Below are 122,662 nucleotides of genomic sequence, written 5' to 3'. Positions count from 1 at the left end.
TAGTAATTCATAACCATAAGTCATGATACAAAATCTCAAATTTCCAACTGAAATTTAAACCTTAGGATGGATAAAGTCTTTCTTTCAATCTTATGATGAGATTTCTAAACAAAGTTATTTATGTAGAAATGCTTTGCAAATGAAACAATGAGAAAAATAGAAGGTTTTGAGTGAAGAAAGATGGGACTGGGAGATTGTCTGCAAAGTAATTTAGTTTTAGTAGTCTTCTTGTAAATTTCCATGCATAAGCCAATGTCATTGTAGTACCCTACAAAGTCCATGCACTCATCATGAAACTTCATCAGAACCGACTTAAAATCTTATGAAACTTCTATAAAAAGATGTTATTTATGAAAATTTATAACTAAACTATGATGACATATGACTTCATTAAATTGTTTTAAAAAAATTAAAATAGCTTAATGAAATAAAGTAAAAAATAATAATAAATGAGTTTATAATATACAAATAAATTATTAAAAGTAAACTGAAAAAAAAAATGCGATATAAAGACAGTGTAGACCTGGCTTTATTAGACTGCTATTAAGTCTGAGTCTCTCTCACTTCCTTATTTTGTGGAGAAAAATTTTAATGGGATTAAGGTTTGGGATAGGATTGACGACAACCCAAATGTTTGAATCTCTCACCTCTCTAGTCTCTTCACATTTCACGAATTATGTCCGGCCTCCAGTCTCCCTATAAAGTAATTGTTCGAAATAATTACCAAAACTACTTATATACAAATAATTCCATGATCAATTTTTGAAAATTTTCAACAGTTTAATTTTCAGTATAAAATAATTGATTTTTTTTTTTTTTTTTTTTGGTTTTAGTTATGAATATGCAAAATTTATTAGGATAAAATTGAAATTTTCTATTTTATCAAAAGTTTCGTGGTGGTCTACCATACAGCACCATGAAACTTCATCAAAAGTTTCAATCAAAACTATAAAGATGATTATAAATCTTATTTGAATAGTCAAAACTTTCTTAAAATCCTATGAAAATTTATATAATGCTCAACATGAAATCTATTTTATTTAAAAATAAATGAGTTTTTATACTACTACTAACAATAATAATAAAGAAGAGAAAATAAGAAACCAAATATGATGACGTACGACTTTAGTAAAGATTTTTAAAAGATTTTTATTCAAATTATGTTGATATCATAATAACTAAATGAAATAAAGTAAAAAAAATAAGTATGTAATATACAAATACATTATTGAACTTTTAAATATGAAAAATTTTCGATAATATTGAAATTACAATGCAGGGATGGTCGTCTTGAATTTTCCTATTAACATTGTTAAGTCAATTGCCAGCTCTCTCCATCTCCATCTTTATTTCCATCTCAATCAGCATATTAAGTCCGATACTCATAGTCTTAAAATCTTATAAAAATTTATATAATGCTCAACATGAAATCTATTTTATTTTATTTTTTGAAAAATGTGTTTTATACTATTACTAGCAATAATAATAAATAAGAGAAAATAAAAACTAAATGATAATGAGGTACGGCTTCATGAAAGATTTTTAGAATGGTTTTATAATAACCATATGAAATATCAATACATTATTAAAAGTTAAAATATGAAATATCTTTTATCATTATTGCAATTACAAGTGATATCCGTTTGAATTTTCTATTTAACATTGTTGAGTACATCAATTAATTTCTAAATCTATTTAATACTCTATAAGTCCAAAGGATCAGGTAAGTCACAATATTATTGTGATAACGACTTTAAGGTTTAAGATAGAAAGAAGACACCCCAAATGTTTGAATATCTCACCTCTCTTCACATTTCACGAATTCTCTATTGCCTCCTCTTCTCTCTATAAAGTGATCCTTGAAAATAATTAACTAAGACTATTTTTATAAAAATAATTCAATGATCAATTTTTTTTTTTTAACAGTTAATTTTGCGTACAAAGTTATTGATTTTTTTTTGGAGTGGTTTTTAATTATAAATATGCAAAATTTATGTCAATTTTTTCATAATAAAACTGAAATTTCTGTTTTATCAAAATAAATAGTAAATATTTTGTTCTTACGATTTAAAAATAGGTTAAAACTACTCTATAAAAAAAAAAAAAAAAAATTATATTATTGCCAATTGTCAAGTATTGAATGCCATAACGGGAAGTTCAATTTGTGGGTAATTTGACAGGGATAATTTCCTAAATTCTAGACAATTTTACTCTATATTTTGAATTTACTTCGTTTATTTTCTTCTCTTAGGGTGGTGCGTCAGCCCTATAAGCTCTTTGACATGAAACTAATAAAATTTAACTGTAATAGAATTATTAAAAAGTAATTATTGGATGATCCTCTCCCCTCAGCTCCCTAAAACTTTAAGAGTAAACTACTGTTTCCACCCAAGGTTTAGCGGACAAGCAAGTTCCCATTCCTGATTTCATAAATTTCATATTCCCACCCATAAATTAACATACAATCATTTAATATAACAATTATTGGGTACAATGATCATTTTAACTATACTAAATCTAAAATGAAAATGAAAGTTTCAAAATAACCCTCATTTGACAAGGGTAAAGTGGCCGGGTGGTGGCCTTGGGTGAGGAATTTTGTCAAACAAGTGGTGAGCGTGTTGGCTATGGGAAGGCTGGAAATGATGGGAGTTGCCGGCGACCATGTAATTACAAACAATAACACTCAGTAGGGAACATTTGTTATTATATTTTATTCAATAATGAAATACTTCCTGTAATGGCTGAGACAAAAGTTGCATCAAAGGAAATTTCCCAAATTGATGCGCTTATGATGACTCAATATCAGAATTCAGAAAGAGCGAACAAAACGCGAATTCATGGCCTTGTTTTAATTTCTCCTAAAACATAACAATAAAAGATTATTGAACTAAAGTTTATTTTTAATTTAAAATTAATTAATTATTTTTTTATCAGATTATATTGTATAAAAATATTATATATGTAATATTATTATACAATATTTGCACCTGTGTGAAAACTTAAAAATCAACGATGGTTTTGACATTTTTGTTAAAAATGTTAAAAAAAAATACAAAAATCAAATCGAATTAGTAGTCGAATCAAAGAACTGGTTAACAGAAAAAATGATTTGGTTACAGTTTAAGAAATTCAAAAAACTAGATTTTTGGTTCATTACTGGTTTAGGAAAAAATCAAAACCGGTTAACCGAAAACGATTTTTTAAACCGATTTATATATATATATATATTAAATAAAAATAAAAATATATATTATATATTAAATAATAATAATAATAATTTAAACTAAATCCCTACAAAAATTGTCGTTTACTCAAACTTTAACATAGCCAGACTCCGTGGGAACATGTGGTTTACTCAAACTTTAATATAGCCAGACTCAGTCCCCACAACCTGCCCTCACTTTTGCAAAAGTCATCTGCCTCCCTGCCCTACGACTACTCATCTGCTTCCCTATGCAACTCGTCTGTGCACATTTAATTTTGTTACAGCGAATAAATTAAGAGAATTGAATGTGGCACATTGAAGATACCTATAACACTGTCTTTGTGGTCAATTAATTCAGCTACCCATTGATTCTTTTAAGTTGTGTTAAATGTCTTTTTTTTTTCTTTTTTTTTGTCTGTACATATTTTTTAAAATTGCTTCTTAAATCTTAATTAGCTGTTGTAATAACGCCTCAATTATTATTTAAAATTAAAGGATTGAATTAGAAAAAGGAAGAAAAATAATGTTAATAAAATAGTTTTTAAAATTGCTTCAATTGCTTCTTGATTAGTTTTTGCAATTACATGTATAAAATAATAAACATTTAACGGAAGAATTAAAATGATTCAAGATAATAAAATTTTAGAATATTTTTTTATTAATTAATTCCATCAATTAAAAAATGCTAAGAGAATTTATTATTAACAATAATAATAAGAGTATCAAAAAATAAAAAATTAGATTTTTTTTTTATTAATGTTATATAGAGTATTATTAGATGCTCTTTACATTATACAATATCGTGTAACAAATATACTGTTAATTAATTATATAACACTAAGAATGAGAAAAATGTAAATGTCTCATCTTTATTAAAGAAATAATTAGCTTATTAAATGTAGTATTTTTGAAAACTTGATTATTTGTGTTTAATCATACTCATGATTTTTAACGGTAATTTTTAAATATGAAATAATTACTTATATGATTATATTTTAAAAATTAAATTAAAAATACTTTAATATAAATTGTAGTCAAATTTAATCTATTTTTTCAATTTATTTCGCTTCATTTCATTTCTTTTCCTCTTTTCTCTTCTCTTACATTTTAAGTTATTTAACTGTAATAAAATTATTAAAAAGTAATTATCGGGGGAATCTCCCCTCACCTTCCCAAAACTTTAATATAGCTAGACCCCACAACCTGCCCTCACTTTTACAAAAATCATCTGCCCTACAACAAGATTACTCATTTACTGCTCAGCGACAAGACAACTCATCAGCAATTAGCAGTGAGGTTCATGGCTTTATGGGGTTCAGGGAATCCCTCCGCCTGATAAGTTAACCTTTGGTATAGAACTTTGGACCCGTGACATCTTGTATAAATTAGCGATGAGGTTTATGCAACACGTCTACCTTCAATGTGGGTTCACTTTCAATATTATCACCGGGAATTAATTAATAGAATTGAACATGGCACATTGAAGATACCTATAAGGCTATAACACTGTTTTTGTGTGCTTTCAAATAAATATTATTTCATGTTTTATAATTATTGAATTTGTATATATGGTGGTCAATTAATTAAGTTACTCATTAATTCTTTTAAGTTGTGTTAAATACCATATTTTTTAAAATTGCTTCTTAATTAGTTGTTGTAATAATCCCTCAATTATTGTTTGAAATTAAGGGATTGAATGAGGAAAAGTCTTATAAAGAGGTAAGCAATATGGAAGAAAAATAATTAATGGATATGTGTTGCAATTACATGTATAAAGTGATAAACATTTACCAGAAGAATTAAAATGATTTAGATAATTAATTTTTCATTTAAGAAAAACAATTAATTCATATATGTTTCAAACTATCTGTTGAGGTTCAGAAGCAAAGCAAAGCTGCTGAAGCCTGAAGGAAGGAACCAAACGCAAATCTCTCTGATAGCTGAGCAAGATGTATGGTGTAAGCATGAGAAGCTGATGTAGACTTGAACAATGTTACATGTAAATCACAGCCGTCGATTAGTTTTCATCTAGTCCGATTGTTACAGTCAATTCCCAAGGCTTCATTTCAGTTCCTTTGTTCAAGTGTGGACCCTGATCTCTGTCTTATCAATGTCATATTTCCATCCACTGTTTCAGTTGGGTTTCAATTTTAAGAAAGGGTTAGAAAGACATATATACCATTTAGCAGTTAGTTTTCATTTTTCAACAAAATATTTTATTAGTTTTGGAAACAATGTCCTCAGACTTTAGGGAGAATAACGTAAATATTTCAACTTTATTAAAGAAATAGACTAAAGCACTAAACGACATCTTCCCAACCAAGGGTTATTGAAAATGAAAGTTCCCACATATCATAAATTTTATATTCCCACCTTTAAATTAATCAAAAATTATTTAAAATAACAATTAAAGGATATTCATTCTTTTAACCAAAATTTTCTCATAATTACCCTCTGCCCCTATGTCACAACCCATTTGTCATTGGCAACGTCAATTTAAGGGTAAAAATCTATAATTTATAAAACCAAAGATATCAATTTGAGATTTTACTAAACCTTAAATGAGAATATATCGTTTACTCAAAAAATAAGTAGAGAGCACACTTATTAAACAATTCCATTAATTAAAAAAGCTAAAAGAATTTTTTTTGATAAAAATAATTAAGTAAAATACAAATAAACTTTTATTTTACTCTAATTTTCGATTACAATTAACTGACATAAAATTGTTAGAAATGTTATTCTTAGTTAATTATATATTACCTATCCAATTTGAAGAAATAATCCTTTAGGGTGTGTTTGGTTAGGAGTTATGTGAGATTACTTCATAATGTCATCTTATATTACTTATATTATCATATTTGGTTAGTAAGTAATATAAGATTCCAGTAATCTTTCAAAACTAATAATAATCGTTGTTGGTTATATAAGTGTTAATCTAAATATCACTAGTTTCTTAAGTATTCTTAGATTACTTGATAGTCTTATTTTTGTTATAATTTTACCCCTAATTATTAATAATATTGACAGAAAATTAATAATATTGAAAACACAGCAGAAAGCCAGAAACTAATGTGTTTATGAGAAAAAGCTCCATGAACAAAAAATCTTTTATTTTTTGGTTTGCAGATAGTAATGGATACTGGATAGAAAGTAAGGCAAATAAAATGACAGAAAATTAATAATAGTTAAGAGTACTGGAAGGAGTTGGTTTTGGAAGTTTAAGGAAATGGCACCTCAATCGCTATATCTGTGTAAGAGCTGTATTCAAGGACCAGAGTGCTATGTTTGCTTTTCTTCTGGGTGAGTAAAGACCAACGAAGATTGGAAGAAAGGATATATTGAAACACTGAAAACTTTCTTTCCACTCTCTTCTACCAAATATTTTATTTAAATAAATAAATAAAGCGAGTCAAAAAGAAGCTGGCAATGCCGATAATTCACTTTGAAAGAAATGCAATGCTTTCGAAATAGTCAAAAGTAGGCAGACAATAGAAATCAGTCCTGTGGAAATGACTTGATACAATTCTCAACCATAATTAAAATACAATTCTCTTTCAGCAACTTCATAATTCCGGGGACCGGGCTTCAGAAATTCCAAAACAGTTTCATTCTCTTTCTCAACCTCCGCCTTAACATTTTCATTCCAAAACTACTAATAATTGTAGTACTCTTGCATTATACAGAAAAAAATTTTTACGAAAAAGATAAACCTTCAAGCGTAAGGTATAGTGCAAAAGAAAAATAAATAAACTTCTATAATAAAATAACAAATCAAGATAAGGAATAGTAATAATAAAACAAATATGACTTGTGAAAGTTTAGAAAAATTATTATTATTATTATTATTATTATTATTATTATTGTTGTTGTTGTTATTATACATGTCTTGTAAATCAAAGTTTTTAAATTGCAATAAAAGAAAGTTCAGCATATAGTTTAGATGATCAGCTAGATATAAATTTACACTGTATATGGTATTGTTTGAAATGATAAAAGAAAATAGTGAGAAAACAGTGGGGTCATATATAATTTCTCTTTAATAAAGTTGATTGTAAAAGACAAACAAAAAAGGGTTGGGAAAACACATTGTCCCACCTACAAGATTTAGTAAATATTCCGTTAACAAGAAAAAAAAAAAATATGACCATTTACCCTTATGATTGAAATGTCTTTACAAATTCATTGGACCCAACTTAGTAAGATGAACAACTATGATTGAATAATATGAAGTTTCTAGATAGTTTGGCAATTTGTTCGAGACTCTTGAACATATTACTTAAAAGATCTTAAGTTATATCTTCACGACTATTAATAAATGACAGCTATTAATAGAGGATTACTTTATCGTTAATTTTAAAGCCCTGAAAAACTAATTGAAGTATGCATAAACTGACTGAATACAAAAAAAAAATATGAAGTCTCACTAAAAATTGCATTTGGTGTTAAAAGGACATAATTTTTCATTTCCTTTCAAAAAGAAACAATTAACAGTGAAAAATGTTAACTTTAAACATTAAGGGTATGAATGTAAGTTTACAAAATAAAATTTGTAAGTCAAATAATTTTAAAAAGAATCCATAAAATTGTGAACGTATCAATTAAAAAATGATAAAAAGTTAACGCATCTTAAGAGTATAGAAAAAACTTTTTAAGAAAATTGAAAAATTAAAAAGTAGCCAACAACCATGTAGTTAGCTAGCAGCCTTGGCCGTAGCTGGGCCACGATGACCAAGGTAGGCCTGACATGGCATAGATATGGCCGCTGAATGTACGAGATCCAAGCGAGCCATATGGGCACTATTGGAATTGGTGGCTTGATCGTTAACTTCTAATCTTTTAATTGTCTATTGAGTTTTTATTAGTGCTGTTCATTTATGGATTTTCTGTTTTATTTTCATTTTCCTTGCATGGGAAAATGCAGAATATTGGTGTCATTAGCATTTTTGCAGAATTTAAACTAGAAAAAAAAAAAAAAAAAAAAAGAGGAAAGGGGAGTTAAGAGAGAGAAACATCGGCTCTGCAACCTGTAATAAAATTTTTCAAAAGTCATATCGGGGGAATGTCCCCTCAGATTCCCAAAACTTTAATATAGCTAGACCCCACAGCCTGCCCTCATTTTTACAAACGTCATCTGCCTCTCTGCCCTACGACAAGACTACTCATCAACCTCTCTGCTCAGCGACAAGACAACTCATTTGGCAATTACCAGTGAGGGTTCACGGCTTTATGGGGGTTCCCACCTATTAAGTTAACCTTGGTATAAACCCTAAAACACTGTTTTTGTGTACTTCAAATATATACTATTTCATGTTTTATAATTATTGAATTTGCATATACGGAGGTCAATTAATTAAGTTACTCATTAATTCTTTTAAGTTGTGTTAAATACCATATTTTTTAAAATTGTTTCTTAATTAGTTGTTGTAATAATACCTCAATTATTATTTGAAATTAAGGGATTGAATGAGGAAAATTTTTATAAAGAGGTAAGTAATATGGAAGAAAAATAATTAATCCATATGTGTTGCAATTACATATATAAAGTGATAAACATCATATGAGAAGCTAATGTAGACTTAGAACAATGTTACATGTAAATCACAGTCGTCGAATAGTTTTCATCTAGTCCAATTGTTTCAGTCAATTCCCAAGGCTTCATTTCAGTTCCTTCGTTCAAACGTGGACCCTGATGTCATGTCCATTCACCGTTTTACTAGTCAGCTTTCAATTTTAAGAAAGGTTTGGAAAGACATATATACCCTTTGGCAGTTAGTTTGCATTTTTCAGCAAACAATAATACTTTGGGTACTAATGAATGAGTACTAATATGTGTACTAATTAAAGTATAGTACTCGTACTATGCGCATAGTACGGGTACTATGCTTTAGTTAGTACACATATTAGTACTCATCCATTAGTACCCATAGCATCACTCTTCAGCAAAATATTTTTTACTAATCTTTGAAACAATGTCCTCAGACTTTAGGGACAAAAATGTAAATACTTCAACTTTATTAAAGAAATAATTAGAAAGCACACTTGAACAATTCCATTAATTAAAAAAGTTAAAATAATTTATTTTGATAAAAATAATTAAGTAAACTGCAAATAAACATTATTTTACTCTAATTTTCGATTACAACTAACTACATAAAATTGTCGGAAATGTTATTCTTAGTTAATTATATATTAACCATCCCATTTGAAGAAATAATCATTTAGAGTATGTTCGGTTGAGAGTTATGTGGAATTACTTCATAACATCATTTTTATGTTACTTAAATTATCATGTTTGGTTAACAAGTAATATAAGATTTCGATAATCTTTCAAAACCAATAGTAATCACTGTTGGTTATATAGGTGGTAATCAAAATACCAACATTCTCTTAGGTATTGTGAGATTATTGGGTAATCTTATTTTCGTTTCAATTATACCCCTAACTATTAAAAATTTTGGACAAGAATGCCCTTGTTTTGGAAAACAATTTACAAGAATATTTATGGACTATTTTAACCTTGTACACAACTTTTGGATAAGAATGCTCTTGTATTGAAAACAATTTACAAGAATGTCGAACGTGGCCACCACCACCCGCCTCCTACTACCGGCCATCGACCACCACCACTGACCGGCGTATGTCGTCAGAACGCGACCACCATCATTGATCGGCGGATGTTGTCAGAACACGCACAACTAGTTGAATCTAGTCGTTTTTGTCTAGATTAATGGTCAGAAATGGTCATATCTATTATGGTCGTTAACGGCCAGATCTTTAGCCATCATTGACAGCCAAAATTTGGTCGTTAATGATGGCTAGAGATCTGGTTGTAGATTTGACAATTTTCGACCAGATCGGCACACGAACGACCAGTTCAACTAGTCGTGCACCGTTTAAGGGACTGTCGGCGGGTGGCTGACTGTCTTCTTAAGTGGCTGGGGTGTTTTGTTAATTTTCAAACTTTATTATTGAAGTGTTGAGCTAAATTCTCAAATGTAGGAGATTAAGAAAACAATCTAAATAATAATATTAAAAAAGAAGGGTAATTCAGTAATCTATATAATATACCCACAAATTTATTCCTTCCAACTAAACATATCAATATAACATACTTACCAATTTATTCCAATCTAACTAAACACATTTTATATAATATGCCCAATAATTTTCAAAGTAATCTATCTTCCCATTAATATAACATTTACGGTAATACAATATTCTCTTAACTAAACGCCCCTTAATGTTAAGCTGACAAAGAATTTAATTATTTAGTGCATTGTGAGAAACGTAAAAAGTGGAGACTAAGGCCCCTCCATCATTCTATATATATATATATATATATTGAAAGAACAAGCTTAAGATAAACATGAATACATGAAACCATCTAAGAAGAAAATATAAATATTCATCTAATTCTGTTGGCCGCCCCCTTTTGACTAATCAAAAGGAAAATTAAATGAAATGTGGACAAAAATAAATAGAATAAAAATATTATATTGAACATATTGTTATCATATCACTCACTATATGATGCAGTGACTCAGTGTAAAAATAGGACTAGTACTCAACTATGTCTTAGGATTGATAAACAAGTCTCAAACACATAAATTTAAGTCAAAGTTTAAAAGAAATTCTGAAAATATTTTATATCTGAAAAAAAAAGGACTAAAAATATTTATATACGGTAGTGACAGCCAACCCTAACAAGATTCTCAATAAACAAGGAAATAAAATCTTAATTGTTGAATAATTATAAAATAAAAAAGGACTCTAAATAAAATAGAGAAAACGTGCAAAAAACTTAAACGACTCCAAAATAGGCCGAAACAGTGGATTTTGGGCTCGAAAACGACCCCAATAAGGAAACCAAGTTGCCACGTCAATGACTTCATAACGAGCTTTCCGTTGATATCTTATGGTCCTCGTAACTCATTCTACATAAAAAATTTATGGATGTTTTAAATTGGCATGCCCACGTTTGAGCTTTTGACGCTCAACCCTCTCTACAAACTCATCTGCTAGACATTTTACGTCACTAATATTATCTTGTTATATGATAGTAACATAAATTAAATTGTGCTTTTTAATAAAACTTTAATCAAAATCTAAGAAGCATGTGGATGATGAAAAAAATATTGAGCTTAGTTTGGAATTGTTGTAGCTTCTCTCTTTATTACTTATTTCTTAAGCTAACATTTATAAAGTATTTATTAATTATCAAAATACCTCCATTATTTCATACAAATACTCATTTAATTAAAATTAATCATTTATATAAATTTTTTTTAAAAAAATTTAAATATTATGGGCTAGGAATGCCAATCAACAACCATTAAACGTGGTTGAATATAGTCTTCAATGACTCGTTAGCAACATTATCAGTACAATAAGGTAAATTACTAGAATATCAATTGTGCTTACATAAACTCAAATTTTCAGCGTCAAGCTCGAACTCGAGCTCAACACCGTAGCAATTGAGCCGAGCTCGATTAGTCCAAAGCTTGGCTCGGCTTGGCTCGTTTACCACCCCTTCACTACTATCATGTTTTATTTCAGTATTTTATCTCGTAGATGTAGCCAAGATTTACCGAATCACGTAAATTGAGTGTCCTTCTATGTGTGAGATTGTCATATTGTCATATTGCCTTATTTATTTAATTTTAACTATATATGATCTTCAAGCTCCATATCTAATCATCATAATGAAATTGATATTTTCATCCATGTTAGCTCAATATGGAAAAGATTCTTTCTTTTCATATTAGGGCTTCTAGAACAAAATGACGATTTTAACCTTCTTCACTTAGCAAATATTAAACCGAGTAAATGATTGAAATTTAAAATGACAACGTCACCCACTTGATTAAAATTCTCTCTTTAAAATTTTCCATTAAGGACAAGTGAAAAACACTCATAAATGTTAGGTAAAAATAGTGTTGAGAATGAAAGTGACTGAGAGAAGAATGAAGATGATGGAAAAGGTGGCACCCCCGCAAAACCTTATCCTCGTTTATTTTCCTAGGTGATGCACCCCACCATGAAAGATGATTTGACAAAAGGGCCCATCTTCTTAGAAATTATCTTTCTCTTTTATAAAAACACAAATTGATTCAATTATTGTAATAATAGTCCAAATAAAATGTCTTATTTATGACTGAATTCAACTCATTAGAGGTGAAAGTAATTACCAGTTGACTGAAATTATTGACTAAGTGTCACGAAATTTCTTAGAAAGATATCATGTTAAATAGTTATTTTAATAGTTTACATAATTAAACAATTCAAATTGTTAATAAATTAGACCCTTTATTAACTTTATAATATCAAGAATGATTGATAAAATATCAAAATCAAATTAAAGTGATGGGGGAACATAATATGCAAGTCTTGGTCAAGTTAATATGAGAATTCAACAACTTCATCAACAAATTAATTTTGCTGAAATTATAGATTAATTGCAAGGCAATTTCTAAGAAATTAATTAAAGAGAACATGTTCGTTGCCATACCAAGTTGTAATAAAAGGAAGAATAATTTTGGATTTTATGATTTCACAAGAGAGTTGTGTTAAATCAATCAGTACATAATACTAATAAAGCAAGCATTGAAAATGAATAATATTACATAAAATGATGTGATAAAATATAATCAGTAGAGTGAATACACAAAGACAACTCATTAACTGATGTTTCATTTAAATAATAATATTATATCACTTTATATTCAACTGAACTCTTTGTTAGAAAATTTTATAATTGTGATATTACTTATTTAAAATTTGCAACAGCAAAAAAGATATTGGCTTTTAGAAATTAAAGGTTATTAAGGTCCCATAAATTAGTAAATTAATAGAATAAAAATATTTCCCTGGAGTCACTATATTATCTTGTTACATGATAGTAACTTTAATTAAATTGTGCTTTTTAATAGAACTTTTATCAAAATCTTCAAAGCATATGGAGAATGAAATGAAATAAAAAATATCGAGCTTAGTTTGGAATTATTGTAACTTCTCTCTTAAATCACTTATTTCCTAAGCTAAAATCTATAAAATATTTATTAATTATCAAAATACCTCCATTATTTCATACAAATACCCATTTGATTAAAACTAATCATTTATATATATATATATAAAAAAAAAAAAAAATTTAAAACTTGTCTTTGGACAAGCATTGAAGTTTGATGAGCCATCAGCCATGTGCTTTTTTCTTTTCTTTTCTTTTATAAAAGAATTAAATATTCCATTAATCTTATTTTTAAATCCAGGAATTTAGTTCGTTTATTTTGTTTTAAGAAGAGCCCAACCCCTAAACCTTCAAGCCCACCTAAAGGGCTGACGCCAACACCACTGACATTAAATTAAGTTGAATCACCCCCAAGCCCAGCCCAAAATAAGAATCCTCTTGCTTTCCAAGATATAATTTCAAATTCAAGAGATTGCATAATAATAATAATAAGAAGAAGAAGAAGAAGAAGTTACAAATTGGGATTCATATTCCAAACTTTTGTTTCACTTGTGCTAATGGGGAGATTTTAGTACTTTTGTGAATATACTTTCGAGGAAATTGAAAACAATGTCAATGATAAAAGATGAAGATGCTTTTGAGGAAACGGAAAACAATGTCAATCATGAAGATGAAGATTAATCAAAAAATAAAGATAGAACGAATTAGCAAAGAGGATTTGAAAAAATTAAATAACTTCTATCATGAGTATTTATTCATTTTCTAAATTATGTTAATTTGAAAATTGAAGATAGAACGAAGTAGCAAAGATATGGTGCAAAATCAGGATCCTGGACGTGTTATGTTTCTGTCAAATCGACATTAGAGTTATGCTAGCGGCAGAGGAAATAATTTTGGCAAAGGAAAGCTTATTTGCCAAGTGTGCAGCAAATCTGGACACATTGCTCTGTTACTGCTAACCCTAGGCAACTAGCTGTGAAATCTGATAAAAAGGAAAAGAACAACTTCAAATTGGTAATGGTAAGCTCTTGCCTGTTTCTCATATTGGATTTGCATATGATTCTTCTAACTTGCATACTGTATTTATAAACCATCTTGTGTGAACTAAGCATCTCTTGTTTACAAGAGATAATAGTATAGTCATTTTGTGACCTAGGGCAAATTTCCAAAGGTCACATTGCTTCAAGAAGTACTTAAGGCGGGATTGTACCAGCTCACAATTCCTTCCTCTCCTATAGAGCAAAGTTCTCACTCCTTGGGTTTATGTTTTGCAGTGTTCACAAATAGTCTTCTTCCTTTTGTTTTTCATTCTAGTGTAACTGAAAGCATATTATGGCACTCTTGAACTGAACATTTATTCTGTATATTAGCAATTATAAAATCTTATGGCTTTCATATTGCAGTTTTAAAATTTATTCTTTTATTGGCCTTTTCTTTCATTACATAGCTCGCAATACTGCAGAAAAATGTACTTCAATTCTATTGAGTAATCCTCTTTGGACACTGAGCATCTATCTTTTTATTGAAAATTCCTGTTGATTTTTTGTGTTTGCTGGACAGTAAGCTCTTCTTCTACTTAGAAGGATTTGGATGTGGAAGACTTAAGTAGAAGATTAAGTCCAACACCGATAAATGCCACAAAAACCATGCTTGATCTTGAATGATGAATTCCTGGAGTTATTTTTGGTAAGAGAACTAGAGAAGTCAGCATAAGTGTTGCACTGTAGTTCAGGGTTGAGGAGGTGTATAGTCTCGTTCCAAAGAGAAAAGAAGAAGATGAATTTAGGGCAGTTCTGTGTATGAAAGTAGGAGCCGTTCATACTTCAAGTCATTTTCACATAGCAATTGATGAAGGTTATTAAAATGTGACCTTATCATTAAACAATCAAAGTTGTTGGACATATACCTGCAATATAAGGAAGAATTGTTGAGTGAAAATTCAGAAAATAATCACTCAAAAAGATTATAAACACACAGTTTGCTAAAAACAGGGGAGGAATACCATAGACCAATTTGTATCTCATTTGATCAATTCTAGCACAATCTTCTAAGTCTACCTCAGCACTTAGATTCCATTTCAAAGCCCAAGTGCAAACCCGTGAAAAGTACATTATAATTATAATTAATCAGAGGCATGAAAGATGAAGAGTTTCGAATTGAATGTCTAATTAGATTATGAGAATATGGCATTTGCAAGAGACCAATTTGTAAAAGTAATAAAAAAGTTACCTGAACTTCTCCTTGTGCTCCAAGATGAACTCCAAATCTAGCAGTAACAAAATCATCGACCTCATCTTCAAAGGCTTCCCTTTAACAAAATGAAACACATCACCAACCATTCATAAAATTAGTTCTCAGGATTTTCGTAGGAACCTAATTATATAAAATCTCTAGATATTATCAAGGAAAAAGAAATAAGCAGAGAGATCAATTTCAACTTGTCGTCTTCAAAGTCAGGCCTAAAAAATTCAGCACTTTAAACTATTTATGCAGGCACTATACTATCAATTATACGAGGGATCTCCAAGTGCTTATAAGCTCAATTAACAAGAATTAATTAATGATATGAAACTCAATTGCTTCTTTGCAATCGGAATTTCAGTAATCTGAAATCTAAACAATGAAACAAAACATTAGGTTAATTACCAGTTCCTTATTATGCTAAAACACAGTAGTTGGAAAGTGAAATAAAGAATTTTCGTGAGAAACTGTAGATTTTCCTCATAAACAGTTTTCCAAAGCTTCAATTTAAGCACTAATTGTAAGCAAATAAACAAAGAGTGGAAATTACATAAATGACAAAAAATAATTTACCATTAAGAGGCTCCAGCAGCCAAAGAGCACAATTAAGAAGAGCAATAAGCAACCAGCTCTTAAATAGCAATATGTGTTGGCAGTTGGGACCACTTCAACCTCTTTAGATGTTTCATTTTCAGTTCCACTTTCACTTCTGCTAGAGTTTTCATCATACAATTTCATTAAATTTTCAGCGTCTGCTATCATTGTTTCACCTAAATCTTCACTGGTCATGTACAGTGGATGAACCCCACAACATTTCAATTTCAAACCTGCTTCTGGGCTTACTTTTCTTCTCTTATGAGACATGCTGAACTTAAAAGAGGCAGTTGTGCAATCACCCTTAAAATAAGATCTATACAATGCGTATATCCTAATACTACTATAATTTTAGTGGTTCCCACACTTAATTAGTAAAATATTTATTGTAGCACCTAAGCCTGTGCTAGTATTTTGCATCTAATTGTCAGCAATCTTACACAAAAATTAACGGCTTTCTTGCTTTCTTTAATACAACCAAAACCAGAGCCCAAGTTTTAATTAATATTTAAGGGCAGGCATTAACTAATCAATTTAATTGATTTAATACAAAATAGGTTAAAAATTTCAAGAAAATTTGCGATATTTTATTTACATGTAGATAGAAATAGAATCTGGACATGCTGAACTTAAAAGAGGCAGTTGCGCAATCACCCTTAAGATCTATACAAGGCGTATATCCTAATACTATGTGATCTGACTCGGGATATTCAACAAAACATCTCCAATCAAACTTACCACTAATACCGTAATTGCACCTACAGTTTACTTCAACTGCAAAAACATCCCCATGATAACCCGTCTCAAATGCAAGAACGACGGATCGATATAGCAAAACCAATCAACTTTATGTTACTACAATGTTGAGATAGCTTAATAATAATTGAAGATCCTGATCTTTGATGGCTGAACCACCCACGACTTTCACTCCCAGGTAAATGTAAGCTGATTTTATGTATTTCATCAAATTCCTGCAATTTGAAATCAATCATGATTTTGATGAGTGATAGACAAAACTGATTCTGAAATGATTCTGAGAAAAATAATTCTTCATTCAAGAATCAATGATTTTACAGAATNAGTCCTTTTTCGTGTGCTAATAGGGATAATCGCTGGAACTCTTACTCAATTGATAGTTTCAGGTCCCGGGAGATTGTTGAGAAAACTAATTCTGAAATGAAAATACTTCTTACTCAAGAATCAAAGATACAAAATTGATTAATGAAAGTTACAATAGTTGGTTTCTTATATACAACATGTTTGTTAGTAACCAACTCTAACTTAGCTGAGTTAGATTAACTAACTTCTAACTATTATTAACAAACTAAATAGACTAACTAATTACAGTAACAAACTTCTAACTAATTTAATTACATACTAACTAATTTACGGTGACTAACATCATTTAATCTTCATTCGTTGATGCTTCAACTTCAGCTTCAACATGCTTCAATATCCCCCCGCAAGCTGGAGAATGGATACTTAACATTCCCAGCTTGGACAAATTAGCTCGAAATGGTGCAAGAGAAAGAGCCTTAGTGAGTAAATCAGCTAACTGATTAGAGGAAGAACAGGGCATAAGATGAATGAGACCCGATTGAACCTTTTGTCTTACAACATGGCAATCTATTTCTATGTGCTTGGTACGCTCATGAAATGTGGGATTAGCAGCAATCTGAAGTGCAGATTTGTTGTCGTAGAAAAGCAGGGCAGGATGTGAATGAAGAACATGAAGATCCTGAAGTAAGTAATGCAACCACTGAAGTTCACACGTCGTAGAAGCAAGAGCACGATACTCAGCTTCGGAAGATGATCTGGAAACTATTGTTTGTTTCTTAGCACGCCAGCTTATTAGAGATGAGCCAAGAAATACACAAAAACCTGTAATAGATTTGCGAGTAGTAGGGCATCCAGCCCAATCATTATCACTAAATGCTTTCAATGTAAGATCAGAGGATGCAGGAAAGAATAAGCCATAAGCTGGACAACTTTTAACATAACGAAGAACACGATTGGCAGCTTGAAGATGAGCTGAAGTAGGCTTGTCAAGAAATTGACTTAATTGCTGAACAACAAAAGATAAGTCAGGTCTGGTAGAGGTCAAGTAGAGGAGACACCCAACCAACTTTCTATAATAAGTAGGATCCGAAAGAAAATCACCATCAGTGTTGGATAATTTCACGAAAGAGTCCATTGGTGTGGTTGTAGGTTTACAAGCTAGATAGCCAGCATCTGATAAAATTTCAAGGGCATACTTGCATTGACATAAGGTAATGCCATGCTTGGAACGTGCTACTTCCAATCCAAGAAAAAATTTGAGATCACCAAGGTCCTTTATTTCGAAGGCAGCATCAATATAAGCCTTCACATAATCAATTTCCTGAAGATTATTCCCTACCAAGATAACATCATCGACATATACCAAGAGAGCAGTAAGGGAATCATTATGGTGTTTAACAAAAAGGGAATGATCAGAGGATGATTGAGTGTAGCCGAAAGATAATAAAGCTGAATTAAGGTTTGAGAACCACTGGCGACTGGCCTGTTTGAGTCCATAAAGTGACTTTTGAAGACAACAAACCTGATTGAGAGAAGACGAACAAAAACCTGGAGGCAGGATCATGTAAACTTCTTTGGATAAATCACCATGCAAGAAAGCGTTATTTACGTCAAGCTGTTTCAGATGCCAATTTGAGGAAGCAGCCAATGCAAGAAGTAGTCTGACAGTGGTAAGCTTAGCCACAGGGGAGAATGTGTCAAAGTAGTCTATACCTTCAGTTTGGGTATAGCCTTTGGCAACTAAATGAGCTTTGCAACGCTCAATTGTGCCATCGGCCTTTCGTTTAATCCGATAAACCCATTTACATCCAATGGGAGTTTTTCCAAGAGGGAGATTAGTGAGGGTCCAAATAGCATTATGTTCTAAAGCATAAATTTCAGCTTGCATGGCTTCTTTGCAACAATCATGTTTGATGGCTTGATTATAAGTTTTTGGTTCAACAATTGTGGAAATGGCAAGGGTGTAATGTAAGTGTTTAGGTGACAAAGCAGAATATGATAGTACAGAAGACAAAGGATAAAGAGTACCTGACTGGGAATTGGTAGATTCAGCGTTGTGGCCATGTTGCAATGATGATCATGCAGGTAAGAAGGAGGCTTACGATGCCTTTGAGATGATCTGGTGACAGGGTGATTAGAAGAAGGAAGAGAATTGTTTGGTAAAGTGGTGGTTTGATCAAAAGTGGCGTCAGAAGTTGTCAAATGGCCAGATTGTTTTGAAGATAAAATAGGATCAAAATGTGGTAAAGTGGTGTCCCGAGGTAACGAAATCGAAGATTGATTACTGTCAACAAATGGAAAAGTGGACTCATAGAATAAGACATTACGAGAGGCAAATATATCTCTAGAATTGAAGTCCAGGAGGATAAAACCTTTGGTGCCAGATGGAAAACCAAGGAAAAGGCACTTCCTAGCTCTGAAATCGAATTTGGTTCTATGAGCTAATAAAGTGGAAGCAAAGCAAAGGCAACTGAAAGTCTTCAAGGAGGTATAATTTAGGGTATTATTATAGAGCAATTCAAATGGGGACCTGTTTTGGAACAATGGAGTAGGAAGCCTATTTATCAAATGAATGGCATGACGTACAGCATAATTCCAGTATAGTTTGGGTAAATTAGACTAAAATAACAGAGAACGTGCAACATTTAACAAGTGTTGGTGCTTTCTTTCCACCACACCATTTTGTTGTGGTGTCTCAACACAAGAAGTTTGATGATGAACTCCTTTGGAAGCATAGAAAACAGGCATGGCAAACTCAAAACCATTGTCTGAATGAATGGCTTTAATTTTGCTAGAAAAATGAGTTTCAACAAGGAAGAAAAATGATTGAATTGGATTTCTTACTTCTGATTTTTGTTTAAGTAAGAATATCCATGTGTATCTAGAGTAATCGTCAACAATTGTTAAGAAAAATCTATGACCATGAATGGAACATGTAGAGAAAGGACCCCAAATGTCTGCATGAATCAGATCAAAACATTTAATGGTTTTAGTATTACTAATACGAAAAGGTAACTTTTTCTGTTTTGCCAAATGACAAACAGTACAAGCTTCATTATTATGAAATTGAAGATTAGGAATATTAGGAGACAGAAGTTTCATTCTAGAGTCTGAAATATGACCAAGGCGATGATGCCAAAGATAAAAAAAATGTAGTGGTTGAAGCTAATGAAGCTGGAAAAGGTAATGTGATCTTAGCAGGTGGCATAACACTGGAACTACAAGACTTAGACATTGCATACAGGCCATCAAGCACCTTAGCTGAAACAATTGTCTTCCATATAGTCAGATCCTGAATTAAGCAACATTTCAATGATGATGTGAGTTTGGTGACAGAGATAAGATTGAAAGAAAACTCAGGTAAATATAAAACATCTGTGAGAATGAGTTGTTTATTAAGACAAATTGTTCCAGCATATTATGCAGTGATTTTCGAGCCATTTGGTAAGGTGACCAAGATTGGTTTAATTTGTTTATAAGTATCAAAACAAGATAAGGAATGTGTAATGTGATTAGTGGCTCCTGTATCCACTATCCATAATGGAGATTTAGAGGTACATGATAAAGCTAAATGAGTATCTAATGTGGAAGAAAAATGAGGAGTTAATGTTGGCTGATGGGGTTGTGACACAACTTGGTTGGTAATATGTGAAGGTTGAGCAAAATTTGCTGATTGTAGTAGAGCCAATATCTGCTAGTATTGTTCTAGAGTAAGAGAAGCATTAGAACCAGACTTTTCTTGGTTTGTAGTTGCCACATCAGAATTCAATTGCAGACCTTCAGCACTGATATTTTCTTTTGTAACAACAACATTATGGGTAGTAGAATTCCTAGGCTTGTATCCTGAAGGGTAACCATGTTTTTTATAACATGTTTCTATTGTGTGTCTTGGCTTACCACAGTATGTGCCAAAACAATTATCTCCACCACCAAAAGATTGAGTATTGAACTTTCTGCTTTGTTGTGACTTTGAAGACTGAAAATTTTGCTATTGAAACTGTTGCTGAGGTTTTGAAGGGAAATGAAAATTTTCTCGATCGGATTTATTTACAAACACCTTGGTAATTCCCAAACTCAATTGTCTTTCTTGTTGAACAACTAAAGAAAAGACCTTGTTTATGGAGGGCAGGGGATCCATGAGCATGATTTGTGATCTTACAATAGAAAATGAATCATTCAAACCCTTAAGAAACCTTATCATATAATCATTATTTTGATAGTTTTAAAGGTATTCAAGATTCCGCAAGAACAAGGAGTAGAACATGTACAGATCATTAATTCATCCCAAAGAACCTTTAATTCAGTAAAGTAATCAGTTACATTTTTATCTCCTTGTTTAAAACTGTAGATTTTTTCTTGCAAATCTGATATTCTAAAGATATCCCCTTGTGAAAATCTTTCATGAAGGTCAGTCCATACATCATATGCTTTATTAATCCATAATATGCTATTAGTAATTGATGGAGAAAATGAATGAGTGAGCTAGGATAATACCATTGTATTGCATCTCTCCCAAACTAAAAACAGAGAATTGGTACTGGAAGGTGCTTTGATTGTGCCATCCACAAACTTCAGCTTGTTCTTTGACAATAAAGCCATTTTCATAGCTCGCATCCAGGAATGGTAATTGGGGCCATTGAGAACCGAAGAAACTAATACAACAATAGGATTCTCGTTGGGGTGCAGATAGTAAGGACTAGAAAAGTTGATGGGATCTTCATTTGTTGGAATATTCATCATGAATGCAGAAGCGTAATGGATTCAGAAGTAAGAAATTTTGCTTCAGATTATGGAGGAAAGATGAAGCTCTAATACCATGAGAAAACTAATTCTGAAATGAAAATACTTCTTACTCAAGAATCAAAGATTACGGAATTGATTAATGAAAGTTACAATAGTTGGTTTCTTATATACAACATGTTTGTTAGTAATCAACTATAACTTAGCTAAGCTGGATTAACTAACTTGTAACTGTTATTAACAAACTAAACAAACTAACTAATTACAGTAACAAACTTCTAACTAATTTAATTTCAGACTAACTAATTACAGTAACAAACTTCTAACTAATTTAATTTCAGACTAACTAATTTACAGTGACTAACATCATTTAATCTTCATTCGTTGATGCTTCAGCTTCAGCATGCTTCAATAATTGTCTTACGGATTTTAATAACTCTTGGTTTTGGTGGTTAGTGGTTACTGGCCATGTTATAGGAGTTAATGCAATGGAAAATAATATAGCCATCGACGGTAGTGCATCGAATTTGTATACCGAATGACGTGGCAAAATCCTGATCGTTGATTAATTTTAACTTAATATTAATCAATGGTCAGTATTTTGTCACGTCATTCGGTGCACAAATTCAATGCACTAACGTCGATGGCTGTAGCATTACTCTAATGCAATATATATAACCACTGTAGTGGTGGGAAATAACTCCTTCATGTCATCGCCTTATAATGGGAGATAACTTGTTCTGATAACTTTTTTATGATTGAAAGTTTATATATCACAGGTCTTGTAGTGGAGGACAATTTCCTCATTATTTAGACATTATTTTTGGGCCCTTTGACCATGTTGTTAATTTTATCTTCAACTGATATTACAAATTTATCTAGCTTTTTCCTCATATAGGAGATTAAGTTGTTTGAAATCAAATAAGGATTACACTTATATTAATATACAGTGATTTATCAACATTGTTGAAGGAAACAAACTTTGGTAAGCGTAACTTCCTAACTCTTTAACTTAAATTTTCATTTAACTATATTTTATAACAAAGTAACGTCTACTATTTTCATAACTAGGATTTATGTTGTTATACTATCGTCAACATGATGACATCATCAATTTGACCCACTAGTTAGATCGATTCAATCGTTCGACTCAAGACTTGATACCCTGATCGGGTCATTGCCCGAATCGGTTTCAGAACATTGGTTATAACTTTAGCTTAAGAGTGGGCTTACGATTTTTCCTTGGAGCCAATCTTCAACTTTCCGTTGTTATTTCTAGTGATCATGCGAAAACCATCTTGATCTACCATTTTGCCCTTGGCTTTATCATGTTGAGCATTATTATCTTCATGTCTTATGGCACGTGGAGAAATTTTATGGGATTCTTAGTTGATTTTTCTTCTCTTTCTTTTATTTAAAGTTACTAATATACCCTTTGCATAGTTAAATTTAACCTTAATTAAATATAATTAATCCTTTTCTTGAAAGATTTTAAATTTTAAATTTTTGTTTTTTGTAATTTTTTCTTTAAAAAATTGTCCTCTGAATGATATTATTCGTGATATTACTTAATAATTGGTTTATTTATATAGAAATTGTAAATAGTTATTATTTATTTTATTAAAGTAATGCTACACAAACCCTATTACCAGTCATTGACTATAAATCAATCATCTTTTTTATGACAATTTTACCCTCATTGACGGTAGAGTTGGGCAGTGAGGGGTTGAGCCCAATAGGGATTTTGATATGGAAAGAGCCCAATATCCCATCCACAATCAAACTTTGTAATCCATGAAATAAAGCCTTGTGTTAATTGGTATAGCAACTACTGAGAAAAACACTTTGTAGTTTGTACCATATTTTTATGGGAGAACGACTTTCTCCCACCCAAGGTTTGGCCAAATGGTCCTTTCTCACTCGTCAAGTTTCAAAATTACACTTTCTTACCCATAGTTAAGATCTGTTAAGCAAATTTGTTATCTGACAAAGATAAAATTACAAAAAAACTATTATTTGAGTTTATAATTTTATAAAATTTGCTATAATTAAAAAAAAAAATTCTAAATCTTTTTTCTTTTAAAAACTCAATTCACTATCATCTTTATGCAAAAACATCTCTCACCCACCGCCTAACCGACGCCACCACTCCCTCTTGTTCATGGCAAGCCAACAGCAGCGCCGTCAGCTGTGTCATATGACTCATATTTGTTTCTTCTTTAGCTAATTGGCAAGTCTCAACCACGTTTCGGTGTTCCTTACCTTTTTGTTGGCTCTCCTTTTTCGGAACCTCCTCTAGCTTGTTTATATTTACCTCTTGCTTAGAAAGTCTGCGCTTCTTCCCAGCTAACTTCTCCTTTTTGGTTCTCTCTAAATTTAATTCAGAGTCAGGAACTTGCTAGACTATACTTTCTATTTTTCTTGCCCAAAATTTTTTTCTTTGTCAAATCAAAGGGCCTTGGGCGGCAACCTCCCTCTCTCCTCCAAAAAGTCCACCACAATTACTCACGACCTCAGCCGCCAATGTTGGCAACCTTGCTCTAGAATTTATGTCACACAACAAATGTCAAAAGGATTTATTTTTGTATTTATTTTCATGGATTTTATGGGTTTGATTTTGAATCTTCTTTTTGTTTTGTTTTGTTTATTATGAATTTATGTTCATGGAGTTGAGGTGGAGGAATTTTTTATGGAATTAGAAAGTGAATATTTATGTAAAGCAAATTTTGGGTTGTTTGGAAGATATATGTGAACCAAATTTCGGGTTGAAAATTTGTGACCCATCATTTACAACCTTCCCAGAGGCAACTCACCCACCACCCATTTGACGAAATTCCTCACCCAAACTAATTTCTAGTTTTTTAGAACAGTTTTGTTAAGCAAAATCTGGATTGTATGAAAGGTTTATATGAAGTAATTTTTTGGTTGTATTGAAAAATTATGAAAAACAAATTTGATCTAATAGAAGAATTATGTATAATCTTTTCATATGGAAGATTTTGGTACGGTGAAAAATTATGTAAAATGTTATTGTATGAAAGATTTAAGTTTAATTTTTTATTCATAATATCAACATATGATATTAATTAATTTATTATATTTGTAGATTTATTAATTAACAGAATATATATATAGAGAGAGAGAGAGAGAGAGAGAAAAAAAACCTTTTTTACTGTTAAAATTAACGTCTAAATTTAATAATGAGTGGATAAGTGTCGTTTTAAAACTTGGCGGGTGGGACAATGTCATTTCGTCAAACCTGGATGGGAAAATGTCGTTCTCCCTATTTTTATATTTAAAATTCAAAAAGGAATAAAGCTATCAACTTGCTTAACGGTGCTGACCTTGACTTGGCAGACACTGAGTATTATAATCAACAAAATCCAATGTGGATCTGGTAGTAATGAAGTTAGTCAAAGTCATGGAGCATTAAATATTATTATTATAGGCATGACTGACTCTAGAATTATACAAAGTAACGCCAGCCTATAAATTTAGGCTCTTTGATTAATTATTATGAGAGGTTTTAAAATAATCTTTTAAAAAATATTAAATTAGATGAGTATTGTAATATAAGATTTAAAAATTAATAAAAATATTTTTTATGTTTTTTTATTTATTAAATACTTTTATAATAAAATATTAAAAGTTAACAAAAATATTTTTAATCCATCCATTAAATACGGACAGTCAATCATCATTGTTAGAGGGTAATCGGAGTATTTTTGTAATTTCTAAAAAAAATATTTAGGAGTGTTTAATTAAATTAACAAATTTAAAAGATTTAAAAGAAAATGGAAAATATAAAATAATATTTTGAGAATAATAACGGGTGCGTTTGGTTCAGTATTTTGGATAAGATTTTGGGGATATGATTGGATAGTTTGATAGGGTTATGATTACGAGAATATGATTTGCAGAATATGTGTTTGGTTGAGTATTTTGACCTTGATATTTGTGTTGAATGTTTGATTAATATATTTTTTTTATAAATAATTTATTAATATAATATTTTGTTGAAGTTTGTTAAAATAATGTATTATTAGATATATAACTTATCAAGTTACATTTTAATAATTCTAAATATTTTATTGGTAATTTTATAACCCGTAGATATTAAGAAACAAAAACCCATATTAATTTTAAGTACTAATCTAACTATTTAAAAACATCATATTAATACATATATGACAAAAGTACTAATTATCAATCTTTACAATCATTCTTATACGTATACTCCATTAACAACTACAAAAAAAAATTCAAACGTGTCATAAACTGTCAAAAGAGAACGCGTGAAAAAGGGGAAAGCTGCAAAAAAAAAAAAAAAAAAATTTAAACGGTCAAGCTGTCAGAAAAGTGTTGGAATAGAATTTTGAAAATCCTATTGTCTAAATATTGAACCAAACACTATTATCAAAATCTGACTCAAAATATGGATGAAAATATTCATCCAAACGCAGCTAACATTATAATGTTTAACTTTTTTGAGAATATTAATGATAGTATTCCAAAAGCGAAAGCCTTACCTTTCACCAACCTTATCTGTCTATATTCTATATACCTTATTCTTCAATCGCCTCGAATTTTCCTTTTTCAATATTCAAATCTGCAAATTAATCTAACTATAAATTCTAAAATATAAGGAGAAATCTATACAAGGAAATTGATTTCTTAAGGTTTTGGGCATGACTTTGTCACTGTTTAACATTATAATTGACCACTTAATCGTCTACTAATATTTCTATTCTTCGTATTAAAATTATTTTTTAACTTGGGAATACTATTGAATGGGCCCTGAAAAGATTTTAGAAAATATTGAAAGATGGTTGTATATATTTGTTTACAGTTTTCTTCCTATATTAGGGTTTCTTAATGATTTTGACCCCTTTACTTATAAACATGCTTCACTTATGATAGAATTGAAACCCACCAATCATTCATTCCAGAATCAAACCCAATATATGCCCTTTCTCATGCCTTGTCTATACAATCACAAAGAGTTAATTACTTTTTCTTTTTTTTTCCATTCAAATAATGATTTAATGACAATTTTTTACCCACAAATTTTTAAAATACTATTTTATTATCCAAATTTATATTTCGACGATGAATAAAAAGTAAACTCGGTCTAAACTATTAAAACTTTTGACTACAATCTTGTGTCTTGCCGTGCCCTAAGTGATCATCTTCATGTTGCGTTTGTTTAGCAATGATATTCGTATTCATATTCCTATATGATAGAAAAAAGTTGTAATCATAGTCCATTTATGCACGTATTATCGCTTCACGTCTTCAGCTGGATATTTCTTTTTCCCAAAATTTAATGAAGGAAAAACACAAAACATTAATGCCCATTCAAGAACAAGGTCGTGTCAGTGTCACACTTCCATACGCCACGTGTCTATGTCACATCGACAAGCGTAATAGTTAAGCATAAGTTCAACCACACGCCGTGCAACTTCACCCAAGAAAAAACCTATTGATTAATTAATAACCACATTCATATGGTTGAAATTACTACAACTTCCAATTTGAAGTGATTGAGATTAAATTGAAGCCAATACTATATTTAGATTTATTATATTTATGAATGATATTAGACACACCATATAAAAATGGAATAAAACCCTAATAATAAAGGAGAAAGATAGATATCTGTTATGGTGGGGGTGGGGGTGGAGGGGAACCGTGCTCATACCGCTATATAGAAAAAGCAAGTGATAGTCATAGAAACATAGTAAGAGATCAAGAAAGAAAGAGTCCTAGTTAGACTCCACCAATCAAATTTTGCAAATTGTGAGTTAGTTAAACTCCAAATTTTTAATTAACAACACCGTTTCTCTTTCCCGTGACTGTGAGGGAGACTCCTTCCAGTGTCACCAGATTCTCAAGAATTCACACTCCCCCAAAAACCAAGCAAATATCTCTCTGAAAATCGCATTCCTTTCCTCTTCCGGAAACAAGACGGTAAAGCCATAAAAGAAACCAAAAGTAAAATATTTAAAAACTGTATTAGTATTCTTAGAATTATACAACTCAAATAAAAGCACTTCTTCTTGTTGGTGAACTCACTCATTGTCAGAAAACCAACTCGGTGAGTCTTTTCATCGTTGCGGTATCATTATCACGTGTTTAACTGATTGTTTTTCAAATTTGGCTTCTGGGTGTTTTTGTTTATGCCATTTTATTATCTGGGTACTTTTTATTATTTCCTCCTTTGATTTGTTTTTTGTTTTTCGAGTCGGTTGCTTTATAATGTTATTGTATTAGATCCAAAGAAGTTATTGGGATTGAGTTTTTAGTCTTGTTTGTTGCTTTTTAGTTTGTGTAGATTTGTTTTTTTCTGTTTTTTTTTTCTTTTTTATGGGTTGTGTTGCTTTTGTTGTAAAGAATCAGTAGGTCATCTTTTGCTCTGATTTTCCACTGGTGGATATTTTTGGATCAAAACTTTGCGTTTTTAACTGCAAGGTGACTGTAAAAGGTGTGCCTTTGCATCTTTGTAAACTTTAGCTTCCTATTTTGTGCAGAAGTATAAAAGAGATATGCTGACATTACTTTCGTTAGTGTTCGCATTCAATGTGGTATTTTCTGTTCTTATAAATTATCGAGATATTGTTAATTTTATATATAAGTGGTGAAGATAATTAGATTCTGGGTTGAATTGGCATCAGTTTCGTGTGAAAGGTCCTTGGTTTAAATTATGGGAATCATGGGATATTGATTTTCTCTGTAATCTGGGAAGGGATATGATATACTGGTGAGTCGTTATGGTTGATTATCATGATAGCCGGCAGTCCAGTAACAATAAGTTCAGATGACTTTCCATGAGCTCGTTGTTATGTGCATCAATGCTTTGAATTTCTCAGAATGTTTTGTTTTTACCTGTACAAATAACTTTGATCGTAATATATGCATGTAGTGTCACCAAATTATTGTATCTTCCTTTATGTCGCATAAGTGAGGGATGAGGACCAAGGTTTTAAAATTTTTATTCTTTTTCAAATTTATCAAGCAACCTGGGTGATTGTATAGTAGATTAGTAGTAGTTAGTTCAATGAAAAGCTCAAAAGTGTGTTAATTGCAATTTCTTTTTTGTTTTCGGTTCTTGCTTCCATAGTTAATTCAGATAAATATGAATCCTGTTTTTCACTTGAACCATATGTGAAATTAGCCCCTAAGTTATATTCATTTATTTTTCAATTTTTTAACTTGTGCTTACATTTATCTATGTTAGACCTGTTCACTTGAGTAGAGAAGTCTTTGCCTGGTTTTCAGTATTTGGCCTCCAATCAGTACGTTCAATTCATAAGACCTCAGATAATTAATGAATTGGTCATCAGTTATCTGTGGGTCTCATGCATTGTCTAAGAGATCACTTTCTTAGAGCATCATGTTCTCTACTGCAATAATTCACCAAATTTTTTGTCTTTTTAATTAATTTTCTTTGGTACATGTTTCAGGTGTTTAATAGGATTTTCCCAGCTTATTTGATATAATTGATGGTTGAATTACTAACTAGATTACTCACCAGATATGTTATTGTAGTTAATTTTTTTGTGAGTAGTTAAGTTACTTAGGGTGCTTTGTTCTCTCATTAAATAGAATAATTGTGGTACATGAATCATGACACATAGAAACATCATTCTCCATGTTCCAGTGCATTTATTTAATGTTTGATATTTCAATTATGTGCATCCCAGGGGATTTTGCTGTTAACCACATAGGTTTCATGCATTAATTGTGTTGCTTTTTAGTTGCAAATAGTTTACCTTCCAGCATTTGCTTTTTTGTGTTGTTACGCCATAGTTATCTCATTTATTGATTTGTTTTGTAATTTTTCAGATTTTATTTACCTTTCTGCATTTTTTATTTGTTTTCATCAGTGGAAGCAAGAGAAGGTTTTTCAATGGCTCAAGATACTTCTAATGCTGAATCACACGAGAAAAAACCAGGTCTCTTAAAAGATCAAGTCCGGTTAGTTAAGAAAAAGGACTCCGATCGATATGAGATAGTTCCAATCCAAGATCCTTTGTCATTTGAGAAGGGTTTCTTTATAGTTATTCGTGCATGTCAATTGTTAGCCCAAAAGAATGATGGAATTATACTGATCGGTTTAGCTGGCCCTTCTGGGGCTGGGAAGACTGTTTTCACGGAGAAGGTTCTCAACTTCATGCCTAGCATTGCTGTCTTATCTATGGACAACTATAATGATGCTAGTCGACTTGTTGATGGAAACTTTGATGGTAATACTTTGTCCAGCCCCTCTTCACAGCTATTATGAAAGTTACTATTGGATAATTTCTTGTTAGAAAGTGCCTATGTGTCAAGAATTTGTTTGCATAACAATTGATTTAGTCTTATCTAACTTTTACAGAGGAGCTATTCTCTGTGTGATCATATACCTAAATTGTCAACCAATTAATGCACAGAAGACGTTTTTGCTCTCTAAGATGGCTGTTTGTTTATTTATGTGAGGCAACATTTAGAATTTTGTTGAATCTTTTGACAACAATTTTTTAACTTAGTCCTACCATTGAGCTAAAGTCAGAAGCCTCAACATTTTTAAGAAACAACTTAATGTCTATTTTTGAATAGGGAGGTAGCCCGCCGTGTCAGTTGATGGAAAGCTGATAATTTCTTCACAAGATTGGAGAATGTATATGGGTCTTTAGTATACATTTATTGTCTGATTTAATTATGGCGAAATCTTGGTTTTATTTGTTAGGTGAGCATAATAATTTGAAAGTATTAACCTTGGCTGTTTCTCTAACTCTGACCCATTTCTTTTTTGCATTTTGTGCCTTAATGAATAAAGAATTTGTAGATTATTTTATATGCAAATCGGATGCTTGCAAATAAGATGATGCTGGAAATTCATCATCAAAGTCTAATCTAGGAGCTGAGAGGAGCACACAGTGTTGATGTTGGTTCTGATATTTTCTCTTATTTGGAACAGATCCACGCTTGACTGACTATGATACATTGCTCGAGAATGTCCAGGACTTAAAGGCTGGAAAGTCAGTCCAGGTTCCAATTTATGATTTCAAGTCTAGCTCTCGGACAGGATACAGGTTAAACACTGGTTCATATAATACATCTAATTTGTTTCATTGTTCTCTTAGCAACCTGTTAAGTATTGTGATATCTTATCATACACTTAGAAGAAAAAGATTTTTTTGTCTTAACTACTTAATTCATGGCCATGGCCATTTTTGTGGTGGATAAATTGATTTCTTTTGTCTTTTTGTTTTTCCACTCTCCCCTTGGGCATTTTTATAGTTACATCCCAAGTGCTGTAAATCTATTGCCACAGGTTATCAACATGTGTAAAATATTTTATTCCTATGTTTATATATATAATTTGTGGGAAACTGCACTTTCTTCACTTAAGCGTTAGATCCAAGCCACAATTTTTTTTCCTTATATTGTTATTATCATTATCATTATTATTCTCAAATTCTTACTATATTGACCTAGTGTTTCTAATGCCTAAGCTGAGCACAATTTTGTGACAGGACCATTGAAGTCCCAAGCTCCCGTATTGTTATTATTGAGGGCATCTATGCTTTGAGTGAAAGGTTGCGACCTTTACTGGATCTTCGTGTATCTGTTACTGGGGGGGTTCATTTTGACCTTGTCAAACGAGTTTTACGGGACATACAACGTGCTGGCCAAGAACCAGAAGAAATAATCCATCAAATATCTGAAACGGTTTTTTTTTTTTAATTTAATTATTATACATCTTTATAATGCAATGTTGAATATCATTGTCTTGTAGATATACTCAGTTCCTTCTTCTCTACAGGTGTATCCAATGTACAAGGCCTACATTGAGCCAGATCTCCAAACAGCTCATATAAAAATAGTAAACAAGTTCAATCCTTTCACTGGATTCCAGAGTCCCACTTATATTTTAAAGGTTATTCTCCCCTAATGGCTGTTCTACTTTTTGTATTTTTATTGATGTTGAAGCACCATTGATTCAAAAAGCTTTAGCTGATACGAAGGGGCCCACTGATAATTACTTGAACTTTAACACGCCTAGTCACATGCACATATGGTTGAACTAAATTAATGGACTTGTCCCTTGGATCCCAGTATGCACTAAATACTCATGGATTCTGATAATAAGTCCAACTTGCTCCATGTTATAATTTTATTTTTGGAGGGAAATTTTAAAATAAGACCTTTTGGTTTACTTGACTTTGATACCATATTCAACACATAATTCCAAAACTTTAAGCTAACAAGAAAGGTTTAACAATAGCTTATGTACTATTCTATAGCTCTTTGGATAGCTTTTTTGATGTCTAAATTGATATATGGGGGCTTCTTTTATTGTAGTCAGCGAAGAATTTGTCAGTGGATCACATTAAGTCTGTTGTTTCTGAAGAACATACAGAAACAGAAGAGCAGACATATGACATATATCTACTACCTCCTGGTGAAGATCCAGAATCTTGCCAATCATATTTGAGGATGCGGAACAAAGATGGAAAATACAGTCTCATGTTTGAGGTTTGCCTCTTTCTTTATCATTGCAATCATATGTTCTGCATATGATTATAGCATACAGTGTTTCTTAGAGTAATATTTTGTCATCAAATTGTATGTGTTTCCTTTATGCCTGACATGGTGCTAAAGACATTTGTCTGAGTTATTGGCAGTGGAAATATATATTTATAAGGGCATCTGATTTGACAGTTTGTAATTTTTGTAGGAATGGGTGACAGATATCCCATTCGTCATATCGCCACGGATTACTTTTGAAGTCAGTGTGCGTCTTCTTGGTGGGCTTATGGCCTTGGGATACACGATAGCAACCATCCTTAAAAGAAGCAGCCATGTGTTCTCTGATAATAGGGGAGTGTGTGTGAAAATTGATTGGCTAGAGCAACTTAGTCGCCAATATATTCAGGTACTGTTAAGTAACTTCCATGTCTTGATCTACTTTTTGGGGGTTCTTAAACGGTAGTTTGATTTCTATTGAAAATTCTTCATGGTTGAAAACCCTGGTGCTTAAGTGATAATGTCAATTTGTTCATTTAGATTGTATTGTAACTGAATTCTTTAACTTGACAGTTATTTAAGATATGTTTGCAGTTTTTTCATGTCTTGTTTCTTTTTTAAAGTTTTTTATTTCATATTGATATTGCTTTTGGATGAACGGCATAATGTGATAGCAGTGTGATTATATACAAAGAAATAAGAAATAGGATCTTGAATTAAAATTGTGCAAAATCAGAACTTTTTCTTTTTTTAATTGTGGCTGAGTTATGGACGTTGAAAATTTTTAGTATGGTTTCACTTTTGATTCCCACCTTGCCCCATGAGACTCCAAATGTGAGTTTTGACACTGATTTATTACCTAATGTTCCCTTTTAAATTTTTGAGGCATACTCAAGAGGAGGGACTAAATATCCATTTAGAAAATACATGGTTTAATGTCTTCTGCTGATTTAAATGCTACTAGTTTATCTTTTATATATATATGTATATAAATGCTACTAGTTTATCTTATATATATATATATATATATATATAGAGTAGTTCCCAAGTCAGGTTTTATTAGGACGATGCTCTTATATACCGTTGAATTTATCTCAATGGATTAAAATGATATTTTACAACTCAGAGCTAATAGTATATAAGCATGGTCCTGAGAAAATTATATCAAGACTTCCTGACTAGAAAATTATCGTGTATATATGCCTAAGTGGTGAACGTTTATGAAAACTGTACTAACAGTAGCCTTCTTGTAATTTGTAAAATAGGTGCAAGGGAAAGATCGGTTAATTGTAAAATATGTTGCAGAGCAGCTGGGTTTAGAAGGCTCATACATTCCTCGCACCTATATAGAACAAATTCAACTGGAAAAGCTTGTAAATGAAGTTATGGTATGACAAATTCCAAAAGCTTATTATCTTGCTCCTATTTTAGTAGTCCTAATCTGATCATTTGACAGGCCTTGCCAGAAGATTTAAAGTCGAAGCTCAGCCTAGATGAGGATCTTGTTTCAACCCCCAAAGAAGCTCTTTCACGGGCCTCTGCTGATAGGGTTGCCATGAGAAATAAGAATCTCCAAAGGTACACAGTTCTTCTACTAGTGTGTTTTGTTGTTACTGTTTACAGTGATGAAGCTTCCTGCAAAAGTTGGCCACCTTAAATAATAGTGCACTGTGCTAACATTTTGCAGTGGTATGTCACGGTCTTATTCAACACAAAGGGATAAAGCTCTGTCGAAGCTTATGAGCTTATCTATGAATAAACAGAGGTTTGTTGATAGAAGTGGGGAGTCACAGACTATGCTAGCGAATCAGGTAAGGATGTCCTTCCATTTCTAGGTTGTTTTTACATTGTTCTGCTGATCCAGTGCTAAGCTTAAATGTTTTACCAATCAATCAGTTGTCTTTTCCTTTATTTTTTTTCTGCATCTGTAGGGAGTCATCACTCAGCTTTCAGAACAGATCTCCTCACTAAATGACAGAATGGATGAGTTTACAACTCGTATTGAGGAGTTGAATGCCAATTTAACAATCAAGACAAATTCTACCAGCCAACAAAATATGGCTCTCCAGACTGAAGTGTGCAATGGCTCTGCTCCCACAAATTACTTCATTTCAGGTTTAGGAAACGGTTCCTTGACTGGTTCTAGAATGCCTAATTCCTCATCATCCTCCCAGTTGGCTAAGGAGTCGCCTTTAATGGAAGAGGTATCATGGCTGGTCTTTCATATCCTTTCTGTCAAAATATTGTCACTGTTCTCTTTGCATCTTTTTGGGTTAAGATGTGAAAGATAAATTGCTGAGGTCGGAGATGAATTTGAATGTTAGACTGCGGGCTGCTGCTGCCAAATACATCAAAGCCACCATATTGTTAGGGTTTTAGTATGGTAGTGCCAGTTTAATGAAGTTACGTATATAGAGGTTATTTAACAAATGAATAAAAAGAATAAAGAAAAATGATGCTGGTAGACAGAAGGTTGCATTACATTGATGCGTATATAAATTTTTACATGTTAGGGAATTGACAAGAATTGTTTTCTCCACCGTTGTTGAAATATGATGATGAAACCTGCTCCTCATCACTTAACCCATTTGTGTGATAGATAGAGATAAGGAGAGGGGGGAAAGCAATCTTAAGAAAGACAATTTGCAGAAATTTAGGAAGTAAGGAAACAGTTTATATCATATTGCACCTGTTGCAGATACAAAATAGGTTATGTCCCACTATTTTGGTTGGTAGTCAGGATGCATTTTTCCTTATTGTTGTCGTGGTACATCAAGCTATAGGATGTTGAGATATCTTAGGTCAAATTACTTCCAGCTGTCCCGAGCAATATAGGATTTCTAAAATTGTGAAGCCAATTTCTTCTTTTAGCAAGCTGTTGCCAATAGACAGTGCCTCTGTGTAATGAATTGGTATAAAAATGATCATTTGGTCAAATATCAATCAAGAGCTGTACTTTGGATGTTTTATTATGGTTTAGCTTTTGAGCTACAATATTTGTTGGCTGTCTTATTAATTTTTCAATCTGCTCCTTGTCTGTTTGCAATCAGATATCAGGTATTGCACGGGCACAACGTCAAGTCATGCATCAGTTGGATAGTCTCAGCAATCTTCTTCGCGAGAGCATGGGGGAGAGATCTCGCCAAGTAAAGAAAACTGAAAGAAGTATAACTGCTGATGTTGAACCCATCAAAGTTCGTCTTATTTTAAGTTTGGCAATTGGTGGTTTAGGAATCTTGTTGTTTAAGGGCTATCTAACCCGAAATTGATTGAGTTGTGAATATTAGTTCACCTTTTTAAGCAAAAAGTGTTTTGAATGCCACCCTTCAGCACGGGAAGACAGTCAAAACTGATTGACCATTTGTTTTTAGGGTAGAGAGTATTTGAAGCAGCAAAGAGTAGTTTTCAAGGTCTCTTTGAGTTCTTCAAAGAAGGGATGCTTAAGCAAATTTTGTAACTCATTTGGCAATGTTTTATTTGTTACTTACAACCTTCTAGAGATAAATTTAATACCAAAAAAAAAAAAAAAAAAGAGCAAGTTACAAATTTTCAGATGAGTTGTTTTGCTACTCCCATCTTTTATTTCATCAAACTGAGGATTAAAATATTTAGGATTTATGTCTTTGAAGTGATTAGTATTTATTGAAGTGGAAAATGGTTTGATAATGGTGATTGGACTTATGGCATGTTTACTTACAGTTACAGGACATTCCCTTGTTTACTTTCAAAACAAAATAGGGGAATGAGCATTCCTTTGAATGCCATTCCCCAGAATAGGGAGTCCGATTTCATATTTGAGAGGAATGAGTATTCCAGAGGCAAGGAATGGGCAAATTCAATCCTTGCCCCAGTTTTAAATAAATATATCTATTTTTTTTTTTTTTCGCAATTTAATTACATATGAATTATTTAATAATTATTAAATAGTCTAAAAATAACAAAATAATAATCTGTATTTAAAAATTAGTAAAATAATTCTCTTTAAAAGTATAAAATACTTTGTTTTAGTTAAAAATAGAAAAATTTTAAAAATGAAAATTATTTTCATAATTAACGGATTCTATTAACAAACGGTGGAGAGGAGATGTTTGAGAGAATTTTTAGTCTCTAAGGGGAGGTGAGGGATACTATTTTAAACTTGTGAAGTTTATTAGAAAAACGAAAACCTCAGGGAAGGTGAGGGGGACATTTTATTAAAAGGCCAAATCAAGTTCAAATTTAATTAAAAGGCCACGTAGTTTAAAAGTATTAAGTAAATAGCATTATTATTGATTAAGGTTAATTAAACATGATTAGTGGTTAATTAGGATTAATGAAGTATTGTGTAATCTTTTAAAAATTACAATATGTCCCCAAAGAGCTGAAATTCTTGCAAACAAACCCAAACACCTTCTTCTTCTTCCTCCCGCCATTAACGCATCCCTCCCCTGGTTGTTGTTTCTTCTAAGTTTCGTCTACATCTTCTTCTTCCTCCTTCCTGTACATCTTCTTCTTCCCACCATTAACACTATTTTCTTCCTCCGCCATAGATCTTCCTCCTCCTCTTGACATTTCGTCCAGGTAATTTGTTGAATATTTTCTTGCATTGTGGGTAGCTGGGGGTGGTAACACTGATTATAGGTGAAGATGAATGAAAATGTGTTCTAGATATGATGGATCGCTTAAGCGATTTGGTATGTCTGGTATAATGTAACAGATCGTAGATCGCTTAAGCGATCAGGTATATGACAAAAAATCGCTTAAGCGATTTGCTATAAGTTTGGTATATGGCAGCAGATCGCTTAAGCGATCAGGTAAATGGCAGAAGATCGCTTAAGCGATCTCCTATAAGTCTGGTAAATGGCATATGATCGCTTAAGCGATCAGGTAAATGGCATACGATCGCTTAAGCGATCAGGCTTATTTATACCAGATCGCTTAAGCGATCTAGTAAACGATATACCAGATCGCTCAAGCGACTCTACGATGCTTTTTAAAATCTTCAACCCTTAATACATCAGTTAATAATATTTTTTTGCTTGCATTATAGGTACTTGGCTATTATTAGACATGGGACAAGTTGTTTTGGGTGTTGAATATTTTGGCGAATGGGTGGAGGAAGAAAGTTACTGGAAGTGGATTGGGTCTGCAAAGAAGTTATACCAATTGCTCTGAGTACGGAGGTTAGTTTTGATGAGTTGATTGATGAAATAATTAGAAGAGGTGATTTGAGTTGCTCACGTAGTGATATAGTTGTAAAGTATGTTTTAAGCAAAGTTCCTGAACATTATAATGTACCTCCTCCTATATTAAAGTCGGATGAAAGTGTGAAGTTATATATGATTGATGTGGCCGATAATTGTTCGAGGTCGATTTTAAGGGTTTCTTTTGTAGATAAACCGTTGGAAGTTGGTTCAAAGGAAGGGGATAACGAGGAAGTTGGTGGAGAGAATGCTGGTTTTAATTTGAACTATGAGGGCATTGATTTCTTAGTTGAAAAATCAAGAGTAGGCGGTGATTTGGGTGGTGAGAAGGACATTGTAGAAGAGGTTGGTCATGTGCGATAGAATGAAAATGTTGAGGAGGAGGACCCCGTACATGTTCCCGCAGATGTAGAGATTCTTTTAAATACAAATTATACAGAAGGTGTAGTTTGTGAGGAAGAGAACACTATGGTCCTTTGTACAGGTTCAGAGGGGGCAATTGCAGGTAGTAGTGAATCAGCTCATGTTTTTATGGATGGATCGGAGTTACGCATAAGGTATTTATTTGACAACAAAGAGGAAGTGGTGAGAAAGCTAAAACTTGTTGCTGTAAGAGGTAATTTTGAGTTCGTCACCAAAAAGTCTAATTCATCGATGGTGACGGTTGCATGTCATGACCGAAAGTGCAAGTGGCGGGTTTATTATAGAAGGTTGGCGGAGTCCAGAAAATTTATTCTTAGCACATATACCCATGAGCACACATGTGGTTTAGGACATATTTCTAGTGAGCATCGACAAGCCTCCGCTGATGTTATTGGACAATTTGTCAAAAGTCAGTTCATTGAAGGGAAATGTCCATCTTCTAAAGACATTCAGAGACTTGTGCGCACACAGTTGAGATCTGCTGTTAGTTACTGGAAATGCTAGAAAGGGAGACAACATGCACAAATTTTGTGAGAGGCACGTCGGAGCACGGGTACACAATATTAGAAGCGTACCGTTATATGCGACAAACCAAGGTAGCAAGATGGCTTTGAAGTGGGACAAAAATATAAGGTTTAAATATTTTTTTGTTGCTTACGGTTCTGTTATAAGGGGTTTTGTAAACATAAGAAAGGTGTTGATTGTTGATGGTTGCTTTTTTACTGGAAAGTATAAAGGTACATTATTGGTGGCCACTGCATAGGACAACGAGAATCACACATATCCCGTTGCATGGTGTGTGGTTGACTCTGAGAATGACAAGTTGTAGACTTGGTTTTTTCAGCAATTACGTACGATAGTGCCTGACAGTGACGAGTTGTGCATAATATTTGATCGGCATAACTCTATAAAGAAGAGGATTGCCACTATTTACTCTCAAGCACATCACAGATTCTGTATAAGGCACCTTGGTGAGAACATAAAACAAAAGTTTAAGTGTGTTGGCCTCCTTCAGACATACTACATGACAGCAAAAGCTTATAGAGTTGATGAGTTCAAAAAGCACTTCTGGCAAATCCGAATCAAGGATGATATAATTGCTAAGTATATTGAGCATGATGTTGGTTTCGAACGATGGAGTAGAGCTTACTTTCCTAGAAGAATGTTTGATGTCATGACCACGAACATAGCCGAGTCCATAAATTTGAAGTTGTTAATAGAAAGAGAGTTTCCAATAGTTGCCCTTTTGATGCAATCTAGAGGATATTGTCACGGTGGTTCCATGAGCGTTGTACAGAGTCAGATAATTTTACCACAACCCTCGTTCTGTCAGCTGAAAAATTATTGCGAGAACGTATGGAACTGTCAAATACACTATTTGCCTATCCTCTTAATGCTCAAGAGTTCACCGTACGTGGCTATGATCCGGATGCCCTAGTTAACATTCTTAGTAAAACTTACAGCTGTAAAATGCTTGACATTTAATGTTTACCTTGTCTTCATGCACTAACAGCACTGAAACACCAGCGGAAGCCGGATTTTGGTTCAAGAATTTACATGGAACTTTGCTCCCCTCTCTATATGGCAAATCACTATATGCTGGCTTATTCGGAAACAATATATCCAGTTCCTCTAGAAGAGCAATGGGTGGTGCCGCCAGAGTTGGTTCCATTATTATCCATCCACCATTCAAGAAGACAAAAAAGGGGAGAAAAAGAGTTAAGCGTATTCCATCAGCCTCTAAGGTTCCCCGGAGGATGAATAAGTGCTCAATTTGCAAGCAAGCTAGCACAAGAGAAGTAGTTGCCAGAATCGATCACATGCAGATCCAGAAAATTAGGTTCGAAGAAGGATGAAATCGAGAGAGTTGCCAAGGTCAACCATTGAAGAGTTGTTGTTTTAAATTTTTCATGTTTTAAATTTTATTGTTACCTTGAATAAATCATCCTTTATAACTTATTAAATCAAATTAATTATTTTTCATTTTCATCAATTTTAAAAAGGGTTTAAGTTAGTAAAATTTCGAATATTACCTCTAAACAACACTGATAGCTACCTAAAGAAGCAAGGCAAGCAAAATAAATATTATCAACATCATTGTCGTATCAAGATAATCAATCAATCAATCAATCAATTTACTGAATTAGTCACGAGTCTGGCACATTAGTAGAAACGTATCTCATTTCACAACTATGGATGGTTATGATTGAATATAAAGCTCAGCCACAACACGGAATATAATTTCTCACTCAAACGTGCACAATATCAAAAGATTGGCAAGATGAGAAGAAAAATAGCCTTGGTCGCTTAAGTGATCACGAATCGCTTAAGCGACCAAGGCCAAAAGTGAAGAATCGCAAAAGCGATCAAGGGTAAAAGCGAAGAATTGCTAAGATCAAGGGTAAAAGTGAAGAATTGCATAAGCGATACCTTAAATTGCATAAGCGATAGTGATCGTGCATCTAGGCAGATTTTGATTCTGCCCTGGACTTGATCACTTAAGCGATCCAAAATCGCTTAAGCGACCAAGGGTAAAAGCGAAGAATCTCTTAAAAGAGACCATAAATTGCTTAAGTAATCGTGTATCTGGGCAGATCTTGATTCTACCTCGAACTTCATCGCTTAAGCGATTTTGGATCGTTTAAGCGACCAAGGGTAAAAGCGAAAATCGCTTAAGCGAGACCATAACTCGCTTCAACCTAATTGCATCAACACATCAATGTCATGTAACAAGAATACTAAATGAACTCAAACTCAAGAGAGAGAGAGAAATACTGAATTGCTTTTGTATTAATCTGAAATGTGTCAATTACATTCAATGACAACATTATATACAACAAATAAATCTCTTATATACACCGAAAACAAAAGCAAGGCCAGCAGCCTCCGTCCCTCATTTTCATCATTCTCTTCAGCCACTTCCCCATCCTCCAAAATTATCCGGCACACTTTTAGCATCAACACCACAACCCAAGTATCAACAACCTGACGCCTAACAACACCAACTGATCCAATTCAAGACAATCCAATTATTCAAGACAACCCAATAAGACAGTATCACATAAACTACAAAATTCTAAGTCCAACTTCCATACCTTTTGATGACAACATCAACAATGACTTGGATTGGGTTCTGGTCAGTCAAAAGGGATTCATATGCCCATGGAAGCACTCAACAACCCAGCGCTCTCGATAGTTGCTCATTGTTTCATCATTCAAGCCGTCCATCAGGGTGTTGGTCGTGTCGAGCTCAATATATTTTAGTGCATATGCCCCATAATCAACACTACAATAGGAGGAAGACATTAGCATTAGAATCGGCTTATAGAACAATTGTATTATGTAAGTTTTATACAAAATTTACTTTGAGTCGTTTGTCGGGACGGGAAGGCGCTTGAATGGCCACTTTCCCGTCAATACTTCATCTCTAAAATGCTGAAACATCGGGCTGTCGCGCAACAGCCGTGGGAACAATACGCATAGTGGCTTCAACTCTGTCTCCAATTGCCTCTCTTGACAAATACTTGGGTTGTAGTCAAGGAGCTTTAGCAAGCCCTCCTCTAGAAGCGCGACGACGGTTATCCAGTGTATATCCTTGATGTTGATGATGCAGTATACTCTTTTAACCTTTGCCCAACTATGGTCATGTTTGGGTCTTTCCCCCCGTACATACTGCATGATCCTGTCATCAAACTGATTATCAGGGATGTCGTCGAATTCATCTATGGCCAATCTTTTTCGCTTGCCTCCTCTTGCTGCACCTCTACTAATGACTTTTTTCATTAAAGTGTCATATGTCGTTGTTAGCGTTTGGCCAAAGGCCACATCGGTGATGGCACAATCGGGATACAATATATCACCATTACTGCTCTATCGTAGTCTCATGAGTGCCAATACCTCATCGATGTACTGCATCAAATAAAAACAATATGATAAATATACAATACCTCATGGAAAACATAAGAAAAAATAAGGGAAAATAACTCACCGCCCATCGTCAACATCTTTTCAAACCACTCCCGGGAATAATCCCCGATCTTGCACTTCACATGAGCATCACTTCCAGATTCATTATAATAGGCATAAAAGAGTTTTTTCTCTTCCTCCTCTATTGACCTATACAAATCGACCTTTAACTCCTCCGTTTTCGCTTGCCTACTTCCTTCTCCTTCCTCCATATGCACATCCTCACTTCCCTCGCATCCCGTCTCACCCTCCTCCATTATCACTTCCCCACTTCCTCCAGCAACCTTCTTAACCTCCTCCATTTTTGCTTCTCCACTTTCATGGACTTCCTCAATTTTTTTCTTCATTTTCCTCTTCTTTCCATACATTACTACAGTGTAAGGAGATTTAACAAACTTACTTTTTCGGCTCTCTCTTTTCAGCTCAGGTTGCACTTCAACTGCTTTCAATACTCCACTAACTTCCTCCTCCACCCTGCCAACTTTCTCTGCCACCTTATCAATTTTCTCCTCCACCCTTTTCATCCGCTCTTCCATCTTCTCTAACCTCTCATAAATGACTGTTGTAAAACTCTCAAACAGACTGTTTATGAGGTCAACCACCTCATTCTCCCAACCCCGATGCCTCGACAAAGTGGTACTTGTTGTACCGGTTTGTCAATTGGGTGGAGACGTACGAACCTCTTCATCCTCCTCCTTCCTCCCGTCGATTAGAGCTTCATCCTTCTCAGGTCAGCAATATTCTCAAGCAGTGGCCCTACAACTGCACTCACATGTGCGACCCCTTCTAGGTCTGGTATTAGGCGGTCTATCCCTTCGTCTGCTTCATCCTCCAGTGCTTTGAAACATGTGACATACTACTCTCCTGCTTCACCCCTAGTAGCAGTGAGGAAGGGACAGACGACTTCCTGCAATAAGAAAAAAATCAATCAAATTTAAACCACATTTAAAAGCAAGTGCATATTCAAAAGCTTAATCTTTTAATCTTACCCGAGCCGCTTGAATTTCCATATCTATTTTGTCGTAATCCCAATGGGTACACTTCTCGATGTGCCACCACAACATCCTAGGAAATTGCAGTCGCTCATCCGAAGTCTTCATCCTCCCCTCGCCTTAGCCAGGACAGGGACGACCTCATACATCCAAGCCTATATTATAAAAAAAGGGTCCATATCATAATTAAAACACATATAATACAAAAAATATAACAAAAAGCTATTAATATTTACCTGCATTGCCCATGGGAAGTCAAACAAATTGTACGTGCTCAGTCTATTCTTCTCGACAGATTAGTGTTGCTTTAACGCCATGTCTTTTCCTTACAGAGAGTCAATGGTTAGCTGAAATGATACCCGTCCCCACGGATAAGCATTAAAGAAGTCTATGTTGCTTGCAAACTTCACCCAATCCATATTAACGACTTTTGTTGAGCTAGAAACCATTAGGATCGAATGCACGAACCATACCAGACACATCTTGAACCTCTTTGAAGAGGTATAACCACCTTCTTCTAACCTCTCCTCTAAATCGCGTCCCGTAATAGACGTCTTTCCCCCCAAAACCTTCTTAGCCAAGTTATCGGCTGCCCTATTTTTCTTTATTCTCTCTTGCTCTACCACATCTGGAAATTCCCCACATCTTAAGCCTGTCATCAGGGCATATTCCATCATCCTAAAACGTAGTGGCTTTCCATCCACCATGAACCACTTTTTTTTTTTTTTTTTTTTTGGCTTTAACTAAGTGCAGCAACATATGATGCACTCCCTGCCCCCAGAACGCCTTTTTTCCAATTTTCTCCGATGTTCACAAAATGACCGAAAGAACTCTCTTTGAATCGGTCTAAACCCTTTTTCTGTTCCCATAAAATATCCATTATTTTCATAAAAATTTGCCAACTTGACCTAACTGTCATCCTTACGAGGAAGTATCGTACCTTATCACTTACAACCTCCAATCCATAGTCTTTATAATTTACGCTTCGAAAAATCCGCACAATCGATATAAACTAAATATCAGCAAACAAAAAAAAAAAAAAAAACAACTAATAGGCTGCCAATTTGGGGGATATGGGCTTCGAGGGCATCGGGGAGTGGGTGCTTTTGGCCTCGAGAGGATTGGGGAAGTAAATGAAAGCCTTACAGATGCTGTTGTGGTAGGTTCCATGAGGTTGGAGGGTTGAGGATGGCAGGAGGTGGCGGAATAGGGGGGTTGGAGGGTTGCCAATATGTGCGCGCTGTGCGTGGCCAGCCTTGCAAATATGCAGGGCAGCCCTCCAGCCCCCCTATTCTGCCACCTCCTACCATCCCCAGCCCACCAACCTCGCACAAACAACCTCTCTACGGCCTCTCTTGCCTTCCCCCATCCTCTAGAACCCAAACAAAGCCACTCCACCAATGCCTACCAACTACTCGACAAAACGCCACAACCACCATAACAATAAAACCAACTACATCTCCCCCAAATTCGCATAAATCAATCAATTTTCTCATGCAATTCAAAAAAACAAGTAAAAAAGGTACCCTTTCTTCACCGGCGTCCTCCTTCTCGCCTGAATTCTCGTTGGCGTCCTCCTCTTCAGAACTGTTTTCCGATTCTTCTCTCTATGCTTGTGCCGCCGTCGTCTCCTCTGCCTTTGGACCACCTTCACTCATCGGATGATCCACCAGAGCGTCTTCTTCTACAACCTTTGAACTGCTGGCATCGTCGGAGTCTAGGATTCGGAGTGAGGTTGGGTTTTCCTCCTCTTTGTGAATGTCAGCTATGGTTTTGTGTAATGAAGCTTTAGGATCGAATATTTGCTAGAATTAAGGCACTGTAGTCATTGGAAATTGTCGAGAAACGAAATGTGTTCGTCGATCATTTTTTGGGTATATGGCTCGGTTAAGCGATTTTGAAGGGTGGGCGCTTGTTTTCAAATTTCAAAATTTAAACAAACTTCCGTTAATTATGATTTTACCTATATATGTTTAAATCTTTTCAGTTTAACCCGTTTTACATGTTTAATGAATCCTAAGTGTGTCATATCAGCTTTTCTAAATAAAAAAAATTCAAAAATATTTTTAGGGTCATTTTTTTAAATGCGAACTTAGGATATGGGGAGAGTTAAATTTCCTAAGTGAGGTTACTAACTCCTATTTTTCAAATTTTGAATATAATATTTTATTGTTCGGGATTCTGGTAGAGTCTACCGAAAATGTACAGTCTACCCAAAATAAATTACACGTGATCGAGAACAGCCATAGAGCAACCGAGTGGAGATCCATGAAGTACCGGATCTCCAGTTAACCTTTTTTGCCCTTTCGGTCAGACACTGGATCTCTACGTTGGTGAAGAACAAACAGAAGCAAAAACAACTCTAAACAACTCTGAGTAAGTCGACATCTCCTCCACCATTACTAATTTTTTATTCATCACTTATTATTAAATATATGTACGGTTTTTGGGTCCCAAGAAAACTGATAATCTTTTTTTGTTTTTTGGCTTTTCTGAAATTTTGATTACTTTCCCATGTTTCTCAGTAACCAAACAATGGAAAAGAAATATAAATGCGGGGTTTGGTTTAATTTTCGGATATTATTTTTTCAATTATGGGATTAGATATAATTAGCAAACAAATGGATTTTTGGGATAATCATCAAGGGTTTTTTTCATTTTTTTTTTTAATTTTGAGTTACTAGTGTGGAGAGAATGTCTGAAATTGCATGTGATTTTATACTTGTACAGTTGGTTTAAGTGTCTTTTTGTTTTGATTTGTTGGTGTAATTGAAACATAGATGGGTGATCTTGCGCTGCCGGATTTCATAAGTGATTTACCTCAAAGCATCATAGAAAGCATTCTCACTCGACTGCCGATAAGGGATGCTGTGAGAACTAGCATTTTATCAAGTAAATGGAGGTATAGATGGGCTACAATCACTCATCTTGTATTTGATGAAAACTGCGTTGCCTTGTTTAATGAGCGACCGCTAGCTGAAAATAGCCTGGTAAAATTTATTACTCGGGCTCTCTTCCTTCACCAAGGACCAATTCATAAGTTCCAGCTTAGTACAACACGGTTGCAGTGCAGCCCCGAAATAGATCAGTGGATACTTTTCCTTTCAAGAAATGACATTAGAGAATTGGTTCTGGAAGTAGGGGAAGAGGAATGGTTTAGAGTACCTTCATGTCTTTTTAACTGTAGAAAGTTAACTCGTTTGGAGCTTTTCCGTTGTGAATTTGATCCTCCTCTGGCTTTTAAAGGATTTTCATGTTTGAAGAGCCTTAATCTTCATCAAGTTTTGGTTGCCGGGGAGGCTATTGAAAGTCTTATTTCTAGTTGCCCACTCCTAGAGAGTCTGTCATTGTCATACTTTGACAGTTTAGACCTTAATATATGGGCTCCAAATCTCAAGTACTTGTGTTTAGAAGGTGAGTTCAAAGACATCTGTCTTGAAAATACCCCACTTTTAGTTTCATTGTCAGTTGCTATGTATATTACCGATGACATCGCTGAACACTTTGAGCAAAGTTCAAGTTGCAATTTTATCAAGTTTCTTGGTGGGGTACCTCTTCTTGAGAAGCTTGTTGGATATATCTACTTCACAAAGGTAACATTATGCTGCTAGTGTCTTTTGTTGCTTTGATGAAATTGCTATGATCATATATAATTGTAAAGTTTTTTAGCATAATGAGACATACAGCTGAACCCATTTTCTTTCTTTTTTTTATCCCCAAAGTATTTGAGTATAGGTAATGGCCCAGGGAGACTTCCCATTACATATAGCCGTCTACATACAATTGAATTGTGTCAAGTGAGTTTTGAAGATATGAAAGAGATACTGGTTGTTATTCGTTTGATTACAAACTCGCCTAACTTGAAAGAACTTCAAATTTCAGTAAGTTTTGATGAACAGGCAAATTTTAATTTTATGAGCTATGGGAAGATTGTTCATTAAAATCTTATGTTAACGTATTTATAATAGCGCAAAACTGTGTTGTCATTGTTTTTTTAAGGGTTCCTCAAATACATTAGCTGCTATAGAAGCTCGTGATTTGGACTTCTGGGAGAAAGAATGCCCTTCAGATTGCACTTTTAAACAACTTAAGCTTGTGAAGATGACTGATGTATCTGGTGTGCCGCATGAGATGGAACTAATCAAATTTTTGCTGAAGAGTTCTCCGGTGCTTGAGATAATGAGCATCAACCCTTGTGCAATTGTTGCAGATAGGAAATTGAACATGTTGATTGAGTTGCTGAGATTTCGAAGGGCTTCTGCTCAAGCAGAAATTGCATTTGATCAAGGTTAAGCATTGTGCCTCATGTTAAGTTATTCTCATCTGTCCCTAATTCTCATTTGTTGGTGGAAATTTGGACTTAGATGCATAACAAACTTGTGTGCTCAAAACATTATCATAATTTATAGAAATGAAAGTTTCAATGATTTCCAACAGGTCATTGACCACCAATTCTCATGAAGAGAAATTTGATGTTAGTAGCTTATGTGTGGGTTAATTTCCTTTTAGATATTGGAATTGCAGAACTTGTTATATCACAGGCTCAAAAGGATACTTGATATAACATGCTAAAATCTCATTGGCAACGTTTTGAGTAATCAAGTAAAAATATTAGAGAGAACCTGCCCCTCATTGTTACTCTGTTTTTGAATTATGCCTGAACCACAATCCTTATTTTTGACATCAAATCCTAAGTGTCACTGTCATCTGGTCACGAACAACCGGAAAATGTGAGGAAGACAAGTATTTTAATTCTCATATCGATCATTGAGCTGTATTAGAGAAGTAATTTTCCCTTTTTCGGGCTGTGATTGACTGACTGCTGAAAGATGAATGCCTTCAAATTGTACTTGTAATTGCTTGTATAGAAAGAATTTTTGTAACAACCTTGCAGTGGGAAACAAAGCCCCTTAAAGTGTGTTGGTTTTTGAACTATCTTTCACTCAGCAAAATTTGAATTTGCAAAGAAACAAATACTTTTGTATTGGAAATATCACTATACAGAATACACACTTACATACTTAATACAATTCTAATCCTCTTTTATAAACATGTAAAGAAAAAACTTTGAACAACTTACATAAGATAACTAATTAAAAAAACTTAAATAACTTACTAAGATAAAACCACAAAACTAAACGTCCGGTTATTTCTGATCGCCTAACACCCAGTGCAGGTCGCACAAAAAACAGATCATAGATTACATCGCACAACGCACGCGAGAGCGGCAACCTCCAGTTGCCGTGGCAGACTTTTTCTTTGCCACGGCGGTCGGTCTTCACCTTCACGTTTTCGGAGCAGCATTAGGCATCTCAACAACAAAGTGCACATCAACAAACATTCTGACCTATATGGATAATTACTCTCTTCTTGTGCAATAATATTTACAGATTTATTTCAAGCGTAGTATTATTACAACGGTTACTATAAAACATTTAACGAAAAATTCGTCACTAGAAACAGAAAATATTACACTCAAATGTCAGTTTTTTTAATTCGAATCTGTACAATCAGATATTTGACACAGCTTTGGATCCCGGTATATTGCTACCATACAACAAACTCATTTTTGATACATTCTTGTTCTCAGATTCTGTCTCCCTTTTTTTTTTTTTTTTTTAATATTATTATTTATCTCCTTTTATGGATCGTCATGTCACCTTGGTCCAGAGAGCTCCATTGCTTTAACCAGCAATGAAGAGTCGTCAGTAAGATCAGAGTATCTCTCTGAAGAAGAAAACTCATTGGGTCTAGACCTTGTTGTTTCAGCTCTTTGAGAAGCTGCCCATTTCTCTGCAAGTCCATCTCCTTCAAGCATTCGAACCACTTCAGACATTTTTGGTCTGTAAATTGGAAGGTATTGTGTACTTAAGAGAGCTACTTGAACCATCTCTTCAAGCTCGATTCGATCGTAGTTATTTTTCAGGTCCTTGTCAACTAGCATCTCTAGCTTGTTTTCCTGGTGAATTTTCTTCACCTGCAGTTAAAATCATAAATGAATTGAATCAGAATAATTGACTTGAAAAAAATAACCCAACACTATTTCAAACAAGTGAAACATGTTTGTTCAGCTCACCCAATCAAGCATAGCTCCTTTCTGATTCGCCGACTTCCCAAATTCTAAAGCTCTTAGGCCAGATATCAATTCAAGTAGAAGAATTCCAAACCCAAAAACATCAGTTTTTTCAGAGGATTGGCCAGTTGATAGATACTCTGGGGCTATGTGTCCCACAGTTCCTCTCACTGCAGTAGTCACATGTGATTCTTGGTGATCCAACAGTTTTGCTAACCCAAAGTCTCCAACTACAGCCTCACAGTAATCATCAAGCAATATATTTGCAGCCTTCACATCCCTGTGAATTATCTTGGGATCACATTGTTCATGCAAGTATAGTAAACCCCTTGCAGCTCCCAAAGCAATTCTTTTTCTGGTACTCCAGTCCAAGGCTGGCTTGCCTGCAAGAACAAATTTACAAAAGAGGTACAAATGTTATGTTTCATGTACTAAAACATAATACAATGGGAAAATTGATGAGAGCTTTACCTTTGAGACGTGAAGCAACGCTCCCATTTGACATGTAGGGATAAACCAAAAGCCGTTCTGTTGCTGTCATACAAAATCCAATGAGTCGAAGGAAGGTTTCGATGAACTGCAAGCTGATCATCTACTTCAGTCTGAAATTGGATTTCGCCTCCTATGGCATTTCATCTTTGAGCCTTTTTACAGCCACAACAGTTCCATCTTGGAGATACCCTTTATAGACATTTCCAAAGCCACCTTTTCCAACCAAGTTCTTGCTGCTGAATTGTTTGTAGCAACCTGAAGTTCTTTGAAGTGAAATCTCTTCAAGTTTCCTAGGCAAACTTCTTCATGATGTTGTTCTGAAACATTAAAAAGAGCGTTTTTATGAGAATAAGTAAAGTTTTTCTCTAACTATTGATGCTTCGAAACCAATTTATGCTTCACTAACCGTTAACATCAAAAAATATTTGCTGGTTATGCTTTTGCCTCCCCCAGAGAAGGAATCCAAATCCAAGAATCAGTAGGCAGATGCAGCCCAAGCTTGAACCAAAAGCCAGAGCGATTCTATGGCTCTTCGGTGCCTTAGAAGGTGTTGAATCTAAAAAAAAATCGAAAATTCATGTCAGAATAGTTTGAGCTTCAGACAGAATAAAAAAAGTGATGGCATATAACAAAAAACGGTTCAACTTCATTGTGAGCTGTGAATTAAAGTCAAAATTCAAATGGAGATAATTGTAAGTAAAAAGAAGCAACACAATTTTGTTATAACAAAAACTTTAATTTTGAAGAATGAAGAAACTTGCAAGCAGCCGGGAAGTATATTTACTTTGCGTATTATTCAAGGCAAAGACATGGGTTTGGTGCAGTTCCAAAGAGTCTTGCTCAGTTCCGGTGGCACATATCTGAGAGTTTCCTACAATGCTGTATCAATCAATAACAGGTGTAAATCAGTGAATAATGACACAAATTATTAGTAGAATTAAAACAAAATCCAGGAGGAACTTACTTGAATGTTTTCGCATGGAAGTGGGGGACAGGACCCACTTAAATTATTAAAAGACAGATCCCTATTACATTAAAAAAATATATATATACACATCATTAACCTTGTTCAAACATAAATATCAAAATGAAAGAGAATATAATTATAATGACGGATAAAGTATGAAGAGAATTACAGAAAGGCGAGCTGGGACATGTTTGTCAAAGAGGGAGGAATTGTCCAGAAAGACGTTATTATTCATTCTCCTGATTCGAATTAAAAATCCCATTGCAAAGTGAGGCATGAAAACAATTTCAAAAAATGACCTTAATAAATATTTTTACTGGCATAGCAATATTTGAAGTTCACTTACAGGTATTGTAGGCTTTTCAAATTGGATACAGTACTGGGAATTGAACCAATGAAGTTGTTGTTGGAAAGATCAAGTGTTTTAAGGTTTGAGAGCCGCCCAATCTCAGAAGGAATATGTCTGCTATGTTGTATTCTGTAGGAGCCTGCAAAAAGTCTCATCTAACTCCATATACGAAACGTTTAAACCATTTCATATTTTAACTTTAGTACAATTTCATACTTACAGAAGCTGGAGATTTGTCAAGTTCCCTATACTTGGCGCAAGAGTGCCAGAAAAGTTCTGGCGGAGCTCTCTGCACCCAAAAAAAAAAAAAAAACCATTTTAACGTTTTCATCTTATTAAGGTATAAGAAGCTTAAGTTTTATAGTATTTCTCTGTTGTTTTTCAGCGTACTTACAGGCTAGTAACCAAACATCATAAAAAGTAACCAAAGCCCAGCTGCATGGATCAACAGAGTTTTCATCCCAGTTGCTTAGAACGTCATGAGGATCAATCAGTAGACTTTTAATGCCATCAAAGCTTGGACTGAAACAAAATCAAGGAAACTAAAAATATTATTTAAGTTCTTATTAAAGAAATAAATAAATAAATCATAGTTTTTAAATTTCAAATACTTCATAGTTAACTCCTTTGGGTGATAGCAATCCGCATGCAGAAGTCCATAAGCTTAAAAGAGCTAGAAAACACAAAGTAGCATCTTCTTCTCATTGTTTCCATTGAATTGAGTATCAAAACAAAGGAAATAAGAAACTAATTAGCTTCCTTGACGTAGAAAGCACTTGAGGAGCAGGGGGAGTGACCGAGTGTTATGAAAGATTCAACAGAACCAAGTTTTTAACTGTGTTTTGTTTATATTGTTTAAAGTAATGTTTACATCACAAGGCAAGCAGTAGAATTTCTCATGCCTACCTTGAAATGAATTCACTTTCTCACAACTTTGTGTCAGACCCAGGAGTCAAGAAACCAGAGGGTTTTGGTAGTAAAAGCTAAAGAGAACTAAAACATGCCTGCACTGGTTGAACAAAGTAAGGAAAAAGAATAATAAAAGCCAAGCCACATTACCAAATCAGATAAATCAAAAGATGATTGGAAAGAAAATTCCTCATCAGCATTATTTTATAAATTAAAAAAAAAAAAAAAAAAAGTATTTGAGAATTTTCTATTCTATACTATCAAAGTTTTCAAATGAAAAAGCAAGTGAAGTCAACTGTTAAGCACCTTGATATTTTAAAAATGGTAAAACTTGATCAAAATGACCATGTGGGTCTGGTAGTTAATAGTTTTGATGTCAGTTTTTAAGAGGAAGATCAGAGAATGCATTGGATTTGGCTAAGGTTTTCTATGCATTTACAGTAGACTCTTGAGAATCCAACATTCCCTAAGGTTGGCCTTCATTTACTAAAAGTAAAGCCTTAAAATTCCCTTCATTTTTGGTCTAAATAATTATTACAGAAGGTGAGGATCTCGAGGGATAGACTTGAGATTGGTGATGTAATGGTAGCTCCCAGTAAGATCTTTGTTGTGAGAAGGAATTATTTCACATATTTGGTTTCCTTTTACTCAGTTGGCCTTCTGCTTTATTGATCCTATAATACACTCACATTGTCTCCACGGTCAACAGACAGTCCCATTAAACAATCCAAAAGCACCCAACTCCATAAAGTAAAAGCTGCCCTCTCCCTCTCATCCATCATTCTATCTATACATATTTTATATTTCTATTCATTTTCCCAAAATTTGAATTCAACTTTGGCAATCTTTTACCTCTAAAAAAATTCTTTTCAGATTCTAATACTATAAAAATACAAGATTAAATCTACATACAGCCTTCTGAAGATGGTTTACTTGTAAATTAGGGAGCTAGAGTGAGTGTAGTAGCTTCAAACGGGAAGCTCGGAACTGGGGTGGAATCTTACAGGAAGTAATAATAGCAGTGTTGTCTTGTCCTAGGGCACGTGAAAAGTGGACCCTTCAGATTTGCCGTTGACTTGGCGTTCAAAATGTTTTTCTTCCGACCGATTGCCTAATGTGCCTTACTCTTTCATGATGAAAATAAAAGTAAAGTTTGATCAGATGGTTATTATTATAATTAATATTAGTATCAATGATCAAATGTAAATAATAACGGTATTTAGATAGGATTAGCAGTTGATAGAGACATAATTTGAGCCGCGGGCACGGAGGGATCCTACGTTTATGGCCCTCTTGAAAACAATAGATTAAGAAAGAAAAAAAATGGTATGTGGAACCCTTATCTTAACTAATCCCTCTAAACCTAACACCATCTCATTTCTTTGAAGGATATGTTTATATTATCTTAATCTGAAGCATATGCACATTCAGATGAGGAAGTTTGGGTCCCATTTAGCTACCTAACAAAACCACTTATTTCCCATTTGATTGAACATGCATGAGAGAAAAGGATTGTGAGTTTGCATTTAGTGTCAATTCTAGTATTTAAATGCTTTATCACACCGCCCCTTTTATTGCTGTCTTGTCATCTCTGTGTTCTTCCTTTGGCTCCATTTCTTGCTCTAATTACTCCTCCTTTAACTCTTTTCTATTCCCACCTTGATTTTGATTAACGAAATTTATCTGCTATTGCCAAGCAACAGGTGATTCAAAAATGAGTCAAAGAAAGAAAGAATCGATCATAATTAAAGAAGAGTTGACCAATAATCTTGATGAAGAAATGCGCCAAGGGGATAACCCAAATGAGTAGGAAATAATTGTTCTTTCTTACCACCACTTGGTGTGTTTGAACGTAGGAGCCGAGTCATTACTCTTTTGAACCATTTGTACAGACCTACTTTATCTTTAGCTCTGCTAATGTCCTCGAAGAGAAAGAACAAGACATTATAAAGCCTCCAAAATAGTTGACAACCCCTAACCCCACCATGTCTTCTGGCTTATCCCTGTATAAAACTATTTTATCTGTGCTACTTAATTCATTAAATTAGACCTCTTTTTTTTTTCACCGAGGTGTTCGTGTCAGCTTACGCGTATCTCAATTAATCTTTTAAGACCTCGATTTATTGGTCGGATAAAAAACTCCCGTGACTACCCTTATTACTATTCGATGAGTGATTTAAACTCCAAATCTTGAATAATATACCTAAAAGTCCTTATCAAACTGTTCAACCACATGGTCGACTTCATTGTCATAGGAATCTTTACAATTCATTAGAGAGGTACAAATTACACAGCGTCCTCATATGTCAAAGTCAGTCAAACTATTATACATCCGAGGCTCTACCAGGAAACTAATTTTAGATTGATTCTTAAACAACTTCACCTCAAACTAAGCATAGAATCAGCCTACTTGTCTCCACAGAGGCCTAACATTTACTGTGATTAACAGCTGTGATGTATAATCTTATCAAGTGCACTAAATAGTTGTTTTAACTTCAAATTCTAATAGGCTCCATCAAAAGGGCCAGAAAGAATAAATTCCTTTTTAAAAGGCACTCTTTTCATCTCTTTAAAGCTTAGGGTACTCCCACACGCAAGCCAACTTTTCCTTTCCCTTTGCAGTGGCTACAACACTTTAACATCCCAAATAGCCACCAAAATATATATATATTATATATATATATATATATATATATATATATATAAATATTAAAAAAAAAGAGATATGAAAGCAATGGTCACCGATCTTTGCACTCTCTTCTCTCACTGGGGATATTTGGAATGTTATAAATGCCAAAACCAGCTAACAGAAATGTGGGATAATACAGATGCAACAAACAACTCCTGTACAGCTGAATTCTGAGCGTACTATATGTAGAGTATAGTTTGTACATGCATGAGCAAGAAGAAAGAATTAAAAGACATGAGACCCCACTGACTCTCCCTTTCTAAATAAGTTTGATATTGATCAGCAGACCCACCAGGCAGTGGCACCACACTACTCTCGTCACTGTTGAATCTAAAATTGTGTTTTCTCTCTCTGTCTTGCTCTACTTTGTCATTAAGTTACAACTTTTTTGCTGGGAGTCACTTAAGTTTAGTGACTAACTAATTAATAAAGAATTGTATAGTGACATTTGTTTATCGTTATTCAGGATCTTTGTTGAGACATCAAATTAAGATCTTTGCTTCTTAAAATGAAGATCACACAGCTAGATAAAGGTGAATTTGTGACAAACCCTTCTGCTTAAACCCATTCAATTATTTGATTTAACTATTATTTGAAAAAGTAGGTGGAAACATCACCTAACTAGACAAAGATTGATCATCTGCTCATAAAGTGAAAATAGTAGACTATCCAAACAAAAAACTTAGATTTGCCACTAAACCTATCCCACAAAGTTCACGGTTTTAGAACAGAGACATTTAGGGTATAATTTATTCACTAATTGAAGCCAATAAGAGATGCTGACACTTGGAATGAACTAATTAAGTCTCTGTACACAATTATTGATTGTATGTAAACTGATAGTAAATTATGTGGAACATTTGATGAGAATAATAAATTTACTTCAAGTACCTCTAAGTAGTCTAGTGGTTTGCTTGGGACTCTTGGATTATTACTTAAAAGATTTTAAGTTTGAATCCTTCGACTACTAATAAGGGGTAGTCATTGGGGCTTACCTGGTCATTAACTTCAGAACCCCAAGCGACTAGTCCCCCAAATACCATTTAAAAGGAAAAAAAAATTATTTCATCTATCAATACAACTGAACAATTGAAAGATGCCAATTTGTTTACCATTAAATGAGTCGGTTCATATCTCTTGTATTCAAAGTTGTTCACAAGTGTTGCAGAATTCAGAATTCCAACTGAGCGCAATAAAAGGTTTTTTCTTTTTTCCTCAGCTTTTTGATCAATCACTGGTCAAATCAGAAAAGAGCAATTTTATTAAGCCACAACACAAGCGGTCCAGTTATATAAATCATGCTTTGAAAGGAAACAATGAAACCAAGACCCTAACTCAGTGCATTATAATGCATGATTTGGATATCCTTTGGATTAGTCACGCCTAGTTGTACAAACGAATGAATAATCAATGCCAAGACTTTAAGAGGAAATCAGTTTACTAGTAGAAAATTCAACCAGAAGTCCCTAAGGGTCAGATACAGTGATGCATCAAGACTTTGAGTCAGCCATGCAGTAACTTTTAGGCAATATGATGTATAGTTACAGATTTAATTTCACAGTTTGGCAGTGGAGGTCAAGCTTATGAAGAATTCAACCACTCAAAAGCCAGAAACTCAGCCGAGCTATTACTAAGCGATAGTTTCCCCCGTCTCCCCACTTCAGATTGAGCCAGACAGGTACAAATACACACATCATATAATATTCTGCGAGAAACAGACCACTTAAATGCTTATGCTTGTAATATTTATTGAGAGGAGACACTAACAAGATCTTCAAGAAAACCAATATTATAAATTGACTGCAAACTGATTCCACTCAGCAAAGTTTAAAACAGTAGCTAAGCGATTCTTCACTTTGCATGCATCTTTAACGGTTCAAATGTTGTGAGATAAATTATTTTAGTGGAAAAGAATACTAAGAGAATGAAATGGATGGTATATAATACAATAAAATATGTAGAGCAAAAACGAAGCAAAAATTAGTGGCCATGTACCAGGCTGCTGGTATAAGGTATTCGAAACATTCATGCAAGAGATTGTCTTAATGCCGAAAAAGAAAAGGTTAGAATGTATTCCCTACGCAATAAGTGGAAATATGATATGACTTAAAGTTGATAAGATACACACGGGTATTTATGGGTCAATTAACCTGTTAATCAACAGCCGAAAATAATTTAATTGTTAGATAAACAAAACACTTTCAAACTAACAAAGCAGAAAAGGAAACAACTAGTAACTACTTTTATCATTTTATCTTCAAAATGATTTTTTTTTTTTTTTTTTTTTTTTAATGACCGGGGTGTCTAGATCAGCTTATGAGCATTCTCAACTAATCCCCCAAGACCTTGGAACTACCCTATAAGTAGGAGCTCCAATAGCTACCCTTATTAGCAACCGAAAATGGCCTCGAACTCAGGACCTCTTGAGTAATACACCCAAAAATCTCTATCGAAGTCAAACCACTTGATCACCCAGAAATAGTTTCGTGAAAATGATCTGCAATATTGTGTATTCACCTAATACTTAGAAATCCATTGAAACCAATAGTGGATTTTAAGTTTGGTAACACATACAACTAATATTCTGAACTAAGTTTTTTCCTTGGAAGACTGCAAATTCTCTTACGATATATTATTAACTTACTGACCTGTGAATATGAAAAAAAATACCAAGTATGGAGAAGATTGGAAGGATTAGCATAATATTAGGGACTTTTTCAGTTGAAAAGAAGACCTGGCTGGGGTCAGTACCATATTATCAACTTGTGAAAGAACAGTGGCTAAAAGAAAGGCAAGTCGAAATTCTAGATGCTAGAAAGGAGTAATCATAATGGGCTTCGCAATCCAAGATTCAACTATGTCATTCAAAGATATTCCTGGAAAAGTTACCAAGATTTTAACTCGGCCAAATATTGGAGGCCAGCTGAACATAATGCTTTTCCAGTTTTCTTTGCTAATTGGCTTCATCAGGGAACAATCAAACTTGGTCCTAACCATTCATCTGGCTTGAATCCTAATCAACCGATATGTCCTCAAATTTAACCAACGTACTTAGCAAGTTAGCAGCACAACACACTCTTATAGAAACTACTATCATTACAAAATTCACTCGTTACTACAATATTGAATATACAAACTGAAGTTACTGGTTCTACTTCCTTTAAAGATTGGTAAGGATCTAAATCCTAACATGGCTACTCCCTGACGACTTTCATAAACTTAAATAGATGCTCAAGTGATCTTGCAGTCCTGCACCTGAAACTAACATAAAACAAATTCAGGGCTTGAAATGGATTAACTATTACTTCCATAGAATTGGTATATTTCTCAAGCGAACAAAACATAATATAGAATTATGAATGATGAGGCATAGATTGGAGCATAAAAAGTATCCAAGAAAAGGTCAAGTGCAATGAGTGTGATTAATATTCCAAATAACGCTTTTTTAAATCCAACACTGCTGATAAACTCTGAATGAACTCAGATCAATCCAACACTGCCAATACATTCTGAATGAAACAGAAGTCCATAAATGATAAGACTGCCACACAAATCTGAATATTATCGACCGCTTATACAGACACTAGACAACTCAACATTTGACAACATCCAAAAATCAATTATTTTATTATCAAAAGCCCAAGAAATTTAAAAGTAAACCATAACAATTATTTAGATTCTTCATCTTCTTCCTCTTTCCAGCAGCATCTCAGAGTTGATCTAGGAGAGCTATTGCCCCCAGTCCTAACATATTTCTGGAAGACAACTGAACCGCCCATTCCAAGCTCTTCAAGGCCACTCTCTTCGCAACAGTATCCCTTCACATCCAACAAACAGTCCTGCTCAAGAAACTTTCCTGCGACCTCAACGTGCACAGAAATGGAGAAATCATTTGGTTGGAAACAAGCCAACACCCTCCCCACCAGCTCACACAAATTCACTTCTTTCAGATCATAACCCACCGTTTCAAAGCTTGCATAACTGAAACCGTCCTCTGGGGTAACATGGATAGTAGAGATAGCAGTCCCTTCAATTGAATTCATTGAATAACCGCAGGGGTCAAACTCAAAATCACATATCTTGGATTCTGGAAGAATGTCTCTGATACCAGAATTAATGGTCATTGTACCCGCCGAACCTGATTGGGTCTTGTAAAAAACAGAAGCCATTTCCCTGTCCAAGTCTGTCATGCACATCTCTAAAGTGTAGACAGGGTCACAAGAGATCACTGATTCTGCAGAAGCAGAGTATACATGCCATTTTTGGGACTTGCACAACCCACCAATTACATAAGCATTGCTGCCTGAACCGAGCTTCCCAAAGTAGCTATCAAGAACAGCAACTTCTTCTGAGAAATTACGATGAGGATACGGCTGACTTTCAGGGAAAATGAAGCTCCCACGTGTATACCTCACTGATTGTACTTCAAGCGAAAGGGTCTCAGCCAACTTCAGGATTGGTGGGATTGAAAGAAGTAACTTTGTTGTCCCACAGGTTTTGATGATGATCTTGTATGGATAGACAAAGAGGCTCGACTCCGACAGGACATAAGAGTCAACATGATCATTTGACAGTGACGAAACTATAGTGCACTCAGCTGGTGCCAGAATCTCATCTAACTGGGCCTTCGAGAGGTACCGAAGACCCTTTCCTTCAGGATCTGCAAAGATGCCTGGCTCAAAAAATGACATTTCAAGCCTCTTTTCGTAACCTTCAAAACCAATTGCAGAGATTGCCATGGCAGTCTAAACAGAAACTATCACTGTTGAAAAGTACTTCGCAATCACAGTGGTGCCAAAGTTGCAGGTAGATCAGAGCCAGATAGAATGCAGTTGCAAAGAGAGAGAAAGAGGAAGTCGTTGATGAAGAAAAACAAGTAAAACTAATCACTAGTAAAGCAAGATAACAGTTCACCAATCACGTTATATGATGAGATCACAAATTTGAGGAGTATCAGGATGGCTTGCGAGCACACTGCATAAGAAAAAATAAGAATAAAACTGTTAACATAGTTTGTTCATGAAAGATGGATGAATTGGTAAAATTTAAAATCATGAACATAGAAATTTTTAATGTCATTCCAGAGTGTGATTATAGCTTGCAGAAGAAAACTATTATAATAAACTCACGTTGGAGTAAGCAGCAGATCTGAACTTCTTAATTCCGCCGTTTGGTCGAATGTCTTCAATGCTGTAACCAAGAGGAGCTTCGTAGAATAAAGACTTACTACTGCTAGACTTCTTCTTCCCACCTTTAGACTCCATTAGATCATACAATCCCTCCTGACCAAAGCCATCAAACATTAGTAATTAAATGATATCAACAAACAAACAAAAAAAAAAAAAAAAAACTCGAATGATTAAAAAAAAATTATTTAAGTCCAAATAGGAAAATAGTTGGCAGAGCATACCAAACCTCCAGCAACAATTTGAGAAAAACTATGCAGGTACAAATAAGACAGAATTAAATTCAAGTCATCGAATAAAGGGAGTCAAACAAGTAATTCAAAATGCCATATATGTAAAAGTTCCTGAAGACGGTTAAAGAATAAAAATATAAAGAACTTTTTTGTTTTGTTGAAGAAGGAAATTCAATTCCTAATTTAAGATCCTGAGCTGGTTGCAGAACAATGAAAACAAGTCATACAATTGTGACTGAAAAGTTTACAGAGAAAGAAAAGAGAGTTTTGTGCTTTCTCCCAACCGTGTTCTTAAAAGAATTATCTTTTACAAATTTGGATTATGTTTAGTTTAAAAAATGAATTTCATGTTTCACGATAGAGATATGATAAATTGATAATGTGTTTTAGAAACCATAACTAATAGGATTTAATCGTATTTAATCATATTATTACAACTCAAGCTCATTGCATTCATTGCTTTTAGTGAGGTGTTGATTTAAAAATTACAATTACACAATTTTATGAAAACAAGTGGCCGTATCCAACCATTCTTCCAAACAATTAAAATAAAAAATATCAGTATTTAAATAATTATTATTACAACTATCAATTCAGCATCCAAATCCCAATCTATCCTTGGCTCAAAACCAAAATAAATTCATTAACCTAAAAACTAATGAACTTCTAACATCAAATTCGTTACAAAAAAACCGCTAATAGTCATAAACATGCACGCAAATAAAAACCCTAAGCTGAAATTCTTAAAATTATTTCACAGAAAGAAAATATAATTTTCGAATCCATACTTACAGATATTACAAGTCCCGATCGAAGCTTTATATCAGCTATATCACCAACACGTTAAAACTCGTCAGAATTCCTTAAAAACAAGACGACGACAACAATCAGAAACGAAAATAGAAGATAAAAAAACAATTCAAAAGATACAAAACCTAGAAAAGAAAATACTTACAGAAATATGTATATGAGATGAAAATTGAGAGGATTTGAATGATTCTAGTGTTGTTGGTAGGAGTTGTGCAGCAATGTATTTCTTGTGTTTTATGAAAATGAAATAATTGTGACTTGTGAATGGATCCGAGGACTGAGGGGAAGGCTGACGTTTTATACATGACGTGGCGAGCGTTATTTGTGTGTTGACATTCGCTACTTGTTTAGATTAAATCACGATATTGCCCTTTCTTTTGATTTTCCAGTTAAGTTTCGAATATTTGTTCTCCTTTATATAGGATGTTAAAGCACTTTAAAGTTTAAACCTAAAAGTTAACTGTTTTCGTGCTTTTTTTTATTTATTTATTTTTCTTAAGAGATAAGGATGAATAAAGAACGATGGGAAAGTCAAAGCCGGTAAAAAATCCGATTTAGTATAACACGGTATTTTATTATTTGTCATGGTTTATTTGAGCAATTTTAAAATAACTAAAAAAAGATAGGAATATATATTAAGCTCCTTTTAATTAGTTAAAATATGCTAAATTTATACAACCTAACAATTAATTAATCTTATAATTTTAGTGAAATTATTATAATAAATAGGAATGGTTTAAAGTTAAAGTTGATATTAAATAAAAGTTTAACAATTGTATTGAAAAAATGGTAAAAAATAAAGTAAAGAAGAAGAATGGAATAGGAAGAGAGAAAAATAGAGTATAGTTTGTTACATGCATTGAGCAAGAAGAAAGATTAAAAGACATGAGACCCCACGACTCTCCTTTCTAAATAATGTTTGATATGATCAGCAGACCCACCAGGCAGTGGCACCAACACTACTTCGTCACGTTGAATTAAAATTGTGTTCTTCTCTCTCTGTCTTGCCTACTTTTGTCATTAAGTTACAACTTTTTTGCTGGGAGTCACTTAAGTCTAGTGACTTAACTAATTAATAAAGAAATTGTATAGTGACATTTGTTTATCGTTATTCAGGATCTTTGTTGAGACATCAAATAAGATCTGCTTCTTAAAATGAAGATCACACAGCTAGATAAAGGTGAATTTGTGACATAACCCTTCTGCTTAAACCATTCAATTATTTGATTTAACATTATTGAAAAAGTAGGTGGAAACATCACCACTAACTAGACAAAGATTGATCATCTGCTCATAAAGTGAAAATAGTAGACTAATCCAAACAAAAACTAGATTTGCCACTAAACCTATCCCACAAAGTTCACGGTTTTAGAACAGAGACATTAGGGATATAATTATTCACTAATTGAGCCATAAGAGATGCTGACACTTGGAATGAACTAATTAAGTCTCTGTACACAATTATTGATTGTATGTAAACTGATAGTAAATTATGTGGAACATTTGATGAGAATATAAATTTACTCAAGTACCTCTAAGTCTAGTGGTTTGCTTGGGACTCTTGGATATATTACTTAAAAGATTTAAGTTTGAATCCTTACGACTACTAATAAGGGGTAGTCAGGAGGCTTACCTGGTCATTAACTTCAGAACCCCAAGCGACTAGTCCCCAAATACCATTAAAAAAGGAAAAAAAAAATTATTTCATCTATCAATACAACTGAACAATTGAAAGATGCCAATTTGTTTACCATTAAATGAGTCGGTTCATATCTCTTGTATTCACAAGTGTTTCACAAAGTGTTGCAGAATTCAGAATTCCAACTGAGCGCAATAAAAGGTTCTTTTCTTTTTTCCTCAGCTTTTTTGATCAATCACTGGTCAATATCAGAAAAGAGCAATTTTATTAAGCCACAACCAAGCGGTCCAGTTAATATAAATCATGCTTGGAAGGAAACAATGAAACCAAGACCCTAACTCAGTGCATTATAATGCATGATTTGGATATCCCTTTGGCTATTAGTCACGCCTAGTTGTACAAACGAATGAATAATCAATGCCAGACTTTAAGACTGGAAATCAGTTTTACTAGTAGAAAATTCAACCAGAAGTCCCTAAGGGTCAGATACAGTGATGCATCAAGACTTTGAGTCAGCCATGCAGTTAACTTTTAGGACAATATGATGTATAGTTACAGATTAATTTCACAGTTTGGCAGTGGAGGTCAAAGCTTATGAAGAATTCAACCACTCAAAAGCCAGAAACTCAGCCGAGCTATTACTAAGCGATAGTTTCCCCCGTCTCCCCACTTCAGATTGAGCCAGACAGGTACAAATACACCATTCATTATAATATTCTGCGAGAAACAGACCACATTAAATGCTATGCTTGTAATATTTAATTGAGAGAGAGCACTAACAAGATCTTCAAGAAAACCAATATTATAAATTGACTGCAAACTGATTCCACTCAGAAAGTTTAAAACAGTAGCTAAGACGATTCTTCACTTTGCCATGCATCTTTAACGGTTCAAATGTTGTGAGATAAATTTTTTTAGTGGAAAAGAATACTAAGAGATGAAATGGAATGGTATATAATACAATAAAATATGTAGAGCAAAAACGAAGCAAAAATTAGTGGCCATGTACCAGGCGCTGGTATAAGGTCTATCTGAAACATTATGCAAGAGATTGATCTTAATGCCGAAAAGAAAAGGTTAGAATTGATTCCCTACGCAATAAGTGGAAATATGTAGTGACTTAAAGTTGATAAGATACCACACGGGTATTTATGTGTCAATTAACCTGTTAATCAACAGCAGAAAATAATTTAATTGTTAGATAAACAAAACACTTTCAAACTAACAAAGCAGAAAAGGGAAACAACTAGTAACTACTTTTATCATTTTATCTTCAAAATGATTTTTTTTTTTTTTTTTTTTTTTAATGACCGGGGTTCTAGATCAGCTTATGAGCATCTCAACTAATCTCCCGGGATCTTGAAATTATCCTCTAGTAGGAGCTCCAATAGCTACCTTTATTCGCAACCGAAAAATGACTCAAACTAGGATCTCTTGAGTACTGCATCCAAAAGTTTCTCTTGAAGTCGAACCACTTGATCACCCAGAAATAGTTTCGTCAAATGATCTGCAATGTTGTGTATTCACCTAATACTCAGAAATCCATTGAAACCAATAGTGGATATTAAAGTTTGGTAACACATACAACTAATATTCTGAACTAAGTTTTTTCCTTAAAGACTGCAAATTCTCTTACGATATGTATTAACTTACTGACCTGTGAATATGAAAAAAATACCAGTATAGAGAAGATTGGAAGGATTAGCATAATATTAGGGACTTTTTCAGTTGAAAAGAGAGACCTGGCTGGGGTCAGTACCATATTATCAACTGTGAAAGAACAGTGGCTAAAAGAAAGGCAAGTCGAAATTCTAGATGCTAGAAAGGAGTAATCATAAGGGCTTCGCAATCCAAGATTCAACTATGTCATCAAAGATATTCCTGGAAAATTACCAAGATTTAACTCGGCCAAATATTGGAGGCCAGCTGAACATAATGCTTTTCCAGTTTTCTTTGCTAATTGGCTTCATCAGGGAACAATCAAACTTGGCCTAACCATTCATCTGGCTTGAATCCTAATCAACCGATATGTCCTCAAATTTAACAACGTACTTAGAAGTTAGCAGCACAACACACTCTTATAGAAACTACTATCATTACAAAATTCACTCGTTACTACAATATGATATACAAACTGAAGTTACTGGTTCTACTTCCTTAAAGATTGGTAAGGATCTAAATCATAACATGGCTACTCCCTGACGACTTTCATAAACTTAAATAGATGCTCAGTGATCTTGCAGTCCTGCACCTGAAACTAACATAAAACAAATACAGGGCTCAAAATGGATTAACTATTAATTCATAGAATTGGTAATTCTCAACGCAACAAAACATAATATAGAATTAGAATGATGAGGCATAGATTGGAGCATAAAAGTATCCAAGAAAAGGTCAAGGCAATGAGTGTGATTAATTCCAAATAATGCTTTTAAATCCAACACTGTGATAAACTCTGAATGAACTCAGATCAATCCAACACTGCCAATACATTCTGAATGAAACAGAAGTCCATAAATGATAAGACTGCCACCAAATCTGAATATTATCGACCGCTTATACAGACACTAGACGACTCAACATTTGATCACAGACAACATAAATCAATTATTTTATTATTAAAAGCCCAAGAAATTTATAAGTAAACCATAACAATTATTAGATTCTTCATCTTTCCTCTTTCCAGCAGCATCTCAGAGTTGATCTGGGAGAGGTATTGTCCCAGTCCTAACATATTTCTGGAAGACAAACTGAACTGCCCATTCCAAGCTCTTCAAGGCACTCTCTTCGCAACAGTATCCCTTACATCCAACAAACAGTCCTGCTCAAGAAACTTTCCTGCGACTCAGATGCACAGAAATGGAGAAATCATTTGGTTGGAAACAAGCCAACACCCTCCCCACCAGCTCACACAAATTCCTTCTTTAGATATAACCCACTGTTTCAAAGCTTGCTAACTGAAACCGTCCTTGGGGTAACATGGATAGTAGAGATAGCAGTCCCTTCAATTGATTATGAATAACCGCAGGGGTCAAACTCAAAATCACAATCTGGATTCTGGAAGAATGTCTCTGATACCAGAATTAATGGTCATTGTACCCGCCGAACCTGATTGGGTCTTGTAAAAAACAGAAGCCATTTCCCTGTCCAAGTCTGTCATGCACATCTCTAAAGTGTAGAACAGGGTCACAAGAGATCACTGATTCTGCAGAAGCAGAGTTACATGCCATTTTGGGACTTGCATAACCCACCAATTACATAAGCATTGCTGCTGAACCAAGCTTCCCAAAGTAGCTATCAAGAACGCAACTTCTTCTGAGAAATTACGATGAGGATACGGCTGACTTTCAGGGAAAATGAAGCCCCACGTGTATACTCACTGATTGACTTCAAGCGAAAGGGTCTCAGCCAACCAGGATTGGTGGGATGAAAGAAGTAACTTTGTTGTCCCACAGGTTTGATGATGATCGTATGGATAGACAAAGAGGCTCGACTCCGACAGGACATAAGAGTCAACATGATCATTTGACAGTAGGATTTGGCTAAGGTTTTCTATGCATTTAACAGTAGACTCTTGAGAATCCAACATTCCCTAAGGTTGGCCATTCATTTACTTAAAAGTAAAGCCTTAAAATTCCATCTTCATTTTTTGGTCTAAATAATTATTACAGAAAGGTGAGGATCTCGAGGGATAGACTTGAGATTGGTGATGTAATTGGTAGCTCCCAGTAAGATCTTTGTTGTGAGAAGGAATTATTTCACATATTTGGTTTCCTTTTACTCAGTTGGCCTTCTGCTTTATTGATCCTATAATACACTCACATTGTCTCCACGGTCAACAGACAGTCCCATTAAACAATCCAAAAGCACCCAACTCCATAAAGTAAAAGCTGCCTCCCTCACTCTCTTCCTCTCTATCCATCATTCTATCTATACATATTTTATATTTCTATTCATATTTTCCCAAAATTTGAATTCAACTTTGGCAATCTTTTACCTCTAAAAAAATTCTTTTCAGATTCTAATACTATAAAAATACAAGATTAAATCTACATACAGCCTTCTGAAGATGGTTTACTTGTAAATTAAGGGAGCTAGAGTGAGTGTAGTAGCTTCAAACGGGAAGCTCGGAACTGGGGTGGAATTCTTACAGGAAGTAATAATAGCAGTGTTGTCTTGTACCTAGGTGCACGTGAAAAGTGGACCCTTCAGATTTGCCGTTGACTTGGCGTTCAAAATGTTTTTCTTCCGACCGATTGCCTAATGTGCCTTACTCTTTCATGATGAAAATAAAAGTAAAGTTTGATCAGATGGTTATTATTATAATTAATATTAATATCAATGATCAAATGTAAATAATAACGGTATCTTAGATAGGATTAGCAGTTGATAGAGACATAATTTGAGCCGCGGGCACGGAGGGATCCTAACGTTTATGGGCCCTCTTGAAAACAATAGATTCAATAAGATTAAAGAATAAAAAAATGCTGTGTGGAACCCTTATCTTAACTAATCCCTCTAAACCTAACACAATCTCATTTCTTTTGAAGGATATCTTAATCTTATGCATATGCACATTCAGATGAGGAAGTTTGGGTCCCATTTTAGCTACCTAACAAAACCACTTATTTCCCGTTTGATTGAACATGCATGAGAGAAAAGGATTGTGAGTTTGCATTTTAGTGTCAATAGCTGCTTCTATTCACACCGCCCCTTTTATTGCTGTCTTGTCATCTCTGTCTGTTCTTCCCTTTGGCTCCATTTCTTGCTCTAATTACTCCTCCTTTAACTCTTTCTATTTCCCACCTTGATTTTGATTAACGAAATTTATCTGCTATTGCCAAGCAACAGGTAGATTCAAAAAGGAGTCAAAGAAAGAAAGATATCGATCATAATTAAAGAAGAGTTGACCAATAATCTTGATGAAGAAATGCGCCAAGGGGATAACCCAAATGAGTAGGAAATAATTGTTCTTTCTTACCACCACTTGGTGTGTTTGAACGTAGGAGCCGAGTCATTACTCTTTTGAACCATTTTGTACAGACCTACTTTATCTTTAGCTCTGCTAATGTCCTCGAAGAGAAAGAACAAGACATTATAAAGCCTCCAAAATAGTTGACAACCCCTAACCCCACCATGTCTTCTGGCTTATCCCTGTATAAAACTATTTTATCTGTGCTACTTAATTCATATAAATTAGACCTCTTTTTTTTTTTCACCGAGGTGTTCGTGTCAGCTTACGCGTATCTCAATTAATCTTTTAAGACCCTAGATTTATTGGTCGGATAAAAACTCCCGTGACTACCCTTATTACTATTCGATGAGTGATTTAAACTCCAAATCTCTTGAATAATATACCTAAAAGTCCTTATCAAACTGTTCAACCACATGGTCGACTTCATTGTCATAGGAATCTTTACAATTCATTAGAGAGGTACAAATTACACAGCGTCCTCATTCATGTCAAAGTCAGTCAAACTATTATACATCCGAGGCTCTACCAGGAAACTAATTTTAGATTGATTCTTAAACAACTTCAACCTCAAACTAAGCATAGAATCAGCCTACTTGTCTCCACAAGAGGCCTTAACATTTACTGTGATTAACAGCTGTGATGTATAATCTTAAAAAGTGCACTAAATAGTTGTTTTAACTTCAAATTCTAATAGGCTCCATAAAAAGGGCCAGAAGGAATACATTCCTTTTTAAAAGGCACTCTTTTCATCTCTTTAAAGCTTAGGGTACCTCACACGCAAGCCACACTTTTCCTTTCCCTTTGCAGTGGCTACAAACACTTTAACATTCCCAAATACCCCCCCAAAAAAAAAATATTTATAAAATATTTAAAAAAAAAAAAAAAAAAAAAGAGATATGAAAGCAATGTTCACCGATCTTTGCACTCTCTCTCTCTCACTGGGGATATTTGGAATGTTATAAATGCCAAAACCAGCTAACAGAAAATGTGAGGATAATACAGATGCAAACAAACAACCTCCTGTACAGCTGAATTCTGAGCGTACTATATGTATAGTATAGTTTGTACATGCATTGAGCAAGAAGAAAGAATTAAAAGACATGAGACCCCACTGACTCTCCCTTTCTAAATAATGTTTGATATTGATCAGCAGACCCACCAGGCAGTGGCACCAACACTACTCTCGTCACTGTTGAATCTAAAATTGTGTTCCTTCTCTCTCTGTCTTGCTCTACTTTTGTCATTAAGTTACAACTTTTTTGCTGGGAGTCACTTAAGTCTAGTGACTTAACTAATTAATAAAGAAATTGTATAGTGACATTTGTTTATCGTTATTCAGGATCTTTGTTGAGACATCAAATTAAGATCTTTGCTTCTTAAAATGAAGATCACACAGCTAGATAAAGGTGAATTTGTGACATAACCCTTCTTCTTAAACCCATTCAATTATTTGATTTAAAATCTTATTTGAAAAAGTAAGTGGAAACATCACCACTAACTAGACAAAGATTGATCATCTGCTCATAAAGTGAAAATAGTAGACTAAACCAAACAAAAAACTTAGATTTGCCACTAAACCTATCCCACAAAGTTCACGGTTTTAGAACAGAAAAATTTAGGGATATAATTTATTCACTAATTGAAGCCAATAAGAGATGCTGACACTTGGAATGAACTAATTAAGTCTCTGTACACAATTATTGATTTTATGTAAACTGATAGTAAATTCTGTTGAACATTTGATGAGAATAATAAATTTACTTCAAGTACCTCTAAGTAGTCTAGTGGTTTGCTTGGGACTCTTGGATATATTACTTAAAAGATTTTAAGTTTGAATCCTTACGACTACTAATAAGGGGTAGTCATTGGAGGCTTACCTGGTCATTAACTTCAGAACCCCAAGCGACTAGTCCCCCAAATACCATTTAAAAAAGGAAAAAAAAAATTATTTCATCTATCAATACAACTGAACAATTGAAAGATGCCAATTTGTTTACCATTAAATGAGTCGGTTCATATCTCTTGTATTCACAAGTTGTTCACAAAGTGTTGCAGAATTCAGAATTCCAACTGAGCGCAATAAAAGGTTCTTTTCTTTTTTCCTTCAGCTTTTTCGATCAATCACTGGTCAATATCAGAAAAGAGCAATTTTATTAAGCCACAACACAAGCGGTCCAGTTAATATAAATCATGCTTTGAAAGGAAACAATGAAACCAAGACCCTAACTCAGTGCATTATAATGCATGATTTGGATATCCCTTTGGCTATTAGTCACGCCTAGTTGTACAAACGAATGAATAATCAATGCCAAGACTTTAAGACTGGAAATCAGTTTTACTAGTAGAAAATTCAACCAGAAGTCCCTAAGGGTCAGATACAGTGATGCATCAAGACTTTGAGTCAGCCATGCAGTTAACTTTTAGGACAATATGATGTATAGTTACAGATTTAATTTCACAGTTTGGCAGTGGAGGTCAAAGCTTATGAAGAATTCAACCACTCAAAAGCCAGAAACTCAGCCGAGCTATTACTAAGCGATAGTTTCCCCCGTCTCCCCACTTCAGATTGAGCCAGACAGGTACAAATACACCATTCATTATAATATTCTGCGAGAAACAGACCACATTAAATGCTTATGCTTGTAATATTTTAATTGAGAGAGAGCACTAACAAGATCTTCAAGAAAACCAATATTATAAATTGACTGCAAACTGATTCCACTCAGCAAAGTTTAAAACAGTAGCTAAGACGATTCTTCACTTTGCCATGCATCTTTAACGGTTCAAATGTTGTGAGATAAATTATTTTTAGTGGAAAAGAATACTAAGAGAATGAAATGGAATGGTATATAATACAATAAAATATGTAGAGCAAAAACGAAGCAAAAATTAGTGGCCATGTACCAGGCTGCTGGTATAAGGTCTATTCTGAAACATTCATGCAAGAGATTGATTCTTAATGCCGAAAGAGAAAAGGTTAGAATTGATTCCCTAAGCAATAAGTGGAAATATGATAGTGACTTAAAGTTGATAAGATATTAAGCGTCCACACGGGTATTTTATGTGTCAATTAACCTGTTAATCAACAGCAGAAAATAATTTAATTGTTAGATAAACAAAACACTTTCAAACTAACAAAGCAGAAAAGGGAAACAACTAGTAACTACTTTTATCATTTTATCTTCAAAATGATTTTTTTTTTTTTTTTTTTTTTTTAATGACCGGGGTGTCTAGATCAGCTTATGAGCATCTCAACTAATCTCCCGGGATCTTGAAATTATCCTCTAGGTAGGAGCTCCAATAGCTACCTTTATTCGCAACCGAAAATAGACTCAAACTCAGGATCTCTTGAGTACTGCATCCAAAAGTTTCTCTTGAAGTCGAACCACTTGATCACCCAGAAATAGTTTCGTCAAAATGATCTGCAATGTTGTGTATTCACCTAATACTCAGAAATCCATTGAAACCAATAGTGGATATTAAAGTTTGGTAACACATACAACTAATATTCTGAACTAAGTTTTTTCCTTGAAAGACTGCAAATTCTCTTACGATATGTTATTAACTTACTGACCTGTGAATATGAAAAAAATACCAAGTATAGAGAAGATTGGAAGGATTAGCATAATATTAGGGACTTTTTCAGTTGAAAAGAAGACCTGGCTGGGGTCAGTACCATATTATCAACTTGTGAAAGAACAGTGGCTAAAAGAAAGGCAAGTCGAAATTCTAGATGCTAGAAAGGAGTAATCATAATGGGCTTCGCAATCCAAGATTCAACTATGTCATTCAAAGATATTCCTGGAAAAGTTACCAAGATTTTAACTCGGCCAAATATTGGAGGCCAGCTGAACATAATGCTTTTCCAGTTTTCTTTGCTAATTGGCTTCATCAGGGAACAATCAAACTTGGTCCTAACCATTCATCTGGCTTGAATCCTAATCAACCGATATGTCCTCAAATTTAACCAACGTACTTAGCAAGTTAGCAGCACAACACACTCTTATAGAAACTACTATCATTACAAAATTCACTCGTTACTACAATATTGAATATACAAACTGAAGTTACTGGTTCTACTTCCTTTAAAGATTGGTAAGGATCTAAATCCTAACATGGCTACTCCCTGACGACTTTCATAAACTTAAATAGATGCTCAAGTGATCTTGCAGTCCTGCACCTGAAACTAACATAAAACAAATTCAGGGCTTGAAATGGATTAACTATTACTTCCATAGAATTGGTATATTTCTCAAGCGAACAAAACATAATATAGAATTATGAATGATGAGGCATAGATTGGAGCATAAAAAGTATCCAAGAAAAGGTCAAGTGCAATGAGTGTGATTAATATTCCAAATAACGCTTTTTTAAATCCAACACTGCTGATAAACTCTGAATGAACTCAGATCAATCCAACACTGCCAATACATTCTGAATGAAACAGAAGTCCATAAATGATAAGACTGCCACACAAATCTGAATATTATCGACCGCTTATACAGACACTAGACAACTCAACATTTGACAACATCCAAAAATCAATTATTTTATTATCAAAAGCCCAAGAAATTTAAAAGTAAACCATAACAATTATTTAGATTCTTCATCTTCTTCCTCTTTCCAGCAGCATCTCAGAGTTGATCTAGGAGAGCTATTGCCCCCAGTCCTAACATATTTCTGGAAGACAACTGAACCGCCCATTCCAAGCTCTTCAAGGCCACTCTCTTCGCAACAGTATCCCTTCACATCCAACAAACAGTCCTGCTCAAGAAACTTTCCTGCGACCTCAACGTGCACAGAAATGGAGAAATCATTTGGTTGGAAACAAGCCAACACCCTCCCCACCAGCTCACACAAATTCACTTCTTTCAGATCATAACCCACCGTTTCAAAGCTTGCATAACTGAAACCGTCCTCTGGGGTAACATGGATAGTAGAGATAGCAGTCCCTTCAATTGAATTCATTGAATAACCGCAGGGGTCAAACTCAAAATCACATATCTTGGATTCTGGAAGAATGTCTCTGATACCAGAATTAATGGTCATTGTACCCGCCGAACCTGATTGGGTCTTGTAAAAAACAGAAGCCATTTCCCTGTCCAAGTCTGTCATGCACATCTCTAAAGTGTAGACAGGGTCACAAGAGATCACTGATTCTGCAGAAGCAGAGTATACATGCCATTTTTGGGACTTGCACAACCCACCAATTACATAAGCATTGCTGCCTGAACCGAGCTTCCCAAAGTAGCTATCAAGAACAGCAACTTCTTCTGAGAAATTACGATGAGGATACGGCTGACTTTCAGGGAAAATGAAGCTCCCACGTGTATACCTCACTGATTGTACTTCAAGCGAAAGGGTCTCAGCCAACTTCAGGATTGGTGGGATTGAAAGAAGTAACTTTGTTGTCCCACAGGTTTTGATGATGATCTTGTATGGATAGACAAAGAGGCTCGACTCCGACAGGACATAAGAGTCAACATGATCATTTGACAGTGACGAAACTATAGTGCACTCAGCTGGTGCCAGAATCTCATCTAACTGGGCCTTCGAGAGGTACCGAAGACCCTTTCCTTCAGGATCTGCAAAGATGCCTGGCTCAAAAAATGACATTTCAAGCCTCTTTTCGTAACCTTCAAAACCAATTGCAGAGATTGCCATGGCAGTCTAAACAGAAACTATCACTGTTGAAAAGTACTTCGCAATCACAGTGGTGCCAAAGTTGCAGGTAGATCAGAGCCAGATAGAATGCAGTTGCAAAGAGAGAGAAAGAGGAAGTCGTTGATGAAGAAAAACAAGTAAAACTAATCACTAGTAAAGCAAGATAACAGTTCACCAATCACGTTATGTGATGAGATCACAAATTTGAGGAGTATCAGGATGGCTTGCGAGCACACTGCATAAGAAAAAATAAGAATAAAACTGTTAACATAGTTTGATCATGAAAGATGGATGAATTGGTAAAATTTAAAATCATGAACATAGAAATTTTTAATGTCATTCCAGAGTGTGATTATAGCTTGCAGAAGAAAACTGTTATAATAAACTCACGTTGGAGTAAGCAGCAGATCTGAACTTCTTAATTCCGCCGTTTGGTCGAATGTCTTCAATGCTGTAACCAAGAGGAGCTTCGTAGAATAAAGACTTACTACTGCTAGACTTCTTCTTCCCACCTTTAGACTCCATTAGATCATACAATCCCTCCTGATCAAAGCCATCAAACATTAATAATTGAAGGATATCAACAAACAAAAAAAAAACTCAAATGATTAAAAAAAAATTATTCCAAATCCAAATAAGAAAATAGTTTGCAGAGCATACCAAACCTCCAGCAACAATTTGAGAAAAACTATGCAGGTCCAAATAAAACAGAATTAAATTCAAGTCATCAAATAAAGGGAGTCAAACAAGTAATTCAAAATGCGATATATGTAAAAGTTCCTGAAGACGGTTAAAGAATAAAAATATAAAGAATTTTTTTGTTTTGTTGAAGAAGGAAATTCAATTCCTAATTTAAGATCCTCAGCTGGTTACAGAACAATGAAAACAAGTCATACAATTGTGACTGAAAAGTTTACAGAGAAAGAAAAGAGAGTTTTGTGCTTTCTCCCAACCGTGTTCTTAAAAGAATTATCTTTTACAAATTTGGACTATGTTTAGTTTAAAAAATGAATTTCATATTTCACGATAGAGATATGTTAAATTGATAATGTGTTTTAGAAACCATAACTAATAGGATTTAATCGTATTTAATCATATTATTACAATTCAAGCTCATTGCATTCATTGCATTTAGTAAGCTGTTGATTTAAAAATTACAATTACACAATTTTATGAAAATAAGTGGCCGTATCCAACCATTCTTCGAAACAATTAAAATAAAAAATATCAGTATTTAAACAATTATTATTACAACTATCAATTCAGCATCCAAATCCCAATCTATCCTTGGCTCAAAACCAAAATAAGTTCATTAACCTAAAATCTAATGAACTTCTAACATCAAATTCGTTACAAAAAAACCGCTAATAGTCATAAACATGCACGCAAATAAAAACCCTAAGCTGAAATTCTTAAAATTATTTCACAGAAAGAAAATATAATTTTCGAATCCATACTTACAGATATTACAAGTCCCGATCGAAGCTTTATATCAGCTATATCACCAACACGTTAAAACTCGTCAGAATTCCTTAAAAACAAGACGACGACAACAATCAGAAACGAAAATAGAAGATAAAAAAACAATTCAAAAGATACAAAACCTAGAAAAGAAAATACTTACAGAAATATGAGATGAAAATTGAGAGGATTTGAATGATTCTAGTGTTGTTGGTAGGAGTTGTGCAGCAATGTATTTCTTGTGTTTTATGAAAATGAAATAACTGTGACTTATGAACGGATCTGAGGGGAAGGCTGACGTTTTATACATGACGTGGCGAGCGTTATTTGTGTGTTGACATTGGCCACTTGTTTAGATGAAATCACGATATTGCCCTTTCTTTTGATTTTCCAGTTAAGTTTCGAATATTTGTTCTCCTTTATATAGGATGTTAAAGCACTTTAAAGTTTAAACCTAAAAGTTAACTGTTTTCGTGCTTTTTTTTATTTATTTATTTTTCTTAAGAGATAAGGATGAATAAAGAACGATGGGAAAGTCAAAGCCGGTAAAAAATCCGATTTAGTATAACACGGTATTTTATTATTTGTCATGGTTTATTTGAGCAATTTTAAAATAACTAAAAAAAGATAGGAATATATATTAAGCTCCTTTTAATTAGTTAAAATATGCTAAATTTATACAATCTAACAATTAATTAATCTTATAATTTTAGTGAAATTATTATAATAAATAGGAATGGTTTAAAGTTAAAGTTGATATTAAATAAAAGTTTAACAATTGTATTGAAAAAATGGAATAAAATAAAGTAAAGAAGAAGGATGGAATAGGAAGAGAGAAAAAGATTGATTGCATCGAGAAAGGGAAGAGATAAGATTCTTGAGTTGGGCAGATGAGTCTTGTTTCTCAACTACAATTTGTCATACATCCATTTTTATTATATTTGGATTTGTGAGAAGTGAATGCAAGCCCAAGGCCAAGAAAAAGAAGAGCCCAATAAGAGGGGGTATGGAGATTGTTATTTTTAACGTAATAATTAATTTGTTTAACAAATAACTAATACCACTCTATTATTTTAGATATTTTTAACATAAAGGAAACAAAACTCTGAGTATCCTCATTAATTAAACTGCTCTAAATTAATATGGTTGGTAATTATAGTTGGCAGCTGGGACAAAGTTGTTTTAATATAGACCAAAAGTCAAACATTCAATAATTCCAATGTGAAAACAAAACACTGTGCTGCATGTCCTTAACTCATTTAATCTACATTTCAGAATTATTAATGACTTCATTTATGCTTTTGCTATTTTCAATTCGGAAATACCAAATGCAGTGCATAGGCAGAAGCATGTTGAAGAATAGTGAAGTCCAGCGAACATGAGTTTATGAATATGGTTGGCAATCAGCAATCTCATCAATTTATAACATTCTCAACCATCTAAGTTTCTTTTCTCTTTTTTTTTTTCTTTTTTTTTCAGTTTTTTTATTTTATTCTAGAACTCTGTGTACACCATATTGAATCTAAGAATACTTTAGGGCATGTTTATTTTTATACTATCCTGTCTCTATCATATCCAAAATATACATTTGTTTTCTTATTCTGAAAATCATATTTTATTTTATTCAATTATTTTTAAACCCCTCAAGTTTATTAATTTCACTAAACACCCTAAAAAAGGTTTAGAAATTGATAAAAACACTCTCACCCACCCACATTTACCACATTCCGACCACCACCACCGGAATGTGGCTGAAATCTAGTATAATGGCACACTATCAGCTGGATCTAATCGGTAGAGCACCGATATTTTTTGGTCAAATCAACTATAGATTTGGTTGGAAAATGCTAGATCTACAGCCAAAGATTTGGTTGTTGACAACCAGATCTTTGGCTGTAGCTAGTCATCAACGACGGCCATATGTTTGATCGTCATTGACAACCAAATGTGGCTAGATCTGGCTATTGAGATCTGGCCTTTTCTAGCCAGATCCACGGTGGATTTAGTTTGAAAAGGTCATATCGGCTCACAATCGGCTAGATCCAGTCGATCGTGCACCGATACAACGACTCCAGCCACCTTCCAGCGGTGGTGGCTAGCTACCGGCATTTAATGGGTGGGTAGTGGTGTTTTTGTTAATTTTTAATGTTTTATTGCAGAGGTGTTTAGTAAATTAACAAACCTATGGGGTGTTTTTGTTAATTTTTAAATCCTACCTCGTAATAACCACACAACTCTTACTTTTTCAAAAATCTTATCCAAAATAATAAAACTTTCTCACATACGCACATGTTTGATGATTGGCTTCTGATTTTCTTTTTTTAATTAAAAAATTAAATATAGCGTATCAAATCTTTCTTTCATCACAACTAAATTATAATTACAAACAAAGGTACTCAATTGAAAGATTCTCTCACAATTTTGATTGAAATATAAAGTTTTTTATTCTTTTGTTTTGTAATAATACACATAGAATATAATTTTTTTATCATTTTAATATTATTATCACGTTAATTTATTCAACACTTTACATTTCATTAACAACTGTTTATTTACTTAAATACAGTTAATTATATATATTATCAGAATAAGACAAGAGAGGTAAGAGAAGACTAAGCAAAGATTGCCTGAGTATGCCAGAGAGAAAGAATGGAGAAGAATAGTTTTACATTCAACTGTGTGTTTTCTACAAGTATACATTACCTATTTATAGTTGAAGTGTAAGGGAATAAAAAGGGAATACAATATTTTTCATAATGTCATAATCACACAAGAAAAGGTAACGGAATATTGATATTAAGCATAATATCAATCAATTGATTTACTCCAACATATCTATCATTCCTTGACTCACTCCAACACTCCCCCTCAAACTTACGGTTTGTATATGTCGTAAACTTCAAGCTTGCATAGTATATGTGAATGTAATATACTACATAATGGTTTTGTAAAATATTTACTGGCTATTCCATGGTTCGAATATGCATAGGTTGGATACCTTCTTGAACTTTTTCTCTAATGAAATGGCAATCAATCTTTATAGGCTTTGTTCTTTCACGAAATACTAGATTCGTTGCGATGTCATTTGCAGCTGTGTTGTCGCAGTATAGTGTGATATGCGCTTTTACTTGTATTTGCAAATCCTTCAAAAGCCCAAGAATCCAAATAATCTCGCACATGGTCTTGGCTATGGCTTTGTACTATTCAGCTTCTATTGACGAAAGTGGGACTGTAGACTGTTTCTTTGTCTTTCATGAAATGAGTGATCCTCCAAGTTTAACGTAGAAAACAATAAGGGATTTCCTCGTCATTGGACATGTACCCCAATCTGAGTCGCAATATGTCGTAATACTCAAGTTTCCATCTCGAGGTAAGAGAAGTCTCAGGCCAAGATCCTTTCAAATATATGAGAATCTTCATTGTTGCATCCATATGGGATTGTTTTGATGCATGCATGAATTGACTAACGATGTGAACTGCATAGCTGATATCTGGTCGTGTTATTGTAAGGTAAATGAGTCGCCTCATAAGTTTTTGATAGTGTGAGGGATCTTTTAGAGGTGGATCAGCTTTTGACGACGATGTCCCATTGTCATATTCTCGAGTGTTAAGTTTGGTATTTTGCTCAACAGGCACAATATTCGGCTTACAAGCTAATAATCCACAATCTGATAGGAGTTCCATGACATATTTGCACTAACTGAGGGAGATACCAACTGGAGATCTAGTAATTTCAATTCCCAGAAAATATTTTGGCTCTCCCAGATCTTTGATACAAAATTGCTTGTTGAGATACTCTTTCAGTGCTTTAATGGTGGTCTCATTGTTTCCTGTGATAAGGATATCATCGACATAAATTATGAGAGCGGTGAAAAAATTACCTTGTTGCCAAGAGAAAAGAGCATGATCGTGCTTAGATTATTTGAATCCTATGCTTGTGAGTGCCTTAGTAAATTTCCCATTTCATTGTCGAGATGCCTATTTTAAGCCATATATTGATTTTTGCAAACAACAAACTATATTCTCCCCCTATCTACGAAGACCCGGTGGAAGTTTTATATAAATCTCCTAATGAAGATCCCCATGAAGAGAGCATTATAAACATCCATTTAATGCAGTGGCTAGTCTCCAACAGAGGCAACAGAGAGAAAGGCTCGCACAATGACATGTTTGGCAATAGGTGAAAAAGCCTCCTAGTAATCAAGACCTTCTCATTGAGTCTTGGCAACAAGACGAGCTTTGTATCTTTTATGGTACCATCAGCGCGATATTTGATTTTGTAAACTCATTTACAACCAATAGGAGTCCGGTGAGAAGGATGAGGAACTAAATCCCATGTACGATTATCAGCCAGGGCATTAAGTTCAACAGCCATAGCTTGAAGCCAATGATAGTGTTGAATGACATCATAGTAACATGAAGGCTCCTGATTAGTAGAAATCTAACTAACACAAATCTTGGTGCAAGAGACAATCGGTCAAAACTAACATAATTAGAGATTAGATAAGTAGTACCTGAGGACTATGGATGGTGGGACAGACATAATCAACTATCCAAATAGGAGGTCGAATGCGACTGGAGGATCGCTGTGAGGGAACTATTTCTTCAATAGGGATGACAGGAGACAATGCCGAAGGATTGTGATTAGAAGAGGTGTATGTTGGTACATCAACAATGACTGGAGCAGAGTCGGTATGGATAACTAGAGATCCTGAATCTAGTGGAATTGGTGGGTCAGGAATAGGTACCATGGTAAGACAAGGTCCTAATAGAGATGGTGAGAAATCATCATCCATGAATGTAGACAAATGCTTAGGAGTTGATTGGCCAGCATTCGTGTCTTTAAAAGGAAACACATCTTCATGAAAGGTGACATCTCGAAAATGAAAAATCTGCTGGTATCTGGATCATATAGCTGATAACCCTTCTAAAGCATGGGATACCCATAAATATACAGCGAGTAGCCTGAGGGCCAAATTTGTCATAAGAACTGATAATAGTAGAGTAACAAAGGCAACCAAAGACATAGAGATGGCTGGTGTCAAAAGACTTGCCAACGAGAACTTCATGAAGTGTCTTTGCTCTAAGCACCCGGGTAAGCATGCAATTGACTAGGTAGGCAATAGTGACTGAGAATTTGGGCTTGGTGTTTGAGGGCTCATGCCACTTCTAATAAGTGATGATGTTTATGTTCTACTATCTCGTTTTGTTATAGGGTATAAGTGCAAGAGCTCTTATGAATAATTCGAAGGGAAAGGAATAAAAGGAGCATTGAGTATTAAAAAAGTCACGGGCATTTGGGTTTTGATACATTGCACTGTTGTGCAAAACTATGTTTATACCATGGGTAGGAAATTACGGATATGGGTAAGGGTTCGAGTTTTGGACAGCATAAGGAATATCCATATCCCTCGAGAAAAATCATCGACTATTGTAAGCAAGAACCTAGATCTATCATGATTTAGAGTATAATAGGTCCCCAAATGTCAAGATGAAGTAAGGCAAAAGGATGAGTAGTGGAGGTTGTACTTGTAGGAAAAGTGGTACGTGATTGTTTTGCAAGGGGATAAATCGAACATTTAGGTTGAGGAATGGACACAGTATGACCCAATCTTTGATGGAAAATAAATAATTTTTTATCGATATTTGTATTACAATGAGAATTTTTATTTTGTGTAATACAATTATTAGACTTTGGAAAAATTTCAAAATATTCACCAGGTATCGAATAGTACATACCATGATAGGCCCCACCCAAGCCCATCAGTTTCCCAGTAAAAAGGCCCTGAAATGAACATGTAGTAAGAAGGAAAATTAAAGCACATCTATTATTAGTACAAATTTTTGACACAAAGATAAGATTAAAATGAAAGGCATGGACAAAAAGGACATTTTTAAGGATTAAATGTTTAGAGAGATGGACATTCTTTATATGAAAGGCTGGAGCACTATTCTCGTTTGGCATGCATATGGATGTAGATGGTTTGGTGGGTTTACTGGTAGTAGGGAAAAAATTTGGGTTACAAACAATGTGGTCACTTGCCCCTAAGTCAATTATCCAAATATTATTTGAAAAAGAATTCAAACAAAAAGATGTACCTGTGTAGGATGCTGAGGTATTTGCCTACGAAATGTGATTTAACATCTAAATCAATTGATTGTATTGTTATGTGCTAATTAGCAGTGCTGAAATTTGATTTCCTGAAGGCATATTTATGGCTATATGATAAACTAAAAGATTTCCAGTTTTACTTGTTGGACGTATTGGGTTGCCCATGTAATTTCCAGTAGGTGTCTCGAGTATGGTTTCCTTGTTTGCAGTAGTCACAAAAAATTTCCCTTTATTATTCTTTGACCCTGGCCCATTAGACCGATTACCATTGGATCCACTTGCATTAGGCCCAACTGACCCGTTTGACTAGCAGCGTGACTTGGTGTCATAGGAGCCGTTGGATGATTGTAAGAGAGAGATGACCTTTTGGCCGTCGGATTGTTTGGACACATCATGGCTGTCCATGCCCCCATATAAAAGAAACTCCTTTTGTGTGTCGATGTTCTTTTCAAATTGATCAATTCTAAAAGATGAATTCAATTAAAAAAAACAAAAAAACCAAACAAACTCCTGCACTCAAGTGCTAATGTGGTTTTGTTGGAACTTAGCAAAACTGAAGGCTACAGTGGGTGGAAGGGGAACAACTTAATAACCCAGGATAGTAGTAAGTGCTGAAGATGATTTAATATGCATTAGGAAAATTCCCAAGAAAAATTGGAGGGGTCACAAACAGTCCCACTTAAACCAAGTTTCCTTAGACTTTTATCATCTTGTTGACAAAATTTTTGTAGACATACATATAACCATATAACTAGCTACTCACTGTCCTAAACTTAAGCTATAGTGGGTTGGTAAAGCTTGGAGATGACCATTGGAAAAAAAAAAAAAAAAAAACTAAGTAAGTATCTGTTTGAATTGCATGGACAAAAATGAGAGGCTAGTTGAGCGGCCTAGAAGCTTTGATACCATGTTAGAATAGGGCAAGAGAGGCAAGATAAGACTAAGAAGAGATTGCCTAAGTATGCCAGAGAGAAAGAATGGAGAAGAATAGTTTTATATTCGATTGTGTGTTTTGTACAAGTATACATTTCTCATTTATACTAAAGTGTAAAAGAATAAAAAAGAAATACAATATTTGTCATAATATCAAAAAAGATAACTGAATATTGATCATAAACATAATATTAATCAATCCTTGATTTACTCCAACATATCAATCTTTCCTTATTCACTCCACATATATATAGAGATATAGATATAGAGAGCTATCGATAGAGAAGAGAGAGAGAGAGAGAGAGAGAGAGAGAGAGAGAGGAGAGAGAGAGAGAGAAGAGAGAGAGCCTATCTTCAGATTTAAAAAAATGAAAATATTATACATATATCCAGACGCATAAAACACTTGTTATTAATATATATATTTACGTCTACATCATATTAAAAGTTTAAAACTCTTTCCATTATTTTCTACGTCCATCTTTTTTTTATGTTTATCCCTAAAATTTCTTATTCTCTCATTATCTCTTTTACTTTCCTATGTTATTCATTCTTAAAACTTTTGAAGATTGACATTGTTGAAGCTTTCACTCATCAAGATGCCCTACTTAGCTTCGTTTTTTGTTTTCTCAATTTTAGGTATATATTGCTCATTTCATTTTAATTTATTTTAGGGTTGAATCATCTTTATTTTTTAAAGGTTTTTTATTCTAATTTGATGGAAAAATACATGGATCTTGTAAGTTTGTTTGTGTGTTAAGAATATCATGCTTTCCTAAATTAAACCTTAACTATATTTACTGACGTTATTCTTTACCCTTCATCCACCACTTTCCTATATTTCAAACGTCACCGTTTAGCGGCTCAAATTTTAAAGAAATTGTGTTATATCTATGTTTATATTAAGAAATTTCCCATGTTTTTCTTAATTTATATTAAAAGTCAAGGTAACGTTAACTTAATTTAAGTTTTGGTTGACTTCAGCTTAAGCTAAGCTTGATCAAAGTTATGAAATTTATATTATAATCTTTTAAACAAAAAAAAAAAAAAAAAATTAGAAGAAAAAAAAGAGAGAAATAAATTTGTATATAACATTTGGGTGGATTGTGATTGTTGTAAACTCTTTTATTATATTGGCTTTAAGTGGATCGTTAGATTCTCGTGGTCTTTTGCTCTCTTTAATTGAAGGGGTTTTTCCACGTAAAAATTTCTTATGTTTCCTCGTGAATTAAATGTTATTTTTAATATAATTTGCTCAAGTTTTACTTCTCATGATTTTATCAAGTGCTAAAATATGTGTTATTGACTTGTTGCTTTTTTCTTTTAGATTATTGATATTATATTATTTTCTTTGCTTAAGGTTTGGTGATTTTTTTTAATTTTTCACTAGTTGTTTGACAAACAATGACGGAGTCACGAAAACCCCCTTGACAAAAATCCTAGATCCACATTTATATATATAAAGTTTATCAAATATTTATTATATACTTAGATATTGAGTATGCACCGACAAGGAATGACCTCGACTGGAGTCCTCCTGTTATTCTTATTCTATATATTTTTTAGTTTTACTACTTGTCCTTGGAAATGCATTTTCTAACTCCACAGTGGTAGGATCAAGATTCAATTCCACACAACTATTCACCAACTACAAGAAGAATTAATTAAGTGACTCATTTTAAACTTGGAATAAGTTTTAACAAATATTTCAAGTATTTGCAGAATAAGTACTTAAAAATTCCATTCTCATGATTGGGATTACAAAGTACACGTATAATAAGCGCACAAAATTAATTCCGTAATACCTACTGTACATATGGGATTATAAATTATCCTACTTATAGATAGAATCCATCCCTATCATTCATATCTTAATTTTAGAATACATTTCCTATCGTTAATTAATTTATTATTGATTGTAAAGTCTGAATGAAGAGGCCCCTTTACGAATAATTTACGTAGGCCTGTCAGGTTGTAAAAACCAAAACTCTGCTATATCGAAACCTGTAGCAGTCTTTCTCCTCACACAATGAATATCAGGAAGAAGAAACTTTCTTTGTCCGCCATTTGTTCTTCTTCTTCTTCCACTTTCCTGTTGCAATGGTATGTTCTGATCACGCCATGGATGGCCTGAAGAACTACAAGCAACTTGAGCTGCCTGGTTTTTTGGGTCCCAAAGCATTGCCTTTGACTGCAATGACATGGCCCTATGCCGGTGTTTCCGATGGTAGAATCCTTAAATGGCGAGGACCAGAGGTTGGTTGGACTGAGTTTGCTTTCACTGCACCAAACAGGCAAGTTTATGATAATCTTTTAAATTTTCAGCTTTATTGTTAAGTTTACTAGCTGTCTTGTATACATATCTAAAGGGAAACCCCATTTCCTTTGGGTCGGAATTTCTTCACCTAAAATGGTACAAATTATGTGCGGGATTTACAAGTTATTACTATTATTCCAAATTTTAGAGACAATTTCAATGGTGGGACATTTCCCAAAATAAATAATAAATTCAACTCTCCCACTCAAAGATTCTTTGGGTTTTTATTTGCTAGTTTTTGAAGTTTGTAGTTAATAAATATTTGTGTTAGTTTTGGTTCATAATCATAACTATGATTTGATCAGTTTTAGGATAGTATTTAGTTTTTAAAACTTATGTTCAAAGGAAAAATGTCATTCATGAAGTAATAATGGGGCGAGGCTCTAATATTTAGCATAATAATGGGTGCTTTAGTTACTTACTAGCATAAGAGGGTTGACTTAATTATGCAAAAATTGCGATCTAGTAGACGCAAGTACGTTCTTCTATTAATAGGAGCACAAATGATATGACTCATATGAGGGGACATAAAAGGGTCTGTTCTTAATTATTTTTACACGATCATATCTCAATCCTCCCCAAACCCAAAATACACATTTGTACCCTATTCTTATACCTATTTATTTTATTATTAATTTTAAACCCCTTAGTTTGTTAATTTAACTAAATATCCTCTAAAAAGTTTAAAAAGTAATAAAAACACCCCATCCACCACTTTCCAGATTCTGACACACCCGCCAAAGGTGGTCGGAATCTGGTATAATAGCTGGATCTGGAGGATAGTGCGTTAATTTATCATTTTCTGGCCATCCACTGAAATCTGGCCAGAAAGGCTAGATATTTGGTCATCGTTACAATCAAACAGGCCAGATCTGACCTTTTTCGACCAAATCCACGCCGATCTGGCTGGAAAATGCCATCTCGACGCGCGACTGGCCAGATCCAGCCATGTCATGCACCGATACGGTGACTCCAACCCCCCTTGAATGATGGTTAATGGGGTGGGGGTTTTTATAATTTTTAATATTTTTTACAAGAGTTTAGTAAATTAACAAACTTAGAGGATGTTTTTGTTAATTTTTAATTCTACACCTCATTATTCCCACCCAACTCTTACTTTTTCAAAATACCATCCAAAATATGAAATACTAAATTACCATACTATTTTGCAATTTATTATTCTTTGGATTTTTACTGACAATTGAATGTATATTTTTGAATAGGCACCGAGAGGTATGTGATGGGTCAACCAACACCTCGGACGAACCCACTTTGGGAGACCATTGGGCCTTAAATTCACCCCGAAAGTTTGTGATCTCTTCATTGCAGATGCCTATTTTGGGCTAATGGTTGTCGGACCTAACGGTGGTCAGGCCCAGCACTCGTTGCTTCGGCCGAAGGCGTCCCTTCCGCTTCACAAATGCCTTGGACATTGATTCCAAAACTGAGTTTTATTTTCAGACAGTAGCATCATCTACCAAAGAAGTACCCTTTTTTTCTTTTTCTTTTTTTGCTATTTCTGATTTAAATAACACAATTGTTGAATGTTGCAGAGATATATATTGGCATTGATCGGAGGTGATAGAACTGGGAGGCTATTGAAAACGATCCACATAGCAAGGAAGTACAGTGATGTTTAAAGGCTTAGCATTTCCAAATGGGGTGGCTCTAAGCAAGGACAATTCATTTCTTTTAGTTGCTGAATCAACTAAATTTCAAGTCTTAAGATTCTGGCTTCAATTCAACAATTTACAGTCCACAAGTTTTTGTCGGCTTCCAAGGTTTCCTGATAACTTAGAACGAACACTGAAGGAGAATTCGGGTAGCTCTGAACAGTGCAGAGGAAAAATTCGGAGAAGTAAAGATACGGAGTTGGATTCTAAAACTGTGAGGGGTCGGTATGATAATGATCCTGTAGGGTTAAGATAGATTGGGAGGGAAGATTGTAAAAGTATTGCATGGAAATGATGGAGCAGCACTTGACTCTGTTAGTGAAGTTGAAGAGCATGGTGGGAACTTATTTATGGGGTCATCAGTAAGCCTTACGTTGGCGTAATGGAGTCTAGCTAACTATTTTTCGAGGATGTCTTCATTTACGAAACCTTTTTTTCGAAAATAATTGCATCAAAATCATATTATTAATTTGTTTACTTGATTTGGATATTTTATTAGTGACCGTGCGGCAGGAGTGTGTTTTATGGAGATAAATGAATATGAAATCCAAGCTCAACCCCAATATCTCATGAGGAACAGTGCCACATTGATGTCTGTGCTTGCTTAACTGGATCACTGATTCTACAAATGTTCCTTCAATTATTATTGACCATGTTGTAATCTGACCCTCACTTTGCCCCAAAATATATCTATGAATTTTATTGTAGTAAAAGAATTGAACACGTGTGTGAATTGAGACTTGAAAGATTTGGTGAAGGTCCAAGTCCAAAATTTAGGGATTAAAACCAATGGTCATGTCTTAGCACTGAAGTAGTCACGAGGGACCATTAATTAATAATATTAAATCCTAAGTTATTGTAGAAGAAAACCAAAAACCAGAATCAACGTAGAATGTGGACCATTATCCTGACGAATATGTTTTATATTGTGATGATATTCTTGTCTATTAAGGACTAAGTAATACAAGTTAACCAAGGAATGGATGTGCTTTACACTTGATAAATAGAATCTTTTTACATAATTAAATGAAGCTCATTTTATTAAATTAAATAGTCGATGAAAAAGATCGAGGCTTTTTGCTTTATATACTTTATATCTGGGAACAAGGAATACGTTCCACCTTTCACGCGTGTTTGATTCTTCAATTGTGAAAGTCAAAAGTCAATGAAATAGTTAACCCATGTTTTATTATTAAATCCGACGTCGTTTTTTAGTAACTCCAAACTCCACTGCAGTGACACATTTTCATCTCCATTTCCTCAAGAATAGGCTTCACTTTCACTCTCACTCCTCCCTATACTATAGGGCGGAGGGACATAAAACGCTTGCGTTTCACACCTTTCCTTTTCGTTCCCAATCTCCGTCTCTTTTCGATCTCTCCTTTCTTAAGGTATCTTCACTTTTTTTCTTCTTTTTGTCTTTTAAATAATCCCTTTCTCCTTTTATTTTCTTCATACATCTCCCTCATTTCAGATCCAATCTATAAATGCGTGCGTAACATACTGTATATGATTCTTCTTCATTGTTTACTTAATTACAATTACATAATTTCTTCATTGGATTTTATCTGCCCAGAATCAGTGAAGAGACTTGACACTGCCCAAAAAAAATACAAGAAAAATAAAAATTGGATATATAGGAGCACATGGATTAGCAGCGTTGCACAGATACAAATACAGTGGGGTTGACCATTCTTATCTTGCCAAATATGTATTACAACCTTTTTGGGGTCGTTTCGTCAAAATCTTCCCTCTATGGATGCCGTATGTTTCTTTTTTCTTTTCTTAATATTCTCTTCTCTTCCTTTTGTTTTATTTTATTTTGTTCCGTTACATATGTTTTTTTTACACCTTTTTTTTGTGGTGTTTTGTTTCTGTGTTTGTTTCGGGATTTTCTTCAGACCACACATGGTAAGATATTTCTTAATCACACTTTAGTTGTATTTTGAAGTGTTTGTCGGGAAGATTCTTGATTTCTTGGCTTTTTGCTCATTGGTTATGTTGTTTTTCTTAGATACACTTACTGGGTTCATGTTCTTACTCATATCTGCACTGCTTGGATATGTAAGTAGCAATTTCTTTGCTTCCTTGTTTTTATAATTTTATATATGTTAGGTTTTCCACTTGATAATGTATGAAGTGAAAATTAATATTGCAACTGATGCATGATAGTTTTAAGTACTGAGGTTCACACCAATGGGAATTGGGTATAGTTTTGCATTCACAAGTTGTAATATATGTGGGTGACTGAGAAGATTCTAGGTGCAAACTTTTTTAGATTATTTGATATTGTGAAGGCCTTTTTCACGAAGATGCGCTTCATATTTTAAACAATTTTACTTTTATTACTTTTGATTTAATTTATGTTCAGATATATTCCACCTCGTTTGGATTCACCTCCACCAAGATGGTTCATTTTGCACATGGCTTACTTCTATTCTTGTATCAGGTTTGTTCTACTGCCCAATTATGTATGGGTTATTTTCTGTGCATGCATTAGTGCAATATTATTCCTTTTGGCATGATTTTCTGATACCAGCTACATGTTAGACTTTTGATGCTGTCGATGGGAAGCAAGCACGACGGACAAATTCATCTAGTCCATTGGGCGAGCTTTTTGACCATGGTGATTTCCCTTTATTATGTATTTTGCCCAGTATTTACTGTTTGACATTAATGCAATGTTGATGAAATTAATTCTTGGTGTTTCCATCTATTGCAGGCTGTGATGCACTTGCATGTGCGGTATGAATATACCATCTTTTGCTGTTATTTTGGTACTGTGTGTCACTGCAATTCCTTTTGATATGTTGTCGCTGCTTTCAGCTTGAGGCCATGGCTTTCGGAAGCACTGCCATGTGTGGAAGAGATACTTTCTGGTTCTGGGTAATTTCAGCTGTTCCATTTTATGGAGCAACAGGGAACAGTAAGTATCCAAGCCATACTGGTTCTTTCTTTTGCATAAATTGAATAGAGTCAGCACTAAGCAAACTATAAAGTTATTGATTTATACATCAAAAGATGACTGCTCTTTAACCCTGTATGATGATATATTTATATATTTAAGGCCTTTCTTTGTGTCTGCAGCCTTCTAATTATGACTTAAAGATGGGTTTCTGTTTCCAGTAGTGTTTTCTCTATATAAGTTCTATTTGCCCTAGTTTTTGTTAACTAAATCATCAATATTGATGTTTTGTGTTGTTTTCAGCTATTTTACCATACCCTTATTCTTCCGGTGGTCAATGGACCTACAGAGGGTCTTATGCTTATCTATGTAGCCCACTTTTTTACAGCCTTAGTCGGTATGCTCTTACAAATTTTTCCTTCTTGCACGTAAAGTATATATTTATGTATTTTTAATTTTAATTTTCTCTGTTTCCCTTTGATAGTTCACTTGATTCTTTTCATAGGTGCTGAATGGTGGGCTCAGCATTTTGGGAATTCTATCCCCTTCTTGAATGGGTGCCACTGATTAATGGTAAGGCTACATAATTAGGAACGGTGATTACTATATTTGACATGCGCTTCACTATAGCTCAGAAACTTTGACACTTGAACACATAAATTTAATTATACTGGATATAGTTATGACAGAGTATTGGTTCTCATTTATGAATAGATTATTTGCTCAAAACCTTCATATGGGACATTCGATGCTCCATTTTGAATATTATGTGGTGATGTTAGTTGTGAAACTGTCTTTAGACTTTAATACGAATAATTTTCATATTGCTTACTGTTGATGGAATGTGGTCTCTGTATTGTTTTTATTGTGTTGTTATTTTAGAACGTTGGCCTAGAAACATCTTTTGAGAGGGCTTTTCCAGCAGACTATATTGGCCCTTCATATTTAACATTTCTTTATTCATGTAGGATACAATATGTTTCATGTAGAGTGGTTGGCTTGGTGGCACATGCTGCCCCAATGCATTCTGGATTTTAGACACTTTTCTACACATCATCACTACTTCTTATGATAATATGATATATCTTTGATTTTTTTTGCTCCTGACTGCCCTTGCCAACTCAGTTGTGTTTGCATACTATTACGTGTTTTTCTGTTGCGTGATATGTTTGTTACCTGAAAAGGAAGTATTATTGTTTGCTGAAAAAAAATAACCTTCAAATGTTGATTGACAGCTAATGATGCATGTTGTGGTAGCTATTGTAATAATTATCTCAGGAAACATGATGATAGTTTGGTTAGTGATTCATTCAGTGTTTTCTTAGCATATGCTATAATACCTCTTGATATTACCATTGTTTTCTCTTTTCCATCTTTTTGGATTTGCACACTAACTTGTTCTGTTTTGTGCTATAATTTTTTTGGTTACATACTTATTTCCCCTTTTTTTAACTTCAGGATCACAACTTACAAAGCGTGTTATATATGAGATAGCCTTTGCTGTTATTCCTACGCTTTACTCCAAGTAAGTGGTTTTTTTATCCTAAAGGTTGAAATTTGAACCTGGCTTTGGTCCATGTACATGTACTCTATGATGTCCATATTCTTGCTTACTCACTTGTAGATTGATTTTTTTTGTAGAGTCATTTGTTGCTTATTCATTTTATTACAAGTTTATTCTCAGTGCAGCTTCCAAACGGTTGGGGTTTGTGAACCCACAATATGGAATAGGCATCTAGACTTTTTATTGGTGTTTCTGCCATCCTGATTTCTTTTTTGTTATGGTCTTCTGTCCATGTCTGTATAGTTTATTTGGGCTCAATTCTTAGCATGGAAGGCATTTTGAAATTGGAATGGCTAAGATATTTTGTACATATGTATTTTTTTTTCACCAGAATTCATAATTAGACTATACCTGGCTTAATTTGGGCTCAAATGTATGGCCTCATTCAAGCTTTTTTGCTGAGTTCTTCTTGATCTCCCTTGTGTGTTTCTATCTTTCTTTGCAGCGTGTCGAATGTCTACAATGTCGTTCATGCACAAAGGAAGCATGTTACTGGCTTGGCTATGGTAATTCTTTAAGTTTGGTACTTGATTCGTAATTCCAATATGCTTATTAGGCGTTGTTGTTTGTTCTTGACAGCTTTACCCTTTTGTTGTACTTATCGGAGGGTGCTTGCATGGTATACCTCGCTTTTGCCCACTGTTTCTCACGTTTAACACTATTTCTGGATATTTGCGTTCTTATACTGGATACGTTTTCTTATGCAGGATTATTTGTCTCCTTCTGATATAATGAGGAACTATCCACTTTAGTTGTATTGGGGAACTGGACTTGCGTTTGGGTTCCTTGTGGTAAGATATAACATTTATGTTTCTGCATCATAGAATCTCTTAACTTCTTTGAATTTTTGATATATTCATTATTGCAAGTGAAGATTACATTTGAAACAAATTATCGTTTGCCTGTTGCCATTTAATGGAAGAACCAAATAATGTGCTCATTGTTGTGTTAGTTGCTGCTATAGCCTTCTAGTATCTGTCATTTCCGAACTAATGATGTCTCGATTGGGGGTCTGTTCTGTGAATGAGTCATGGTGCCCGGACTTGGAGTTTGTGCATCACTAGGAATATATGATGGATTTTTTTTTGTGTGTTGTGTGTGTGTGTTTGGGACGGATCCAGCCCGTGAGGGTTGGCCAAATTTTAAAAAAAAAAAAAAAAAAAATACTAATATATAGGTCCCCAAAAAATTGCTACTAATATATATGCCTAGGCCTACTCTCAAATTTTTTGAAAATGAGAACTATTTTACATATATCCAAGCCCATAAAAAACTTGCTATTAATATATATATTCCAAGCCCACATCATAATAAAAGTTTAAAACTCTCTCCACTCTTTTTTTCTACGGCTCGGCTTGCTTTTTATGATTTTATTTCTAAAATTCTTTACTCTCTTATTCTCTCATTCTCTTTCTCATGCTATTCGCTCTTAAAACTTTTGAAGACTAAAATTGTTGAACCTTTCACTACTCAAGGTACCACAATTAACTCCGTTCTCTGTTTTATTAGTTTTGGTATGTATATTGCTCATTTCAATTTAATTTATTTTAGAGTTGAATCATGCTTATTTTTTGGATGTTTTTTATTCTAATTTGAGGGAAAAAGACATGGATTTTGTGAGTTTATTTTGTGTTTCGTCTCTAAGAATGTTCTTGCTTTCCCAAATTAAAATCTTAACTATATTTTAAAGGACGTTATTCTTTACCCTTCACCTACCACTTTCTTACATATCAAACGTCACCGTTTAGCTGCTCAAAATTATTAAAGAAATTTGAGTTACTATCTATGTTTATACCAAGAAAATTTCACCTTTTTTTTTTGTTAATTCATATTAAAAGTCAACGTAATGTTGACTTGATTTAAGTTTTGGTTGACTTTAGCTTATGTTAGGTCTGATCAAAGTTATGAAAATTTATATTATAATCTTTGGAAGTCGAAAATAAAAAAAAAATTAAAAGAAGGTTTTGCTTAAGGTTTATTTAACACATTTACTCAAAAATTTGCTTTTCATAAATTTATTCAAGTAAGAAAATATTTTGTGTGTGTGTGTGTGTGTGTATATATATATTCCTTTTTCTTTTGTTGAAATTTCCTTTTCAGTATATGATTGAATTCGTTGTTCGATTGTTGCTGATTAAAAACTTATGTTGATAGGGAAGGATGATTCTGGCTCATTTGTGTGATGAACCCAAGGGACTGAAAACTAACATGTGCATGGTATGTAGCATTCACTTGATTTATGAGACCAGCGCTTTGCTTTTTAGAATTATTGGAAATTTATTTTTTCTTTTCACTTTCTTGCACAATTGATTTATAGTTTTCCCTTTTTTGTTGTTACTCATTGTTTACTGGCTGGACTACAGATTATTTACGTTTCAGAGATAGATGGAAAACAATTTTTTTCTACCTTCCTGTTCCTCTTTGAAGTGTTTGAATTTTGATAACATTACATGCCCTGCATGTTTTTTGGATTAATTCTCATATCAAAATTGGGGTTTCTAAGTTTTATGTGTTACTTGTGCAGTCACTATTGTATCTTCCCTTTGCCATTGCAAATGCACTTACTGCCAGACTAAATGATGGGTGTGTTGAAGTTTGGTTTACTTAGTGTATTCAGCGGCCATTTTTGTCAGTACTTAGTCTGGACTGTTGGCTCTTTTTCATTTATGGACACCTTTTGTTCATTGTTGCAGAGTTCCATTAGTTGATGAATGCTGGGTTCTGCTTGGGTACTGTGTATTTACAGGTAAATAGTATTATTGAATTATTAAGCAATATGCATGTTGAGAATATCCTGTGAATCTGCATTTCATACAGCATCTTCCAGAAACTCTGTTTTGTATCAGCCTGGTCAGTTGACCTAGTAATCTCATTAAATTTTCTTTCTGGAGAAGTAATTAAATATGAATATTATAGACAATCATTGTTCCTTTATGTGCATAAAATTATGATTAAACTTTTTTATAAATTCTATGATTTTTCTTTTTAGTTTCACATAAAGTGTATTTCTTGTTCATGATCAGAGAGAAAGTACTTTTAATGTGACATAGCTTTTATATTTTGTGCTTTGTGCCTGACGATTCTCTTTTGCTAAACCTAGTGGCCCTCTATCTCCACTTTGCCACATCTGTTATTCATGAAATTACGGCAGCTTTGGGAATATATTGCTTCAGGTAAGTAATTTATAGTAACCATATATTGTTGATCTAGTTATTGGAATTTATATTGATTAAATTTTTGGAGCCCAGGAAATCATTGTATTTGTTCATTGTTCAATATCTTGATAACTTTATAATGCTGCAGTATTAAGCATTGTTAAGGTCTAGATTAGAAGATTGTTTCCTTGCCTTGGAATTGGACTGTCATTTGAAAAGTTTTTTCCTTGTTACATGACAGGATAACCAGGAAAGAAGCTTGAAAGTTTCTTTATGCTTAGGTTTGGGTATGCTCTTCCCTTGTTTGTGACCTATGTTTTTTCATATTGCTGTTACTTTTACGCTCAAGTTTAGAGTTCTATCTGTTACCAATATGTATTTGAAATTTTCTGCTAAGCGGAGTTTTTTGATTAGGGCAGATTTATTGTGCTATTTCCATCATGTTGAGCGGGCAAGTTAAGAGCAATGCAACACAACCAGAATCTGGGATATCATTTTTGATTTAGTATTTGATAATAGATTTTTGGATCCAGTGTGTTGGGTTCATACACACTGTTCTAGATTATATATTAAGGTTCAGAAACGGAGTTAGGTAATTAAAGGTGTGTAAACCATACAGTTACTTGTGATAGTAAAATTTTATTATTGGTACGAGTTTTGTTGGTATGAATTTTTAAGTGTCTGGATGAGTTTTGGGACTTTCATTATATTGTTTTAGGCAATGTTTTAAAACCCGGACCGCCCCTTGACTCGGTCACAGGGCCGGTTCCTGGGTTATCCGATCCAGCCAGTCAGACTGGCCATGTCAGCACATCTTTGAGTAGAGTTTAGAGAGTAAACAGTTATAACAAGTTAACAGATTTACAGTGTTTTACTGTTCTTAAAACACCAAAATCCCTAATTTCTCTCCCTCTGTTCGTCTCTTCCTTTGAATTCACGACACGCTGTCCTTATTGTATAACAAACAATTAACGCCATTCTCTTTTCTTCTTCCTTCTTTAAGAAGAGTCCATCAAGTTCTCAACTTTCTTTTAATGGTCGGAAACGACTGGATTAATAGTTATCTTGAAGTAATTCTTGATGTGGGTCCAGGCCTTGACGACGTTAAATCGTCCATGTTTTTATGAGATAGAGAGAGAGGCAGGTTCAGTCCTACCTGATCCTTTGTTGAAGAAGTTATCATTGGCTTTGATGAGATAGATCTCCATCGCTCATGGGTTCGTGCTCAAGCAACCAGGAGTCCTTAGGAGAGAAACATGAGGTTGGAGAACATGTGTTGGGGGATTTGGAACTTGGCTTGTCAGAAAAAGCATGTTTGATTTTAGTCTTTAGATGTTTTGAATGTTATTGACAATCTAGTTTTAGGATGTTTTGAATGTTACTAACGATCCAGTTTTAGGATGTTGTTTGGTTAGATTAAATAATTTGTGAGTTACAATAAAACCTCTCTTTAGTCATAATGGTCGGACTAACTAATTTTATTACTATGAGGAGGTTATAACTTAATAAAGGTGTAGTTATAAAAATTTCTTATTTTATAATTCATGTTCTAGTAGTACAATATTAGGATTTTAATTCATGTTTTAATAGTATTAGAGTTTCAATTCAGCGCTTCAATTGCTTACTTTTGAAACGGATAGAAGATCGTGTCTTAGAACCAATAAAGATAATTATCTTTGATGGAATTGTAAATGCTAGGGGTGTTCGGTTTCGGGTACCTTACACTTTTTGAAGGAACCGGAACCGGAACCAACGGTTTCTTGAAATTTGGAACCAGAACTGGAACCGGCGGTTCCGGTTCCTAGGTACCCAGAACCAGAACCTGTAACAGCGGTTCCGGTTCCGGTTCTGGGTATCCTGTAAAATTACATGACCCCCCAAAAGTTTTTAAAATGGCAAAAAAACCTTTAAAAACTTACAAATACCCCCCCACCTGGCACTTGTTAACAAAAATAAAATTACAAATTATAAATTCTAAATTACAAACTCCATTACTTTGTAAAGGTAGATTCTCAAAAGTCAAACCAACTTACTTTAAATGTTATGAAATATAAATATAAATGTATTCACATTACTTTTTCTACAAAAATTTATATTAACTCCCCTAATCTTTAATTTTATTTTATATTAGTCTCGGTTCCTGGTTCCGGTTCTGGTTCCTAACTATAGGAACCGGAACCGGAACAGCACAGTAACGGTTCCAAAAATTTGGAACCGGAACTTACCCATTGACGACTGGTTCTGGGTAAGAACCGGAACTAAACCCAGGGTACCCGTCGGTTCCGGTTCCAACCGGTTCTTTTGAACACCCCTAGTAAATGTAGTTACTACCTGGTTAATTGATGTGAAGCCACAAACAATTGTCAATTGTTTTAAACATTACAAAATTAAGACCCCCGATTTTGATGAATTGCAAGTTACAATTGAAGTGGATAAGGAGAATCAAAAAGTCATTATAGAATTGAGTGATCAGATTCGACAACTTTTCTACATTAATCAAATGGATATTAATGTCTTCCTTAATCATCCAAATGAGTAATAAGTCATGTATGCTTTAACAAAAGAATAAATCATTGTTATAATTAGACAAGAAGAGAAAGGAAATAATTATGAGGATGATAATACGGAAATACAAAAAAATTTCGTACCAAGAAACTCTAAACTCTAAACATGCTTGAGAAGCTAGAAATGTTTTGGCTTAAACAAGAAAATGTTTATGCTAACGAGTAATGTATCTGCAAGTTAAAAAACGTGGTAACAACTTTAAAGCATAATTTATTGTCCCAAACAACTTTAGATAAATATTTTATTTAATCTTAAACCTTTAATGTAATATAACATATATTTGTTTACAATATACATATAATTATTACTATGTGGATGCAACTTTCTTTAGGACGAGAATTAGAAAAATTATAACTTATTACAATGTGGAGTTTATTCTTATTTATAACTATCCTAAATTAGGAATAGAATTTTTTATGACTATGTAGAGTTTATTCCTATATAGAATATTACTATAAAGAGGTTTTACTGTATTTAGAAGAGTTTGTTGTTGTGTAGCTCGAAGGGGAAGCAGCTCAGAGGATGGCGAAAGGTTGGCTTGAGCATGAAAGATTTTTGGTGACCCGGTTTAAGCCCCGGGCTGGTTAGACCGATGGTTTGGTACTATTTTGTCATTCTATTATCGGTCCAAAGCAGGTTTTAAGCTATAACTGGGTTTTATATTAAGTTGGATCGGAGTCGAGACTGGCTCTCAGTCGGTCTGGTCTGGTTTTTAAAACAGTGGTTTTAGGTGGTTGATTCTAGGTGAGGCCTTGTATTATCTGTTGAAGCCATTCACATGGGTGAGAGATTTTCTATCACGATATCTGGCAACTTCAATGAATGCCTTTGATTTCCTCTGAAGAATTGCAGCAATTTGGTTGGCGGTCTTGAATTAAGAATCGCTAGCGCTAGGTCGCGACTCGTGAATGTGTACTTAAAAATGACGGGTTTCATTTCAAAACGATATATTTGTATAATAACGATACAAATAACCGCTGAACTTTTTCTATTTCTTCATATATTTGTAATAGGATAGAAATTATACACTAGATCTTTAGCCATCGTTGATGATCAAACATGACCAGATCTGACCGTAGATCTGGCCTTTTTCGGCTAAATCCACGGCGATCTGGCTGGAAAAGGCCATCTCGGCGCACAACCGGCCAGATCCAGCTAATCTGCACCGATACGGTGACTCCAACCACCCTCGATGATGGTGGCAACTACCAGTATTTAATGGGTGGGTGGGGGTGTTTTTGTAATTTTTAATATTTTATTATAAGAGTGTTTAGAAATTAACAAACTTGAGGGTGTTTTTATTAATTTTTAAATTTACCTCATTATTCCACCCAACTCTTACTTTTCAAAAATACCATCCAAAATACCAAAACAAACGGATTACCATAATATTTTGCAATTATTATTCTTTGGATATTTACTAACAATTGAATGTATATTTTTGAATAGGCAACGAGAGGTATGTGATGGGTCAACCAACCCCTCGGACGAACCCATTGTGGGAGACCATTGGGCCTTAAATTCAACCCCGAAAGTTGTGATCTCTTCATTGCAGATGCCTATTTTGGGCTAATGGTTGTCGGACCTAACGGTGGTCAGGCCCAGCAACTCGTTGCTTCGGCGAAGGCGCCCTTTCGCTTCACAAATGCCTTGGACATTGATTCCAAAACTGGACTAGTTTATTTTACAGACAGTAGCATCGTCTACCAAAGAAGGTACCCTTTTTTTCTTTTTCTTTTTCTGCTATTTCTGATTTAAATAACAAGCAATTGTTGAATGTTGCAGAGAATAATATTGGCAGTGATCGGAGGTGATAGAACTGGGAGGCTATTGAAATACGATCCACAAAGCAAGGAAGTTACAGTGATGTTAAAGGCTTAGCATTTCCAAATGGGGTGGTCTAAGCAAGGACAATTCATTTCTTTTAGTTGCTGAATCAAATAAGTTTCAAGTCTTAAGATTCTGGCTTCAAGGTTCAACAATTACAGTCCACAAGTTTTGTGCGGCTTCCAGGTTTCCTGATAACATTTGAACGAACAATGAAGGAGAATTCGGGTAGCTCTGAACAGCGCAAGAGGAAAAATTCGGAGAAGTAAAGATACGGAGTTGGATTCTAAAACTGTGAGGGGTCGGTATGATAATGATCCGTAGGAGTTAAGATAGATTGGGGAGGGAAGATTGTAAAAGTATTGCATGGAAATGATGGAGCAGCACTTGACTCTGGTAGTGAAGTTGAAGAGCATGGTGGGAACTTATTTATGGGGTCATCAGTGAAGCCTTACGTTGGCGTAATGGAAGTCTAGCTAACTAGTTTGGAGGATGTCTTCATTTACTGAAACCATTTATTTCGAAAAATAATTGCATCAAAATCATATTATTAATTTGTTTACTTGATTTTGATGTTTTTAGTGACTGTGTGGAAGAAGGAGTGAGTTGTTTATGGAGATAAATGAATAATGAAATCCAAGCTCAACCCCAATATCTCATGAGGAACAGTGCACATTGATGTCTGTGCTTGCTTAACTGGATCACTGATTCTACAAATGTTAAAATACTCCTTCAATTATTATGACCATGTTTCTAATCGACCCTCACTTTGCACCAAAATATATCTGTGAATTTTATTTTACAAAAGAATTGAACAGTGTGTGAGTTGAAATTTGAAAGATTTGGTGAAGGTCCAAAGTCCAAAATTTAGGGATTAAAAACCAATGGTCAATGTCTTAGCCTGAAGTGGTCACGAGGGAGTTTGGAAGGGACCATTATTAATAATATTAAATCCTAAGTTAATTGTAGAAGAAAACCAAAAACCAGAATCAACATAGAATGTGGACCATATTCCTGACGAATAATGGTTTTATATGTGATGATATTCTTGTATATTAAGGACAAAGTAATACAAGTTAAACCAAGGAATGGATGTGCTTTACAGTTGATAAAATAGAATCTTTTAACATTAATTAAATGAAGCTCATTTATTAAATTAAATAGTCGATGAAAAAGATCGAGGCTTTTTGCTTTATATACTTATATCTGGGAACAAGGAATACGTTCCACTTTCACGCGTGTGTTGATTCTTCAATTGTAAAAGTCAAAAGTCAATGAAATAGTTAGGTTAGTAATTAAATCCGACGTCGTTTTTTAGTAACTCCAAACTCCACTGCAGTGACACCATTTTCATCTCCATTCCTCAGAATAGGCTTCACTTTCACTCGCACTCCTCCGCTATACTATAGGGCGGGAGGGACATAAAACGCTTGCGTTTTACACACTTTCCTTCCGTTTCCAAATCTCCGCCTCTTTCGATCTCTCCTTTCTTCAAGGTATCTTCGCTTTTTTCTTCTTTTTTCTTTTAAATAATCCCTTTCTCCTTTATTTTCTTCATACATCTCCCTCATTTCAGATCCAATCTATAAATACTGCGTAAACATATGTATATCGATTCTTCTTCATTGTTTACTTAATTACAATTGCCTAATTTCCTCATTGGATTTTATCTGCCCAGAATCAGTGAAGAGACTAGACACTTGCCAGAAAAAAATACAAGAAAAATAAAAAATGGGATATATAGGAGCACATGGAGTAGCAGCGTTGCACAGATACAAATACAGTGGAGTTGACCATTTTATCTTGCCAAATAAGTACTGCAATTTTTGGGGTCGTTTCGTCAAAATCTTCCCTCTATGGATGCCGTATGTTTCGTTTTTTCTTTCTTTAATTAATCTCTTCCTTTTGTTATTTTATTTTTTTCGGTACATATGTTTTTTACACCTTTTTTTTTTTGTGTGTTGTTTCTGTGTTTGTTCGGGAATTTCTTCAGACCAAACATGGTAAGATATTTCTAATCACACTTTAGTTTGTATTTGAAGTGTTGTCGGCAAGATTCTTGATTTCTTGACTTTTTGCTCATTGGTTATGTTGTTTTCTTAGATTACACTTACTGGGTCATGTTCTTACTCATGTCTGCACTGCTTGGATAGTAAGTAGCAATTTCTTTGCTTCCTTGTTTATAATTTTACATATGTTAGGTTTTCCCCGATAATGTAAGAAGTGAAAATTTAATATTGCAACTGATGCACGATAATTTTAAGTACTGAAGGGTTCACACCAATGGGAAATGGGTATAGCTTGCATCACAAAGTTGTAATATGTGGGGTGAACAATGAGAAGATTGTAGGTGCCAACTTTGTAAGATATTGATATTGTGAAGGCCTTTTTCACGAAGATGTGCTTCGTATTTAAACAATTTTCCTTTTATTAAGCTTTTGATATTAATTTGTGTTTCAGATATATTCACCTCGTTTGGATTCACCTCACCAAGATGGGTTCATTTTGCACATGGCTTACTTTTTTGTATCAGGTTTGTTCTACTGCCAGTTATGTATTTGTTCTACTGCCCAAGTTATGTAGGGTATTCTCTGTGCATGCATTAGTGCAAATATTATTCTTTTTGGCGTGATTTTCTGATACCAGCTACGTGCTAGACTTTGATGCTGTCGATGGGAAGCAAGCTCGACGGACAAATTCATCTAGTCCATTGGGCGAGCTTTTTGACCATGGTGATTTCCCTTTATTATGTATTTTGCCCAGTATTTACTGTTTGATATTATGTGCAATGTTGATGAAATATATTTCTTGGTGTTTCCAATCTATTGCAGGCTGTGATGCACTTGCATGTGCGGTATGAATATACCACCTTTTGTTGTTATTTGGTAACTGTGGTCACTGCAATTCCTTTTGATATGTTTGTCGCTGCTTTCAGTTGGAGGCCATGGCTTTCGGAAGCACTGCCATGGTGGAAGAGATACTTTCTGGTTCTGGGTAATTTCAGCGTTCCATTTTAGAGCAACATGGGAACAGTAAGTATCCAAACCATACTGGTTCTTTCTTTTGCATAAATTGAAAGAGTCAGCACTAAGCAAACTATAAAGTTATTGAATATACATCAAAAGATGACTGCTCTTTAACCTGTATGATGGATATAATTTTAATATTTAAGGGCCTTTTTTTGTGTCTGCAGCCTTTTAATTATGACATAAAGATGGGTTTCTGTTTCCAGTAGTGTTTTCTCTATATAAGTTCTATTTGTCCTAGTTTTTGTTAACTAAATCATCAATATTGATGTTTGTGTTGTTTCAGCTATTTTACCAATACCCTTATTCTTCCGGTGGTCAATGGACCTACAGAGGGTCTTATGCTATCTATGTAGCCCACTTTTTTACAGCCTTAGTTGGTATGCTTACAATAAATTTTCCTTCTTGCACATAAAAAGTATATATTATGTATTTTAATTTTTATTTTCTCTGTTTCCCTTTGATAGTTACTTGAGTTCTTTTTCATAGGTGCTGAATGGTGGGGCTCAGCATTTTGGAATTCTATCCCTTCTTGAATTGGGTGCCACTGATTAATGGTAAGGCTACATAATTAGGAATGGTGATTACTATTTGACATGTGCTTCACTATAGCTCAGAACATTTGACACTTGAACACATAAATTTAATTATACTGGAATAGTTATGACAGAGTATTGGTTCTCATTTATGAATAAGATTATGTGCTCAAAACCTTCATATGGGACATTTGATGCTCCATTTTGAATATTATGTGATGATGTTAGTTGTGAAACTGTCTTTAGACTTTATACGAATAATTTTCATATTGGTTACTGTATGACGGAACGTGTTGTCTGTATGTTTTATATGTGTTATTATTTTAGAACGTTGGCCTAAGAAACATCCTTTGAGAGGGCTTTTCCAGAGACTATATTGGCCCTTCATATTTAAACATTTCTTTATTCATGTAGGATACAATATGTTTATGTAGAGTGGTTGGGGTGGCACATGCTGCCCCAATGCATTCTGGATTTTAAAACTTTCTACACATCATCAGCTACTTATGATAATATGATATATTCTTGATTTTTTTTGCTCCTGACTGCCCTTGCCAACTCAGTTGTGTTTGCATACTATTACGCGTTTCATTCTCATTTTCTGTTTCGTGATATGTTGTTACCTTGAAAAGGAAGTATAATTTGTTTGTGGGAAAAAAAATAACCTTCAAAATGTGGATTGACATGCTATGATGCATATTGTGGTAGCTATTGTAATAATTATCTCAGGAAACATGATGATAATTGGTTAGTGATTCATTCAGTTTTTCTTAGCATATGAAATAACTCTTGATATTACCATTGTTTTCTCTTTTCCATCTTTTTTGGATTTGCACACTAACTTGTTCTGTTTTGTGCTATAATATTTTTGGTTCATACTTATTTCCCCTTTTTTAACTTCAGGGATCACAACTTACAAAGCAGTCAGTATTATATGATGATAGCCTTTGCTGTTATTCCTACGCTTTACTCCAAGTAAGTGGTTTTTCTATCCAAAGGTTGAAATTTGAACCTGGCTTTGGTCCGTGTACATGTACTCTATGATGTCCTATATTCTTGCTACTCACTTGTAGATTGATTTTTTGTAGAGTCATTTGTTGCTTATTCATTTTATTACAAGTTATTCTCAGTACAGCTTCCAAACAGGGTATTGGAGTTTGTGAACCCACAATATTGGAATAGGCATCTAGATTTTATTGGTGTTTTTGCATCCTGATTTCTTTTGTTATGGTCTTCCGTCCATGTCTTAGACCTGGCTTAATTTGGGCTCAAATGTATGGCCGTTCAAGCTTTTGCTGAATATCTTCTTGATCTCCCTTATGTATTCTATCTTTCTTTGCAGTGTGTCGAATGTCTACAATGTCGTTCATGCACGAAAAGGAAGCATGTTACTGGCTTTGGCAATGGTAATTCTTAAGTTTGGTACTTGATTCGTAATTCCAATATGCTTATTAGGTGTTGTTGTTTGTTCTTGACAGCTTACCCTTGTTGTACTTATCGGAGGAGTGCTTATGGTATACCTCAGCTTTTGCCCACTGTTTCTCATGTTGAACACTAGTTCTGGATATTTGCATTCTTTATACAGGATACGTTTTCTTATGCAGGGATTATTGTCTCCTTCTGATATAATGAGGAACTATCCACATTTAGTTGTACTGGGAACTGGACTTGCGTTTGGGTTCCTTGTGGTAAGATATAACATTATGTTGCTGCATCATAGACTCTCTTAACTTCTTTGAATGTTTGATATATATTCATTATTGCAAGTCAAGTTACATTTGAAACAAATTATCGTTTGCCTGTTGCCATTAATGGAAGAAACAAATAATGTGCTCATTGTGTGTTGTTGCTGCTATAGGCCTTCTAGTATCTGTCATTTCCGAACTAATGATGTCTCGATTGGTGGGTCTGTTCTGTGGTATGAGTCATGGTGCCCTGACTTGGAGTTTGTGCATCACTAGGAATATATGATGGGACTTGTGTGTGTGTCTCTCTGTGGTGTGTGCGCGCGGCGGCTGGGGATTAAAAAAAAAAAATACTAATATATAGGCCCACAAAAAATTGCTACAATATATATGCCTAGGCCTACTCTCAAATTTTTTGAAAATGAGAACTATTTTACATATATCCAAGCCCATAAAAAACTTGCTATTAATATATTATTCTAAGTCCACATCATAATAAAAGTTTAAAACTCTCTCCCATCTTTTTCTACGGCTCGGCTTGCTTTTTATGATTTTATTTCTAAAATTCTTTACTCTATTCTCTCATTCTCTTCTCATGCTATTCGCTCTTAAAACTTTTGAAGACTAAAATTGTTGAACCTTTCACTACTCAAGGTACCACAATTAACTCCGTTCTCGTTTTATTAGTTTTGGTATGTATATTGCTCATTTCAATTTAATTTATTTTAGAGTTGAATCATGCTTATTTTTGGATGTTTTTATTTAATTTGAGGGAAAAAGACATGGTTTGTGAGTTATTTTTGTTGTCTCTAAGAAGTTCTTGCTTTCCCAAATTAAAATCTTAACTATATTTTAAAGGACGTTATTCTTTACCTTCACCTACCATTTCTTACATATCAAACGTCACCGTTTAGCTGCTCAAAATTATAAAGAAATTTGAGTTACTATCTATGTTTATACCAAGAAAATTTACCTTTTTTTTTTGTTATTATATAAAAGTCAACGTAATGTGACTTGATTTAAGTTTTGGTTGACTTTAGCTTATGTTAGGTCTGATCAAAGTTATGAAAATTTATATATAATCTTTGGAAGTCGAAAATAAAAAAAAAATTAAAAGAAGGTTTTGCTTAAGGTTTATTAACACATTTACTCAAAAATTTGCTTTTCATAAATTTATTCAAGTAAGAAATTTTGTGTGTGTGTGTGTGTGTGTTATATATATTCCTTTTTCTTTTGTTGAAATTTCCTTTTCAGTATATGATTGAATTGTTGTTCGATTGTTGTGATTAAAAACTATGTTGATAGGGAAGGATGATTCTGGCTCATTTGTGTGATGAACCCAAGGGACTGAAAACTAACATGTGCATGGTATGTAGCATTCACTTGATTTATGAGACCAGCGCTTTGCTTTTTAGAATTATTGGAGAAATTTATTCTTTTCACTTTCTTGCACAATTGATTTATAGTTTTCCTTTTTGTTGTTACTCATTGTTACTGGGGACTACAGATTATTTACGTTTCAGAGATAGATGGAAAACAATTTTTTTCTACTTCCTGTTCTCTTGAAGTGTTTGAATTTTGATAACATTACATGCCCTGCATGTTTTTGGATTAATTCTCATATCAAAATTGGGGTTTCTAAGTTTTTGTGTTACTTGTGCAGTCACTATTGTATCTTCCCTTGCCATTGCAAATGCACTTACTGCCAGACTAAATGATGGGTGTGTTGAAGTTTGGTTTACTTAGTGTATTCACTGGCCATTTTTTGTCAGTACTTAGACTGGACTGTTGGCTCTTTTCATTTATGGACACCTTTTGTTCATTGTTGCAGAGTTCCATTAGTTGATGAATGCTGGGGTTGCTGGGTACTGTGTATTTAGGTAAATAGTATTATTGAATTATTAAGCAATTGCATGTTGAGAATATCCTGTGAATCTGCATTTCATACAGCATCTTCCAGAAACTCTGTTTTGTATCAGCCTGGTCAGTTGACCTAGTAATCTCATTAAATTTTCTTTCTGGAGAAGTAATTAAATATGAATATTATAGACAACATTGTTCCTTTATGTGCATAAAATTATGATTAAACTTTTTATACATTCTATGATTTTCTTTTTAGTTTCACATAAAGTGTTTCTTGTTCATGATCAGAGAGAAAGTACTTTAATGTGACATAGCTTTTATATTTGTGCTCTGTGCTGACGATTCTCTTTGCTAAAATAGTGGCCTCTATCTCCACTTTGCCACATCTGTTATTCATGAAATTACTGCAGCTTTGGGAATATATTGCTTCAGGTAAGAAAATTTATAGTAACCATATATTGTTGATCTAGTTATTGGAATTTATTGATTAAATTTTTTGGAGCCCAGGAAATCATTGTATTTGTTCATGTTCAATATCTTGATAACTTTATAATGCTGCAGTATTAAGCATTGTTAAGGTCTAGATTAGAAGATTGTTTCCTTGCCTTGGAATTGGACTGTCATTTGAAAAGTTTTTTCCTTGTTACATGACAGGATAACCAGGAAAGAAGCTTGAAAGTTTTGATGCTTAGGTTTGGGTATGCTCTTCCCTTGTTTGTGACCTATGTTTTTCATATTGCTGTACTTTACGTCAAGTTTAGAGTTTCACTTGTACCAGTATGTATTTCCATCGTGTTGAGCGGGCAAGTTAAGAGCAATGCAACACAACCAGAATCTGGGATATCATTTTTGATTTAGTATTTGATAATAGATTTTGGATCCAGTGTGTTGGGTTCATACACACTGTGCTAGATTATATATTAAGGTTCAGAAACGGAGTTAGGTAATTAAAGGTGTGTAAACCATACAGTTACTTGTGATAGTAAAATTTATTATTGGTACGAGTTTTGTTGTATGAATTTTTAAGTGTCTGGATGAGTTTTGGGACTTTCATTATATGTTTTAGGCAATGTTTTAAAACGGACCGCCCTTGACTCGGTCACAGGGCCGGTTCCTGGGTTATCCGATCCAGCCAGTCAGACTGGCCATGTCAGCACATTTGAGTAGAGTTTAGAGAGTAAAGTTATAACAAGTTAACAGATTTACAGTGTTTTACTGTTCTTAAAACACAAAATCCCTAATTTCTCTCCCTCTGTTCGTCTCTTTTGAATTCACGACACGCTGTCCTTATTGTATAACAAACAATTAACGCCATTCTCTTTTCTTCTTCCTTCTTTAAGAAGAGTCCATCAAGTTCTCAACTTTTTAATGGGCGGAAACGACTGGATTAATAGTTATCTTGAAGTAATTCTTGATGTGGGTCCAGGCCTTGAAAAAAAAAAAAAAAACAAACAAACAAACTCCTGCACCCGAGTGCTAATGTGGTTTTGCTGGAACTTAGCAAAACTGAAGGCTAGAGTAGGTGGAACAACTCAATAACCCAGGATAGTAATAAGTGTTGAAGATGATTTAATATGCATCAGGAAAATTCCCAAGAAAAATTGGAGGGGTCACAAACAGTCCCACTTAAACTAAGTTTCCTTAGATTTTTTATCGTCTTGTTGATAGAATTTTCTTAGATATACATAGAGCCATATAATTAGCTACTCATTGTCCTAAACTTAAAACTAGAGTGGGTTGGCAAAGCTTGGGGATGATCATTTAAAAAAAAAAAAAAAATTACACCTAATCAAATATTTGTTTGAATTGCAAGGACAGAGAAGAGAGGTTAGTTAAACGAAAGCTTATTCAACTTGGAAGCTTTGATACCATGTTAAAATAGGACAAGAGAGGCAAGATAAGACTAAGCACAGATTGTCTGAGAATGCCAAAGAAAAAGAATGGAGAAGAATAGTTTTATATTCAATTGTATGTTTTGTATAAGTATATATTACCTATTTATACTAAAGTGTAAAACAATAAAAAATAAATACAATATTTGTCATAATGTTAAAATCACACAAGAAAAGGTAATATTCGATATTAAATATAATATCAATCAATCCTTGATTTACTCCAACATATCAATTATTCCTTGATTCATTCCTGGATTCACTCCCGCATATCAATCATTCTTTGATAAATTCCTTGATTCACTCCAATATATATATACATATAATCTATTTTATAAAGTTTATCAAATATACATTATGATACTAATTAGATATTGAGTATGCACCTACAAGGAAATGACCTCGACTCGAGTCCTCCCTATTATTCAATGCTAGTTTTTAACTCCAATAGTGGTAGCATCAAGATTCAATTCCACACAACTAATTTTCACCAACGACAAATAGAAGAATTAATTAAGTGACTCATTGTAGACTTGGAATAAGTTTTAACAAATATTTCAAGTACTTGCAGAATAAGTAATTAAAAATTCTCAATCTCAAGGTTGGGATTACAAAGTACACGTATAATAAGCGTACAATGGAATTAATTCCCTAATACCTACTGTAAAAATATGGGATTATAAATTATCCTACTTATAGATAGAATCCATCCCTATCATTCATATCTTAATTTTAAGAATACATTTCCTATCGTTAATATTAATTTATTATTGATTGTGAAGTCATGAATGAAGAGGCCCACTTTACGAATAATTTACGTAGACCTGTCAGGCTGTAAATACCAAAAACTCTGCTATATCAAAACCTGTAGCAGTCTTTCTCCTCACACAATGCATATCATGAAGAAGAAACTTTCTTTGTCCGCCATTATGTTCTTCTTCTTCTTCACTTTTCCTGTTGCAATGGTATGTTCTGATCACGCCATGGATGGCCTGAAGAACTACAAGCAACTTGAGCTGCCTGGTGTGTTGGGTCCCGAAAGCATTGCCTTTGACTGCAATGACAATGGCCCTTATGCCGGTGTTTCCGATGGTAGAATCCTTAAATGGCGAGGACCAGAGGTTGGTTGGACTGAGTTTGCTTTCACTGCACCAAACAGGCAAGTTTATGATAATCTTTTAAATTTTCAGCTTTATATGTTAAGTTTACTAGCAGTCTTGTATACATATCTAAAAGGGAAATTAACCCCATTTTCCTTTTGGGTCGGAATTTCTTCACCTAAAATGGTACAAATTATTCGTGCGGGATTTACAAGTTATTACTATTATTCCAAATTTTAGAGACAATTTCAATGGTGGGACAATTCCCAAAATAAATAAATAAATTCAACTCTCCCACTCAAAGATTCTTTGGGTTTTTATTTGCTAGTTTTTGAAGTTTGTATGTTTAACAAAATATTTTGTTAAGTTTTTGGTTCATAACTATGAATTTGATAAGTTTTAGGATAGTATTTAAGTTTTTAAAACTTATGTTCAAAGGAAAAAATGTCATTCATGAAGTAAACATAATGGGGCGAGGCTCTAATATTTAGCATAATAATGGGTGCTTTAGTTACTTAGCTAGCATAAGAGGGTTGACTTAATTATGCAAAAATTGCGATCTAGTAGACGCAAAGTACGTTACTTCTATTAATAGGAGCATAAATACGATATGACTCATATGAGGGGACGTAAAAGGGTCTGTTCTTTAATTATTTTTACACGATCATATCTCAATCCTCCCCAAACCCAAAATACACATTTGTATCCCTATTCTTATAATCCTATTTTATTTTATTTAATTAATTTTAAACCTCTTAGTTTATTAATTTAACTAAATACCCCTAAAAAAGTTAAAAAATTAACAAAAACACCCCTATCCACCCATATTTTCCAGATTCTGACCATCACCGCCAAAAGGTGGCCGGAATCTAGTATAATGGTTAGATCTGGAGGGTAGTGCGTTGATTTATCATTTTCCAATAGATCTGATCAGAAAAGACTAGATCTTTAGCCATCGTTGATGATCAAACATGACCAGATCTGACCGTAGATCTGGCCTTTTTCGGCTAAATCCACGGCCGATCTGGCTGGAAAAGGCCATCTCGGCGCACAACCGGCCAGATCCAGCTAATCCTGCACCGATACGGTGACTCCAACCACCCTCCGATGATGGTGGCCAACTACCAGTATTTAATGGGTGGGTGGGGTGTTTTTGTAATTTTTAATATTTTTATTATAAGAGTGTTTAGTAAATTAACAAACTTAGAGGGTGTTTTTATTAATTTTTAAATTTTACCTCATTATTCCCACCCAACTCTTACTTTTTCAAAAATACCATCCAAAATACCAAAACAAACGGATTACCATACTATTTTGCAATTTATTATTCTTTGGATTTTTACTGACAATTGAATGTATATTTTTGAATAGGCAACGAGAGGTATGTGATGGGTCAACCAACACCTCGGACGAACCCACTTGTGGGAGACCATTGGGCCTTAAATTCAACCCCGAAAGTTGTGATCTCTTCATTGCAGATGCCTATTTTGGGCTAATGGTTGTCGGACCTAACGGTGGTCAGGCCCAGCAACTCGTTGCTTCGGCCGAAGGCGTCCCTTTCCGCTTCACAAATGCCTTGGACATTGATTCCAAAACTGGACTAGTTTATTTTACAGACAGTAGCATCATCTACCAAAGAAGGTACCCTTTTTTTCTTTTTCTTTTTTTGCTATTTCTGATTTAAATAACAAGCAATTGTTGAATGTTGCAGAGAATATATATTGGCAGTGATCGGAGGTGATAGAACTGGGAGGCTATTGAAATACGATCCACATAGCAAGGAAGTAACAGTGATGTTTAAAGGCTTAGCATTTCCAAATGGGGTGGCTCTAAGCAAGGACAATTCATTTCTTTTAGTTGCTGAATCAACTAAGTTTCAAGTCTTAAGATTCTGGCTTCAAGATTCAACAATTTACAGTCCACAAGTTTTTGTGCGGCTTCCAAGGTTTCCTGATAACATTAGAACGAACAATGAAGGAGAATTCTGGGTAGCTCTGAACAGTGCAAGAGGAAAAATTCGGAGAAGTAAAGATACGGAGTTGGATTCTAAAACTGTGAGGGGTCGGTATGATAATGATCCTGTAGGAGTTAAGATAGATTGGGAGGGGAAGATTGTAAAAGTATTGCATGGAAATGATGGAGCAGCACTTGACTCTGTTAGTGAAGTTGAAGAGCATGGTGGGAACTTATTTATGGGGTCATCAGTGAAGCCTTACGTTGGCGTAATGGAAGTCTAGCTAACTAGTTTCGAGGATGTCTTCATTTACTGAAACCATTTATTTCGAAAAATAATTGCATCAAAATCATATTATTAATTTGTTTACTTGATTTTGATATTTTATTAGTGACCGTGCGGCAGGAGTGAGTTGTTTATGGAGATAAATGAATAATGAAATCCAAGCTCAACCCCAATATCTCATGAGGAACAGTGCACATTGATGTCTGTGCTTGCTTAACTGGATCACTGATTCTACAAATGTTAAAATACTCCTTCAATTATTATTGACCATGTTTGTAATCTGACCCTCACTTTGCACCAAAATATATCTGTGAATTTTATTTTTACTAAAAGAATTGAACACGTGTGTGAATTGAGACTTGAAAGATTTGGTGAAGGTCCAAAGTCCAAAATTTAGGGATTAAAAACCAATGGTCAATGTCTTAGCACTGAAGTAGTCACGAGGGACCATTAATTAATAATATTAAATCCTAAGTTAATTGTAGAAGAAAACCAAAAACCAGAATCAACGTAGAATGTGGACCATTATTCCTGACGAATAATGGTTTTATATTGTGATGATATTCTTGTCTATTAAGGACTAAGTAATACAAGTTAAACCAAGGAATGGATGTGCTTTACACTTGATAAAATAGAATCTTTTTACATTAATTAAATGAAGCTCATTTTATTAAATTAAATAGTCGATGAAAAAGATCGAGGCTTTTTGCTTTATATACTTTATATCTGGGAACAAGGAATACGTTCCACCTTTCACGCGTGTTTGATTCTTCAATTGTGAAAGTCAAAAGTCAATGAAATAGTTAAACCATGGTTTATTAATTAAATCCGACGTCGTTTTTTAGTAACTCCAAACTCCACTGCAGTGACACCATTTTCATCTCCATTCCTCAAGAATAGGCTTCACTTTCACTCTCACTCCTCCGCTATACTATAGGGCGGGAGGGACATAAAACGCTTGCGTTTCACACACTTTCCTTTTCGTTCCCAATTCTCCGTCTCTTTCGATCTCTCCTTTCTTCAAGGTATCTTCACTTTTTTTCTTCTTTTTGTCTTTTAAATAATCCCTTTCTCCTTTTATTTTCTTCATACATCTCCCTCATTTCAGATCCAATCTATAAATACTGCGTAAACATACTGTATATCGATTCTTCTTCATTGTTTACTTAATTACAATTGCCTAATTTCCTCATTGGATTTTATCTGCCCAGAATCAGTGAAGAGACTTGACACTTGCCCAAAAAAAATACAAGAAAAATAAAAAATGGGATATATAGGAGCACATGGAGTAGCAGCGTTGCACAGATACAAATACAGTGGGGTTGACCATTCTTATCTTGCCAAATATGTATTACAACCTTTTTGGGGTCGTTTCGTCAAAATCTTCCCTCTATGGATGCCGTATGTTTCTTTTTTCTTTCTTTAATTATTCTCTTCCTTTTGTTTTATTTTATTTTGTTCCGTTACATATGTTTTTTTACACCTTTTTTTTGTGTGTTTTGTTTCTGTGTTTGTTTCGGGATTTTCTTCAGACCAAACATGGTAAGATATTTCTTAATCACACTTTAGTTTGTATTTTGAAGTGTTTGTCGGGAAGATTCTTGATTTCTTGTCTTTTTGCTCATTGGTTATGTTGTTTTCTTAGATTACACTTACTGGGTTCATGTTCTTACTCATGTCTGCACTGCTTGGATATGTAAGTAGCAATTTCTTTGCTTCCTTGTTTTATAATTTTACATATGTTAGGTTTTCCCCTTGATAATGTAATGAAGTGAAAATTTAATATTGCAACTGATGCACGATAAATTTTAAGTACTGAAGGGTTCACACCAATGGGAACTGGGTATAGCTTGCATTCACAAAGTTGTAATATGTGTGGGTGAACAATGAGAAGATTGTAGGTGCAAACTTTGTAAGATTATTTGATATTGTGAAGGCCTTTTTCACGAAGATGTGCTTCGTATTTTAAACAATTTTCCTTTTATTAAGCTTTTGATATTAATTTGTGTTTCAGATATATTCACCTCGTTTGGATTCACCTCCACCAAGATGGGTTCATTTTGCACATGGCTTACTTCTATTTTTGTATCAGGTTTGTTCTACTGCCCAAGTTATGTATTTGTTCTACTGCCCAAGTTATGTATGGGTTATTTTCTGTGCATGCATTAGTGCAAATATTATTCTTTTTGGCGTGATTTTCTGATACCAGCTACGTGCTAGACTTTTGATGCTGTCGATGGGAAGCAAGCTCGACGGACAAATTCATCTAGTCCATTGGGCGAGCTTTTTGACCATGGTGATTTCCCTTTATTATGTATTTTGCCCAGTATTTACTGTTTGACATTAATGTGCAATGTTGATGAAATATATTTCTTGGTGTTTCCAATCTATTGCAGGCTGTGATGCACTTGCATGTGCGGTATGAATATACCACCTTTTGTTGTTATTTTGGTAACTGTGGTCACTGCAATTCCTTTTGATATGTTTGTCGCTGCTTTCAGCTTGAGGCCATGGCTTTCGGAAGCACTGCCATGTGTGGAAGAGATACTTTCTGGTTCTGGGTAATTTCAGCTGTTCCATTTTATGGAGCAACATGGGAACAGTAAGTATCCAAGCCATACTGGTTCTTTCTTTTGCATAAATTGAATAGAGTCAGCACTAAGCAAACTATAAAGTTATTGAATTTATACATCAAAAGATGACTGCTCTTTAACCCTGTATGATGGATATTATTTATAATATTTAAGGCCTTTCTTTGTGTCTGCAGCCTTCTAATTATGACTTAAAGATGGGTTTCTGTTTCCAGTAGTGTTTTCTCTATATAAGTTCTATTTGCCCTAGTTTTTGTTAACTAAATCATCAATATTGATGTTTTGTGTTGTTTCAGCTATTTTACCAATACCCTTATTCTTCCGGTGGTCAATGGACCTACAGAGGGTCTTATGCTTATCTATGTAGCCCACTTTTTTACAGCCTTAGTCGGTATGCTCTTACAATAATTTTTCCTTCTTGCACGTAAAAGTATATATTTATGTATTTTTAATTTTTATTTTCTCTGTTTTCCCTTTGATAGTTACTTGAGTTCTTTTTCATAGGTGCTGAATGGTGGGCTCAGCATTTTGGGAATTCTATCCCCTTCTTGAATTGGGTGCCACTGATTAATGGTAAGGCTACATAATTAGGAACGGTGATTACTATATTTGACATGTGCTTCACTATAGCTCAGAACATTTGACACTTGAACACATAAATTTAATTATACTGGATATAGTTATGACAGAGTATTGGTTCTCATTTATGAATAAGATTATTTGCTCAAAACCTTCATATGGGACATTTGATGCTCCATTTTGAATATTATGTGATGATGTTAGTTGTGAAACTGTCTTTAGACTTTTATACGAATAATTTTCATATTGGTTACTGTATGACGGAACGTGTTGTCTGTATGTTTTTATATGTGTTATTATTTTAGAACGTTGGCCTAAGAAACATCTTTTGAGAGGGCTTTTCCAGAGACTATATTGGCCCTTCATATTTAAACATTTCTTTATTCATGTAGGATACAATATGTTTCATGTAGAGTGGTTGGCTTGGTGGCACATGCTGCCCCAATGCATTCTGGATTTTAAAACTTTTCTACACATCATCAGCTACTTATGATAATATGATATATTCTTGATTTTTTTTGCTCCTGACTGCCCTTGCCAACTCAGTTGTGTTTGCATACTATTACGTGTTTTCTGTTGCGTGATATGTTTGTTACCTTGAAAAGGAAGTATAATTTGTTTGCTGGAAAAAAAATAACCTTCAAAATGTTGGATTGACATGCTATGATGCATATTGTGGTAGCTATTGTAATAATTATCTCAGGAAACATGATGATAATTGGTTAGTGATTCATTCAGTTTTTTCTTAGCATATGCAATATAATACCTCTTGATATTACCATTGTTTTCTCTTTTCCATCTTTTTTGGATTTGCACACTAACTTGTTCTGTTTTGTGCTTATAATATTTTTTGGTTACATACTTATTTCCCCTTTTTTTAACTTCAGGGATCACAACTTACAAAGCAGTGTTATATATGATGATAGCCTTTGCTGTTATTCCTACGCTTTACTCCAAGTAAGTGGTTTTTTTATCCTAAAGGTTGAAATTTGAACCTGGCTTTGGTCCATGTACATGTACTCTATGATGTCCTATATTCTTGCTTACTCACTTGTAGATTGATTTTTTTGTAGAGTCATTTGTTGCTTATTCATTTTATTACAAGTTTATTCTCAGTGCAGCTTCCAAACAGGGTATTGGAGTTTGTGAACCCACAATATTGGAATAGGCATCTAGACTTTTTATTGGTGTTTTTGCATCCTGATTTCTTTTTTGTTATGGTCTTCTGTCCATGTCTGTATAGTTTATTTGGGCTTCAAATGTATTTGGCCTCGGTTTCAGCCGTTTTGCTGAATATCTTCTTGATCTCCCTTATGTATTCTATCTTTCTTTGCAGTGTGTCGAATGTCTACAATGTCGTTCATGCACGAAAAGGAAGCATGTTACTGGCTTTGGCAAGGTAATTCTTAAGTTTGGTACTTGATTCGTAATTCCAATATGCTTATTAGGTGTTGTTGTTTGTTCTTGACAGCTACCCTTGTTGTACTTATCGGAGGAGTGCTTATGGTATACCTCAGCTTTTGCCCACTGTTTCTCATGTTGAACACTAGTTCTGGATATTTGCTTCTTTATACAGGATACGTTCTTATGCAGGGATTATTGTCTCCTTCTGATAAATGAGGAACTATCCACATTTAGTTGTACTGGGAACTGGACTTGCGTTTGGGTTCCTTGTGGTAAGATATAACATTATGTTGCTGCATCATAGACTCTCTTAACTTCTTTGAATGTTTGTATATATTCATTATTGCAAGTCAAGTTACATTTGAAACAAATTATCGTTTGCCTGTTGCCATTAATGGAAGAAACAAATAATGTGCTCATTGTGTGTTGTTGCTGCTATAGGCCTTCTAGTATCTGTCATTTCCGAACTAATGATGTCTCGATTGGTGGGTATGTTCTGTGGTATGAGTCATGGTGCCCTGACTTGGAGTTTGTGCATCACTAGGAATATATGATGGGACTTGTGTGTGTGTCTCTCTGTGTGTGTGCGCGCGCGCGCTGGGGATTAAAAAAAAAAAATACTAATATATAGGCCCACAAAAAATTGCTACTAATATATATGCCTAGGCCTACTCTCAAATTTTTTGAAAATGAGAACTATTTTACATATATCCAAGCCCATAAAAAACTTGCTATTAATATATATATTCTAAGTCCACATCATAATAAAAGTTTAAAACTCTCTCCACTCTTTTTTTCTACGGCTCGGCTTGCTTTTTATGATTTTATTTCTAAAATTCTTTACTCTCTTATTCTCTCATTCTCTTTCTCATGCTATTCGCTCTTAAAACTTTTGAAGACTAAAATTGTTGAACCTTTCACTACTCAAGGTACCACAATTAACTCCGTTCTCTGTTTTATTAGTTTTGGTATGTATATTGCTCATTTCAATTTAATTTATTTTAGAGTTGAATCATGCTTATTTTTTGGATGTTTTTTATTCTAATTTGAGGGAAAAAGACATGGATTTTGTGAGTTTATTTTGTGTTTCGTCTCTAAGAATGTTCTTGCTTTCCCAAATTAAAATCTTAACTATATTTTAAAGGACGTTATTCTTTACCCTTCACCTACCACTTTCTTACATATCAAACGTCACCGTTTAGCTGCTCAAAATTATTAAAGAAATTTGAGTTACTATCTATGTTTATACCAAGAAAATTTCACCTTTTTTTTTTGTTAATTCATATTAAAAGTCAACGTAATGTTGACTTGATTTAAGTTTTGGTTGACTTTAGCTTATGTTAGGTCTGATCAAAGTTATGAAAATTTATATTATAATCTTTGGAAGTCGAAAATAAAAAAAAAATTAAAAGAAGGTTTTGCTTAAGGTTTATTTAACACATTTACTCAAAAATTTGCTTTTCATAAATTTATTCAAGTAAGAAAATATTTTGTGTGTGTGTGTGTGTGTGTATATATATATTCCTTTTTCTTTTGTTGAAATTTCCTTTTCAGTATATGATTGAATTCGTTGTTCGATTGTTGCTGATTAAAAACTTATGTTGATAGGGAAGGATGATTCTGGCTCATTTGTGTGATGAACCCAAGGGACTGAAAACTAACATGTGCATGGTATGTAGCATTCACTTGATTTATGAGACCAGCGCTTTGCTTTTTAGAATTATTGGAAATTTATTTTTTCTTTTCACTTTCTTGCACAATTGATTTATAGTTTTCCCTTTTTTGTTGTTACTCATTGTTTACTGGCTGGACTACAGATTATTTACGTTTCAGAGATAGATGGAAAACAATTTTTTTCTACCTTCCTGTTCCTCTTTGAAGTGTTTGAATTTTGATAACATTACATGCCCTGCATGTTTTTTGGATTAATTCTCATATCAAAATTGGGGTTTCTAAGTTTTATGTGTTACTTGTGCAGTCACTATTGTATCTTCCCTTTGCCATTGCAAATGCACTTACTGCCAGACTAAATGATGGGTGTGTTGAAGTTTGGTTTACTTAGTGTATTCAGCGGCCATTTTTGTCAGTACTTAGTCTGGACTGTTGGCTCTTTTTCATTTATGGACACCTTTTGTTCATTGTTGCAGAGTTCCATTAGTTGATGAATGCTGGGTTCTGCTTGGGTACTGTGTATTTACAGGTAAATAGTATTATTGAATTATTAAGCAATATGCATGTTGAGAATATCCTGTGAATCTGCATTTCATACAGCATCTTCCAGAAACTCTGTTTTGTATCAGCCTGGTCAGTTGACCTAGTAATCTCATTAAATTTTCTTTCTGGAGAAGTAATTAAATATGAATATTATAGACAATCATTGTTCCTTTATGTGCATAAAATTATGATTAAACTTTTTTATAAATTCTATGATTTTTCTTTTTAGTTTCACATAAAGTGTATTTCTTGTTCATGATCAGAGAGAAAGTACTTTTAATGTGACATAGCTTTTATATTTTGTGCTTTGTGCCTGACGATTCTCTTTTGCTAAACCTAGTGGCCCTCTATCTCCACTTTGCCACATCTGTTATTCATGAAATTACGGCAGCTTTGGGAATATATTGCTTCAGGTAAGTAATTTATAGTAACCATATATTGTTGATCTAGTTATTGGAATTTATATTGATTAAATTTTTGGAGCCCAGGAAATCATTGTATTTGTTCATTGTTCAATATCTTGATAACTTTATAATGCTGCAGTATTAAGCATTGTTAAGGTCTAGATTAGAAGATTGTTTCCTTGCCTTGGAATTGGACTGTCATTTGAAAAGTTTTTTCCTTGTTACATGACAGGATAACCAGGAAAGAAGCTTGAAAGTTTCTTTATGCTTAGGTTTGGGTATGCTCTTCCCTTGTTTGTGACCTATGTTTTTTCATATTGCTGTTACTTTTACGCTCAAGTTTAGAGTTCTATCTGTTACCAATATGTATTTGAAATTTTCTGCTAAGCGGAGTTTTTTGATTAGGGCAGATTTATTGTGCTATTTCCATCATGTTGAGCCGGCAAGTTAAGAGCAATGCAACACAACCAGAATCTGGGATATCATTTTTGATTTACTATTTTATTATAGATTTTTGGACCCAGTGTGCTGGGTTCATACACACTGTTCTAGATTATATATTAAGGTTCAGAAATGGAATTAGGTAATTAAAGGTGTGTAAACTATACATTTTACTTGTGGTAGTAAAATTTTATTATTGATACGAGTTTTGTTGGTATGAATTTGAGAGTGTCTGGATGAGTTTCGGGACTTTAATTTTATTTTTTTAGGCAATGTTTTAAAATTCCCAAGTTATCCGGTCCAGTCGGTCGGACTGGCCACATCAGCACATCTTTGTGCAGAGTTTAGAGAGTGAACAGTTATAACAAGTTGACAGATTTACAGTGTTTTACAGTTCTTAAAACACCAAAATCCCTAATTTCTCTCCCTCTGTTTGTCTCTTCCTTTGAATTCACGGCACTCTGTCCTTATCGTATAACAAACAATTAATGCCATTCTCTCTTCTTCTTCCTTCTTTAAGAAGAGTCTATCAAGTTCTCAACTTTCTTTTAATGGTTGGAAACGATTGGATTAATAGTTATCTTGAAGTAATTCTTGATGTGGGTCCAGGCCTTGAAAACGTTAAATTGTCTATATTTTTACGAGAGAGAGAGAGAGGCAGGTTAGTCCTACCCAATCCTTTGTTGAAGAAGTTATCATTGGCTTTGATGAGATAGATCTCCACTGCTCATGGGTTCATGGTTAAGCAACCAGGAGTCCCCAGGAGAGAAACACGAGATCGGAGAACATGTGTTGTGGGATTTGGAACTTGGCTTGTTAGAAAAAGCATGTTTGATTTTGGTCTTTAGATGTTTTGAATGTTACTGACGATCTAGTTTTAGGATGTTTTGAATGTTACTAACAATCTAGTTTTAGGATGTTATCTGGTTAGATTGAATAGTTTGTGAGTTATTTAGAAGGGTTTGTTGTTGTGTAGCTTGAAGGGGAAGCAGCTCAGAGGATGGCGAAGGGTCGGCTTGACCACGAAAGATTTTGGTGACCCGGCTTAAGCCCTGGGCTGGTTAGACTGATGGTTTGGTACTATTTTGTCAGTCTGTTTTTGGTCCAAAGGAGGTTTTAAGCTATAACCGGGTTTTATATTAACCTAGACCAGAGTCGAGACTAGCTCTCAGTCAGTCCGGTCCGGTCCGGGTTTTAAAACAGTGGTTTTAGGTGGATGATTCTAGGTGAGGCCTTGTATTATCTGTTGAAGCCATTCACATGGGTGAGACGATATCTGGTAACTTCAATGAATGCCTTTGGAATGGTTGAAACTTGATTACCTCTGAAGAATTGCAGAAATTTGGTTGGCGGTCTTGAATTAAGAATCGCTAGCGCTAGGTCGCGACTCGTGAATGTGTACTTAAAAATGACGGGTTTCATTTCAAAACGATATATTTGTATAATAACGATACAAATAACCGCTGAACTTTTTCTATTTCTTCATATATTTGTAATAGGATAGAAATTATACAGAGAACAAATTAACCGAACAATCTTGGAATAAGACAATTTTCATAATTCTTATAAAATGCTATTATTGTTTGTTAAATGAAGGGCAAAGACAAATAAATTTTATTCATTAAACTTTTTACATTAACGGCTTGGCATGGAATTATCATTGACAAGTCTTGCGCAAAGATGGGCGTTTCAGTTTGATACAAATGAAATCCTTCTTCCCACTTCATTCTCTAGATGATGATAAGTTTACTCACCCCATCGTTGCTAGAACTTCTGAACCACATCATACCATCAACCCCACCAAATGACACCACCTCTGTTTGAACAACCACATCATTCTCCCTGTTATGACCATTTTCACTTGCAAATATTTCTTCCCATCTTTGCTTAAGTGTCATCTCATAGTACATTGTCTTATTTAGTTGTTTTAGTGTACCTTCTATAAAAAAATATATATATATTAAAGGACGATATCATTTTCCCACACCACAGGTCTAGAAGTCTTGGATAACAATGGAAAACTGAAATCAAGAAGGTGGGCACGAAGTGTAGTGTCAAGGTCTGGTGCTTCACCTTACTTGAAATTACGGGGAGTTTCTATAAAGAGTTGCCATCCGTTTCTTCTCAGAAATTCAGGTGGATAACCATCTTCAACCACTGATTTAGCGAAAAAGCCACCCGAATTTCTGCAACAAATCTCAATTTGATGGTAAATGTTGTTGGGATCAAAAGCTTCTGGTTTTCTATCAGAAAAAGACTTGCAGCAACAGCAGGTCGTCATGTCCTCCCTCCTCCTTCGATAACCAAATTTAAAGATGCAAATGTAGATATTGTCTCGTGTCTGAATGCCCGGAAATCAGGTAGATTTGACGTGGTTTTTTTATGCAATACAGCAGTACTTTAAGATAATAGGATTCCAATATTCAATTTTTAATCACTCAACAAGAAGCAATTACAGGTTTCTTTTTATTCAATTCAAGGATTCTAACCCGTCATCTGTTCAGATTAAGACAAAAATGATTTACAATATATACAAACATAACCAATTTTTGCATGATACAATATAGATACGAACTAAGATGTGGTTTATTTTGTGATTTTGTACATACCCTTTATGCTTTCCACTCGGCTGAACTGCATAGTAACGATTGGAAGATAGAGGGTGATTAAGAACAGGAATCAGAGCAACACAATGAGGACAGTGTTAGCTTCTTGTTTTGAGGGAAAGGCAGCTTTTCAAGTTCATCATCCTTGCACTGTCCAAAACAAAGTAGGCTCAGCTTCTTCATCTGGGATCACCAGAATATCAGAATTTGGGCTTTCTAGGGGAGGCAATGAGAGAGCTGAAGGAAACTTTTTCTACGTGGAAAGAGGCCTTGTCAGTTGTCACATACATTTGATCTTTACGCTTTTGATTAATATTATCACTTTCTGCTTGCTTTCATTAACTTGAATGAAGATAACGTTGACCTATCCAATAGCAGCCAAATGTGAGATTTCTTCATTTTGGACAGGTTATATGGAGAATTTGTGACATCCTGTCGGCCCAGGTGTATTTTACTCTGGTTCTATAATTTTTCTTGTGTTTGTGTTGCCCTAAAACCTTCGAAAACAGTTTATCCTAAATTTCTATTATAAAATTTAACTTATCTGTATCACCATACAAAAATCAACACATACTTGAATTTGTGATAAGGGTCTTCAAGATTACGTGTTTTCTCTATCTCAATAAAACATTAAATGGGGTCAAATTTAACCAGTTCTCACTGTAATAGCTTAAGCCTTCTCATATCATTTAGCTGTGCAAGTCACTAGAGATTTACTTCATATTTAGCAATTCTTAATTTGGCTTTGACACAGTTTGGTGTACCGAATATATAGCCAGAGATCAAAGTCTTTAAAATAGTTTCTGCTTTTTCAATTTGTCAACACCCAATTAACTGTTACATTCGAAATCTTTGAGAACATTCATGTCATGCTCTTTTAATATTGCTATTAATAACAGGACTAATTCACAGAACAATCTTGAAATGACACTTGCATCATAATTCCTATAGAGAAACATATTTAACTTTTCATTCATTGAACTACTACAGTGAAATCTATGCAAAAACAATGTAGCCTTAACACACTATATAATATAAGATCTGCAGTAAACCACATTTTCTTCTTCTCTCATGATTAGTACACTTAATCCCACATTTTCTTCTTCTCTTTCTTTGCTACAACTTCTAAACCACATTCTTCTTTTCAGGCACAGTTTCAGTCCTCGCAAATGACACCACTTCTGTTTGAACAACAACATCCACAACCACGACATTCTCCCTGTTATGACTAGTTTCACATGCAAATATTTGTTCCCATCTTTGTTCTCAGACTACATTGACCTACTCATTTGCTGTTTCGGTGTAGCTTCTTTAACAAACATGAAAGAACAATACCATTTACCCACAACAACTGGTTTAGAAGTCTTGTTTGACAATGGGAAGTTGAAATCTGGAAGGCGGAAACGGAGGTTAGCATCAAGACCTGCTGCTTCACCTAATTCAAAATTGTGGTTAGTTCTTGCTATCATCGTCCATCCTTTTCTTCTCAAGAATATTGGTGGATAAACATCTGGAGCTACTGATTTGGAGAAAAAGCCACTGATATCTCGGCGACAGATCTCAAATTGCTGAAAAAATGTTATTGGGGTCACAAGGCTGCGGATTTCTGTCGGAAATACAGTTGCATAAACAGCAGGTGGTCTTATCTTCCTCCTTTGAGCTTGTGATCGCTTTCCTGAAATAAATCCAAACTAAATGTGATTAAAATTACTCAGCATAAGTTATTCCCGGGAAATTTGGCTAAGTAACATCTATTCTATAAACTGGATTGGGAGTATGGGAGCATCCATCTTGTAGTAATTACAATTAGATTTCTCTTGAGCATCAAAGACAGGGCCAAGTTGGTTTGAACTATGTCTATTAAATACGATCTCATCAAAGATGGGCGTTTCAGTTTGATACAAATGAAATCCTCCTTCCCACTTCATTCTCTGGATGATGATAAGTGTACTCAGCCCCGCACTTGGTTCTCCTCCCTCGTTGCTAGAACTTCTAAACCACATCATACCATCAACCGCATACTTCTCATCAGGCACAGTGACTGCACACCCTCAACCCCACCAAATGACACCACCTCTGTTTGAACAACCACATCATTCTCCCTGTTATGACTATTTTCACTTGCAAATATTTGTTCCCATCTTTGCTTAAGTGTCATCTCATAGTACATTGTCTTATTTAGTTGTTGTTTTAGTGTACCTTTCTTTTAAAAAAATATATTAAAGGACGAAACCATTTTCCCACACCACAGGTCTAGAAGTCTTGGATAACAATGGAAAACTGAAATCAGGAAGGTGGGCACGAAGTGTAGTGTCAAGGTCTGGTGCTTCACCTAACTTGAAATTACGAGGAGTTTCTATCAAGAGTTGCCATCCGTTTCTTCTCAGAAAATCAGGTGGATAACCATCTTCAACCACTGATTTAGCGAAAAAGCCACCCGAATTTCTGCAACAAATCTCAATTTGATGGTAAATGTTGTTGGGATCAAAAGGTTCTGGTTTTCTATCAGAAAAAGACTTGCAGCAACAGCAGGTCGTTATGTCCTCCCTCCTCCTTCGATAACCCAATTTAAAGATGCAAATGTAGATATTGTCTCGTGTCTGAATGCCCGGAAATCAGGTAGATTTGACGTGGTTTTTTTATGCAATACAGCAGTACTTTAAGATAATAGGATTCCAATATTCAATTTTTAATCA

General features: G+C 34.2%; 6 protein-coding genes, 2 long non-coding RNA genes and 6 pseudogenes across 8 annotated transcripts; 8 read left to right on the top strand and 6 right to left on the bottom strand.

Moving 5' to 3' along the window:
• The first annotated feature begins 27,601 nt into the window (after positions 1-27,601).
• LOC116132113 (inorganic pyrophosphatase TTM2-like) lies at positions 27,602-35,833 on the top strand. The gene is made up of 12 exons (XM_031417785.1): positions 27,602-27,909; positions 29,699-30,058; positions 30,772-30,886; positions 31,331-31,526; positions 31,621-31,734; positions 32,160-32,333; positions 32,536-32,733; positions 33,590-33,712; positions 33,781-33,902; positions 34,012-34,135; positions 34,256-34,528; positions 35,375-35,833. The coding sequence occupies exons 2-12, from the start codon at positions 29,722-29,724 to the stop codon at positions 35,591-35,593; spliced, it is 1,995 nt and encodes a 664-aa protein (XP_031273645.1). The 5' UTR covers positions 27,602-27,909; positions 29,699-29,721; the 3' UTR covers positions 35,594-35,833.
• A 9,263-nt stretch (positions 35,834-45,096) lies between these two features.
• On the top strand, positions 45,097-47,317 carry LOC116132150 (F-box/FBD/LRR-repeat protein At1g13570-like). The gene is made up of 4 exons (XM_031417810.1): positions 45,097-45,264; positions 45,669-46,481; positions 46,611-46,769; positions 46,888-47,317. Exons 2-4 carry the CDS (start codon positions 45,669-45,671, stop codon positions 47,179-47,181), a joined length of 1,266 nt encoding a protein of 421 aa, XP_031273670.1. The 5' UTR covers positions 45,097-45,264; the 3' UTR covers positions 47,182-47,317.
• A 941-nt stretch (positions 47,318-48,258) lies between these two features.
• Positions 48,259-52,457, bottom strand: LOC116132134 (annotated as a pseudogene).
• A 5,299-nt stretch (positions 52,458-57,756) lies between these two features.
• LOC116132101 (S-adenosylmethionine decarboxylase proenzyme-like) lies at positions 57,757-59,318 on the bottom strand. Its single transcript, XM_031417777.1, has one exon. It carries the CDS (start codon positions 59,104-59,106, stop codon positions 58,036-58,038), a length of 1,071 nt encoding a protein of 356 aa, XP_031273637.1. The 5' UTR covers positions 59,107-59,318; the 3' UTR covers positions 57,757-58,035.
• A 458-nt stretch (positions 59,319-59,776) lies between these two features.
• LOC116132102 lies at positions 59,777-60,879 on the bottom strand. Its single transcript, XR_004128374.1, has 3 exons — positions 60,742-60,879; positions 60,579-60,648; positions 59,777-59,805 (listed from the first exon to the last, which is right to left on the bottom strand). It is a non-coding gene; the product is annotated as an uncharacterized LOC116132102 (long non-coding RNA).
• A 4,280-nt stretch (positions 60,880-65,159) lies between these two features.
• LOC116132133 lies at positions 65,160-65,824 on the bottom strand (annotated as a pseudogene).
• Positions 65,825-71,524: 5,700 nt separating this feature from the next.
• LOC116132104 (S-adenosylmethionine decarboxylase proenzyme-like) lies at positions 71,525-73,089 on the bottom strand. Its single transcript, XM_031417779.1, has one exon. The coding sequence runs from the start codon at positions 72,872-72,874 to the stop codon at positions 71,804-71,806; it is 1,071 nt and encodes a 356-aa protein (XP_031273639.1). The 5' UTR covers positions 72,875-73,089; the 3' UTR covers positions 71,525-71,803.
• A 444-nt stretch (positions 73,090-73,533) lies between these two features.
• Positions 73,534-74,574, bottom strand: LOC116132105. The gene is made up of 3 exons (XR_004128375.1): positions 74,499-74,574; positions 74,336-74,405; positions 73,534-73,562 (listed from the first exon to the last, which is right to left on the bottom strand). It is a non-coding gene; the product is annotated as an uncharacterized LOC116132105 (long non-coding RNA).
• Positions 74,575-83,480: 8,906 nt separating this feature from the next.
• Positions 83,481-85,767, top strand: LOC116132132 (annotated as a pseudogene).
• A 127-nt stretch (positions 85,768-85,894) lies between these two features.
• LOC116132131 lies at positions 85,895-93,645 on the top strand (annotated as a pseudogene).
• Positions 93,646-96,151: 2,506 nt separating this feature from the next.
• On the top strand, positions 96,152-97,982 carry LOC116132129 (annotated as a pseudogene).
• Positions 97,983-98,633: 651 nt separating this feature from the next.
• Positions 98,634-105,416, top strand: LOC116132158 (annotated as a pseudogene).
• Positions 105,417-107,301: 1,885 nt separating this feature from the next.
• LOC116132161 (protein STRICTOSIDINE SYNTHASE-LIKE 10-like) lies at positions 107,302-109,834 on the top strand. Its single transcript, XM_031417820.1, has 3 exons — positions 107,302-107,547; positions 108,860-109,129; positions 109,200-109,834. Exons 1-3 carry the CDS (start codon positions 107,318-107,320, stop codon positions 109,723-109,725), a joined length of 1,026 nt encoding a protein of 341 aa, XP_031273680.1. The 5' UTR covers positions 107,302-107,317; the 3' UTR covers positions 109,726-109,834.
• A 994-nt stretch (positions 109,835-110,828) lies between these two features.
• Positions 110,829-117,291, top strand: LOC116132159 (choline/ethanolaminephosphotransferase 1-like). Its single transcript, XM_031417819.1, is given in 18 exon segments — positions 110,829-111,128; positions 111,260-111,269; positions 111,373-111,423; positions 111,742-111,819; positions 111,948-112,023; positions 112,124-112,146; positions 112,229-112,329; positions 112,615-112,709; positions 112,823-112,891; positions 113,785-113,854; positions 114,234-114,307; positions 114,474-114,509; positions 114,512-114,573; positions 115,910-115,972; positions 116,280-116,338; positions 116,449-116,501; positions 116,856-116,928; positions 117,152-117,291. Coding segments are annotated over 18 exon segments (1,152 nt in total). The 5' UTR covers positions 110,829-110,991; the 3' UTR covers positions 117,174-117,291.
• Positions 117,292-122,662: the final 5,371 nt, after the last annotated feature.

The sequence above is a fragment of the Pistacia vera genome, unplaced genomic scaffold, assembly GCF_008641045.1.
Source record: "Pistacia vera cultivar Batoury unplaced genomic scaffold, PisVer_v2 Contig249, whole genome shotgun sequence".
NCBI lineage: Eukaryota > Viridiplantae > Streptophyta > Magnoliopsida > Sapindales > Anacardiaceae > Pistacia > Pistacia vera.
The sequence above is the reverse complement of the archived record's forward strand: the minus strand, read 5'-3'. Positions and strand labels throughout refer to the sequence as shown.

Bases quoted from the DNA above. Each gene is read 5' to 3' on its own strand.
- LOC116132101 (XM_031417777.1), bottom strand. From the start codon at position 59,106: ATGGCAATCTCTGCAATTGGTTTTGAAGGTTACGAAAAGAGGCTTGAA.
- LOC116132104 (XM_031417779.1), bottom strand. From the start codon at position 72,874: ATGGCAATCTCTGCAATTGGTTTTGAAGGTTACGAAAAGAGGCTTGAA.
- LOC116132150 (XM_031417810.1), top strand. From the start codon at position 45,669: ATGGGTGATCTTGCGCTGCCGGATTTCATAAGTGATTTACCTCAAAGC. The intron at 46,482-46,610 runs GTAACATTATGC...TTATCCCCAAAG, and splicing joins GATATATCTACTTCACAAAG to TATTTGAGTATAGGTAATGG. The intron at 46,770-46,887 runs GTAAGTTTTGAT...TGTTTTTTTAAG, and splicing joins TGAAAGAACTTCAAATTTCA to GGTTCCTCAAATACATTAGC.
- LOC116132161 (XM_031417820.1), top strand. From the start codon at position 107,318: ATGTTCTTCTTCTTCTTCACTTTTCCTGTTGCAATGGTATGTTCTGAT. The intron at 107,548-108,859 runs GCAAGTTTATGA...ATTTTTGAATAG, and splicing joins GCTTTCACTGCACCAAACAG to GCAACGAGAGGTATGTGATG. The intron at 109,130-109,199 runs GTACCCTTTTTT...TGAATGTTGCAG, and splicing joins AGCATCATCTACCAAAGAAG to AGAATATATATTGGCAGTGA.
- LOC116132113 (XM_031417785.1), top strand. From the start codon at position 29,722: ATGGCTCAAGATACTTCTAATGCTGAATCACACGAGAAAAAACCAGGT. The intron at 30,059-30,771 runs GTAATACTTTGT...TATTTGGAACAG, and splicing joins TGTTGATGGAAACTTTGATG to ATCCACGCTTGACTGACTAT. The intron at 31,527-31,620 runs GTTTTTTTTTTT...TCTTCTCTACAG, and splicing joins TCCATCAAATATCTGAAACG to GTGTATCCAATGTACAAGGC.